At 34.3% G+C, this 144,179-nt stretch overlaps 1 long non-coding RNA gene and 3 pseudogenes across 1 annotated transcript; 1 reads left to right on the top strand and 3 right to left on the bottom strand.

Moving 5' to 3' along the window:
* Positions 1–9,595: 9,595 nt before the first annotated feature.
* Positions 9,596–10,994, bottom strand: LOC141499035 (putative ATP-dependent RNA helicase DDX47 pseudogene; annotated as a pseudogene).
* Positions 10,995–29,742: 18,748 nt separating this feature from the next.
* Positions 29,743–130,052, top strand: LOC141497894 (uncharacterized). Its single transcript, XR_012471485.1, has 4 exons — positions 29,743–29,880; positions 30,547–30,711; positions 128,963–129,027; positions 130,005–130,052. It is a non-coding gene; the product is annotated as an uncharacterized LOC141497894 (long non-coding RNA).
* On the bottom strand, positions 82,028–84,838 carry LOC141497862 (volume-regulated anion channel subunit LRRC8B pseudogene; annotated as a pseudogene).
* LOC141501367 (U6 snRNA-associated Sm-like protein LSm2 pseudogene) lies at positions 108,780–109,187 on the bottom strand (annotated as a pseudogene).
* Positions 130,053–144,179: the final 14,127 nt, after the last annotated feature.

Genomic DNA, 144,179 nt, shown 5'->3' with positions numbered 1-144,179 from the left:
AGGGAGAAGTTTGTGACCAAACGAAAGATAATGTTATAAATTGCAAAATGGATGATTTCAACTATTTCAAATGAAAAAGGTTATGTACAAATATAATCGATACAGCCAAGATTAGAAGGAATGCAGAATGCTGGGAAACAATTTTCACAGGCGTTGTTTCTGATAATGGAGTCATTTCTAAAACATATAGACAACTGAATCCAATTGATAAAATTTCAAGATATTCTTCAACTGATAAATGATTAAATGATATGAACCGGCAATTTTCAGATGAAGAAATAAAAGTTATTTATAGCTATATGAAAAATGCTCTAAATAATTATTGATAGGAGAAATGCAAATTAAAGCAACTCTAAGATACTACCTCAGACCTATCAGATTGGCTAAGATGATAAAATAAAAAATGACAAATGTTGGAGAGGTTGTGGGAAAACTGGGATACTAATATACTGCTGATGGACTTGTGAACTGATCCAACCATTCTGGAGAGTAATTTGGATCCATGCTTTTTGAGCAATTAAACTATGAATACCCTTTGATCCAGCAATCCCACTACTAAAAATTGGGAAAAGTCACACTTCAAAAATATTTATAACAACTCTTTTTATAGTGGTAAAAATTTGGAAATTGAGGGAATACCCAGTAATTGGGGAATGGCTGAACAAGTTATATGAATGTTACAGAAAATTATTGTTCTGTAAGAATTCATAAGCAACTTGACTTTAAGGAACCATGGAAAGATCTGCATGAGCTGATCCTGAGTGAAGTGAACAGAACCAAAAGAACATTGTAGATATTAACTAAACATTGTGAGATGGTTGACTATGGCAGATGCAGTTCCTCTCAGCAGTTCAGTGGTCAAAATCACACCAGAGGAAAAATAAATGATTTAGAATGTATAGCAAAACATGCTAAATTCATTTTTTCAAAACTTCTTTTATGTTTTCTTATGCTTTCCCCCTTGGTTCTAATTACTCTTTCACAACATAACTAATATATAATATGGAATTATATAGAACACATTGTACATGTATAAAATTTTTACCAGATTATTTGCATGGGAATAGGGAGGGAAGGCAGGGTGATAGAAAAATATGGAACTTATAAAACTTGCAAATGGATTAATTGTTGAAAACTAACTTTGCATGAATTGGAAAAATTAAATCAAATTTCAATTACATAAATCAATAAGGAAAGAAAAAACAAAACCAATATATCTGACCTCAAGGAACGAATGTTGTAATGTAGGGACATAATGAACAATAAGTATGTACATGGTATTAACAAAGTTATTTGAAGAGGGTGAGAATGCTGATAACTTGAAACATCAGGAAAGCCCTAATGTAGAAGGCAGTACCTAAGTAGGCACTGGGAATTCGGACGTGAGGAAGGGTTGCATCCCAGGCCAGTTAAGACCAGTTGTGCATAATCACAGAGACAAAAGACAGAATTACAGAGAACATCTTAGCAGGCCAGTTTATGAGAAAAGGAGAGTTAGGGTAGGCTAATAATATTTTTAAAATACTGGAAAGGCAGGGCCAATGCAAGAGTTTGTTTCATTTAACTTTAAATATGTGTTAAAAGGATTTTGTTTTTCTTTCTTTTTTAGTGGAATGTAGGTGGTTTGAAGAGAAGACAAATTTGTCATGTTGAAAAATTAAAACATATATATGTATATTTTACAGACTGGATATATATATATGTATATATATATATATATATATATATATATATATATATATATATATATATAGCAGTTGGAAGCCTTATTTTGGGAAACTTGAAAGTGTGATATGGTCAGATTCGTGTCTTAGGAGTATCTATTTTATGGAAGATATATTTTTAAAGGGAGAGAATGTGAGACATATAAGGCAACTGGGAGATTTCTGGTGATGATGAGGAAATTGAGACAGAGTGAAACAGGTTAAGTGGTTTAGCAATGATTATACAGATCATACATTATAGAGGAAAGAGGAAAGATTTAAAACCAGTTTTCTCCTGATGCTAAAATTCATGCTCTTTTAATTACAATATTCTGCCTTTCAAAGATGGGATTATATTTCTATTTTGAAACCAAATACAGTGAACAATGAATTGTCTTATACTTTATTTTCCTAAACTCTTTTGCCTAGAAACTGTCATTAATCTTTCTAGGAAAAAATTTTAACTTGAATGCATAGAAGATAGCAGCATTATAAACAAAATCCAGTGAGTTCCTTAAGGAATGGCAGAATTGAAATGATGAATTTATGAAAACAAAAATGGCAGAAAAATGAATAGCTAATGGCAGTGTGAATGACCAATTGTAAATGTCATGGGAATGAATAGTAAAAATGGATAAATTTTCACACAGTGAAAAAGTTTGGAGAAATTGTGGAACGAAAGATTATTCCCTTCCAATGTAATACTGGAAAGAAGAAAGGAACCCACATTGGTAGAGGAAATGAAGAATATCTAGTAAATAATGGAATATTCCCAGTAACATTTATACAAATCCTATCCATATTTCAGGGTATCTATTACAATCCCAATTTCTACATGAAATCCTTCTTTGCCTAGACCACCCCATAGGGATCTACCTCATTATCCTGTTAACTCTCACAATCCTTATAATTGAAGGATATCATTTCATATAGCATGCTATCATATATTAGAAGGTAAAATGACTTTAGAGATTGCTTAGCACAATCTTTATCATTTTGTTGAAAAGGAAACACCTGCAAAAATGTTAACTGATTGGCTCAAAGTCACAATTATAATAAAGTATCAGAGATGAGATCTGAACAGAAGTCCTCTAGATATGAGTAAATGACTTTTCTACTATTGTACACTCATTGTATTACATAAGTTGGTATATATGACCTTCTTCTAATTGTCACTTCTGTGCTTTACTTGTTTTTCTCATGTATTATAATTGCTTCCAAAACAGTAAAAAAAAGGTTAGGAAATCACCATTGTTTTCATTGCTCATCATTGTCTTTATCATCATGCCTTATAATTACACAGCAATTCATAAGGTTTTTTGAGGTTTTTAGTATCTCATTTGATTTTTCACAACAGGCTTGTGAAAAAAGCTCATACAAGAATTATCTACATTTTACTGGGAAAGTTAAAATGATTTATGATACCAAGATTCAGACTTTAGTCTTTTGAACTTATATCTAATATTCTTTCCACATGTCCTTATAGGACTAAGTCAGTGAGTACTATAGACTGCTCAAGAAAAAGTCATATCACAAGAAAAGTTTACTTAACTCTAAGCAATAAGCACAACTTCAGTGCTAAACATAATTAACTAAAGGCTAAAGAATGCTCATGAAAGCTTTTGAATATTCTACTGTACTGAGAAGCAACCAATTCAACTACTTTTCAGTCATGTTTGACTTTTAGTGATCCCATTTATGGAGTTTTCTTAGCAAAGAAACTGAAGTGATTTTCTATCTCTTTCTCCAGCTAATTTTATATATGAGGGTCCACAGCATGGCTATGAGACAAAATTTGAATTTAGGAAGATGAGAATTCCTGACTTTAGACCCAGCACTCTATCCATTGTACTACCTAACTACCCTATGAAATCAAAAGTTCTCTGTTATTCTTAGAAGAGTTTTTTTTTTTCATTTTTTGAGAGGAAATGTAGTATACTAGATAGAAAACTGACCTGAGACTCAGGAAGACTTGTATTCAAGTGTCACACATTATGCCTGTGAGATGATAAACAAGTTTCCTACTTTCTCTGTATCTTCAGGTATTTTTTTAAGACTGTAACATAGATTACTTTGCATTCAGTATCAGTAGAAGAATTTTCCCACACTAGGAGATTCTCAATTAATAAATCACAATTCTATTGTGAGGCAGCAAAAAAAGGCAAAAAAAAATCCAACCCGGTACAAAAGAAACAAACCAAAATATATTAATAACTAAGTATATATTTCTAAAAAAACACTCAAAGAAACATAACTAGGTTTCTTCAAACTTTCTGATCATAAAATCATTTTATGTACTCATCAATTCTTTTGAGTTACAGGTCTAGAAGAAAAAGACTTTGTGTTCAATATTACAAAAACTTATTTAGTTCGAAACTGATATTTTGTGAACCAATGCCTTTTATTTATAATCTTGAGCTTTAGAGCTTTAAAAAAATCAAACTTAAAAAAAACTTTTCAAGTGTCCAATTCTTAAAATTTCCCTTAACTTTCTTTTCCCAGGCATTCCAGATTCCAGGGTTCATCAAGTCTTTGCAATGATTACATATCTTGATATCCTTACCAATTACACTGTTTTTGTCTGAAAAAACTTTTAATATCCACCAATATATCAGCCCAGTGATTTTTTTTTAATTATATGCAAAGGTTACTGAAGGGTGAAGGGTGAAATTGAAATCTTCCCTATCGGCCATTATGCTCCAAGGAGAAGAAACGTCCTGAGCACACTGAACCGAGGTGTGGTTGCTTAAGACATTTTTCGGGGGCAGGGAATGCTGGGGAGTATTCCTAGTAAGCATGTTTTGGGGTCCACACCTGGGGACTTGGTCCATCCCTTGGTGTTTACCATAAGAAACTAGGAGAAAGTGATTGTACTCGGGATCTGAGGTTGTTTTGGCCTAAACTCATGGATCATTGAGTTCAATTGAGGGAGTGCCTTGATCACTGAGTTCAGTCCTGTAAAACCTTGGATCTATGTCACTTTTGTGAGAGCACTATAAAGGTCTTACTTGGGAAAGTGGGCTTTGTAAGTCCATCCTTTTGCAGAAGACACTGTGAAGAGGGGATTTTCCCAATCTTGGAGTCTATGTCATGATATTATCTAGGGACCTCCCCAACCAGATTTCCAGTTTGTTGTAGCCTCCTCTGTTGGGCCCTCTCTCATCTCTCTTTTCTCCTTTATCTATGTTGATGTTTTTTACACACACACACACACACACACACACACACACACACAGAGAGAGAGAGAGAGAGAGAGAGAGAGAGAGAGAGAAAGAGAGATCTGTGTATGATATATATTAATTATTAAAATCTCATTTAAAGACAAGAGAAAGAGCATGTCACTGTGGGACAGAATTGGCTGGACAAAATTCCAGTAGTTTTCAATATTCAACAGTCAGCATTTAAACATTCAGCTATTTTCAAGCCTATGAACCCTGTATTTTTCTACCACCCTCCTTTCCCTCCCCATTCCCCATGGCAGCAAGCAATTTGGTAAAAGTTGTACATGTACAATTGTGTTTCACACATTTCCATATTAGTCATGTTGTGAAAGAGCAATATGGGGGAAAAAGAGAAATATGGGGAAAACATGAGAAAGATAGGGAAAACATAAAAGAAATTTTTAAAAGTGAACATAGTATGCTTTCCTCTGCATTCAGAAACCACAGTTTTTGCTCTGGATATGTATGACAATTCTCTCAGGATTGTCCTTGATCATTTCTGAGAGAAACTTCATCTATCATAGTTGATTGTCATACAGTGTTATAGATAATGTGTATAATGGTCTCTTGGTTCTGCTCATTTCACTCACTCATTTCACTTTCCATGCTTCCTTAAAATCTGGCTGCTCATGATGTTTATACAGAAAAATAATGCTCCATATATACTCCATATATGACTTATATATTTAACTTGATCAATCATTCCCCAATTGGTAGATATCTCCTCAATTTGCAATTGCTGCCTTCCCAAGGACTTTCTGTGAATAGAGATATGAAAACATAATTTTAAAATGTCAGTAATTTGCTACATTATTTGCTTACTTGGAGATATTATAATCAAAAGGGAGGAATGTCTTTCTCAACCTAAATCACAGATAACATATCCAAAATTCCAATCAGTGATAGTTCATAAAACTTTTTTCTTTTTTTTCTTTTTTTATTATATAAATATGTTATTTGTTTTACAATAGTAGTTTCTACCCATCACTATTTGGTTAGGTTTTGAATTTACACATTCCCCCCACTATTTTTTCCCTCCCCCTTCCCTCCAACAAAAGGCAGTCTGATAATAATTGTTTTCATGCTATAAATTGATCAAAATTGAATGTATTGAGAGAAAAATCATATACATGAAGCAAAAAACATGTATATTAGAGATATAAAATATGTAGGGCATAAGACAATTTTTTAAATTAAAATTTGAAGGTACAATGTTGTTCTAGTTCTGCTCATCCCATTCAGCATCAATTCATGCATTTCCAGGCTTCTCTGAAATCCCATCCCTACTAGTTTCTAATAGAATAATAGTGTTGCACAACACACAAAAATTGCAATTTGTTTAACCATTTTCCAATTGATGAACATCTCCTCAATTCCAATTCTTTGCTACCACAAACAGAGCTTTTTAGGAATATTTTTTGAAAATAGTGATCTTTTACATTTTTTTCATGATCTCTTCACTGTATAGACCCAGAAGTGGTATTGCTGGATCAAAAGGTATGCACATTTTTATTGCCCTTTGGCATAATTCCAAATTGCTCTCCAGAAAAGTTGGCTCAGTTCAAAGCTCCACCAACAATGTATTAGTGTCCCAGATTTTCCACATCCATTCAAACATTGAACATTGTCCTTTTTTGGTCATATTGGCCAATCTGAGAGGTGTGAGGTAGTACCTCAGAGATACTTTATTTGTATTTCTCAAATTGTAATAATTTACAGGAAATTTCATATGACTATGGATAGTTTTGATTTTCTCATCTGTAAAGTTGTTTTTGCATATCCTTTGAACATTTGTCACTTGGGGAATGGCTGTTTTTTTACAAATAAATTTGACTCAGTTCTCTATGTATTTTAGAAATGAGATCTTTGTCAGCAATACTAGTTGTAAAATTGTTTCCCAATTTACATTTCTTTTGATCTTTGTTACAGTGTTTTTGTTTGTGTAGAAGCTTTTTAATTTAATGTAATCAAAATTATCCGGTTTGTTTTTAATGATGTTTTCCATCTCTTCCTTGGTCATAAACTGCTTACTGCTTCTGATCTCCTAGTTTGGTAAAATATTGTCTTTTAGGTCTAAATCTTGCACTCATTTTGATCTTATCTCAGAACAGGGTGTGAGATGTTGGTCTAATCCAAGTTTCTTTAATACTAACATCTAATTTGCCCCATAGTTTTTATTGAAGAGAGAGTTCTTATCCCAGAATTTGGATTCTTTGGGTTTATAAACAGCAGATTACTATAATCATTTCCTGCTGTCTCTTTTGCACCTAGTCTAATACATTGATCAACTACTGCTGTCTCTTTTGCACCTAGTTTTTGGTTTGTCTATCCATGGCCTATTATTGCATGCGATTTTTGCAGTATTATGATCTGAGAAAGAAGTTTTCACTACTTCTGCCTTTCTGCATTTATAATGAGAATTTTTTGCCCTAGTACATGATCGTTTTGTGTAAGTGCCATGTTCTGCCAAAAAAAGATATTCCTACCCCATTCAATTTTCTCCAATGTTCTATCATGTCTAGCTTTTCTAACATTGTATTTACCTCCTTAACTTCCTTCTTATTTATTTTATGGTTAGATTTATCTAAATCTCAAAGAGGGAGATTGAGGTCTCCCACCAGTAGAATTTTTCTGTCTGTGTCTTCCAGTAATTCATTCAGCTTCTCCTTAAAGAATTTGTATACTACACTCTTTGGTTTATACATATTTAGTATTAAAATTGCTTCATTCTCTATGGTACCTCTTAAGAGGATATAGTTCTCTTCCTTATTTCTTTTAATGAGATCTATTTTTGCAGCTACATAGTCTGAGAAAAGGATTGCTACCCTTGCCTTTTTTACTTCAGCTGAAGCAAAACATATTCTGCTCCAACCTTTTACTTTTACTCTGTATGTATCTCTCTGCTTCAAATGAGTTACTTGTAGGCAGCATATTGTAAGATTCTATTTTTTAATCCATTCTTTTTGCTTACATTTTATGAGAGTTCAACCCTTTAACGTTCGAAGTTACAATTACTAAGTCTTTATTGCCCTCCATGTTATCTTCTCTTTGTTTATATTTTCCCCCTTTTCTCATGTTATCTATATTCATCAGTATTTTGCTTCTGAATACCACTTCCTTTAAAGAGTTTACCCCATTATATCTAACCATCTTCCCTTTCTTTCCCCTTTTCCTTTACTTCTTCCTTCCCTTCTTTCTATTAGTTTCTCTATTTCTCCCCCTCACCCCCTTCCCCTTTTAATACTTGAAAAGTAAGATAAGTTTCTTAACTGAACTGAGTGTGTGTATGTTAAGCCTTCTTTGAGCCAAACCGGATGAGAGTAAGATTCAGGCATTTCTTACCTCCTTTCTTCTCTTCTATTGCAATAGGTCCTTTGAACCTTCTCATGTAATATGATTTGCTCCATTTAATCTCCTCCATCCTCCTGCCTCTTTACTGTCCTCCCCCCACTTTTTAAGGAGATATTGTTTTTAAATCATTTTATCAGAGTCACAGACAAGTCATGACTATCCATTATTTCTGGCTAAATATGTCCTCTCAAATAGAGGTACAATTCCAAGAGTTAAGTGAAATTTTCTCCCAAATGGGGTTATAGCTAATTTCATTTGATTGGATAACAGTTTTTTCCCCATTCTTTACCTTTTAATGTATCTCTTGAATGTCCTGTTTGAAGTCCAAAATTTCTTTTAGCTGTGGTCTGTTCATCAGGACAAGTTGGAAGTCTCCTGTTCTATTGAATGTCCATCTTTTTGCTGAGAAGAGAAGGCTCAGTTTTGCTAGATAGTGAATTCATGGTTGCTTTCCAAATTCCCTTGCTCTTTGGAAGATCATATTCCAGGATCTTCAGACCCTTAATGTTGATGCAGCCAGGTTCTATGTAATCCTTACTAAGGCCCTTTGGTATCTGCATTGTTTCTTTTTGACTGCTTGCAGGATTTTCTCTTTTATCTGATAGTTCTGGAATTTGGAAACTATTTTTTGGTGTTTTCATTTTGGTATCTCTTTCAGGAGGATCAATGCAATAACTATTTTGCCCACTGGTTCCATGATATCAGGTCAATTTTCCTTCATTGTATCCTTAAATATTGGCCAAACTTTTTTTATTCTCAATGTTTGCAGGAACTTCTTTCTTAAGTTATCTCTTCTGTATCTATTCTCTAGGTCAATTATTTTGCCAATGAGGTATTTTACATTTTCTTCTATTTTTTTCAATTTTGGGGGTTTTGTTGAACAGATTCTTGTTGTCTTATGAAGTCATTAGTTTCCACAGATTCCATTCTTTTTTTTAGAGAAGGTTTTCTTCATTTACTTTTTCTAACTTCTTTAGCAATTGGTCAATTCGATTTTTTTCAGTTCTCCATTTCCCCAATTGTGATTTTGAGAGAATTATTTTCTCTTTTCACTTATCCAATTGTATTTTCCAAGATTTTATTTTCTTGTTGCAAGGTGTTAATTTTCCTCTTCTTGTTCTTTTCCCAGTTTTTCTATTGATTTTTAATTCTTTCACTATCACTTTTTTTTTTTTTTTTTTTTTTTTTTTTTAGCAAACAGAGAATTAGAACATGAGCAGTTAACCAGAGTCTTGGTTCAGGCTTGAAAAGTTTCAGCCTTAAGAGAACTATTGGTAGAGTCCTCTTTTCTCAATTAAGACCTCTTTTATCAAAAATATATCAATAACAAGTTATTATGAATGTTGGCCCTTCCTTTTTCCATTTTTCTCCATCCACTTTATTCCTTACACCCATAGCATTTTCTGTATCATCATCGTCATCATCAGCTTTGTCCTCTTGCAAATGTTTTCTTGTCTCTCCTTGCTCCCTTATCTCCACACGAGCAAATTCTGGGCTTCTGCCACATGCTCTGTCAGCAGCATGAACTCTTCTTCTTCCTGAGTTGGGAAGGCAGGAAGTTTCTTCCCAATCAGGTGCTCTATACGTTGGTAGAGTTCTACATCATATTGAGTGACAAAGGTAATTGACTTGCCAGAATGCCCAACTGGAGCTGTCTGACCCACTCAATGGATGTAATCCTTGGAATGGGTGAGGATGTCAAAGTTGACTACAACATCTACATGGGGAATATCCAAACCTCAACTTGCAACATCAGTGGCAAGCAGAATGGATCTTGCTTTTGCCTTGAATTTATTAAGAGATCCAAGGCGTTTATTCTGACTCATCTGTCCATGGAGAAGGATGGCAGTGAACCCAAGATTTTGGAGTAGCAAGGCTGTTCTCTGAGTGTTATTACAAGTACTGCAGAATACCATGAAGGAATTTCCTGCTAATTCATTCAAAATATAAACCAGGTAGCTATCCTTAAATTTGGAGGGAATAAAGAGGTAATATTGTAGTTTATCAACAGTCTGCTTGGAAGACACAGCACATTTCACAGGATTCTTCAAAGCTGATTGCTGAAGTTTTTGTACATTCTTGGTCATGGTAGCAGAGAAAAGAAATGTTTTATGGTTTCGGGGAATTAGTTTCAGAATTTTGTCAACCTCTGTCTCAAAGTCCATATTCAATATTCGGTCTGCTTCATCCATGACCAAGTACTTAAGGACTCACAAGTTGATAGCTTTTGTATTTTCTAAGTGGTCAATTAGGCATCCTGGTGTTGCAATTATTACATGTTGCTTTTTGGTCAAAGCCAAAGACTGGGACATGCTATCAATTCCATCCACAATTACAGCACATTCAACTCCAATGGAAGAAAGGCCCAAGGGCTGCAAACTTCTTGAAGATTTGAAAGGCCAGTTCCCGAGTAGGGGTGAGAACCAGAGCATAAAAACATTGAGGTGTCTCTAGCAAAGTATTCTGAATGAGAAGAGCAAAGGCCCCTGTTTGTCCAGAGCCTGCTTCTGCCAGACCAATGATATCACGACCTTCCAGCACCATGGGAATAGCTTCAATCTGAATTTTGGTTGGCATCCTCCATCCCAATTGGTCACAGACATCACACAATACCTCTGTCACACCCAAGTCTTTGAAAGTTTTATTCTCCTGAGCCTCGGTCTCCTTGAGATCTGACAAGGCCAACGCAGAATCATGCTCCCTGGCTGCCGCCATGTTGAGCTTTCCCCTTTCACTTCTAAGAAAATTTTCTGGGATGGAGAAAAATTCATATTCTCCACAGAATTTCTAGAACTCTGAGTTAGGATCTTTGTTTTCAAGTTAGCTTTCAATGAAGCCCTCTTTCCACTGACCTTTTTCATTTTCCTAGGATCTTGGGCTAATTCACAGACCTTTGGTTTTGAAATCTCTAGAGGCCTTTGCTCACTGGGCTTAGTAACTCCAAGTAGACTGTCCAGTAGCAGGAGTTTAGTGGTCAACTCTCTAGGCCTGGGGTGGGAGAGGCATAGTGGTATCCTGGTTTTCCTTGAACAATGTGGTTTGGGACCTTGGGCAAGATAGTTAATCTCCATAATCCTCACTCAGTACTGAGAGACTTCTGCTGCCCATAACTGAACCTGGGCAGGGGAGTGGGGGGGGGTGAGGAGGTTGTTACTGTGTTTGTTCTGGGAAGAGTCCCTTTCTCCCACAAGGATTGGGGGAAGGGATTCAACTGGAAACACAGGGTTTCCACTGAAAATACTGGTCTTTCGGCCTAGATTGATTCTAGCCACATTCTGAAACTCTCCTGCCGCCCCCCCCCCCCCCCCCCCCCCCAGCTCATACAGTCAAAGATTCTGGTGCAGTTCTCAGGTTAGTCCTTGGCCTACTTCTGCACTGGCTTTCTGCTCTCTACTTCCAGCTCACCCACACTCCCCTGAAACAGTCCTTGTTGGTAGATGTTCTTCTCCTAGTTTCTTTTTTCTGTGGTTTGGGATCCAAATTCTGTTAGGAGGTTTGATTCATATTAGTTCTGAGAGAAAGCTAGAAGACCTGAGAACAGTGCCTGGCTTCTCTCTTTGCCATCTTGGCCTGGAAGTCCCTAACATTTTCTTTTCTAATAATTTTATTTCTATGAATATCTAATTTTTTAGAGTTTCTAAAAAATCCAAGGTACCACAATTCCCCATTTTTGACACACCCTTTTTGGAAAAATTTGGAGTCTAAAAACTGGGAGAATCTTATACAGTGGTTGTATACAAATATAAATTTTATATATATATATATATATATATATATATATACATATATATATTATATATCTATACATATATATATGACTTGAATTTTCTGCTTCTTTCCCTTATTTTCTTTGCTCTCATTGTTTCACATTTGTTACCAGTATATTAGGTTACATTTTGCCACATTCTGCCCAGAAATGGCTCGGAAAAGGTTTTTGTACAGTACTATCTTGAAATTCAAAGTGATACCATTTGCAAAAGTGAATTGAAACTTTGCTGCTGAATGTATGTTTGGTTCTCCTTCAATTGAGTAAACAATCTGAGACTGGCTAGAGGAAGAAGAAATCCTACTGAAAATGCCATGGCAGAAAATGGTCATGAGAGTCAAGTCAGCAAAATAGCCTGATTTAGAGATGGAATTGAAGAGATTGATTGAAAAGCAAAGGACAATTGGAATTCCACAGAGATGATTCAGCATGAGGCAAGAAGCATTGCTGATGAAAAAGAAATTACTGATTCAAAGGTCACAATTAGTGCTTCAGGTTCATGAAAAAGAATAGACTAAACATGCATCCATGCACCATAAGTGCCTGTGGTCCACTACAGACCAGAACACAGGTAGAAGAGCAGTCAGAATCTCTCCTAAGACAGTGATTTGTCATCAAACACAAATGAGGACATGCTAATGGATGAGAGTTTTGATAATGATAAGTTGTATGAATTTTATGATGAACAAAACTTGAGTTCAATAACGTTATGTAATTCATTTTAATGTGTTTCTTGTACATGGGGAAATATGCTATTTGCCTGGATAGCATTTTTACAAGCTCCATGGGTCTTTTACATGTCACAATGAAGGGAAAGACTTCCTTTTTTTTCTGTAGAGGGTGGATCTGGAAGACCTGGTCACCTTGGAAATTAAAATAATGTGTCCCTTGTTTGAGACTTCAATTAAACACAAAGAATTTTGATTCAATGTACCCTCTAGATCCTAGTTCAAGATCCTGAGGATAAAAGGCACAATTTTATATTGAGTCATTAAGAGGGATTTCATAAATTCAATGGAATCATTTAGGAATGATCAAGAGATACGAGATTTGACCAGAACCTAGAGACCCAAGAACAGATTTTAATATCTGTGATGGTGTGAATCATGACCTTTTGTAACCTCCATCTCCACCTCCATGAATAGCAGTTATGGAAAAGAAGTGGCAAAACCATTTGGTCCAAGAGAATACAGAGAGTGTGAGAAGAATCATGTGTCTAGAGGCATCACTGAAACTTTAGCTTTCTAGAACTGAGTTCTTATCCTAGGACCATGACTTTTTTTATTATATCAATATTTTATTTATTTTCCAATTACATACAATGGTAGTTTCAAAAATAATTTTCTCAAGGTTTTGAATATTAAAATTATTCTCCATACCTCCCTTCCCTCCACCCCCCCAACAAGAGGCAAGCTGATATAGGTATAACATTTCATCCTTGATAAGTAAAGATCAAAAGTGAAGTTGTTGCCAGAGAATAATTATATTCAAAAAGTAGAAAGAAATCATTAGAGACAACAAAATTATATATTACATAAATTTACTTTTGAAAATTGAAGATAATAAGCTTTGGTCTTCATTTAAACTCCACAATTCCTTCTCTGGATACATATAATTTTCTCTATAATGAATCCACTAAAATTATCCTTGTTTATTGCACTGAGGGAAAGAGCAAGTCCATTATGATTGACCATCACCCCATGTTGTTGTTACTGTATATAATGTTCTTCTGGTTCTGATTATCTCATCCTGCATCAATTCATGCAAATCTTTTCAGGCTTTTCTGAACTCCTATTCCTCTTGATTTCAGGAACAATAGAGTTCTATCATATATGTATACCACAATTTGTTCAGCCATTCTCCAATTGATGGGGATCCCCTCAATTTCCAATTCTTTGCCACTTCAAATGGAGATGCTCCAAATATTCGTTTACATATAGTATTTTTACTCTTTTTAATGATCTCTTCAGGATACAGACCCAATAGTGGTATTGGTGGATCAAAGTGTATGTATGTATATTTTTATTGCCCTTTGGACATAATTACAAATTGCTCTCCAGTTCATAGTTCACAATCTACCAACAATGCATTAGTGTCCCATATTTCCCATATTCCCTCCAACACTGATCATTATCCTTCTGGTCATATTGGCCAATCTGTGAGTTGTGAGTTGGCATCTCAGAGATCCTTTAATTTGCATTTCTCTAATCAATGATTTAGAGCAATTTTTTCATATGACTATAGACAGCTTTGATTTCTTTGTCTGAGAACTGCATTTGCTTATCCTTTGACCATTTGTCAAATGGGCAATGACTTATTTTTTTTATAAATTTGACTCAGTTCTCTATATACTTTAGAAATGAGTCCTTTATCAGTAACACTGGTTGTAAGCATTGTTTCCCAATTTACTACATTTCTTTTGATGCTAGATGGAGTAGTTTTATTTGCACAAACCCTTTTAATTTATTTAATGTAATCAAAATTATCCAGGTTGCTTTTTATAATATTCTCTCTCTTCTTTGGTCATAAACTTCTCCCCTTTCCATAGATCTGAAAGGTAAACTATTTGCTATTCTCCTAATTTACTTATAATATAGTCTTTTATGTCTAAATTCTACACCAATTTTTACTAAATCTTGGTATAGTGTGTGAGATGTACTAAATCCTAGTTTCTGTCACACTATCTCCCAGTTTTCCCCAGTAGTTTTTAACCCAGAAGCCAGACTCTTTGGATTTATCAAGTAGTAGAATACTATAGTCATTTCCTGCTGTCTATTTTGCCCCTAATCTATTCCATTGATCCATCACACTTTTTTGTAGCCAGTGCCAGACAGTTTTGATAACTGATACTTTATAATACAATTTTAGATCTGATATGACTAGGCTGCCTTATTTTGAATTTTTTTCATTAATTTTCTTGACATTGTTGACTTTTTGTACCTCCATATGAATTTAGTTACTATTTTTTTCTAGTTCACTAAAGTAATGTGGAAGCTTGACTAATATGGCACTAAGCAAGTAGTTTAATTTAGGTAGAATTGGAATCTTTATTATAATAGTTTGGCCTATCCATGAGCAATTGATATTTGCCCAGTTATTTAGATCTAATTTTAATTGTGTGAAGTGTTTTATGGTTGTAGTCATAAAGATTCTGAATCTGTCTTGATAGGTGGAGGCCCAAGTATTTTTTGTTGCCTGAAGGTATTTTAAATGGAATTTCTCTTTCTATCTCTTGCTGCTATATCTTTTTAGTAAAGTATAGACATGCTAAAGATTTATGTGGATCTACTTTATATCCTGCAATAATTTGCTAAAGCTGCTAATTGTTTCTAGGATTTTTTACATGGTTTTTTAGGATTATATATGTATACCATCATATCATCTGCAAAAAGTGAGAGTTTTATTTCTTCATTACTAATTCTAATGCTTTGATTTCCTTTTCTTTCTTTATTGCTAAAGCAAACATTTCTAATATGATATTGAATAATAGTCAAGATGATAGGAATTCTTGTTTCACCCTGATCTTATTGGGTATGCTTCTAGCTTAAACCCATTGCATATAATGCTTATTAATGGATTCAGATAGATATTGCTTATCATTTTAAGGAACAATTCATTATTCCTATACACTCTAGCATTTTGAATAGGAATGTGTGCTGTACTTTGTCAAAGGCTTTTTTCAGCATCTATTGAGACAATCATATGATTTCTGTTAGGTTTGTTATTGATAAGTCAATTATGCTGATAGTTTTCATATGAACCAACCCTGTGTTCCTGCTATAAATCCTGCTTGGTCATAGTGTATTATACTAGTGATAACTTCCTTTATGAATATTTTATTTAAAATTTTTGCATCCATATTGCTTATAGTAATTGGCCTATAATATTTTCTCTGTTTTGACTCTTTCTAGTTTAGGTATCAGCACCATATTGATGTCATAGAAGGAAATAGGCAAAATTCTGTCTTCACCTATTTTTTCAAATAGTTTATGTATATTTAGAATCAATTGTTCCTTGAATGTTTTATTGAATTCATTTGTGAATTTATCTGGCTCTGAAGATTTTTTTCTTGGGGAGTTGATTGATGGCTTGTTGAAATTCTTTTTCTGAGATGGGGTTATAAAACTTATTTAATTTCCTTTTAATGTGGACAATTTATATTTTTTAAAACATTCATTAATTTCACTTAGATCATAAAACTTATTGGCATACAATTGAGCAAAATAGTTCTGAATTATTACTTTAGTTTCCTCCTTATTGGTGGTGAATTCACCTCTTACATTTTTGATACTAATAGTATGGTTTTCTTTTTATTAATCAAATTAACTAAAGGTTTATCTATTTTATTGTTCTTGTTTCTCTAACCAACTCTTGGCTTTTTTTATTAATTCAATGGTTTTCTTTTGATTTTATTACTTTTACCTTTAATTTTCTAATTTAGTATTTAATTATGGATTTTTAATTTGTTCTTTCTCTAACTTGTTTTGTTGTATGCTCAGCTCATTGATTTCTCCTTCTCTAGTTTTATTTCTAAAAGCATTTAAAGATATAATAAATCACCGAATAACTCCTTTGGTTTTATCCCTTAAGTTTTGGTATATTGTCTTGTTATTGAAATTATCTTGGATGAAATCATTGATTCTTCCAATGATTTATTGTTTGATCCATTCATTGTTTAAAATTAGGTAATTTAATTTCCAATTTGTTTTATGTCTATCTCTTCATGGTCCTATTTTTGCATGTGATTTTTATTGCATATTGTCTGAGATGGATTCATTGTATATTTCTGACTTTCTATATATAATTATGAAGTTTTATGTCATAATACATGAACAATTTGTGTGTAGGGGCCATGTAATGCAGAATAAAAAGAATATTCCTTTCTATCCCCATTCAATTTTCTCCATAGGTCTATCATATTTCAGCTTTCTTACATTCTGTTCAGCTCATTAATTCCTTCTTGTTCATTATATGTTTACATTTATCTAATCCTTGGAGGTTGATGTCCACTACCAGTTGAGTTATCAATTTCTTCCTGTAATTTATTCAACTTCTCCTCTAAGAATTTGGATGCTACATCACTTGGTACATAAATATTTAGTACTGAACTTACTTTATTGTCTATGGTACCTTTTAGGAGGATATAGTTTCCTACCTTGTCTCTTTTGATGAGGTCTATTTTACATCTGCATTTACTGAGATTAGAATGACTACCCCTGTTTTTTTCATGTCAGCTGAAGCATAATATATTCTCCAGTATTTTATCTTTACTCTTTGTATAACTCACTGCTTCAAATATATTTCTTATAAGCAGTTTATTGTGGGATTCTGATTTTTAATTCACTCTGCTATCTACTTCTGTTTCATGGGAGAGTTCATCCAGTTCACATTCAAAGTAATAATTACCTTTATTAATGTCTATGCTCTCTTTGCTCCATTTATATTTTTACTCTTTTTCAGTTTATCCCTGCTCCCTAGTATTTTGCTTCTAAATACCATCTCCTTCAGTGTGTTCATGACCTTTCATCCAACTCCTTCCCTTTTCTTTCCCCTTTCCCTTTCCTTTTTTCTCTTCCTTCTATCAGTCCCTTCTTCCCTTTCCCCCATTTTTCCCCCCTCTTGTTATTTGAAAAGCAAGATGAGTTTCTAAATGCATCTGAGTGTATGTGTTAATCCCTCTTTGAGCCAAATCTGATAAGAGTAATATTCAGGTAGTTCTTAGGCTCCTTCCTTCTTCCCCTCTATTGCAATAGGTCCTTTGTACTTCTTCATGTGATGTAATTCACCCCATTTAATCTCCCCCCTTCCTCCTGTCTCATTACTGTCTCCCCCCTTTTAATGAGATATTTTAAAATCATTCCATCAAAGTCATAGACATATCATGCATGTCTGTTCCTTCTGCCTAAGTATATTCCTTCTAATAGAGTTACAATTCGCAAGAGTTATGAGAATCTTCTCCCCAGGGGTAGATGTAACATTTAATACCATTGGATAGCAGTTATTTTCTTTCCCCTTTTTAATCTTTTTTATGTATCTCTTCAGTATTCTGTTTGAAGACCAAATTTTCTATTTAACTCTAGTCTTTTCATCAGGAAGATTGAAAGCCTCCTATTTCTTTCTTTTTTTTACGTTTTTGCAAGGCAAATGGGGTAAAGTGGCTTGCCCAAGGCCACACAGCTATATAATTATTAAATGTTTGAGACTGTATTTGAACCCATGTACTCCTGACTCGAGGGCTGATGCTTTATGCATTGTGCCACCTATTTAAATAATATCATCTTTTCCCCTTAAAGAGAAGGGTCAATTTTACTGGATAGTGAATTCTTGGTTGTAATCCAAGAACTCTTTCTTTCTTGATTATTGTATTCCATGTCCTTCGATCCCTTAATTTTGATGCATCCAGGTCCTGTATAATTCTGACTGTGGCTACTTTGTATTTTAATTGTTTCTTTCGGATCATTTAAATGATTTTCATCTTGATTTGATACTTCTAGAGTTTCATTACAATATTCCTTGGTGTTTTCATTTTGGGATCCATTTCAGTAAGGGATCCATGTATTCTTGCAGTGAGTATATTGTTCTTTGGTTCCAGGATATCAGGGCAGTTCTCCTTCACTATATCCTGAATTATGGAGCTCAGGCTTTTTTCCCCTTCTTCACGATTTTCAAATAGTCCTGTGATTTTTAATTGTCTCTGCTGGTTCTAGTTTTCAAGTCAGTTGTTTTACCAATGAGGTAATTTTCATTTTCTTTCCATTTTTTCATGTTTTTCATTTTATTTAATAGATTCTTGGTGTCTCATGAAGTCATTAGTTTCCACAGATTCCCACTCTTTTACAGAGAACAATTTTCTTAATTTACTTTTGTATCTCCTTTTCCAATCCATCAATTCTACTTTTGAAAGAATTGTTATCCTTTTCCATTTGCCCAGTTGCAGTTTTGAGAGAATTATTTTCATTTTGCATTTGTCCAATTGTATTTTCCAAGGATTTTTTTTCTTGTAAGGTGCTAATTTTCTGTTGAGTTTCTTTTCCCAAATTTTCCAATTGATTTTTAAACTCCTTTATAATTTCTTCAAGGAAATCCTTCTGTGCTGGAGATCAAATCATATTCTCTCCAGGGGTTCTATGTCTCTGAATTAGGGTCTTTTCCTTCTATAGTCCTCCATTTCTTCTGGCTTTTCTTCATTTTCCTAAGATCTTGTGTTGGGATTGGGGCTGGTTCACAGAGGATTGGTATTGAGATCCCTAGAGGCTTTACTCACTGAGTGTAATATCTCCAGTTGGCCATTAGGGGATGCTAAGGGTTTTGCTCACTGAGTGGCTAGTAGTGGGTGTTGGGGGCTTTTCTCACTGAATATAATATCTCCTCCCAGCCAGTAGGGGGTAGTAGAAGCTGGAACCTACCCTCCAGCCCTTCCTGTAAATCACAGATTGTTTGTCTCCTAGTCATCCCTCCACTCTCTGGTTATTTCTCAGAGCAAAGTACTTCCCACAGAGAAGTGCTTCTCACAGCAAAAGCCCCTTGGGACTCAGTTTAGAATAGTCTGGTTCTGATCCCTCCCTCAATGGCTGTCAGTACTCTGCACTCACCACACCCCTGATCCCTGAAGACAGACCTTGAGGCCTGTGCTGTTTTTCTAGCTTCTCTTTCTGGGTTTTGACGATAGGAGTTCCATTAAGAGGTTTGTTTCATATTGTTTATGAGGGAAGATCAGGAGACCTTAGCACAGGACATGGCTTTTCTCTGCTATCATGGCCAGAATTCCCAATTGCAGTTTTGAAAGAATTGTTTTCTTTTTGCACTTGTCCAGTTGTATTTTTTTTTAGATTTTTACAAGGCAAATGGGATTAAGTGGCTTGCTTAAGGCCACACAGCTAGGTAATTATCTGGTCTGAGACCAGATTTGAACCCAGGTACTCTTGACTCCAGAGCCGGTGCTTTATCCACTGTGCCACTTAGCCGCCCCAATTTCCAATTGTATTTTCAAAGGATTTGTTTTCTTGTTGTAAGATGTTAATTTTCTTTTGCATTTCTTTACCCGACTTTTCCATTTGATTTTTAAACTTTCTGTTTTCTTATAAGAAGTCTTTCTGGGTTGGAAACCAATTCATATTCTCCTCCGAAATTCCACTCCTTGTTTTTTCTTTTCCTTTTTTTTACAATCCAACCAATTCATTTTTTTTTTATTATATAAGCATTTTGTTTTCCAATTATGTACAATAGTAGTTTCTACCTATCATTTTTTTGGTAAGGTTTTGAATTTTACACTCCCCCCCACCCCCCTTTTCCTTCTGCTCCCCCCATAGAAGGCAAGCTGATAATCTATACATTTGTTCCATTATTCAAAATTGAATGTGTTAAGTGAAAAAAAATCCTTGAGGAAAAAATAAAATATTAGAGAAAGCAAAATTATTTAGTACATAACACAACTTTTTTTTTAAAACAATGAAGATAATAATCTTTGGTCTTTGTTCAAATGCCACAGTTTTTTTTCTGGATGGAGATGGTATTCTCAGTCACAGATATCCTAAAATTATCCCTGAATATTGCAATGATGGAATGAGCAAGTCCATTAAGATTGATCATCACCCCTATGTTGCTGCTAGGATGTACAATATTCTTCTGGTTCTGCTCATCTTACTCAGCATCAATTCATGCAGATCTTACCAGGCTTCTCTGAAATCCCATCCCTCCTGGTTTCTAATAGAAGAATAGTGTTCCACAACATACATATAACATAAATTGTTCAGCTATTCTCAAATTGATGAACATCAATGCAATTTCCAATACTTTTCCACCACAAAGAGAGCTGCTATGAATATTTTTTACAAGTGCTTTTTTATACTTTTTCCATAATCTCTTCAGGGTATAGACCCCATAGTGGTATTACTGGATCAAAGTGTATGCACATTTTTATTGCCTTTTGGCATAATTCCATATTGCTCTCCAGAATGTTTGGATCAGTTTCATAGATCCACCAATAATGTATTAGTGTCCCAGATTTCCCACATCCCTTCCAACATTGATCATTGTCCTTTCTGGACATATTGGCCAATCTAAGATGTTTGAGGGGGTACCTCAGAGATGCTTTAATTTGCATTTCCTCTAATCAGTAATGATTTAGAGCAATTTTTCATATGACTATGAATAGCTTTAATCTCCTTATCTGCAAATTGCCTTTGCATATTATTTGACCATTTGTCATTTGGGGAATGACTTGTTTTTTGTTTTGTTTTTATAAATTTGACTCAGCTCTCTATATATTTTAGAAATAAGTCCTTTGTCAGAAACACCAGTTGTAAAAATTGTCTCCCAGCTTACTACATTTCTTTTGGTCTTTGTTACAATGGTTTTCTTTGGGTAAAAGATTTTTAATTTAGTGTAATCAAAATTATCCAGTTTGCTTTTCATTATTTTTCCATGTCTTCCTGGGTCATACACTGCTTCCCTTTTCATAGATCTGAGAGGAATAGTATTCCTTGTTCTCCTAGTTTATTTATAATATTGTCTTTTATGTCCAAATCCTGCACCCATTATGATCTTATCTTGGTATAGGGTATGAGATGTTGGCCTAATTCAAGTTTCTCCCATACTAACTTCAAATTCTTCCAACAGTTTTTATCAAAGAGAGAGTTCTTATCCCAGAAACTGGGCTCTTTGGGTTTATCAAACAGCAGATAAATATAATCCTTTCCTGATGTCTCCTTTGCACCTAGTCTAATACATTGATCCATCACTCTGCATCTTAGGCAGTACCAGACAGATTTGATGACTGATGATTTATAATATAATTTTAGATTTGATAAGGAGAAGCCATCTACTTTTGCACTTTTTTCATTAAATCCCTTGATATTCATGACTTTTTGTTTCTTCATATGAATTTACTTATAATTTTGTCTAGCTTATTAAAGTAATTTTTTGAAGTTTGATTGGAAAGGCACTATATAAGTACTTTAATTTAGGTAGAATTGTCATTTTTATTATTTTAGTTCAGCCTATCCATAAGCAGTTGATATTTGCCCAGGTATTTAAATCTGATTTTATTTGTGTGAAAAATATTTTATATTTATTTTCATAGTTTCTGAATCTGCCTTGGCAGGTAGACTCCCATGTATTTTATACTGCCTGAAATTACTTTTCAAACTTATTCATTTATTTATTTTCTTCCTTTTGTTCAAGCATATTTCCAAATTGCAAAATTTCCCTCCACCCTCACTCCCCACCACGTTCAGAAGTAAATAGTCAGATTAGCATTTTACATACATATTATGTTGAACATGCTTACAAAATAGTAATTTTTGTCATGAGGAATTAGGATTAAGGGTAAGAGATATAAGAGATAATTTATATAAAGTGTTCATCAGATTCAGAAGGGTTGTTGTTTTTTTTTCTGCAGGTTTTGTTTTGTTTTTTGTCCTCTAATGGGGAAAATATAGTTCACAACTAGTCAAATATAGTTGTCCTAGCTTTCTGGGCAGTCAAGAGGAGTTGCATCCATCAAGGTTGTTCATCCCATAATGTTGCTGATGTGTGCATTTTTCTCTTGGCTCTACTCCTTTCACTCAGCATCAGATCTCATAAATCATTCCATGCTTCTCCAGAGGTTTCTTATAGAAAAATAATATTCAATAGTATTCATGTACCATATTTTTCTTAGACATTCCCCAATTGATGGACATCCCCTCAATCTCCAATTCTTTGCCTCTACAAAAAGAGTTGCTATGAATATTTTAGAATGTGTATTACTTTTACCATTTTCACAATTTCTTCTGGATATAGTCCTAGAATTGGAATTGATAGGTCAAAGGGAATGAAGAGTTTTAATGCTTTTTGGGCATAGTTCCATATTGCTCTTCAGAAAGATTAGATCCATTCACAACTCCACCAGCAATGCATCAATATCCCAGTCCTCCCACAACCACTCCAACAATGATTACCTTGCCTGTTTCTCATCCGAGCTAATCTAATAGGTGTGAGATGATACCTCATTTTTCCTTAATTTGCATTTCTCTAATCAATGGTGATTTGGAGCATCTTATATATGATATATATATATATATATATATATATATATATATATAACTTTAATTACTTCATTTGAAAATTTTGTGTTCATATCCTTTGACCATTTATCAATTGGGGCATGGCTTTTGATCTTTATAAATTTGATGCAATTCTCTCTATATATTTTAGTAATGAGACCTTTAGCAAATCTCCTGGTTATGAAGATTGTTTTCCAGATTTCTGCTTTTCTTCTAATTTTGGCAGCATTTATTTTATTAGTACAAACCCTTTTTAATTTGATATAGTAAAAACCAGGGGCAATTAGGTGGCACAGTGGATAGAGCACTAGCCCTGGAATCAGGAGTAACTGATTTCAAATCGGGCCTCAGACACTTAATAATTGCTTAGCTGTGTGGCCTTGGGCAAGCCACTTAACCCCATTTGCCTTGCAAAAAACCCTAAAAAATAGTAAAAATCATACATTTTGCAGTGTATAATGTGTTCTAGTTCTTATTTGGTCATAACTTTGTCCTTTTTCCTTAGATCAGATACATGAGTATTTTTTGGTCTATTGATTTATCTATTGTATCACTCTTTATGTCTAAATCCTGTACCTATTTTGATCTTATTTTGGTATAGGGTGTGAGATGTGGATCTCTGCCTAGTTTTTGCCATACTATATTCAAATTTTCCCAACTATTTTTATCAAATAATGAGTTCTTATCCCAGAGACTGATGTCTTTGGATTTGTCAAATAGCAGATTGCTGTAGCCATTTACTGCAGTTTCTTTTGAACCTATTTGAATCCACTGATCCATTACTGTATTTCTTAGCCAGTACCAGGCAGTATTGATGTCTGATGATTTATAGTATAGTTTGAGATCTGGCAGAGCTAAGCCACCTTCCTTTACATTTTGTTTCATCAGTTCCCTTGCTATTCTTGCCCTCTTGTTGCTACAGATGAATTTTGTTACTATTTTTTCCATGTCAGTAAAGTAGTTATTTGGCATTTTGATTGGTATGGCACTGAATACATATTTTAATTTGAGTAGAATTGTCATTTTTATCATATTAGCTTGACCTATCCATGAGCATTTGACTTTTTCCAAGTATTTTTTCTGACTTTATTTGGGTGAGGAGAACTTTAGAATTCTCTTCATACAGTTTCTTGGTTTGGTTTGGAAGATAAATTCCCAAGTATTTAATGTTGTCTACAGTTATTTTAAATGGAATTTTTCTTTCTATCTCTAGTTCTTGGGCTTTGTTATTCATATATAGAAATGCTGATTATTTATCTGGGTTTATTTTATATCCTGTTACTTTTCTGAATTTATTCATTGTTTCCAGGAGATATTTAGATGATTTTCTCAGGTTCTCTAAGTATGTCATTATATCATCTGCAAATAATGAAAGTTTTGCTTCTTGCCAATTATGATTCCTTCCATTTCTTTGTCTTTTCTTATTGCTACTGCTACCCTTTCTAATCCTATATTGAATAGTAATGGTGATAATGGGTATCCTTATTTCAATACTGAATTTACTGGAAATGCTCTGAATTTATTCCCATTAAATATAATATTTGTTGATAGTTTTAGATAGGTGCTATTTATCATTTTAAGGATAACTCCATTCATTCCTAAATTTCTAGTGTTTTTCACAGGACTCGGATGTTGTATTTTATCAAAGGCATTTTCAACATCTATTGAGATAATCATATTATTTCTGTTGGCTTTATTACTGTTATGTTTAATTATGTTGAGTGTTTTCCTAATGTTGAACCATCTCTGCCTCCTGGTATAAATCCATCCTGATAGTGGTATATTATCCTGGTAATAACTTGCTGTAGTTTTATTGCTAAAATTTTATTTAAGATTTTTGCATCAATAATCATTAGGGAGCTGGATCTATAATTTTCTATGTCTGTTTTGGTTCTTCCTGGTTTAGGTATCAGCATCATGATATTGTCATAAAAGGAATTTGGCAGAACTTCCTTTCCTATTTTTTAAATACTTTATGTAGAATAGGAACTAATTGTTCCTTATATGTTTGGTAATCTTCACTTGTAAATCCATCTGGATCTGGAGATTTTCTTAGGGAACCTATTGATGGTTTTTTCACTTTATTTTTCAGAAATGGGGTTATTTAAGTAATTTATTTCCTCTTCTGTTAATATGGGCATTTTGTATTTTTGTAAATATTCATCCATTTCACTTAAGTTATCCAATTTATTGGCATACAACTCAGTGAATTATCTCTTTGATTTTGTCCGCATTGGCGGTTAGTTCATCTTTTTCCTTTTTGATACTGGTAATTTGGATATTTTCCTTCTTTTTTAAAAAAATCAGATTAACCAGAGGTTTGTCTATTTTATTGCCTTTTTCATAAAACTTTTACTTTTATTTATGAGATCAATGGTTTTATTGCTTTCCATGTTATAAATTTCACCCTAGATTTTCAGAATTTCAAATTTCATTTCATTGGCAGTTTAATTTATTCTTTTACTAGCTTTTTTAGTTGCATACCCAATGATATGATGTTTTTTTTTAGTTTTTGCAAGGCAGTGGGGTTAACTGGCTTTCCCAAAGCCACACATCTTGGTAATTATTAAGTGCCTGAGACTGGATTTGAACTCAGGTACTCCTGACTCCAGGGCAAGTGCTCTATCCACTGCACCACCTAGCTGCCCCCCCAATGATATGATTTTAAATGGGATTTTTCTTTTTAGCTCTTGCTGTTGTATCTTGCTAGTAATATACAGAAATATATAGTAATATATAGAAATCCTAAAAATTAATTATATTCTGAGATATTGCTAAAGTTACTATTTTTTTTAGTAGTTTTTTAGATGAGTTTTTAGAGGTCTCTTGGTATACTCTCATGTCATCTGCAAAGAGAGTTTTGTTTCTTCCTTGCCATTTCAAATTCCTTCAATTTCTTTTTTTTAAAACTCTTATTGGTGAAGTTAACATTTCTAATACAATATTGAATAGTAGTGGTGATAACAGTCATCCTTGTTTCACCACTGGGAAAACCTCTATCTTATCTGAATTGCATATAATGCTTGTTGATATTTTCTGATAGATTATCATTCTTAGAAACAATCCATTTGTTCCTATGCTATCTAGTGTTTTAAGTAGTAATGGGTACTGAATTTTGTCAGAGGATTTTTCAACATCTATTGAGATCATCATATGATTTCTTTTAGATTTATTTTTGATATAGTCAATTTAGTAATAGTTTCCTAAAATTGAACCAACCCTGCATTACTGAGACAAATCTTGCTTGGTTATAGTGTATTGTACTAGCGATAACTTATTGTAATCACTTTGCCAAGATTTTATTCAAGATTTTTGCATCCATATTCATTAGGGAAATGGGTCTATAATTTTGACTCTGTTTTTTTCCTCTTCCTGGTTTAGGTATCAGCACCATATTGGTGTCATAGAAGGAATTAGGCAGAGTTCCTTCTTCACCTATTTTTCTAAAGTGTTCATATAGAATTGAAACCAATTGTACCTTAAATGTTTCAGAGAATTTACTTGTGAATCCATCTGGCCCTGGAGATTTTTTTCATAGAGTTCAATGATGGCTTGTTGGATTTCTTTTCCTGAGATAGGTTTATATAGGCATTTAATTTCAACTTCTTTTAATCTGGGCAATTTATATTTTTGTAGGTATTCATTCATTTCACTTAGATTATCAAATTTATTGGCATACAGCTGGGCAAAATAGTTCTGAATTGTTACTTTAATTTCATATTCATTGGTGGTGAGTTCGCCTTTTTCATTTATGATACTAGTAATTTGGTTTTCATGTTCCTTTTTTAAATCAAATTAAACAAAGCTCATCAATTTTATTTTTTTCAAAGAGCCAACTCTTAGTTTTATTTATTAGTTCAATAGTTTTCTGACTTTCAATTTTATTAATTTCTCCTTTAATTTTTAGAATTTCTAATTTGGTGTTTAATTGATCATTTTTATTTATTCTTTTTTTCTACTTTTTAGCTACATTCTTAGTTCATTGATTTCTTCTTTCTCTATTTTGTTCATCTAAGCATTTGTAGATATAATATATCCCCTAAATGCTGCCTTGGTTATATTCCATAAGTTTTGTCATGTTGTGTCATTACTGTCATTGTCTAGGATGAATTCATTAATTCTATCTATAATTTGTTGTTTAATCTACTTATTCTTTAAAATGAGGTTATTTAGTTTCCAATTACTTTTAGGTCTATTTCTCCATGGACTATTATCATCATGATTTTTATTGCATTATGATCTGAGAAGGAAGTATTCACTATTTCTGACTTTCTGAATTGTATCATGAGGTTTTTATGCCCTAGTACAAGGTCAATTTTTGTTTAGATACCATGTTCTGCAGGAAAAAAAAGTATTTTCCTTTCTATCCCCATTCAATTTTCTCCAAAAGTCTATCATGTTTAGGTTTTCTACCAATCTATTTACTTGCTTAACTTCTGCCTTGTTTATTTTATGGTTAGATTTATCTAATTCTGAGAGAGGGAGGTTGAGGTCTACCACTAGTAGAGTTTTGCTCTCTATGTCTTACTTTTACTCATTCAAATTCTCCTCTAAGAATGTGGTGTGTAAACAACTTGGTGTGTAAATATTTAGTATTGAAATTCCATTATTGTCTGTGGTACCTTTTAGGAGGATATAGTTTCTTTCCTTATCTCTTTTAATGATATTTATACCTAATATCTTCTTTCTGTTTGTATTTTGCCCCTTTTATCACCTTATCCATCTTCCCCAGTATTTTGCTTCTGAATACCACCTCAATCATTGTGTTTCTCCCTTATATCCAACATCCTTCCCTTTCTTTGTACTTTCCCTTTGCCCCTTCTTTCTTCCCTTCCTTCTGTCAGTTTCTCTTTTCCTCCACCTCCCCCCTCCCCTCTTATTACTGGAAAGGTAAGATAAGTTTCTTAATTTAATTGAATGTGTGTGTATGTTATTCCTTCTTTGAACCAAATCTGATGACAGTCACATTCTGATAGTTCTCACTTGTCCTTTGTACCTTTACATTTAAGGTAATTTACCCCATTCAATCTCCTCCATCTTCCCATATCTTTATTGAGATATTATTTTTAAATCATTCTATCAGGGTCACAGACAAGTTATGTGTTTCCATTACTTTTGGCTAAATACATTATCTCCAATACAATTACAATTCTAAGAGTTATGAGAATCTCTCCCAGGTGGGAATATAGCCTATTTCATCTTATTAGATAACAGTTTTTTATCTTTTCCCTTCTTTACCTTTTCACATATTTCTTGAGTTTCCTGTTTGAAGTCCAAATTTTCTATTTAGCTCTGGTCTTTTCTACAGGAAAAGTTGGATGTCTCCTATTTCATTAAATATTCATCTTTTACCAAAGAGAAGGCTCTGTTTTCCTGGATAGTAAATTCTTGGCTGTATTCCAAGCTCCCTTGCTCTTCAGAATATCATATTCCAGGCCCTTCAAACCCTTAATGATGATTCAGCCAGGTCCTGTGTAATCATTACTGTGTCTCATTGGTATCTAAATTGTTTCTTTCTGGTTGCTTGCAGGAATTTCTCTTTTATCTTATAGCTCTGGAATTTGATCACAATACTTGCTGTTTCAGTTTGGGATCCATTTCAGGTAGGGACCAATGTATTCTTTCAATAACTATTTTCCCTCTGGTTTCATGGCATCAGGACAATTCTCCTTTACTATCCCGAAGTATCCAATCCTGGTGTTTTTATTTTATCGTCAATGTTTGCAGAAAGGCCAATGATCCTTAAATTGTCCTTCCTGAATATATTCTTTAGGTCAGTTGTTTTGCCAATGAGGTATTTTACATTTTCTTCTAATTTTTCGATTTTTTTATTTTGTTTAACAGATTCTTATTGTCTCATGATGTCATTAATTTCCAGATTCCAGTCTTTTTTAGAGATGAATTTTCTTCATTTACCTTTTGCAGCTCCTTTTTCAGTTGTTCAATTCTATTTTTGAAGGAGTTTTACATTTGTCCAAATTTTTTTTGAGAATACTATTTTTTTTTGCACTTGGTCCATTTGCATTTTTGTTTTCTTGTTGCAAGATGGTAATTTTCTCTTTTTGTTTCTTTTTTCCAATGATTTTTACACTTCTTTCTGATCTCTTCTAAGAAGTCTTTATGAGCAGGAGATCATTTCATAGTCTCTTCAGAAGTTCTAAGTCTCTCTGAGTTAAGATCTTTGGCTTTGAGGTAGCTTTCAATGGACTGCCTTTTCATTGGCTTTTCTATATTTTCCTAGGATCTTCTGTTTGGGGGAGGGGCTGCTTCATAGACTTTTGGTGTTGAAAGCCCCAGAGGCTTTGCTCATTGGGTTTAGTAACTCCTATTGGGCCTGCCAGTAGTGGATGCTGGACACTTTCTCTGAGTGTCTGTGACCTTGATTTATGGCCCATTCCCTTGGCCTCCTAGGGATGGGGGGTGGGGCCGCAGGATCTGGATTAATTTGGAACAATGTGGGGTGGATCCTCTAATTATATAATTAATCTCCTTAATCCTCATTCAGCACTAAGGGAGATATGGGGGTGGGGTGGGGTTTTTACTTTGTTTGTTCTGGGAAGAGTCCCTATCTCCACAGGGATGGGGGGTGGAGGGTACTAAACTGGAAACATTGGGATTGTACTGAAAATATGGATCTTTCAGACCTTGTATTCCAGACTAGCCAAACTGACTGGATAGATATCTAGCCACACTCTGGAACTCTTTTGCTCGCTGTGCTGGAACTCTCCCTTCAGCCTCACTGGAACTCTCCTGCCCACTGCACACAAAGCCAATACTTCTGAGGCTGTTCTCAGGTTAGTCCCAGGGCCTCACTCCACTGTCCCTGTGCTGGCTGTCTGCTCTCTGAAACCCAGCTCACCCACACTCCCCTGAGACAGACCTTGTTGTTAGATGTTCACCTAGGTTCTTTTCTGGGCTTTGTGGATCCAAATTCTGTTAAGAGACTCCTTTCATATTAGTTCTAATGGAAAACCAGGAGAGCTTAGTACAGTACCTGGCTTCTCTCCCCCATCTTTGCCAGAAGTACCCAATTCCACTCCTTTTTGAACTAGTATCCTTACCTTCAAAGTAACATTCAATGGACCCCACTTTGTGCTGGACTTTTTTCATTTTTGGCTCTTTCCCCTAGGGTCTTGTGCTGCAGGAGGGGCTGGTTTGCAGACCTTTGGTGTTGAGTTTCCTAGAGGGGTTAGAAACTTCAGGGGCTTACTCATTGAGCCAATCAGTAAGGAATGCCAGAAGGTTTCTCTGGATTGTTTATGTTGGTAATGTCAGTGGCCCAATCCATAGGCCTGGGACAGGATCTGGGTGGTCCTCACATAATCTGGGCCCTCATGACTAGAACAGTCAGAGAATCTCTCAGGGTAATCTGTGCAATCAGTGCTGGAGAAGATCTGTAGCTCACACTCAGGCTCCTGGAGTAAGGCACCAAAACCTGGGTCTATTTCTGTTTGTTCTAGACAAAGTCAAGCCCTTCAATGGAACAATGAGGGTATCATATGGAACCTTGGAGACTCCTCTGTTGGAAACACAGCCTGGCTAGATGTCTGGAAAGCCAGACCACTGGAATTCTGCCATCTACCTGACATACATACAACAAAGGCTTCCACCACCATAGTTCTCAGGTCAGTCCCTGTTCTCACCCTGCCTACCCTGTGCTGTGTCTCCACTCTCTGCCCTGGACATGCCCACACTCCTCCTTGACCATATCCTGCTGGATATGTCTTTTAAGAGACTTGATTCATGTAAGTTCTGAGGAAGAGGCAGGAGAGTTTAAAGCTGTTTGTGGTTTCTCTCTGCCATCTTGGCCAGAAAAACCATGAATTTAAGAAAATAATAATTTCATAGCTTTATTTCAATGTAAATGGTTTCCTTTTTCATGGTATATGTTTTATTTTATACATTAAAAATATTCTGAGAAGTCTGTAGGATTCATAAGAATTTCAGCTAAAGGGATCCATCACATAAAAAGGTTAAGAGTTCATGTTCTAATGGACTGTCAGGAATTCTTTAACCAAAGATCAAGTATCTGGTATAATATCAAGAGATTGAATCACAATGTGGAAGAACAAAATCTGAACTGGAAACTCTGCTACTGACATGAATTATTTGGATGGTTCATGTCTAATGGAAAGAAGGATGGCAGGTACACATCTCTTCCTGGAGGAGTTCAAATTAAAACTGTAAAAGTGTCTGGGGGCAGAAAATGAGACTCAAAGGAATTTGAAGGACTGCCTCTACTGGTAACAGACATACCTTAACAATCTAGGTGTCCAAACTCTTAGGATAATGCTATTAGTCTGGTGGCTTGAAGAAGTCTCTGAGATTCAAAGAGAAACTATCTCAAAGAAAGGAAAATTTCATGATTATACTGGACTCCTGAGAGTCATTTGTATTTTTCCAGTATCTTTTTTTGTGAAAATAAATAAAGATGGTCTAGTATCTGATTTGCTTTATTACTTTGAATGTTTTCATAGAACAAGAACCTTTCTACCCAAATGAGAGAAAACATAAAAATGAAGTAAATTCTGAAGTTCCCAGGGTAATCTGGTTGGAGACAGTGACTCTGAACTATGCTTTTTTTAAAATTGATATTTTATTTTTACAAATACATGTTATGAAAGTTTTTTCAACATCCATCTATATGTATATGTATATTTTTAAGTTACAAAATTTCTTTCCATCTTCCCTTCCTAACCTCCCAGGTTAACATGATACATACATATTTTTCATAACCATGTTTGCAGATTAGTCATTTTCATTAACTATGGTTACACCTCAATTAATTATTCCCTTTTTAACGACTAAACTTAGTTGGAAAAGTATTTCAAATGGCCTTATTCATATTCTATTTGTATTGACCAGCAGAAGCCAAGTCTACATTTGAAGAGTTAGCTTCTTGTGATCAGAGACTGTGTTCTTTTGGTCTTTGTATCCCCCATAAATTTTTTTTTAAATCAAATTGAATAGTTAATGAGTACCTCTTAATTCTGTAATTAGAATGAGTATAAGAACCACAATAATTGAAATACTAGAGTAATTTTGTAATGCAGAGCAGATCTGATTCATTTCTCCTTCCCATTTCAGTGCCTTAATTTGACATATAAAGTCTCTCCAAATCAATAGCTAAGCGGTAACTTCATACAGTCTAGCCAGCATAAAAGGAAATCCATGCATAAGACATATATTGAAAGATTTATCAAAAGCTATTCCTTACAATTGGTCAGAAGGGATGTGGTGTATCACAAAATCTATGCTCAGATAGGTATAGTTGTATAATTACTTTCCAGATAGTAGTGGTTTGCCATTTATGAAGATGACTTCTGAGCTTTTCCTTTTATATATTGGAAACCCTATATCTGATATGTTAAAGATGTTTCCTTTAGGGGGTAGGGGAGGGTAAACATAATTGATGGAGCAAGGCATTATCTCCCATTCTGCTTCCATATGTATGCTTGGAATCATTGAGTTAGTAAGTGGTTGAGGGAAATGAGAATATGGTAGTAGAATGTTTCCTAAAGATTTCTTGAAAAGTGATATGTGAGGATATTTTCTATGATAGGTACTTCAGAGCTATCTCCATCTAGCTGAATTATTTATCTATGAAGCAACTGAATGGAGAAGAGAAGACCTTCTCAATTGTGGATATCCCTGCTTTTTTAATTAAATGTAAAAATCAAAGAATAATGAACGCTTAATGGGATATAATTCAATTATCTAGCAAGTACCAGGAGAAAGACCTTAGGTTTTTTTCTCCTGAAGAGAGGAATAAAAGTAATGTTATGTGATGTTTGAGATATTGTTATGCTCCCTCCTACTCCAATTTGAATTTTCTATATGTGAAATGCTAAGATTTCATATCTTATATGTAAAGAGAGATACAGGACAGTAATAATATTTTAATAGACAAAGATTTTTAAAAGTGAAAAATACTTTATTAATGTAGTTATGTATGAAGATAATTTGTATGTATATCTTCTTTAACAAGCAATATTTGCTTTCTATAATATTTGCATTCTATAATATTTGCATTCTATAAAAGGAAGAAGCATAATATTTGCAGTTACAAAATTCTTAGCATTAGAATCTTATCTTTATATAGATATAATACTAAGATATAGAACTTTAATAGTTTTCAAGTTTTCTTTTGAGTACTCTCTTTACTTAACCTTTGATGATCCATCTGTTGGAGAACGGTTCTTAGAAATATATTTGTGTTAATTTCCTATTTATCTTTGGTTATTACTCTCTTATTAGAGATATTTGATGCAAAGATTTATTTTCTAGTGGAAAGTCTCCCTTCTAATACTAGCTGTATATCATCCTTTCTCCAAAGCATTGTCATCTTTCAAAGTTATCTACTAATATAAAGAATCACCTGCCAGTCACCTGAATTACAAACTAAGTGTTATCCTTGACCTCTCTCTCTCTCATACTTCATCTTCATTCAGTTTTCAAGTCCTATTTTTCTTCTTTCATAACATTTCCATCATATACTTCCCCATTCCTCTGACATTGCCTCTTTTCTGATCTTATCAGCTCATGCCTGAATTTTGTTAACAGCTTCCTTGTTGATTTTCTTGCTGTATGTCTGTCCTGATTCTAATCTATCCCCTACTCAAGAAGATCTTTCTAAAAAACAAATTTGACCATATCACCACCCTAATACCTCCAAAATCAAATCTAACATCCCAATTTGGAATCAAAACCCTCCATAACATAATCTTTTCCAACTTTTCCAGGTTTCTAACACCTTTCTCTTTTCCATGTACTTTGGAATTCAGTGATACTGGTCTCCTTGTTGTTTCTTATATATAGTCATTTCATTTCTGAACTAGAATTGTTTTCACTGAAAGTTAATCATTCTGGGAATATTCTCTTTCATCTTTGCCTGATAACTTGTTGTTCTTCCTTCAATTTTTAACTAAAATTCTACTTTTTAAGAGACTTTCCCAATCTGTATTAATATTTGTATGTTCCCATTGAAATTACCTCCAATTTATCATATGTATATTTCTTGTTTACACATAGCTATTTGCATGTTGTCTCTTTATTAAAGTGCTAACTTTGAAAAAAGAGATTTTACTCTTTTGTTGGAGTTTTATTTACCTTGCTTTGAATTACTTGCATTACTCAGTACAAGGCCTGGCATACAATAGATGCCTAATCAATGTTAGCTGACTCTCAATTATTCTTTTAAATTTAAAGATTTGATTTTATTCGTATCAAGGAGTATTTATCAAGCACCCACTATTGCATATGAAAAAGCATCATGCTATTGTACTGGAGATATAGATATGAAAAATGACAAAGTCCCTGTCCTTAAGGTACTAACATTCTACTGGGAAAGGAAGAATAAATGTTTCATTGATATAGGTAAATCAAACAAAATGCAAAAGGTAATAATACAGTAATAATAGCTAGCATTCTCTTTTTGTACTTAATATTTTATTTTTTCCAATTACATATAAAGATAATATTCAACAATCATTTTTGTAAAATTTTGAGTTCCAAAATTTTCTCCTTTCTTCTCTTCCTTCCCTGTGTCCCCAAGACAGCAAGCAATCTGATATAGGTTATAATATAGTTCCACATCAGTTATGTTGCAAAAAAGAAGAATAAGAAGAAAAGACTAAAACAACAAGAAAGAAAAAAGAAAAAATGAAAATAGTATGCTTTGATTTGTATTCAGAATCCATGGTTCTTTCTCTGGATGTGGATAGCATTTTCCATCATGAGTATTTTGCAACTGACTTTTTCATAGTGCTTACTATTTGTTATATACAGCTTTAAGCACTTTACAAATATTAAACTGTTGCTGTGTTAATTGTATGACACTGTCCCCTATTCTCAGACCTGCAACTGAGAAATTGGGACAGAGATCTCATGGGGAAAAAAAGAAAAGGTGGCCACATAAGCCTATTGGCCATTTGTGATTTTTTTTTGATCATGGTAACCATGAAACAAAACAATGATCAAGTGATCAGCTTACCAGGGAACTCATTTCTACTTAACTATATTTTTTCCTTAAAACATTATTTTATAGCTCTTTAAAAGTGATTTTGGGGGGGTGGCTAGGTGGCGCAGTATGAAAATGAATTATTGCAATTAAATGATGGAACCAAGATAGTGAAGTAAGGCAGAATTTTCCTGGAGTCTTCAAAATTCATTTTTTTTTAGTTTTTTAAAAAAATTTTTTGCAAGGCAAATGGAGTTAATGTGGTTTGCCCAAAGTCATGCAGCAAGGTAATTATTGTGTCTGAGGCTGAAATTGAACTCAGGTACTCCTGACTCCAGGGTTACTGTGCCATCTAGGTGCCCCAATGAAAGTCTGAACCCTTGGAACACTGGGTTGAAAGACAAGACTGGATTGGGAACAAACCACTGCATAGGCAGAACCTGGGCTTAAAGGAGGAACTAAACCTCTTCCAAGGTAAGGCCTAGACTGCATAGGAAATATCTTTGCCAAGAACAAGCCAGGAATCAGAACATAAAAAAGCCTGGATCTATACTACCTAGATCTCAGGAGCAGAGCTAAAACAACAAAAAAGAGCAAAAAAGCTGAAAGAGCACTCATTATAAAAAAACTACTTTGTAGATAAAAATTTTTACAATGCTATGTCAGATGAAGAAATCAAAGAAAAATCACTGGGAAGTCTCAAAAGAGTCTGTGAATTGTACTCAAATCCAAAAGCTCACATAAGAGCTCAAAAGTAATTTAATACCAAAGAAGAGAGGAAGAAGAAACTTGGGGAAAAAATGAAAGTCATGGAGAAAAAATTATGAAAAATTGACTAAAGAAATAAAATCCATTAAGAGTAAAAATAACAACTGGAAAAGAAAACATAAAAGCTAACCAAAGAAAATAAAACCTTAAAAATTAAAATTGAACAACGAGAAATCAATGAATTGAAGAGACTACAAGATTCCATCAAACAAAAAAAAATGGCTGAAAAAATTGAAGAAAATGTAAAATGTAAAACAAAGTACCTTTTAGGAAAAACAAATGACCTGGAAAATATATCCAGGAGAGATAATTCATGAATCATGGAACTACTAGAAAAACCTAGATCCTTAAAAAGAACCTGGAAAACATCATGCAGGAATGGTCCAAATCTGCTAGAATGAGAAGACAATATAGCCACTGAAAGAATGCACAGAATCCCTAAAGAAAGAGACCCCAGGATAAAAACTCCAAGGAAAGTTACAACCAAATTCTAGAACTCTCAAATAAAGGAGAAAATATTGCAAGCAGCACAAAGAAAACTATTTAAATACAATAGAAACTCAAGCAGACTCACACAGGACCTACCACTGAAAGACTGGAGGACCTGGAATACCATATATATAATTTACTAACTAAAAGTTCAGAAATGAATAGAGAATTCAATCATCAAATACATGACTCAAAAAGATGCATAAAAAGGTAAGTTAGAAGGGGAAAGAAAAAAACAAAACAAAATAAAAGAAATGTTAGTGAAGACCATCAAGTTGTATACAATTCTAAAAGGGAAGATACAACACTCATAACTCTCGAGAATTGTGCTTCTCTTAGGATGATTGTAATTAAAGATACTGGACTTCCAGGATATGGGTATGGTTGGATCTTTTCTCTGCACTGAAGAGATCCAAGATGACATCACTATGTTGAGACAAAAAGCCCTGTTGAAAATCAGGTTGTTGACTCTAAACTTAAGTGTCTCAGTTTCCTCTGACCTACTCTAATATTGTTTTGGTCACAAAGCTTAACACTTTCTCTGATAAGGGCATCATAAGCTGGGTGGTCCTAAGTCAATATCTCCCATAGTATAATCAATTGTAAACTTCTTAAGTGAGACATTAAGAGCCTCCCAGTACTTAGAGCCCTGTGAGAAGCTTATAGTTAATTAAATCAGGTTGGACTTAATCCATACTCTATTTAACAAGAGATTAATTACCCTGGGTGGAGGGAGGGAAGTAGTGCAAATTATTCATAAAATAATTTGGCCTTGGATGATACTTTGGTTCATGATGATTGAATGTCCTTGGAGGGTACTTGAAAAACAGATAGCATAAAAAAATGATTATAATTTGATGTAATTCAAGTCTCTTGAAAATTGTACTTCTAATGAGACAAAAGAGGGAAAGTTACTTATTGACCTTCAGGCAATGCTGCTTATCAAACAGTCAATCAATCAATCAAAATGTGATGGTACTTGAAAACACTTTGAGCATATCAAGCAATTAATCAAACTGTGACTGATGATCCCTTATTAATAGTACTTGAGAAATAAATAACACCAGGTGATGAAACACAAAGATTTATAATTTTAGAGGGAAAGGAGGGAGGGTATGAACACTGAGTAAATGCAAGTCAATAGTTTGGTTCAGAGAGGGAATAAGATACATTCCCACTGGGGTTTAAAAAGCTATCCTACTCTACAGGGAAGGGGGTGGGGTGAGGAAAGTGAAAGAGAATGGAAGAAGGGACTGAGAAAAGGGTAGGCAAAGTTATAAATGAAAATAAACTGAAAGTTACAATTTAAAAGAAAAGGATTTTTTCCCCCACAGTTAAAATAAGAATGAATATTTTTATCAATATGCAGAAAAAAAGCCAAAATATTTATTAAAATCTCTCCCTATATAAAATAGGGTTTTCTCATATTATCATATTTATCACATGTTTTATGTAAAAATATTTCATATAAGAGAAAAACAGATTATTTTAATAACTAGATAATAATGGTCCTCAGGTACAAAAAATATGTGCTTGAAAATGTAACTTTTTCACATGGTAGACTCTTGGTTTATTTATTTTATATTATTACAATAATTTTGGTATAAGAGTATACATAAATACTCCTCCCTCCCCCACCCAAGAAGATGAGAAATCTCAAGAATAGTGAGAGAGAAAAAAAATTACTTCAGTCTATGTTCAGATTCCAATGGCTTTGTCTGGGGTGAGTTGTCTTCTTTATCATAAGTCCACCAGAGAACTTGCTTCAATATTTTTTCTGCAGTTGTTCTTACTAGCTGTATTTCCCTCCATTCTATTTCTCCCCACTCTCATTTATTCTATTCTCTCTCTCCTTTCACCTTGTCCCTGTCCAAAAGTGTATTGTATTTGAGCACTCTCTCCCACAATTCTCCCTCTCTTCAATCACCTATTCCTTCCTTTCCCCCTCATTCCCCCTTATCCCATCCCTTTCTTCTCATTTTTTTCTCTAGGGTAAGATACATTTCTATACCCTATTAAGTGTACATTATTTCCTCTCTGAGCCATTTCTGAGGAGAATGAAGGCTCATTCATTCCCCCTCATCTTCCCCTGTTCCATTCCATTGAAAAAGCTCTTATGTGAAATATCTTAGCTCTTCTTCCTCTCCTTTTTCTTCCTCCCAGTACTTGCCTTTATCACCCATTGACTCCATCTTTTTACTATATTATACCTATATTATACTATATTACTATATTCTGCTCCTTCATGTGTCCTGTCTATATATGCTTCTTCTAACAGCTCTTATAAATGAGAAAGTTCATATGTGTTATCAGTATCTTTTTCCCATGCAGGAATAAAAACAATTAAATATCATTAAGTTCCTCATAGTTAGTCCTTGTCCACCCCTCTATGGTTCACCAGAGTCCTGTACTTGAAGATCAAACTTTCTGTTCAACTCTGGTTGTTTCAATAGGAAAGTTTGAAAGTCCCCTGTTTCATTGAAAGTCCATCTGTTCCCCTGAAAGGATGTTCAGTTGTGCTGGGTAGTTGATTCTCAGTTGTAAACCAAAATCTTTTGCCTTCTGGAATATCATATTCCAATCCCTACAAGCCCTTGATGTGGATGCTGTCAGATACTGTAAAATCCTGACTGTAGAGCCATAGTAGTTGAATTTTTTGTTTCTGGCAGCTTTTACTATTTTCTCTTTGACTTGGGAGTTGGAATTTGGATACAATATTCCTGGAAGTTTTTCTTTTGGAATCTCTTTCAGGAGGTGACTTGTAAATTCCCTCAATTTTTATTTTACCCTCTGCTTCTAAGATATCAGGGCACTTTTGATGTATTATTTCTTTGAAAAATAAAGTGTAGGCTCTTTTCCTGGTCATGAATTTCAGGTAGCCCAATAATTTTTAAATTATTTCTTCTGGATATGTTTTCAAGGTTGGTTGGATTTCCAATGACATATTTACATTTTCTTCTAACTTTTGGCTTTTTGGGAAGAATTTCATTTCTTCTTGATTTCTTGCAAAGTCATCAGCTTCATTTAGTTCCATTATGAATTTGAAGGAGTTATTTTCTTCAGAGACCTTTTATATCCCCTTTTCCAGCTGGCCAATTCTGCTTTTTAAGGCATCCTTTTCCTCATTTGCCTTTTGTTTTGCTTTTTCCCCCCAATTGGCATAAACTGGTTTTTAGCATATTATTGTCTTCACTATTTTAAATTTTTTCCACAAATCTGTTGATTTGGTTTTCATGATTTTTCTGCATCACTCTCATTTCTCCTCCCAATTTTTCCTCCACCTTCCTTAATTGCTTTTCAAAGTCTTTTCTGAGCTCATACATAGTCTGAGACCATTTTCTATTTCTCTTGGAGGTTTTAGATATGGAAGCTTCGATTTTGATGTCATCTGATTATGGATTTTGATCTTTTGTTTCCTCTTTTCCTCAGCCCAATACTAATTTGCAACACTTCCAAGACTGGGTTTTTTTGGGACACCCCACTGAGACTTTTATTCCTCCAAGGTCTTATGCTCTCTTGCCTGTGCTTTGATATGTAGAAGACCAAAGTCTCTCCCCTCTGCCCTGGAGCTGTAAGGATGATACCTGCTAACTTAGTATGGAAAGCCAAACTGCAACCTGGATCTGTGTATGGGTAATTAGCAGAGTCCTGCCCCAGGGAGAGAAGAGAGAGATTTATGCAGTCTTCCCAACCTCTTCACCATCTGTGGACTGTGCTCTGGAGGTGCTAGCTGGTTTCCCCAATTCCCACTGCAGGTTCTTGCCACAGAGTTTCTCTGAGACTCAGGCTGCTCTGAGGCTGACACTCCTCACTCCACACTCATTATTTTGCAGCTGTGTTCTCTCACAGCCCTTTCAAGCTGCTCCTGGTGATCCCTGGGCTGGACTGGGCTGTGCTGCACTGTGGTCAGGGGTTTTTTCCAACCCCTGGTCCCAGTGAAACACACCTTTCCTGTGGAACTTCTAAGTTATCTTGAACTGGGAAAATGTATCACTTGGTGTTTTTGTGGGTGCTGCCCCTCTAAATTTTGTCTAGAGTAAAAATTTGATGGCTTTTGGAGTTTTGGGGGGAAGGAGTTTCTAGGAAATGGTGTCTTCATGTTGCCATCTTGGCTCTGTTCCCAAAAGAAAAGTTAAAGCACAAAGGGAGTTGACATTTGGTGAGTAGGAATAAGAGGAAAGGAAAGAGAAAAATATAAATGGGGAAAGATAGCATGGGGGAAACACAGAATTAGAAATCTTAAGTGTAAATATGAAAGGGATGAACTGTCCCATAAAATGGAAGCAGATTGCAGAGTATACTAAAAAAACAGAATTCTGTAATATGTGTTTGCAAGAAATATATTTCCAGCAGAGACATACACACAGGGTAAAGGTAAAAGGATGGAGGAAAACATATTATGCTTCAGTTGAAGTAAAAAAATCAGGATTAGTGATCCTGATCTCAGATAAAGCAAAAGCAAAAAAAAGATATTATTAAAAGGGATAAGGAAGGAAATTACATCTTCTTAAAAGGCACCATAGGTAATGAAGTTATATCATTATTAAACATATATACATGTAGTGGCATAGCATCCAGATTTCTAGAGGAACAGCTGAATGACACAGCAAAATTTTAATAATGGGGGAACTCAACCTCCTTCTTCCAGGACTAGATAAATCTAATCACAAAATAAACAAAAAAGAAGTTAAGAAGGTGAATGAAATCTTATAAAACTTCAGATATGATAGACCTCCAGAGAAAACTTAAGGGGGATAGAATAGAATATACTTTTTTCTTGGCAGTATATGGCATCCATAATAAAATTGACCATGTACCAGGGCATAAAAGTTTATAATCAAATGCAGAAAGGCAGAAATAATATACATACTTCTCAGACCATGATGCAACAAAAATAACATATAATAAAAGCTCATAGGAAGATAAAACAAAAACTATTTGGAAGCTAAATACTTAATTTTAAATAATGAGTGAATCAAATAGAAAATCATAGAATTAATCAATAATTATATCCAAGAAAATGATAATAATGAGACATTATACCAAAATTTATGGGATGGAACCAAGGCAGTTTTGAGGGAAAATTTATATCTCTAACTGCTTATATCAATAAAAGGGAGAAAGAGGAGATAACAAATTAAATATCCCCATTTAAATACCAAATTAGAAATTCTGAAAGTCAAGGGAGAGATTAATGAAATTGAAAGGAAGAAAATTTTGGTCTAATAAATAAAACTGAGAATTGATTTCATGAAAAAGCCAATAAAATAGATAAAGCTTTGGCTAATCTGATTTTAAAAAAAGAAAGAAGATAGGCAGTATCAAAAATGAAAAGTGTGAAGTAGCCACTAATGAGAAGGAAATTAAAGTGATAATTTGGGCCTACTTTGCTGAACTGTATGCTAATAAATTTGATAACCTGATTGAAATGAATATTTACAAAAATATAAATGGCCTAGATTAACAGAAGAGGAAATAGCATACTTAAATAATACCATTCTGAAAAAAAGAAATTGAAGAAATGATCAATAAACTCCCTACGGAAAAGTACCCAGGTCCAGATGAATTTACAAGTGAATTCTACTAAAAATTAAGTTTATTTACTTAAATTGCTTTAAAAATTGGAGAAAAAGTTCTGCCAAATTCCTATTATGACCCCAACATGGTGCTGATACATAAACTAGGAAGAACCAAAACAGATAAAGAAAATTATAAACCAATATCCCTAATGAACATTGAGGCAAAAAATCTTAAATTAAATTTTACCAAAGATATTACAGCAATTTATTATTGGGATCATATGCCATGATCATGTAGGATTTATATCAGCTAGGCAGGGATGTTTCAATATTAGGAAAACACTCAACATAACTGAATAAATCAATAGCCAAACCAACAGAAATCCTATGGTTATCTTGATAGATGCTGAAATTGAAAGGAAGAAAACCACTGATCTCATAAGTAAAACTAAGAGCTCATTTTATGCAAAAGTCAGTAAAAGACAAATCTTTGGTTAATCTGATTTAAAAAAGAAAGAAGATAACCAAATTGCCATTATCAAAAATGAAAAGGGAGAAGTAACCACCAATAAAGAGTAAATTCAAAAGATAATTCAGAGCTACTTTGCCCAACTATATACCAATAAATTGGATAACTTGAGTGGAATATATGAATATTTACAAAAATGCAAACTCCCCAGATTAATAAAAGAGAAAATGAATTATTTAAATAGCCTTATTTCAGAAAAGGAAATTGAAGAATCTATCAATAAACTCCCTAAGAAAAAGTCTCCAGGTGCACATGGATTTACAAGTGAATTTTACCACACATTTAAGGAGCAATTAATTTCTATCAGATCTATGGAAAGGGGACAAATTTATGATCAAACAAAAATTAGAGTACCTTATAAGCTGCAAAATGATTTTGATTATAAGAAATTAAGAAGGTTTTACACTACTAAAATCAATGCTGCCAAAATTAAAAGGAAAGCAGAAAGTTGGGAAACAATCTTAACAACAAGGAGTTCTGGTAAAGGTCTTACTTTTAAGGTCTCATATATAGAGAACTGAATCATTTTTTAAGGTTGCAAATCATTTACCAGTTGAAAAATGATCAAAGGATATGGACAGTTTTCAAATGAAGAAATTAAAATTATACATAATTGCATGAAAATTTATCCAAATCATTACTGATTAGAGAAATGCAAATTAAAACAAATCTGAGATATCACCTCATACCTAGCAGAGAGGCTAAGATGAAAAAAAGGGAAAATGATCAATGTTGAGGAGGTTGGGGAGAATTGGGACATTAATGCATGACTGGTGAAGTTGTGAATTAATCCAACCATTCTGGAGAGCAATATGGGATGATGCTCAAAGAGCAATGAAGTTGTTCATACCCTATGACCTAGAAATTCCAATTCTAGGCCCATATCCAGAAGAAATCATAAAATTTGTAAAAGTCCCACATGTTCCATAGTGGCAAAGAATTGGAAATTGGGGCAATATCCATCAATTGGGAAATGATTGAACATGTTATAGTACATGACTATTCTTCAATAATATTGTTCTATAAGAAACCATAGATGGTCAGACTCTACAGAAGCATTTAATGAATCACAGGATCTGGTGCTGAGCAAAGTGAACAGAACCAAGAGAATAACGAACACATTAATAACAACATTGTGAGATGATCAATCCTGATGCATGCAGCTACTCTCAACAATTCTGAGAGCTAGGACAACCCTATTAGACTGACTATCAACAATGCTATCCCCTACAGATCAAGAAAAACAAAATCCTTCAGAATCTAATGAACACTATAATCACTTTTTTTAAAAAAAATCTCATGCATCTCTTTCCCTTAATCCTAATACTTCATACTGAAAATGATTGATCTGTTAATATGTTTAGCACCAATGTGTATTTATACTATCAACCTGACTGTTCATTGCTAAGGGGAGGGGGGTGGGGAATGGAGAGTGGAAGTAATTTTGTACCTTAAAAATATGCATAGGCATATGGATGAATGTTAAAAAAAACTTTCATGATATATTTGGAAAAATAAAATATTAGTTAAAAAAAGGAAAGCAGAAAGAGAGTGATAAAAATCACACAGCTATGGACAGTCATCAATATATATTTAGATTCCCTTATTTGTAAAAGATGTCCCTGTCCTTCAAATGACCAATATTCACAAACTCAGTGTCATCTTTGTCTTCTCTTTTATTCTACATATAGAAAACAATTGCAAAATATTTTAATTTATACATCTATAACATTACATATAGCATATTATGGATATATGTCTCTTCTTTCTGTCTTCCTTCCTTCCTTCCTTCCTTTCCTTCCTTCCTTCCTTCCTTCCTTCCTTCCTTCCTTCCTTCCTTCCTTCCTTCCTTCCTTCCTTCCTTCCTTCCTTCCTTCCTTCCTTTCCTCTTACATTCTCTCTCTCTCTCTCTCTCTCTCTCTCTCTCTCTCTCTCTCTCTCTGTTTCTTTCCTTCATTCCTTATTTTTCTTTCTTTCTTATTTACTCCTACCCTTGTTCATGAGCTTCATTTGTAGTGGAGGATCATCATCACCTCTCATTTAAAACAGGACAACAGACTCCTACTTTTTCTTCCTTAGTCTCACCTATGTCCAATCAAGCTCTATACAACTCCCAAAATAATTTTCCTGAGGTAGAAATCTGAACCTGTTATACAATTACCCAATATACCCTAGTGACACTCTCTTAATTCAATGATCAAAGATAATAAACTTTTATTTGGGACATTTAAGTTTGCTTCAACCTCCCTTTACAGTCTTATTATATGTTACTAACTTCAAAAATATTACATTATAGTCAATCTCACTTTACTTCTTTTCGCATGACATTTAATCTCCTATTCCTGGGTCTTTGAATTGACTATCTTGGATTCCTATATTCCATCTTCTACCTCTTATAACCCTTAATTTTCCTTTTAGGGTATGCTTAAACTCACATTATACACTGACATGGAAATTAACTATTATAAATTAAATGATTGGTTAAGCTAAAATTGTGAAATAAGGCAAGAACTTAGCTAAACTCTCCCAAATTAATTTTAAATATTTATAAACTAATGCTTCAAAATAAATTCTACAATAGCAGAACCAACAAAAAGACATGGTGAAAAAACATTCCAGTCCATGTCAAGTTAGAAGATTGGAAGAAAAAAAAAGTCTATCTCTTTAGTATAAAAGGGGACCACAGTCCAGCACAAGCAGTGTCCAGACAACCAGTTGTACCTCTAGCAAGTTGGCAGCAGAAATCATAAGCAATGAGATCTCATGGCCCCTACTTCTCAGGGTAGCCAAGTGATAAGTCTCCAGCCTAAATTTATGCCAGCACTGAAGCTCTAGAGGCTCAAGTCCCATGATCTGTAGTCCCTTATTCAGCCTCTAGGGTATCCCAATGACAAGACCTCTTTTCCCCTAGTGCAGTCCGGAAGTGAACCAGTGCTAAAGTCATATGCAAATAGTTAGATCAATACCCACTCCAACACAGTAGCAGAACCCAATCCTACCATGCAAGATATAAAATCGATTGGAAAATTAGCAAATAATAACAAAAAAGAACCTGATTCTAGAAAGCTACTAAAGTGACAGGGAAGCTCAAAAATGAAAACTCAGAAGAGGATAATGATGGCAAGATAGTTTTATACAAAGCCTGAGAGAAAAATATAAATTGATTTCAAACAACAACAACAACAAAATAGCTGAGCTCAAAAAAGATTTTAGAAATCAAATAAGAAAGAAAGAAGAAAATTTGGAAAAAAAGAGTTTTACTAAAGAATCATGAGTGAAGTACCAACAACTTACTAAGGAAAGCACAAAAAATGAGAAAATGGATGAAAATTCAATAAAGAAAACAACTAATAATAAGTAGAATTGGTCAATGGAAAAGCATAATTCCAACAACATTATATTAGGGCATAGCCAATATGGTGAATTAAAGGCAGCAACTCACCCAAGCTCTACCCTAAGCTCCTCCAAATACTTTTAACTATAACTCCAGACAAATTCTAGAAGAAAAACCACAAAAAGATGAAGTGAAGGAATTTTCTAAATCAAGAAAATTTAGAAGGTTGTCAGGAAAGGTCTGTTGTATTAAGGTGGGGAAGGATCTTAGTCCAATGCAGATTGCCTCAGGAAACTGGGGCAGGAGCAAGTGCATTAGCCAAAGCAGGAGTAACCACTTTTAGAGCTCTCAAAGGGATCAAATCAAAAGGAAATTACAGGAGTCCTTTTGCTAGTACTGAAATTGGACCCTGTCCATACTCAGATCCTTGTCACAGTCTTGGTTGGCAGTCTCAGCATGAGAAAGAACACTACCACACCAGAGCTTGTGACCACAGTGGAACATGGACTCTGTTCCCAGGTCAAAGACAGAAAAGAAAACTTGTGTTTGCTCACAGACCAGAGCACAAGGCAGGAAAGTAGTAAACAGCTCTCCTTAATTCAAGCTGCATTGGAAGAAATGTAAACTTGCAAGTTCTCAGAAGTATCTCTGAAAAGAGGTACACAAAATCCCAGCATCTTGGGATTTTGTTCTCTACACCCTAGAAGTAGAGCCCTATTTTTATCAAAGAGTTAAAATCAAGTTATAAGGTGGGAAAATGAGCAAACACAGAAAAACCTCTGACCATAGTAAGTTACTATGGAGAAAAGTTCAAAACACATACTCAGAAGATAATAACAAAGTCACATCTCCTACATATAAAATATCCCCCAAAATATGAATTGATGTCAGGTCATTGAAAAACAAAAAAGGATTATGAAAATCAAATTAGAAATGTAGAGGAAAATTGGGAAGAGGAGTTTTGCAAGAACATCATGACAAATGAGGAGTCAATAGCTTGGTAAAGACATACACACACAAACACACACACACACACACACACACACACACACACACACACAGAAATGCTGAAGAAAATAACATTAAAAAAACAGCCTCAGCCAAATGTTAAAGAGATTCAAAAAAATCAGTGGGGAGAAGATTGTCTTAAAAGGCAGAATTGATCAAAAGAAAAAAGAGGGACAAATATCCACTGAAGAAAAACAATACTACTTAAAATTAGAATTGGTCAAATGGAACAGTGGGTACAAAGGTTTGCTGAAGGGAATAATTCCTTAATAGTTATAACTGAACAAATGGAAAATATTGACTCTAAGAGAAATCAAAACACAACCAAAATACCCCAAAAGAATGAAAATAGAAAATGTGTAATGTCTCCTTAGAAAAGCAATTGACTTAGAAAATAGATCTTGGAAATTTATTTTAGGATGAATTATTCAAACATTATTGAACTATCTGAGAGTCCTGATGAAAAAAAGAGTTTAGGAAATATCTTTCAAGAAATTATTAAGTTGGGCAGCTAGGTGCCATAGTGGATAGATCACCAGCCCTGGAGTCAGGAGTATCTGGGTTCATATCCGACCTCAGACACTTAATAATTACCTAGCTTTGTGACCTTGAGCAAGCCACTTAACTCCATTTGCCTTGCAAAAAACCTAAAAAAATTACTAAGGAAAACTTCCCTGTTATTCTAGAACCAGAGGGTATATTAGAAATTGAAAGAATCCATCAATCACCTACTAAAGGAGATTCTATATTACAGTCAAATTCTAGAGCTCCCAGTTCAAGGAGAAAATATTTCAAGCTGTCAGAAAGAAGCAATTCATTATGGAATCACATTCAGTATAAGACAAGATTAGGCAGCTTCTTCTTTAAGGGATTAAAGAATTTGGAATATGATAGTGCAGAAGGCAAAAGAGTTTGGATTGCAAAGCAAGAATCAACTATACAGCAAAATGAAGCATGTTCTTTCAGGGGAAAAGATGAACATTCAATGAAATAGGAGGCTTTCAAACTTTCTTGATGAAGAGACCAGAGCTGAACAGAAAATTTAATCTTCAAATACAGGACTCAAGAATAGCATAGAAAGGTAAACAGGAAAGGAAAATCATGAGGGATTTATTGATGTACTGTTTATGCTCCTACATGGAAAGATGCTACTGGTAACTCATGAGAACTTTATTAGGGTAGTTAGAAGGAATATGTATATATATGTATGTATATATGAGTGTATATATGTTCACACATACATGCATATATACATAGATGATATATAGAGCACACAATTGTGAATAGAATATGAAGGGATAATATCCAAAAAATAAAATTAAAGGGTGAGAGAAGAATGCACAAGAGAAGGAAAAATGGAAAATTGGAATGGGGTAAATTATCTCCCATAAAAGAAGAAAGAAAAAAGATTTTATAATGCATGAGAAGGGGAGAGTTAAGAAAAATTGACTGAGCCTTACTCTCATCCAAATTGACTCAAAGAGGGCAAAACATATCCACTCAGCTGAGTATAGATATCTATGTTACCTTACAGGTAAATAGTAGGGAAAGGAACAAGAGAAGTAAGAGTGATGATAGAAGGGAGGGCAAAGTAGGTGTGGGAGTAGTGAGAATCAAAACATTTTGAGGAGGGACAGGATGGAATGGAGTGAGATAATAGAATAAATATGGTGATAAGATGGATGGAAATAAAATTTTTGAATCATTTTCTCTAAAACAACCTTATTTCTCAATCCATACCATGGAAACAATGCAAAAACTAACAGACTACCTTCTGTGGGGGGTGGGGAGAGGGAAGCAAGAATAGGGGTAAATTTGTAAAACTCAAAATAATAAAATCTTTCATTGGAAAAAAATAGGCTCTCTCCTGGGCCTTGTCTATAAAAGCTCCTTCTAAATGCTCTAATAAAAGAAAAGGTTCACATGAGTATTATCAATATAATCTTCCCATGCAGGAATACAAACAGCTCATCATCATTAAATTCCTCATAATTGACCCTTCTCATCCACTCTCTCTATGCTTCACCTTAGTCCTGCACTTGAAGATCAAAGTTTCTATTCAGCTCTGTTTCAACAGGAACATTTGAAATTTTCCTGTTTCTTTGGAAGTCTACTTTTTTCTCCTGGAAGCGGTTGTTCATTTGCATTCCAAGCTCTTTTGCCTTCTGGAATATCATATTCCAAGCCTTACAAAACCTTAATGTGGATACTGATAAGCCCTGTGTAATCTGACTGTAACTCCACAATATTTGAATTATTTCATTCTGACTGCTTGTAACATTTTCTCTATGACTAGGGAGTTCTGGAACTTTGCTATAATATTCCTGATATGTTTGACATTTTCTTCTAATTTTTCATTCTTTTGTTATTGTGCTATTGCTTCTTGATTCCTCACAAAATTGTCAGCTTCCTTTAGCTCCATTATACATTTGAAGGTGTTTTCTTCAGAGAACTTTCTTATCTTCTTTTCTATCTGGCCAATGCTGCTTTTTAAGTTATTCTTCTCATTACTTTTTTGGACTGCTTTTTTCCATTTGACCTAAACTGGTTTTTAGTTTATTATTTTCTTCAGCATTTTTTTGGATCTTCTTCACCAAACTGCTGGCTTGGTTTTCATGTTTTTCCTGCATCTCTCTCATTTCTTTCCCCAAATTTCCCTCTACCTCCCTTACCTAACAAAATCTTTTTTGAGCTCTGCCATAGCCTGAGCCCAACTCATATTTCTGGGAGACTTTGGATTCAGAAACTTGGATTTTGTCATCTTTTTTGTGTTTTAATGTGTTTTAATCCTCCATGGCACTAAAGTAATTGTCTATAGTCAGGATCCTTTTATCTGTGTACTCATTTCCCCAACCTGTGCATTAGTTTTGGGGTACTTCGCAAACTTTTTAGTATTATTGGGACACCCCTACAAGGACTACGGTTCCTTCAAGGTCTTATGAGATGTTCTGAGTGCTCTCTTAGCCTATGCTTTGCTTTGGTCTGTGGATGACCACAAGCACAACCCTCTGCCCTGGGGCTGTGAGGAGGGTCCCTGCTCTATGGCAATGGAGGCAGGGGGGGGGGGAGCAGAGTGCAACCAAAGTGTGAATGTGGACAAAGTACCAGATTCCTGTCCCAGGGACAGAATACAGTCTCCTTCCACCTGGTTACCTTCCATAGGCTGAATGTTCTGGAAGCACAAATCAGAGCTTTATGGGCCTGCTTCCATTTCCTGGGATCTGGGCTGTGCAGAGAGAGTGCTGCAGTTACACTGATGGCTGCAGCTGTGCTGAGGGTCACTCTGGTTCCCACTCACCCTGGCAGAGATTTCCCCACTGATCTTCCAAGTTGTATTTGGTGCTTCCTGGGTTGGCAGATCAGGAAACTGCTTCTCCTGCCAGAATCCAGTACTCCCAAGGACCCAGGCACCCTGTGGGCTGTTTCCAGAAGGCTGGAACCCTTTGGCTCCAGTGCAATGATCCTGGCTGCACTGCTGCCCCCCTCCAACCTTATGGAATTGAGCCTTCCCAGGATCTTCCAGGTTACCTTGGGCTGGAGAATTGCCTTACTGGATCTTTCCATCAGCTCTCTCTCAACAATTTAGTTAGAGTCATAATTTTAAGGTTTTTGAAACATTTTGGAGAGAGCTCCTTGGAAAGGATGTTCTAAGGCCACCATCTTGGCTCCACCTCAACTCAAATATTTTTGAAAAAAATAATGTTCATATAATTATTGAAAAATAAATATTTCCCCTAAAACTACTTTGGCTATATCCCATAACTTTTGATATAATGAGTCATCATTATCTTTGTCTTGGATGAAATTGTTTCTGTGATTTGTTGTTTGATCCACTCATTCTTTAAAAGTAGGTATTTTGTTTCTGATTAATTTTTAGTTGATCTTTCAAGGGTACTTTATTACATGCAATTTTAGTGCCTCATATGCTGATGGGTTGAATTCCTTTTCCAACTAGACATTTTTTACTTTTAAATGAGTTTATTTCTTCAGTCAATTTTTCATAATTCTCCTGCTTTGGTCTCATTTTTTTTTTTCTCCTTTTTTCTTCTTTTTCTCTTCTTTGGCATTAAAGCTTCTTTTAGAGCTCTTTCAAGAGGTCTTTTTGGATTGATGTCAATTCATGCACTTCTTTATGTAGGCATTTCTTCATTGCTTTCTTCTTGAATGGATTTTTATCATTCTTATCAATATAGTAGCTTTCTGTGTTTGTTTGGTTATTTTTTAGGTGGGGGTGAGGGTATTGTTCATTTTGAGAATTGAGCTCTTCTGGTGAACAGGGAAAATACTCCCAAATTTTTTGTGCTGGGGCTGAATTTTGATTCCTGGCTTAACATTTTATCTTTAAATGCTAATGTGAATAAAATAGAGAAAGAGGCGCTCAATGAATTCAACATACAACTAAAAAAGGTCAAAAAAGAACAAATTAAAAACCCTCAATTAAAGGCCCAACTAGAAATTCTGAAAACTAAATGAGAAATTAATAAAATTGAAAGTATGAAAACATTGAACTAATAAATAAAACAGAGTTGGTTTTATGAAAACAAAACCAATAAAATAGATCTTTAGTCAATTTGATTTTAAAAAAGAAACAAGAGAAACAAATTTCCAACATAATAAAGGAAAAGGGTGAACTCATCACCAATTAGAAGGAAATTGAAGTAATAATTCAATTATTTTTCCCAACTGGATGCCAACAAATTTGACAATCTAAGTGAAATTGATGAAAATTTACAAAAAAAAATAAGCTACTCAGATTAACCAAAAAAGAAATAAAATGATTAAATAACCTCATTTCAGGAAAAAAGAAATTGAGAAAATGATTAATAAACTAAGAAAAAATCTCCAGGGTCAGATGGATTTACATGTGAATTTCACCAAACATTTAAGGAACACTTGATTCCAATTCTATATAAAATATTTTAAAAACAGTAGAAGGAGTTCTGCCAAATTCCTTCCATGACACTGAAGTGGTGCTGTCAAAACAAAGAAATTTATAGACCAATCTCCATAATAAATATTGATACAAAATTATAAAATTAAATTTTAGCAAAGGAATTACCGAAATTTTCAATAGAATGATATAACACAACCAGGTAGAATTTATACCAGTTAGACAAGGATAGTTCAATATTAGACAAAGAATCATCACAATTGACCATCTCATTGACAAATGTAACAGAAATCATGATTATTTCAATAGATGCTGAAAAAAGTCTGACAAAATATGACATCTATTACTATTAAAAACTAGAGAATATAGGAATAAACTGAGTTTTTCCTAAAATGATAAGCAGTATTTATCTAATATTATCGGTTAATATTATATGAATTGGGAATACACTAGCAGTATTTTCAGTAAGATCAGGGATGAAATTAGGATGCCCATTATCAGCCATACTATTCCATATTATATTAGAAATACTAGGTTTAGGAATAAGAGAAGAAAAATAAATTGATGGAATCAGGAGGTAACAAAACTTTCACTCTTTGCAGATGATATGATGGTAGGCTTAGAGAACCCCATAGTAATCAATGAAAAAACTACTTGAAACAAAACTTCAGTGAACTAGTTGAATAAATGCACTTATGTCATTAGTATTATTACATTTGAATAAGAAGGCCAAAAAGTAGGAGATGAAAAGAGAAATTCCATTTAATGTAACTGTAGACAACATAAAATACTTGGAAATGTACCTTCCAAGACAAATCCAGAAACTATATGAACACACTTATGAAATGCTTTTCACAGAAATAAAGTCAGATCTAAACAACTGGAAAATGCCAATTGCTCATGATTAGGCTGAGCTAATATAATATAAATGACAATTCTGTCCAAATTAAATTACTTATTTGGTGCCAGATTCATCACACTACCAAAACAAGTTCATGGAACTAGAAAAAAAATGCTAGCAAAATTGATCTGGAGCCTCAAAAATCAAGAATATCAAGAGAATTGATGAAATGTAAAATGTAAAGGAAAGTCACCTAGCTATACAAGATCTAAAACTGTATTATAAAGCTACAGTCATCAAAATTATCTGGTACTGGCTAAGAAATAGAGAGTGGGATCAATGAATTAGATTAGGTACCAAAAAGCCAGTAGTAAAGGACAATAATTTACTTTTTGATAAATCTAAATACCATTGTCTTGGATTAGAACTCAAAATTTGAGAAAACTCCTGGGAAAACTAAAAAATGATATAGCAAAACCTCATCATAGACCCACTTCTCACACTCCATACCAAAATAAGATCAAAATGGGTACAAGATTTAGACATAAAGGATGATACCATACACCAATCAAGAGAACAAGAAATACTCTATCTGTTGGATCTATGGAGAGGGGAGAAGTTTATGACCAAACAAGAAATGCAAAATGTATGATTTTTAGTATATTAAATTTAAAAGATTTTGCACAAATAAATCCAATGCACTCAAGATTAGAATAAAGGTAGAAAACAAGTTTCATGGTTAGTGTTTCTGATGAAGGTCTTGTTTCTAAAATAAATAGAGAACTGAATCAAAATATAAGATTACAACTCATTTCCCAATGGATAAATGATTGAAGGATATGAACAGGTAGTTTTCAAATGAAGAAATTAAAACTCATTATCATCATATGAAAAAATTCTCTAAAACATTATTGATTACAGAAATGCAAATTAAAACAGCTCTGAGGTACCACCTCAAGTCTCTCAGATTGACTAAGATGTCCAAAATGGAATTTTTTTTTAGGTTTTTTTTTTTTTGCAAGGCAAATGGGGTTAAGTGGCTTGCCCAAGGCCGCACAGCTAGGTAATTATTAAGTGTCTGAGATCAGACCGGATTTGAACCCAGGTACTCCTGACTCCAAGGCTGGTGCTTTATCCACTACGCCACCTAGCTGTCCCTCACAATGGAATTTAATGTAGGAGAGTTTGTGGGAAAACTGGAGCACTTATGCATTGGCGGTGGAGTTATGAAGTTATTCAAGGTAGCCTACGTGTTCCAGATCTCAAAACTATAATCATCAAAACAATCTGGCACTGGCTAAGAAATATAATTATAAATTAGTGAATACTTTGGGAATGTATTACCAAGTGAAATAAGTAATCTGGTACTTGACTAAATTAAAGTTCAAAACTTTTTCAGGAAATCAATATTTGACAAAAAATTGGGAAAGCTATAAATCGATTTGACAAATATTAAGCTAATTACCATCTCATATCATATGAGCTATATGGAACTATGTTCTTTGTACAATAAAACTGTGCATACCCTTTGATCTAACAATTCCACTGCTAGGTCTATATCCCAAAGAAATCATAAAAATGGAAAAAAGTTCTACATGTTCAAAAATATGTATAGCATGTCTTTATGTACTAATAAAGAATTGGAAATTGAGGGGGGGGTGTCTGCCAACAGGAGAATGGTTGAACAAGTTAAAGTATATGAATGTCATGGAGTACTACTGCTTTATAACAAATAATGAGCTGCCAAACTTAAGAGAAGCATGGAAAAACTTTCATGAGCTGATGCAAAGTGAAGTGAGTAGGACCAAAAGAACTTGTACATGTTAAGAACAATATCGTCAGATGATCAACTATGATGAATACAACTCTGTTCAGCAGTTCAGAGATCAAAGAAAATTCTGAGAGATCTACTATGGACAATGCCATCCACATCCAGTGAAAATACTATGGAGTCTGAATAAAGAGCAAAGCATACTATATTCTTTAAAAACTAATTTTATGTTTTTCCTTGTTTCTCATTTTTTCTTCCCTTTAGTTCTAATTCCTTTTTCACAACATAATTAATATGAAAATATATAAAAATGATTAAAGCATGTACAGCTTTTACCAGATTATTCACTGTGTGGAGGATGGAGGTAGGAGGGAAGGATGCATAGTAGAAAAATATGGAACTCAAAAACTTGCAAATGGGTGAATGTTGAAAACTACTTTTGCATGTAATTGGAAAAATAAAATAAAAATTCAATAAAAATAAATAAAATTTAAAAATAAATGTCAAAGTTTGTCGTTATAAGTAATTTAAAAAGTAAATCTTTAACAAAAACATTTTTAAAGTGAAAAGTATCAATTGCTCATGGAAAGGCCAATATAACAAAAATGATAATTCTACTTAAATAAATTTGCACATTCAGTGCCATATCAATCAAACTAGCAAATAATTATGCTACAGAACTAGAAAAAGTAAAGACACAATTCATCTGGAAGAACAAAAGTTCAAGATTATCAATGGGTTCAATGAAAAATAAATGTGAAGGAAGGTGGCCTATGTGTTCCAGATCTCAAAACTTTAATCATCAAAACAATCTGGAACTGGCTAAGAAATAAAATTATAAATTAGTGAATACTTTGGGAATGTACTACCAAGTGAAATAAGTAATCTGGTACTTGATTAATTTAAAGACTGAAACTTTTTTAGAAAATCAATATTTGACAAAAAAAATTGGGAAAGCTAAAAATCAATTTGACAGATATTAGGCTTGTATTAACATTTCATACCATATACCACAATAAGGTCAAAATGGATAAATGATTTATATGTAAAGTATGTCTTAAGCAAATGAGGGGGCATGGAAAATGTACCTGAAAGATAAAGAGGCAAGCAAATAGTTTATGTACAAAGAAGAGATAAGAGAGACTACAGGAAGTAAAATAAGTAATTTTGATTACATGCCCCCCAAAATACTAATATGCCAAAGTTAGAATGAAACCAGGAAACTGGGGAAAATATTGTAATGAATTGCTTTGAGAAAGGACCCAAATTTAAATGTAAGGAAACTTAGCTGAATTTATATTAAAAAAACCCAAATGATTTCCTATTTGATAAATGGTCAAAAATGTGATTAACCAATTTTTAGAAGAAATCAAAGCAAACATTATTCACATAAAGATGTTCTAAATCACTACTCATCAGAGAAATACAAATAATGACAACTGTGAAAAACTACTTCATAATCATCAGACTAAGCAACATGACAGAAAATGAAAGTTTCATGTTCTGGAGGGTATGTGGAAACTTTGGGGCACATAGTTATTGGAGTTGTGAACTAGTCATCATTCTGATGAACAATTTGGAACTGTGCCTAAAGGGCTAAAAAAACTGTGCATTCCCTTTTACCCAGCAATGCTTCTACAAGGTGTTTATTACAAAGAGGTCTAAGAAAAGGGAAAAGTACCTGTTTGTATGAAAAAAATATTAATAGCAATTATTTTTTGTGGTGGCAAAGAATTAATGGCCCATCAGCTGGAAAACAGCTGAACAAATTGTGGCACATGACTGTAATGAAATGCTATTGTGCTATACAAAATGAAGCATGGTTTCAGAAAAATCTGGGAAGACCTGTACGAACCAGAAAAAATTATACATACAAATCACAATATTGTATGATGATTAACTGTGAAGTATTTAGCTACTTGATATAGACAGTGAGCCAAGACAATTTCTAAGGACCATGAAGAAAAATGCTAACCATCTCCAGAGAAAGAGCTAATATACTCTGAATACAGATTGAAACATTGTTTTCTTGGTGATTTTTTATGCAATGTGGCTAATACTGAAATATGTTTTACATGAACTCATATGTATACTCAAAATTAAATTGATTGCCTTCTCAAGGAGGCAAAAGTGGAAAAGTAGGAAGCAGAGAATTTGGAACTCAAATTTTTAAAAATGATTGATAGCTTTTTACATGGAATTGGGAGATATTTATTGACGTAAAGAAAAATAATCTTACAAAACAAGTCAAACAAGACATGACTCACAGAGCTATATACATTTTTTTTACTATTATAGAGGAGACCCAGACTTAATATTAAAGAAATATTCTCTATAGATAAGAATTTCTTTCAGATAGTTGGAATGGAGAAATCATTTAATGAATATATTTTATGAGAGAGGTACTGTCCTAAGGGCTTTAGAAGTATCAACTATCTTAATCCCCATGACAATCCTGTAAAGCTGGAGTTGAATAATTTAAAACAAAAAGAGTTTAAGACACTTGCCCAGGCTCATGTATCTGGGCAATGTCTGAAGTGAGATTTGAACTCAGGTTTTCCTGTTTTCAGGTCCAGTACTTTATCCTTGTATCACTGAGCTTTCCATATGATGGAAGCAAAGGGCAACCAGATATAGTACTTTCACTAAATTGCAACTAGAAGAGGACATTTTTTGACTGAGGTAATCTAGGAAGTCTTCATACAAGAGTTGGTAACTTAGCTGAATCTTGAAAATGCTTCAACTCTTTTGTTGTTTAGACAAGGGGTTATAGTGCTGTTAAAGACACTGGTACCTGGGAGAGTAATCACAACAAAAACCCACTACTCTCTCATTCATTTCCTAACATGGCTGAAGGACAATATATTCTTTATGTCTAGATTGAAAGAAATCTAGTATTATATAGAATATTCTCAGAAATCACTAAAATTTCAGTAACTCTGCATCTGTCCCTGTCTTCTCTCTCTCTCTCTCTCTCTCTCTCTCTCTCTCTCTCTCTCTCTCTCTCTCTCTCTCTCTCTCCTGTCCCCCCCAACTGACTAAGGCCTTGCATTAAATAATAATAATATTGGGGAAATTATTTTGCCCTTCAGATAGTTTTTTTCCTTTCATAATATCAAACCATGGACCTAAATTTTTAGAAAAAAAATCATGGTTAATAATTTAACAACATTAACTTCAATGGCCTTTCCAACAGATATTATTGATATAGTTATTTATATCTTTAATTTGGAGTAGAATATTAGAGTTTAATTTTCAATTCAGTTACAGTGAGAAAAAAAAACTCTGGAAAGTACAGAAAGTAGTAAGAAAATTTATTTCATGTGAGACTGAGTGAGTTGATTAATAATGAGCAATGGCAAAGAATATTTGGAGAGAATTTTTCTTAATTTCATCTTTATAAATTAACTTGCATTAAGAAAAGAATTCCTGATAAATTGAATTATAACCCTAAAAGAACTGTTATTTCTAGGGTTGAAAAGTTAGTGACAATGTTGAGAAATATGCCAGGTCTCTTTCCTGTTATCGAACTATGTAGAGGTAAATCTGTCTGTGGATTTTATTTACTGCACTAAAATTTATTTTTTATTGTACTAAAATATCTCTATTTTTGTTTAATTATTAATGCTATAACAGATTATATAAGTAGTTATATTATTGTAGTTCATCCTTTAGAGACCAAGAATTTTAAGTGATGAGGAGAAAGAGAGAAGCAAAAGTTTATATATAGAATATTTCTTCTTTCTGTATTAACAAAAGTGAGGACAGGACAAATTGATTGATATTGATATATATTATGCATTTCTATTAATTTATGAGAAAATTAGAACATATTTTTTAATTTCCTATAACTCAAATTATTTATAAGAAAATAGCCATTAGCAGTTAGGGTGATTAAGGTTAGTGTGTTCACTCCCTTCCTCTGATAAGTCACCTATAGAATGTAGACTACAAGAAGTATGTGCAATAAAAAAGGCCATTTTATCATTAGTAGTATTAACTAAAACAGAAACACAGATAAACACTAAAATGGACTACAGAGGCTTAGAGCTAGCTCCACATTTTCTCCTTTACTGTACTTTCCTTTTAGTTTATGTAAGAGGAGATTGCTGAGGAAAGAAACTAAAATTGAACTCTAATGAAAATTTTCCTAGATCTGTGTTCTGGGATAAAAAAAAGAAAGGGTGGAAATAAAACGTTCACAGGTTTTTAACTCCTAGGAGAGTAACTCATCTGTGTTGGAACTGAGTATAGGCTAAGAGAAAACTGAGGACTTAATAGTTTCCTTACCTCATCTACTCATGCACAGAGGGATAATTTCTTAACTTCCTTATAAATTTTCTCAAGTGATTTTCTATCCCATTCCTTCTGTTTGGGGACATAGAAGAGATTGTTTCCACTTATATGAGAGGCAACCATGCCTGTATTTCTATCTTATTTACCTCCATTTCCTTCATATCATAATTAAATCTTTTTTTATTATTTGTGTAACATCAAAAGATTTATAAAGTGTGACTCACATAACTACTGTTAGTAGAATAAGTTCTTGGGAATTTGGGATTATGGATAATGGGGTATGGGTTCCTGTTTTTGTTCATTTAAATGGCATCTCTCACAGTCTTAAAGAGAGGAATTACATGCAGATAGAGCAATAACTGATTGCTTCCCTGCTTGTATTTCTTCCATTGGGCAATTCCCCCCTTTCTCTTCTTTACATATTCTTCCCCTAGAGTTTTGCTTTAATCCTTTTGGGGAAACCTCCTCCAACTTCTTTGAGGACTGATCTTGCATCAGTTAACTATCTTCCCCCAATTGAAAGAGCTACCAACAAAGAACTATTAAAAATACCAAAGTATTTTTTTTTTGGTCAGCTAAATTGTTGCCAAAGGTTGCCACATATAGATATAGAGACAGAAATAGAAATAGATATGGATATAGATATCATTTATGCTTTGACAATAGAAAGTTGTTCTTAATCCGGAAAAGACTGTAATTTGAATACTTTATTTCTTTAAAGTAGCTACATTGAACTTTGAAAAGTAACAAGGGCCTCAAGAGCCAGTTTTCAAAATCATGTAGGACTTCTGCTACAAATATTTGAGGATAATGAACTGGACCTTGAAGACTGGATTCAGATAGCTAAAGACTAAAAAGGACAGGTGAGACAGTATGAGCAAAGAAATAAAAAGAGTAATTCACATTAGATGTCCAAAGTGATCATTTTGCCTGAAGGAATGAGCTCCTTTATTAACAGGATGGAATATGTGTTGGAACCATAGACCAGGATAGGTTTGGAATGCACTTGAGGAAGGGTATTAAAGAATTTAAAATTTAATTATTTATACCATGAAATTATTAGTCAATTAGATTAATGGATAGAGAACTGCCTTTAGTGTCAAGTCTTTGCCTTTGTCACATTTAGGCAGCTGGATGTCACAAAAGATACGAACTTTGAACCTACCACTCAGAAAGACTAGGTTTCAAATATGGTCCCAGATATACTTAGCTATGTAACCCCTGAGAAGTCAGTGAGCCTCTGTTACCAGTTTTCTCAACTGAAAAATCAGGATAATAATGACAATTTCCCAAGATTGTTGTGAGAATAAAATTAGGTAATATTTGTAAAGCATATTGCAAACATTATAGCACTATATGAGTAATTATTATTTCAAATATTATTAATGCTGTATACTGCAAACAAGACCCTATTTTTATTTTTTCCTGACCCCAAGAAATGTTTTTTAAGACAGACAGTGCTGGATATGCATAATGGAACTTTCATTACATGTAATTTTTTACTCTAATGAAATCATAGATCTGGATCAAAAGTATATTAGTTGCCTAAATATTGATAACCTTTTAAAAATATATCTCATGCATTGCTTTTTGTCATGGCCACTGTCCACTAACTAATGCATATTTATGCAAAAAAATGTTATGAAATTATAGTGTCAGCACCCATTAGATGATGTTTCTCCATTTCTTTATTCCTTGGGCATGCCATCTGTTCACAGTTTTATTGATTGAACTTTCTTCTGTGCCTAAATATTTTGTAGAATTTTCACCAGTTTATCTTGGTGTACTGTTCAATTCATTACAGCCTTTGAACTAAGGCATTTAATTTTCTTCCTTGTCCTGCAACAGAGAGACAGAGAGACAGAGACAGAGATAGAAAGCAGGTGCTTCTTAGGCTGGCATCTTATCATCCTGAGAAGGAATTCAATACTTTTACAAAGTGTGCAGTGAGCATGAGAAAGGACAGAAAGATGTTAAACAGGGGACAGGATAAAAGAACTAAATAACCTCCTGGCAAGTTACTATGTCTAAAAACAGCAATGAAGAGTAAGTCAAAGAGTGATAATTTTGTAAGTAACATTTAAAAACAAAAGAATATGTTCTTATTGCCCAATCTAAGCTATGCATATGGCCTCGCAAGTAAACAACTGCTACCCTCAGAGTAACTTCTTATGTCACAAACCTCTTCTTGCCAAGGTAATTTGTTTGCTCTCATTTTAAGCACCCCTTACTTGCTTCTGTCTCCTTAAATCCTAACTGCTTCTTTGTGTTCTCTTTACCATTTCATATCCCTCACTTTTTACAAAATCAGACCCCAAATTGATACCACAGTTCCCACTTTCAGATCTTTATTTCTCTAGCTTCTCTGGGAAATTTTGGAAAATTCCTTGAGAAAACCAAGGGCCAGGTAAGTAGCAAAAAGATCCAGAAATGCCTCAATGAACAAATTCTCTGGGGGGAGGGGGAAATGGAGTCTGCCATGCTCATGAATAAACAAAATAAAATTTAAAACCAAACCCATTCCCCAGATCATGAAAGCAGTCTTGTCTGCACTGGAGTGGAAGAGACAATTACTTGATCTCTTTTGTCTCCACTCATAAATAGAACTGACCACAGATGAATTTGTAGTTTGTCTTCTGATTCCTCTCAGCCTTCTCCACACTTTCTTCCAGAGTACTTTAGGAAATCAAAGTCTCCTGCTTCTTTTTATTGTCAAAGCAGAGAAGGGTCTTATATCAATCAGTAACATTGATTTGTTGACAATTCATGTTTTAATGTGAAAGAATTTTAGTTAATGTAATGTCAACCAGAATTTATAATTTAATTCTTTTATCTCAGTGAATTTGAAAATCTTTGTATTATTAAAAGAATTTTAGATAGCAAAAACTACAGATTTTTGAAATTGGAAGATAACTAAAGATCATCAAAAACTAGCCCACTTGGAAATGAGTCACTAGCCCAAAATCATTCAAACATAATGACAACTATTTAACAGAACATTTTAAAACTAGAATTTAGTGTTTTTTCCCCTTCTTTCAGCATACTACTCTCTCCACTAAAATTGGACTAAATATTAGGTTTGGGGTCAGGAGATACTTTTCAACATTTAATAACTAGGCAAATATTTTAACCTTTCTGGTTCTGTTTTCTCATGTATTAAATGGGAATATGATACCTATAATACATGAACCTATAGCTAGTATGTGTCAAAAGCAAAACTGGAACTCATCATCTTGAAAAGGTAGGTATGTATATATGAATCTATTGTTCCATATACTTCAAGATATATTAGGATATATACACTAAATATGTAAACATTTATATTTGCATACTCATTAAATACAAATGTTTATGTGATATAAATACATACATGTGAGTATACAGATGGGTAAGGTGTCATATTAGGCTAACTTGATTTAGTATTTTTGAGGTATCTTAGGAGAAGTTAGAAAAAAATTCTCTATGTAATTATTGCTCCTAATGGAGCGGGTCCCATTTTGAACTTGGGTTATTGAACTTTTCCTTTGAGGAGAGCTCACATAGGGATTGTCCAGTTGAATCTGCTAAAGGCATAATCCTTGAAATTAAAGAAGTTTAAGACTCTATCTTCTTTAAATAAAACTTCCATTCCCCCTATATTGTGCTCTTTTCCAATGCTTAGCATAGAATCTGAAGTACAGTAGGTGTCTAATAAATGATTGTTGGTTAACTGATTGATTGATTGATTGACCCCATTTTATCCTTCTCCCTTTTCTGATCCAATTCTATACATCTTGGAATCCCTTTCTTCCATACCTAGTTTAATTTAAAGTCATTTCCTAAATGCGTAGCTCCAAGTTTTTTTCTACCTAAGACTCTCAGATGTATACTTTAACTTTTCCAGGAATTTCCTATAATTTAATTTTGGAATTTAAAAAAATGGTCACAATCCTCCTAGATTCTTCATCTCAGGAACAGAACCCAGAGAAGCTTCCCACCAGATTGCATTCCTCTTGAGTTTCTGAGTTTCATCCTGTTCTTATCCTGATTATACTTCCTTCTTCTTTCCTTTCCTCCTTCACTTCCACCTCCATTCCTTAACTTCTTTTTATGTGTTGTGTCCTCTATTGTCCCTTAGAAGGTGAGTTCCTTGATGATAGAAATTATCCTTTTTCTTTATCTGTATCCACATGGATTGGCAGATGTGGGTATGCCATATACTAGGTGGTAATTATTTATTGATTGTCACTGAATAATCTCCATTCTCTGATATCTTGGACTTGGTCCTTATATCTTCAGTATTATTTGTACTTGACTACTAAAGTTTCTAACAAAAGGTGTGCTGTTAAAATGTATCATCGATAAACATAAATGAGATAGCATTAAATCTTAAAACACTATGTAAATGCCATTTTAATGTAATTTTTATTATTGTATCTATGATTATACATGGCACCAGGATCCATCAGTTTAAATGTACATCAACATCTTTAGTTACATAGTGAGATTACTTTATAGTTTACTATAATGACAAAAAAATTAAACTTTTATTAAACATCTAAATTCAAGGCATCATATATGCATGATCCACATGTGATGGATGCATAGGATAGATGGACACAGAAGTTTAACAGCTTACCTCTCAGTTGCACCACCAAACTCTGACATTCCTTAGTAATAGAAGGGACATAAATTCCTTGATATCAAAGACTGTTCTGTTTTTTTTTGTAACCCCAATATCTAGCAGTGACTGGTATATACCTAATGATGGTAATTGCTTATTGAATTGAATAGAACTGCTAGTTGTTGAGGATATAAAGACAGAAACATACTATTCCCTGTACTCAAGGAGTTTCTAGTGGATACTATATTGACAGTAGAAAGTACAATACAGAAGAGGAAAAGTGAGGATAAAAGGATGTGAAGATGAAGGAAGGCTTCAAAAAGAGATAGAACCTGAAATGAGATTCAACCCATTGCTCCATATCCTTTCAAGTAAATTAGTACCTAGACTCTTCTTTGTTCTTTGATCACTTGTTTAGAATATTCATTATTAGGAAATTTTGGTATCCATGGTGGTGCTCCATTCTCTCTCTGTCTCTGTCTCTCAATCTTTCTCTCTCTCTCTCTCTCTCTCTCTCTCTCTCTCTCTCTCTCTCTCTCACACACACACACACACACACACAGACAGACACACATAGCTTTTTTCATATTTTAAAAATGAGGTTCAGATAGAAAGTCAGAAACAAATCACAGTCCTGCTTTTATAGTTAATGTTCCATGGACTATTGCACAGATGGATAAAACTTTAATAGTTGAGAAAAAACATTAGAATGTAAAATCATCCTATTTAAAGTCTCTGAAAGAATCCTTCATGTATAGGCAGGACCACAGGGATGTAGATCTCATCTCTGTTAAGTCTCTATTTTGAAAGATTTTTGTTCCATATAGCCTGGAATTTTTGAAAATAGCTAGTGACATCTATCAAATAAATTGTTCTTAAGTTTTTATGGATAAATGTTATATGTAATACATAAAACTGAGTAATAGTTCTGTCCATGATAATGATCTGGGTGCAATACAATGCATTGATTGAATTCTCTAAGATAATTTGAAGACTTTTTTTTCATAGTAGGGAGATTTTTAAGTCCAGGCAAGTTAGCTTCTGATGGATTTATTATTCTAGTGACTAGATCATACTAGGCATTTTATATGTACTAAACTGGTACAGCCTGCTGAGATCTGTTGTAAGTTGCTTGTTGAAATTGCTAGAAACTCAAAGGTCTTTTTCTTCAGGAAGTCTTGCATGCTTATCACCCCTTTACAGTTTGCCCACTTGGCCTTGATTGTAGTTCATTGATTTGACTTAGTTATGCTGTTCCAAAAAAAAGTGTTCTTCCTCTGTGTTGTTGTGGAGGTGGTATTAATGTCAAATTGTAGGTGTATGGGTGAATGTGTATGTATTCTGTCTTGCTTACATGATAGATGTATGGACCATATTTTGGACCACTTTATGCACAGGAGATTCTCAATAACAGCTGATTGACTATAGAAACCATTGAAGTACTTGTCATTGTCTATCCAATTATCAAGAAAATCACCAGCAAAGATTGTTTCTAAAGAGAGTTATCTTTCTGCTGTTAATAAGGATTGGGTTGGGGAAAAATTACAATTGTTGGCTAGTATTGAGCAAGAAGAAAATGTTCTGCTAAAAATAGGAGGTAGGAGAAATAAGTTCACTATCTTTTTATTTTTTTAAAAAAGATAATACAAATATATTCCATGTTAGCTGTAAAAATTATTTTAGTTTATACATATGAAAGAGTTGATCTACCAGTCTGGCAAACTTGTTTAAAATAGTTAACATTGATCTTACTGTGCAGTTCTTGATCAAGCCATGGTTACTCTTTGAGATTAGTGCTTCATTTTCCATCTACTCAATAATCAAGTCTCTCATACTAAAATGCAGGATTTTACCCAGAATCAAAATCCAGTTCAATTTTTGGAATTTTCATTCTCTTAAATTAAAAACTGGGATGACTTTTCATATTTTTTTTTAGTTTTTATTAAAGATATTATTTGAGTTTTACAGTTTTTCCCCAATCTTGCTTCCCTCCCCCACCCCCACCCCCACCCCACAGATAGCACTCTGTCAGTCTTTACTTTGTTTCCATGTTGTACCTCGATACAAATTGGGTGTGATGAGAGAGAAATCATATCCTTAAAGAGAACAGAATTCTCAGAGGTAACCAGATCAAACCATAAGACATCTGTGTTTTTTTTTTTATCCGAATTAAAGGGAATAGTCCTTGTACTTTGTTCAAACTCCACAGCTCCTTATCTGGATACAGATGGTACTCTCCTTTGCAGACAGCCAAAAATTGTTCCTAATTGTTGCGCTGATGGAATGAGCAAGTCCTTCAAGGTTGAACATCACTCCCATGTTGCTGTTAGGGTGTACAGTGTTTTTCTGGTTCTGCTCATCTCACTCAGCATCAGTTCATGCAAATCCCTCCAGGTTTCCCTGAAATCCCGTCCCTCCTGGTTTCTAATAGAACAATAGTGTTCCATGACATACATATACCACAGTTTGCTAAACCATTCCCCAATTGAAGGACATTTACTGGATTTCCAATTCTTTGCCACCACAAACAGGGCTGCTATAAATATTTTTGTACAAGTAATGTTTTTACCCTTTTCCCTCATCTCTTCAGAGTATAGACCCAGTAGTGGTATTGCTGGGTCAAAGGGTATGCACATTTTTGTTGCCCTTTGGGCATAGTTCCAAATAGCTCTCCAGAAGGGTTGGATGAGTTCACAGCTCCACCAACAGTGTAATAGTGTCCCAGATTTCCCACATCCCTTCCAACAATGATCATTATCCTTCCTGGTCATACTGGCCAATCTGAGAGGTGTGAGGTGGTACCTCAGCGAAGCTTTAATTTGCATTTCTCTAATAATTAATGATTTAGAGCATTTTTTTCATATGGCTATGGATTGCTTTGATCTCCTCATATGACTTTTCATCTTACCCAAAATTAGAAACTCATTTGCTTTTCTTCATCTTTTTTTTAGTTTGTTTTTTTTTTTTGCAAGGCAAATGGGGTGAAGTGGCTTTTCTAAGGCCACACAGCTAGGTAATTATTAAGTGTTTGAGGCTGATTTGAACTCAGACACTTCTGACTCCAGGTCCAGTGCTCTATCCACTGTGCCACCTGACTGTCCCTCTCTTTTGTCTAAGGTACTTACCAGTGGCTCAAAAATCTTAAGAAAATATTTAATTTTGCTGAGGTGTTACAAGAAGACATATATTTTGAAGAAAGTTATAATATTTCAATGACAGGGATGGGGAAAAATGAGGGGTGTCATAAACAATGTAGGTATGAAAGTTCATATGGGAGAACCATGTTCCTATTAGTTGCTAGATATCCTTCTCTTTTCTTCTCAGCTCTTTTTTCTTAGAGAACCAGGAATGCATTGCTAGGGAATATTCTTATGGAACAATGAATATGAGAAGAATAATGGGGTAATGTGATACAATGGAAGAAAGAACATAAAATTGACTATCAGAGAACCTGAATTTGAATTTTAGTTGATCCTCTTCAGATTTGTTCCATGTTGGGCATAGATGGCTCTGGAGGACAAAGGGAGGTTGGTGACTTAGTAGCGAGCGTCCTCTTTCACTTGTGTCCAATTCACTTGCCTGTCATGCACCTCCCTGATATCATGGTCCTCTTACAGTAGGAAGGACAAACCACATCTAAAAGAACAACAGCACCAACAGTCATGTTTAGCAAATTACTTTGTCTCTCCAGTTCTTGGTTTCTTCATAAGTTATATCTTGTCTCAGGACTTGGTATTGTGTGATAGGAAGCTATTATTTTGGAATGAAACATTTTCCCAATTATATGTTATGAAAGGTTTTTCAACATTCATCCGTATCAAAATTTACTTCCACCCTCCCTTCTAACCTCTTCCCCTCAATAGCAAACAGGTTAACATGTACAAAAATAGGTACATACATATTTTGATTGACATGCTTACAGATTAGTCATTTGCATATGAAGAATTAGGATTAAGGGAAAGAGATACATAAGAGATAATTTTTATAAAGTGTTCATCGTATTCTGAAGGATTTTTTTTTTGTTTCTTCCCCTAGATGGGGATAACATTATCTATAGCCAGTCTAACATTGTTTTGGCACTGATAAAATACCTACACTAAGTTGTCCTAGCTCTCTGAACTGCTGAGAGGAGCTGCTTCCATCAGGGTTGATCATCTCACAATGTTGTTGTTAATGTGTATATTGTTCTCTTGGTTCTGCTCCCTTCACTCAGCATCAGATCATGTAACTCATTCCATGTTTCTCTAGAGTCTGATCATTTATGTTTTCTTATATAACAATAATATTCCCTAGTATTCATGTGTTATAACGTGTTTAACCATTCCCCAATTAATGGGCTTCCCCTTAATTTCCAGTTCATTGCCACTACAAAAAGAGCTGCAATGAATATTTTGGAATATGTGGGACTTTAACCATTTTTTAATGATTTCTTCTGGATATAGGCCTAGAGTTGGAATTGCTAGGTCAAAGGGAATGAACAGCTTTATTGCTCTTTGGGCATTAGTTCCATATTGTCCAGATTGTTTGGATGGTGTTCACAACTCTACTTGCAATGCATTGATGTCCCAATCCTCCCATAACCTCTGCAACATTGATCATTTTCCATTTCTGTCATCTTAGCCAATCTGATAGGTTTGAGGTGATACTTATAGTTGTTTTCATTTCCATTTCTCTAATCAATAATGATTTGGAGCATTTTTCTTATGATAATATATAGTTTTATTTTCTTCACTTGAAAATTGTCTATTTATATCCTTTGACCATTTATCCATTGGGGAATGACTTGTGACCTTATAAATTTGTTGCAATTCTCTATATATTTTAGAAATGAGACGTTTATCAGAACTCCTAGTTGTGAAGATTGTTTCCCAACTTTCTGCTTTCCTTTTAATTTAGGCAGCATTGATTTTATTATAAAAAAATTTAAATTTAATGTAGTCAAAACCATTCATTCTACAGTATATAATGCAGTCTAATTCTTGTTTGAACATAAATTTGTCCCCTTTCCATAGAGCTGATAGATAATTCTTAGTCTATTAATATATTTAGGGTGTTGTCTTTTATATCTAATTCCTGTACCCATTTTGACCTTATTTTGGTAAAGGATGTGAGATGTGGATCTAGGCTTAATTTTTGCAATATTATTTTCTAGTTTTCCAAGCAAGGTTTGTCAAATAGTGAGTTCTTATTCCAGTAGCTGACATTTTTGGGTTTGTCAAACAGTAGATTGCTATATTTAATTTACTGCAGTTTATTTTGAACCTATGCTGATACACTGTTCTATTACTCTATTTCTTAACCAATACCAGGCAGTTTTGATGACAGCCACTTTAAAGTATAGTTTTAGACATGGTAGAGCTAGGCCACCTTCCTTTATATTTTGTTTTCATCAGTTCCCTTACTATTCTTGATCTTTTATTGCTCCAGGTGAATTTTGTTACTATTTTTTCTAGCTTGGAAAAAATTATGTGGTAGTTTGATTGATATGGAACTGAAAATGGAATTTAATTTGTGTAGAATTGTCATTTATTATATTAGCTCAACCTAACCATGAGCAATTGACATTTTTCCAATTATTTAGATCTGACTTTGTATGGGTGAGGAGAGCTTTATAATTGTGTTCATACAGTTCCTGGGTTTGTCTTGGGAGATAGATTCCCAAGTATTTAATGTTGTCCATAGTTACTTTAAATGGAATTTCTCTTTCTATCTCTTGCTCTTGAGTTTTATTGTTCACATATAAAAATACTGATGATTTATGTGGATTTATTTTATAACCTGCTACTTTGCTGAATTATTTTGTTTCAAAGGAGTTTCTTAGATGATTTTTTTTTCAGGTTCTCTAAATATATCATTATATCATTTGCAAAGAGTGCAAATCATTAGCTTCCACATTGCCAATTATGATTTCTTCAATTTCTTTTTAAGCTAAAGCTAGCATTTTAAGAACTTTATTGAATAGTAATGGTGATAATGGGAATCCTTATTTCAACCCTGATTTTATTGTAAACATTCCCACATTTATTCCCATGACATATAATACTTGTTGATGGTGTTAAATATATACTTTTTATAATTTAATTAATACTCCATTTATTCCTAAACATTCTAGAGTTTTTAATAGGATTAGATGTTGTATTTTATCAAAAGCTTTTTCAGCATCTATTGAGATAATCATAGTATTTCTGTTGTCTTTGCTATTGGTATGTATAATTATGTTGAGTATTTTTCTAATATTGAATTATTCTTGCCTTTCTGGTATAAAATCCTATCTGATCGTGATGCATTATCCTAATAACATACTCTAGTCAGATTGCTAAAATTTTATAAGATTTTTGAATCTGTAAATGAAGATGGCCTAGCTGTACCAGATCTAAAACTATACTATAAAGGAACATGTGCCAAAACATCTGGTGCTGATTCTATTTCCACTGAGATTTACAAGATGAAAGGGGAGAGGGTCTATTGCTCAAAGAAAAGTTGACTATAATTTTCCATGTTATATGGTATGAATAAGTTATCCCCCAGGGATTCAAGGACAACTTCATTGTCCATCTCCATAAAGACAAAGAGAAAAGATTGTCCTCTGACAAATCCCCTGTGACAATCGGGAAAGGGGAAGAGGAGGGTTCTCTCTTAGTCACTATGGCAAAATTCTTGCCTGAGTCCTCCTCAATGGACTGATGTTTCACGTGGTAAATAGTCATCTACCTGAAAGTCAATGTGAATTAAGAGTCAATATGGCTCCTAGAATAGAATTGAAGTAACTCAAAGGAAATGTGAGATGCACAAGTTTAGAAAATTCACCCCAGGTGTTCTTTTGAACCATTTGTGTCCAGCCTATGGTAGAGCATACTGAGTTTATATTTATCTGTTTAGCCACAGTTAGACACACTGAAAGGGCAAGGGAACAGTTGATATGGAGTTTCCTGCCTGACAATTCCAGGAGAAATGCCAGGAGCAGAACAGATATCTGTATACCACATTTGTAGAATTAACAAAGGCTTTTGATACTGTCAGTTGTGAGAGCTTATGGGAAATTATGTCAAGGTTGGTTTCTCAGAAAAAGTTCATCTGTATTGTATATCAATTTCATGATTGGTTCTAGATGATGGATAATGCTCTTATACCTTTCATCAGTGAGACAAGGTTGCTATTTATTTATTTATGTTAATTAGTTTTCTATTTTTAAATTTTATTTTATTTTTTAATTACATGCAAAGATAGATTTCAACATTCATCTTTTTGTAAGATTTTGAATTTCACATTTTAATACCTCCCTAATTTCTCCCCTCCCACAAAGTGAGTAATGTGATATAGGATATAATATATATATATATACATATATATATATATATATGTATATATATATATATACAATCTTGTTTAACATACCACAATATTAATTATCCCGTGCTTTTGCTTTTTTAGCATGTTGTTTTCATTCATGTTGTCAAATGTCTTTAATGAGGACCAACAGCATATCGAAGTCAACTAATGGTAAATTCTTCCACTTGAAAAGTCTATAAGCCAAAATTAGAGTAAATTGTGTTGCATGATTTTCTGTTTGCAGATAATTTTGCACTCAATGCAACCTTTGAAGCTGATCTGAAACAAAGTATGGATTGATTCTCTGCTACTTGCACTAACTTTGACCTAACAATTAACACATGGATAACACAGGCTCCATCAGCCAGCACCACACAGTGAAACAGTAATATGGATAAGTGCACTTACCTTGGCAGTATACTTTCCAGGGAGATATACATTGATGAGATTGACACACACATTGCCAGACCTAGTTAGAAGGCTCCAAAAGAAAGTATGAAAAAGACGTATTAGAATGACTACCAAAATGAAGGTCTACAAAGCCGTTGTGTTGAATTCTTTGTTGTACACCTATAAACCTACCAGTCAGGAAGCTGAATCATTTCCATTTACCTTAGGAAGAATCTGAAGATCATCTGCAAGCGAAAACACCAGAAACCGAGGTCCTTTCTTCAGCTAAATTTCCAAACATCCAAATTCTGCCACAGAGAGGCACAACTCTAATGGGCTGGTCACATTGTTTGAATGCCAAAGTATGCTAGACAAAAAGACTGTTTTATGGAGAAGTCACACAGGGCAGCTAATGAAGGTGGGGGAGATCAGGAAAAGCAATACAAGGACACCCTGAAGATCTCTCTTAAGAACTTTGGAACTGATAATTCAACATGGGAGATACAGACACAGGATGATCCAACATGGCATGCCCTCATCAGAGAGGATGTTGTGCTCTTAGAGCAGAATTTAAGTACCTCAAAGGAAATGGTGTAAGTTTAGAAAATCCACCTGGGTGAATATATGGATTATTTGTACCAACCTAAGGTAGAGCATTCTGAAGTTATATGGGTCTTTTTAACCATAGTTAGACACACTGCAAGATTTTCACCTATTGTTTTGTTCAAGAGCAAAGGACAACAACTGAATGAGCATTAAAATCATAATCACATATTACATTTCAGGCATTGTTCAGTCCAAATTGAAAGGGATTTCCTTCTTTGTCACTAAAAATAGCTTCTATGATTATTTTTTGTACATAGAATTCATTTTACTTTTTTTGTTTTGCTTTGTTATCTTTTTTGGGATACAGACCTAATAGTGACATAGTCAAATCAAAGAGTATGCCATTTAGGCACAGTTGCAAATTGTTTACAGAATGATTGAATCAGTTGACAGCTTCACTCATAGTGCATTAATATCCCACCACCCCCATCCCTTTCACAATTTGTCATTTTCCTTTACTATCCTATTAATTAATCATGAGGTAGTTATAAGGTAATACCTTAGAATTATTTTAGTTTGCATTTCTCCAATTAATAGTGAGTTAGGAATATTGTCAGATGATTATAGATAGCTTTAATCACTTAATCTGAAAACAGTAGATATATTTTGATCATTTAACATTTGGGGAATGTTTCTTATTTTTATAAATTTGACTCTGCTCTACATATGTTTGAGAAATGAAACTTTTATTACAGAAACCTGATTCAAAATTTTTTTCACAATTACTATTGCTAACTGTATCTCTTTTAAACCTATTCCCCCATTTATTGTATTCTCTCTCTCTCCTTTTACCCTTTTCCTTCTCAAAAGTTTTTTGCTTCTGAGTATTCCCTCCCCTAAACTTCCCTCCCTTCTATCACTATCTTCCCTTCTCTTTGTCCCTTCCCCTCCTACTTTCCTGTAAGGTAAGATAGATTTCTATTCCCAACTGAGTCTGTATGTTATTCCTCCTTTGAGTTAACATTCCCTCTTTTTTATTTTTTTTGCAAGGCAATGGGGTTAAGTGGCTTGCCCAAGGCCACACAGCTAGGCAATTATTAAGTGTCTGAGGCCAAATTTGAACTCCTGACTCCAGGGCCTGTGCTCTATCTACTGTGCCACCTAGCCTCCCCAAAATTCCCTCTTAACACCTCTCCTTTTCCCCTCCACTGTAAAATCTTTTTCATGCATCTCTATGTGAGATAATTTACCTCATTCTCCTTTTTCCTTTCCCCTTCTCTTGTACATTTCTCTCAATACTTAATTTTATTTTTTTAGATATCATTGCTTTATATTCAACTCACATCTGTGTCCTCTATCTTTATATACATACTCCTTTTTATGAGTTCTTATGCATAACCAGTAACATGTCATTTAGTAATGTAAACAGTTTAACTTTCCTATTTTCCTTTTTATGCTTCTCATGGGTCTTGTTTTTGAAAATCCAATTTTCAATTCAGCTTTTTTTCTTTTCATCAAGAATTTCTGTAAGTACTTTATTTCATTAATGTCCAAGTTTTTTTTTCACTGAAGAATTATACACAGTTTTTCTGAGTACCTGACACTTGGTTGTAATCTAGTTCCTTTACCCTCCTTTCCTTTGCCTTAAATATCATGTTCATCTTTAATGTAGTCATTGATAAATCTTATCTCATTCTAATTGTGGCTCCTTGATATTTGAATTGTTTCTTTCTGGCTGCTTACAATATTTCTTCCTTGACCTCAAAGTTCTAAAATTTGGTTATAATATTCCTGGGAGCTTTCATTTGGGCAATTTCTTTCAGGAGCTTATCAGTAGATTCTTTCAGTTTCTATTTTAATTTTTGGGTCTCAAATTCTAGGGCAGGTTTCCTTGATAATTTCTTGAAAGATGATGTCTAGGCTCTTTTAAGGATCATGGAATTCAGTTTAGTTCAATAATTTTCAAATTATCTTTTCTATATCTATTTTCAAGGTCAGTTGTTTTTGAAGGATATATTTTATATTTTTTCTACTTTTTTATTCTTTTGTTTTTGCTTTATTATTTCTTGATTATCATAAAGTCATTGGCTTCCATTTACTCAATTTTAATTTTTAAGTAATCATTTTCTTCAGTGATCTATTGTACCTCTTTTTCCATTTGGTAAATTCTACTTTTTAAGAAGCTTTTTTTTTCAGTGAATTTTTGTTCCTTTTATCTATTTGGGCAATTTTGCTTTTAAAGACATTCTTTTCCTCGTTGACTTTTTGTACCTGTTTTACTATGTGATCTGTTTTATTTTTAGTGTTATTTTCTTCAATATTTTTGTATCTTCTTTACCAAACTCTTGTCTCATTTTCATGAAGTTCTTATGTCACTGTAATATCTCTACCCAATTTTTTCTCCACCTATTTAACTTGATTTTAAAAATCCTTTTTGAAATATTTCAACAACTGAAATCAATTCATATTATTCTTAGAGATTTTGGATGTAGGAGTTTTGAGTTTGTTATCTTCTTTTAAGTATGTTTTGATCTTTCTTTTCACCATAATATTTTTCTATGGTAAGAATATTTTTCTGTTTTTTCTCATTTTCCCAACATTAATTTTATTTTAACTTATTGTTAAAGGAGGTTTGTTTTTCCAGAGTGAGGGCAAACTGTCTCAAAGTTCAGGGATTTTGTACAATTATTTTCAGAGATACTTCTGAGGAGCTGTAAATCTTCAATTTTTCTAAGGTGGTATGCTATAAGAAGAGGTGTTTTTCCCTATACTCATGACCTGTGCTCTGGTCTGTGAATGAGCACAAGCAGGTCCCCACTCTGCTGTGACCTCAAGTTCTGGTGTGCTAGAATTCCTCTTTGCCCAACAATTATTACCTAAGACTGAGACTTGGAAGTGAGTATGGACAAAATATGAGTCCTGCCTCCAGAGCTAATTAAAAGTCCCTACTTATCTCCTTCTTACCAGTTGTTTGACTTTTTTTACTATCTCTGGACTAAGTTTGCTGTGATTAAGTCTGTAATGGTGTGATGTGTTGGATTGCACTTTTCTCTTACCCTGGTACAACAAATCCTTCCTGCTGACCTCTACGTTTTCCTGGGCTACAAAATTATTTCACTACACTTCACAGAGTTCTACTCTGGAATTTGCTTAGAGTCATTGTTTAAAAGTATTTGAAGGAGTATGTGGGAAATATCAGGGAAAGTTTCTGCCTCATCCATGTAATTTCGGTTACTGTACATATATAGACTAATAGAAAAAAGAGCATACCTAGATTATCAAATGCTTACAGAAAATATCCCTGCATATAATTACTTTATTTATTTTTTGATATCCTTTTCATTTAATATTCTCATTTTTGTACAAATATTGTTTTTTACATTAATAAAATATTCTTAAGAGTAAATGAAATACCCCCTCCCCCCATAAATATAGATTTGCTTGAGTGATAAAGGGGAGAGAAAAAAATTAAAATTAAAAAAATAATAGTAATAATTATAGGTATGTCGAGGAGGTGCAATGGACGGAGCACCAGCCCTGGGGCCACAAGCACATGAGCCCACATCTGGCCCAGGTACACCAAACAATCACCCAGCCATGTGACATGCAAGCCACCCGAACCCCACTGCCCTGCAAAAACCAAAAAAAAAAAGAAAAAAAGACCCAAAATAAAATAAAATAGTAATAATAGTAGGGGTGGCTGGGTGGCGGACAGAGCATTGGCACTTGAGCCAGGAGCACCTAGGTCGAAATCTAGCCTCAGATACCCAACGATCACCCAGCTATGTGGCCCCAGGCAGGCCACCCAGCCCCACTTGCCCTGCACCTCCCCCAAAATAATAATAATAAAAAATATTGTGCTTGAGTCTTTGTTCTAACACCAACAACTCTGTCGTGGGTGGATCACATTCTTTATGATAAGTCCATCACAAAAGTTACTTCCATATTTTTCCACTGTTGCCATTGCTGTTCGCAACTCCCTCCTTTCTTATTTCTCCACTACCATGTACTATATTTTCTCTCTTCTTTCACTCTGACTCTGCTGTAGGGTAGCTGAGTGGTGTAGCACATGATGCCCAGCTCTGGGGCCAAGAGGCCCTGAGCCCCCATACCACCCCTTAAGCCCAGAATCCTCCTAGCCCTATGGTCCCGGACAGGCCATCCAATCCCAGCCCCTTGCAAGAAGTAAAAAAGAAAACGTGTTATATCTGACCACCCTCCCCCTGTTGTACATCTTCTCCTCCATCACTCATATTCCCCCCTTCTCCCTGGCCCCCCTTTCATATTCCAGATGTCTATATCCCATTGAGTATACATGCTTTTTCCTCTTCTAACCACCTCTGATGAGCGCGAAGTTTCCCTCATTCCCCTTTGCCTTCCTCCCCTCCATATCATTGCAATAGCTCATTGTAATAAAGAAAAATGTTATTATATGAAATATCTTGGCCTATTCCCCCTCTCCTTTTTCTTTCTCCCATCACATTTCCCTTTTTTCTATTGACTCCATTTTTACACCGTATTTTATCTTCAAATTCAGCTTTCTCCTGTGCTCCAACTATAAAAGCTCCTTCTACCTGCTCTATTAACTGAGAAGGTTCATATGAGTATTATCAATGTCATTTTTCTATACAGGAATACATGCAGTTCATCAAGTCCCTCATATTTTCCCCTTCTCCTCCATTCTCTATGCTTCACCCGAGTCCTGTGTATAAATATCAAACCTTCTGTTCAGCTCTGGCCATTCCAACAGGAACATTTGAAATTCCCCTGGTTCACTAAAAGTCCATCTTTTTCCATGGAAGAGGACATTCAGCCTTGCTGGGTAGTTGATTCTTGGCTGCATTCTAAGTTCTTTTGCCTTCTGGTATATTATATTTCGAGCCCTACAAGCTTTTAATGTAGTTGCTGCTCAGTCCTGTGTGATCCTGACTGCAGCTCCACGATATTTGAACTGTGTCCTTCTGGCTGCTTGTAATATTTTTCTCTTTGACTTGGGAGTTCTGGAATTTGGCTATAATATTCCTAGGGGTAGGGTTTTTGGGATCTCTTTCTCTGGGGGATCGGTGGATTCTCTCCATTTCTATTTTGCCTTCTGCTTCTAGAATATCAGGGCAAGTTTCCTGTACGAATTCTTTAAAAATGATGTCAAGGCTCTTTTCCTGATCATGACTTTCAGGTATTCCAATAATTTTTAAATTATCTTTCCTAAGTCTGTTTTCCATATCGGTTGTTTTTTTCAATGAGATATTTCACATTTTCTTCTAATTTTTCATTTTTTTTGGTTTTGAAATATTGATTCCTGATTTCTGGTAAATTCATCAGTCTCCCTGAATTCTATTCTTTGTCTGAAGGATTTGTTCTCCTCAGAGAATTTTCTTATCTCTTTTTCCATCTGGTCAATTTTGATTTTTAAGGCATTCTTCTCCTCAATAACTTTTTGAACTGTTTCATCCATTTGACCTAAGCTGGTTTTTAGCATGCTGTTTTCTTCAGCATTTTTTTGGATTTCCTTGACTAGGCTGCTGGCTTAATTTTCATGTTTTTCCTTCATCTCTCTCATTTCTATTCCCAGTTTTCCTTCTAACTCCCTCATTTGATTTTCAAAGTGTTTTTTGAGCTCTGTCCTAGCCTGAGCCCAATTTCTGTTTTTTCTTGGAGTCTTTAGATGCAGGAGATTGTGCTTCCTCATCTTCAGACTGAGTATTTTGATCCTTCTTGGGCTCATTTGCAAAACATTTCTCAGTGGTGTTCCTCTTTTTTCTCTGCTTGCTCATTTTCCCTGTTGTAGCCTGTTTCAGGGGTGCTTCCTGAGCTTTTGGGACAGTCCCACAAGGGTCTCAGTATGTGAGGCTCTGTCTACCCTCCTGTGGTTAGGTCTGTGAATGACCATATGTGCTCCCCTCTGCCACAGGGCTGGGGTAGAGGGGGCCCCTGCTGTTCTATTGGGGGAGGCCTAGACTGCAATCAGGATCTGAATGTGGTCAGAGCCCCAGAGTCTGGTTCCAGGGGAAGAGCTCTGCAGTCTCTCTCTCCACTCCCCTCCCTAGGTTCAATGGGCTCATGCCCTGGGGACTCCTGCTTACAGCCTCCACCTGCTTCTGTTCCTGCATCTGCACTGCCAAAAGACCAAGTTGCTCACTGTGTGCCCTGAGGGCTGGGCTTCTCATTATCACTCTGGCAGAGGTCCCCCACTGTTTCCCCACTTTGTGCCTGGTGCTCCTCGAGGCATAGCTCAGGAGACTCCCCTGCTGTTATGAGTCATGGCTCCCAGTGCCCTGGGGCTGCCTCCAGGAGGCTGAAGTTCTTTTGCTCTGGCAGGCCACCCTTGTGGCGGGCCTCCCCTCCCACCCCAGGGAGCAGAGCCTTTCTGCTCTTTTCCAGGTTACCTTGAGTAGGAGAACTGCCTCACTGAGTCCCTCTGTGGGTTCTGTGTCTCAAAAATTTAGAGTGCTTAGCTTATGAGTTTTATGAGAGAGCGCCTAAGACATGATCCTTTTTTGTCAGCATCTTGGCTCTGCCCCCCAATTATTGATTATAATTGCTTTAAACATTAATTTTCAAACCAAGTTTATCCACTTTCTCCAAAACTTTGTCTTCCTTTTGATTTTATGTTCCATTAAATGAACTACTAACTTCCCATATTCAAAATATTAGTGTTATCTTTGACTTTTTCTCCTCTCTTATTTTAGTCAGTGAATAAATTAGTTTGATTTCAGCAATATTTCACTCATTGATCTCTTCTCTATCTTTATTGTGACAACTGTAGTTCAAATTCACATAATCTGATTTTTTGTGGTTACATTTACATTTCTTATTTCATTTTTATTATTTATTATCTTGCCCTGAAGTAGAAACAGTAACATATGCCAGAGAAGTCAAAACTCCTTCATCTTGAGCATCATCTTACTGGAAACTCTAAAGGAACAAAGTAATCTAAGTTCAAGAGCATTGGGAAAAGAAATACCCACCCTATTACCCCAAAAAGCAAACCTGCCTCTAGTAAAGACCACTGGAAATTAGTGATCACTTAAGTGAGAAATCATTTGGTGAGGGGGTTCAATTTCCTCATCATCACTAATCAGTCACTAATCAGTACATCTGGCAGGACTAAGTTTATTTTTTCCATGCAAAATAAATGTTTGGGAGTTTCATTTCACGTTGCTTACAGTAACCTTTTTATCAGAGAATTTCAGAAACACATCTTGATTTATGATGATAACCTCTGATTGATTTGCACTGAGAAATAATTTCCAGTTAGCACCATCTATTTTTAATCTTAATTAACACTAGATGGCTATAAAAATTATTGACTTAGGGGTAGGTAGGTGGTGCATTGGATAGAGCACCAGCCCTGGAGTCAGATGGCCCTGAATTCAAATTTGACCTAGCTTTATGACTTTGTGAGGGTCACTTAACCCCATTGCCTTGCAAAAAAATTGACAACAAATGTCACAAATGACAACTTCCATATTTAAAGATGTTCCTTTATTAAAAGAAAAGTTTGTGAAATAATAAATCCCTTTTACAACTTGCTTTGTAAAGATTACTTGTAATGCTTCCCTATGCATTTTTGTTTTTGTATATGCATTTTAAAAATATTTTAATCGCTCTCACACATACACATACACACACACACACACACCAATATCAGAAATAACTTCCCCATTTCTTTTTTGTATACTAGTATTTTTTTGTCCTTTCATTTTTTCTCTCCAAAAATGAACAAAATATGACTAATTCTGTCCCAAATTCTTTATTTGTTTAATTCAACTTCTTCAAGATTCATTGAACATATTAAGACTTTGAAGAGGCAATCTTTTCTTTCCCCATCTCTCAAAACATTAGTAATTTGTGATCACACACTTCCTTCCATTTGATCAAATGAATTTACCTTTCTAGATTTTTCTTGCTCCTATTTTTAGTTTTCAGAATTTCTACCACTTTGTGGGTAATGGGTTTATTTTTTTGTTAATTTTTCTTTGATCTATAATTTATAGATTTTGCTTATGGCTTTCTCAGATAGTAACAGATTCATTCCAGTTTCTCTTTATACTCTTGATTTAGGATGCTTTAATTTGTGATTTCTTGAAATATAGATTCCATCTTATCTAACCATCGCTCACTCAACAGATGATTTTGATATGGAATTACATGAACTGATGCCAAACAACATAAGCAAAACTAGAACAATTTGGATGACAATATAAATATTGTAAAAAGGAACAAACCTGAAGAAAAGAATCAGAAAGAACAACGAGAATAATTTATATTCTGAGACTGTAAAACATCTCTATAAATGATGATGACTAATTCTAGACCATTCATGATTCCAGGGAATGGATAACAAAATACACTACTGATTATAGAGAGTTGATGGATCAGGGTACCAAATGAATATACACACAGAAATGCAGGCATGCATAGTATATATAGCCTTCACTGAAGGGATTTGTTTTACCTGCTTATGCATAGTTGTTACAAGAAATTTTTTTTTAAATTTTTTTTTATTGAAGTGGGAGTAGGAGGGAAAGAAATTAAATGTATGCTACTTTTTAAAAAAAGAGATGAGAACATATTTATGTGAAATATTTCTTTTATTTTAGATGAGGTATTAATATGAATTGAGGAAAAACCTATAAAATTATAATATAAAAATTATATTATAATATAAATTATAATATAATATAATTATAATATAAATTATAATATAAAAAGAAACTGAAAATTGTGTCTAGACATTTTTAATCAGGGCCTTGATGATTAAATGACTTCCAAATGATATCTCTGACCATTTTTCCAAGTCAGTATTTTTTGATAGCAGATAATTCAAATTCTCTTCAATATTTCAATTTTCCTTTTTTCCTTATATCTCTTTTCTTGCAGTCATTAATTTAGTGTCTTTTCTTTCAGTTAATGTAGAGTTACTTTATTCTTCAATGTTGAATTTTCAATATTTCTAGCTCTATAGGAATTACCTTTATTGGAAGAATATGAAATAATCTTCTTCAGTGCAGATTAATTTAAGATTAGAAGTAGGTAGATAAGGTAGATGAATCATATAACATGATCACATGCTAGATGAAATTCCTTATAGTTACAATATTATTAGGCATTCTCCAAAGAACAATAAAATATAGCATATTGCTTTTGAATTGACTCCTGCACTTTTTTGGCAAAATCTTCAGTTTCTTGTAATCATTTTTTTCCCTGAAAGCATGCCTATCAGTTTTATTATTTATTTTTGCAATGATGCATACAACAAAAGGCAAAACACAAAGTTCTTTATAGGAAGAAGCAGATATAGTTTCTTAAAGAACCTGATAAAGAGGTAAGATAAATTTCAGAGTTTAAGTGACATATTTGCAAGTTTGAGAACTCATCATGAGCAAACATCAGGGGCAGAGAATTTTTGCACTGTCATTGTTATGAGAGATCATGCATATGGAAAAAATGGAATGTTTTGAGTTAATAGTTACTAATTTTCTGTCAAGTAAATAAGATTAAAAAATTCATTTCTATAACCTCCCTTCTCCCCTTTTCCCCCAAGTTTTTTTTGCTTTTGATTTGGTTTTTTTTGCATGTAAATAAGAATTTGTATCTATACAATAGTTCAGCAACTGAGGAAGAAAGAGGTAGACTTTGAGGATCTCTCTTCGAAAATGCAGGAGCCACTAAATAAATATAGCAGGGGTCCTTGTTCACTCCCCTGATGAAAGACTAGCTATACTGTCCATGACAGTAAATTAAAGCAATTGATTATAGACAAGTAAAGCATAGGTGAATTAAACACAAGACAAACCTGAGAATCCTACTAAAGAAGCAAAAACAGGAAAACATTACTAGAAGTTGCGTAAAGAAATATCGATTATTTCCCGAGATCCTCTGTACCTTAGAAAGATGAATCTTATGGATTCGTAGTCTCCAGTTATGCGATATAAAACAATTGTATATTGTAGATTCCATGAATATAAAACTGTGGGATAATTTTTTAAAATGGGCTTTTGGGGGTAAAATGGGAAGGGAAAAATATTTTTAAAGAGCATGCAAGTTTTTTCACCTTTGCCAAATACCCCGTTCTCGAATTGTGCAATGGCCTAAGGCAGGAGATTTGTTGGGGTTCCTCACTTTGACTCTCCCACAGAGAAAAGAGTAAGGAAGACTCAACCAATGAAAAGAAGTTAGTGTTAAGAGGGGAAAAATCCACCTCTTCAACAATGTATCCAGGCTAATATGTTTGAAGAATATTAATCAAAGTCAGTAATGATGATATTTCCAGACACTTAACTTGATCATCTAGGTCTTAGATGTTAAAAGAGAGAGAGAAAGCCATTTAAAACCAGAAATCTTAGAGAGTTAACTGGGAAGGGGAAGGGAATAACCCCATTTGACTCTTCCAGTTCCAAAGACAATTGTGCCTCTCCACACATTACCAGACTCATCCTGCATAGAGCAGCTCAGTAAACTGAAGGCTGATTAGTCTCAGAAAGCACATACTCTTCAGTGTTACTCTTTTTACCCATGAGGTTTAGGGCTAGATGAGGTCTTGTGTATGTATGTCTGATGCACAGATTCTCCCTATCAGTTTTTCCTTCTTTCAACTCAAACACAAAACAAAAAACAGGAAAAAAAAAACTCCCCCCCAACCCAACTTTTCATTCAAAGTCCCAAGGAATATTTATTTTCATTATATTTTGAGACACAATGAGTCTCCATACTTAGTTCAACATTTATCCAAGCATGTCTGCAACCGTTCTGTAGGGGGAGGAGACAGGGTATCCAGTAGGTTTTCTTCCACAAGCACACAACTCCGCTTCAGGGATGGGCATGCTTCCAACTCTGGCGGAAGGACATCCAGGTGGTTTCCAGTGAGCTCTAATTGTACCAGGTTCGTCAACTCCCCAATGAGTGGGGGCAGAGTTATTAAGCTATTCCTCCCCAAGAGTAAGGTCTGCAGCTTTTTGCACTGAAACAATCCATTTGGCAGCATTTCAATAAAGTTGTGTGAAACTGCAAAATACAGCAGGTTCGTTAGAAACTGGATCTCCTCGGGAATAAACATCAGGTTATTGTAGCTGAGATCCAAGTGGGTTAGTTTGGTGCAGAGGAAGAGTTGTAGTGGCATGTTCTCAATCTTGTTGTGGTCCAGGTAGAGTTGCTCTAGTTTGGAAAGGGTGCCGATCTGGGCGGGAATGTAGGCAATGCGGTTGTGCCAGAGTTTTAAGCACGAAAGGTGCTGAAGATGCTGGAAGCTGATAATTTCTTCAATGGTTTTGAGATTGTTTTCTTTTAAGTTTAATTCATGCAGATTGATGAGGCTGAAAATGGAGTGAGGAATGCGCTCTAAATCACAGTTGAGGAGCTCCAGGCTTTTCAGATTTACCATCTTTTTCAAATTATTTAACACCACCAGTTTGCTTCCTTCATTATCAAGGGACAACTTGTGCAACCCAGGCAGCGTGTCAATGATCACTTGGGGGATTCGAGACAACGTTGTCTTCAAGGAAAGTGTCCTTAGGTTCTTGAGATCCTGAAAGCCCGGTATTGGACCCTGGGCTGTGCTCAAAGTATCAAACATGATGAAACCGGACACATAAAATTCCTTGAGGTTTTTGAGGTGAAATATCCAACGAGGAATCTTCCCCCTTTCTGTAAATTTCAAGCGGAGTGTTTTCAAATTCTCTTCCAAGAAGCTCAGTGCACTGTGCTCAACCAGGAGGGAGGAATGATAAATATTCAGTTCTTTGAGATTGACTAGTGTAGAGATGGCGGGGGGCAGCTTGACTTCAGGAATCAGCTCTAGGGTGAGCACCTCTATTTCAGTCAGCTCAAAGATATTATCGGGGAGTCCACTCAACATGAAAAGATGGAGTTCCACCTTGTCCTGGGAGTTTTTCACCAGCTTGTTTTTTAGCTTTTCCATTGTCCATTCATTATTGAGGTTGATCTGTTTCAGTTTGTTTTCACTTACCTCAGAGAGAAATATGGAAAAGCGTTTGGAGTAGAGTGGGTCGTACTGGTCTGCGAGGTGAAGGATGAATGCAAAGTCATTCTTGACATCAGGGATGTCGCTGTAATTACTTTTCTCTCTTAAAGCCTCGAAGGAATATTCCTTGAGGGAAGTCCTCAGCATCCACCACAAGCTATATGAAGAAGTGAGACCATAGAATAAAACCATAATCACGTAAAATGAAGCGAGTACCTGAAATATCTGTGCTAAGGCATAGACACAGTGGTAGCGTTTATATCCTGTAAAGGCCTGCATGTCAATGGGGCAATCAATTTCTAGGGTGATATAGGTCAAAAAATATGGGACATAAGCTATGATAATGATAAATAAAATGACTTTGATTATGATCTGTCTCATATGTACTCTATAGATGATGTCTTTTTGCTCCACGTGCAATCTGAATCTTTTGACTTTTTCAAAGATGGCTTTTGCTTGTTCCCCTTCTTTTTTGTCTAGGACACTGGTGTTTGGGCTTTCAACACTTGATTCCATGTTTGCCTGCCCAACAAATGACGGCTGATGACTAGCATTGACATTTGTAGTTAATCCATAGTTTGAAAACAGAGCTTTGCCTTTTCTGAAGGGGATTCTTACAGACTGTTCAGCTACGGTTTCCGAAAGGGCACGTGTGGTCCAGGGAGAATCAAAGCACTTATGAAGAATGGAGACAAAATGCTCAATCCTGGAACTGGTGCTGGGGTAGTGAAGCCAGAAGTTACTGCATGCAGCAAAAATGAAGGTATGCAAGAGCACCAGGTAAGGAAAAAATTTGGCGAACCAATGGAGTTGCTTCTCGTAGCACACCGCGTTGATGTAGGCATATTGCTGCTTGTGAAGGTCATTCTGGATCCGGATGGGTGGCATAATTTGGAACAGGGAATTCGAGGAGGTGCTGTTGAGTTTTAGCATTTCCAAAGGCACTACACAATGATTGTTGAATTCTACTTTACAGGGAAGACAGCACAAGATTTTGCTATCAGCAAGTTGAAGAGCTCCCGACAATACCGCCACCAGCAACATAATCAAGGTGAGATAGTACCAGAAGACGTCCCACCATGGTCTTAAGATGTGATATGAACACTGGCTATCTGCTATGGATTTGAGCTCTGATAACGAGAGCATGGAGTTCACTTGGAAGGAGACAAAACAATACACTGGTGAAAGGGAGAAAAACAGGTATACTACTCTCTTCAGTCAGGAGGTCTACACCTTTTGAAGTTTCTTAGGCACAACATCTCTGGCTTTGTCTTCATTCATTTGAAGGCTGATCAGCTAGAGCTGCAACAGTTACAGTTTCTGATGTAGGAATTCCTAATAAGTCAGTGGTGGAGGAGATTAAAAACAAAAAAAGAAAAGTATTAACACGCACGTGGATCTGAGTCTCAGTCCAGATCTGCGCGACCCCAGGGCCTAGCCGCACCGCCTGCAGCCTCGGGATGGCACCGGGCAGCCACACTCAGGGAGCCCCGCCACGGCCCGGCTCGCTGCCTCCCGCCGGCTCCATTGTGACGCGGCGCCTCTCGGTGGCCAATGGGCCTCTTGTAATCATTTAAAAAAAATTTATATATAGCATTGGGATTAAGTGATTTGACCAAGGTCGCACAGCTAGGCAATTATTAAGTGTCTGACATCATATTTGAACTCAGGTCCTCCTGACTCCAGGACTGGTGCTCTATCTACTATAACGCCCAGTTGAACCTTCTGTAATCATTTTTTACTTTGGTCAACTCTAAAACCATAGTTAATTATCACAAGATTGGCATTATTGATGATGACAATGCTAGGTGTTTCTAATGATAATTTTTTAATATTACACTTATATATCTATATATTATATTGACAGTCTGCATATATGTTAATATATGTAGATCGTCATAAACTTAACCATTTAAAAGAGTTCATCCTAAGCATCTACATGGGAAAAATCTAAATGGATAAAAAATTTTGATTTCCCAATTTATGATATGTATTTAGGTGGACAAAACAAAGAACTTGTTCATCATTATGTATGACTTGGACAGAAAGTACAAATTGACAATGAGTTGGGTCAGAATTAAACAGGTAGAAAAGTGCTGTACTACATTTAAGAAATTACAAAGCTCCTTTAATGACGCCCCCAAGTTTCTCAGATAAAAGTATGTTTCTAACAACAATATTTTCCTATAAGCTTTTATCATTTCAAAGCATAATATACCACAATCTCTAAAAAGATAAAATTGTAGGTCATTCAAAAGGCAAGGAAGAAAGCAAAATGAATGAGAATAAGATTCAGCAAATTATGAGTCAAGAGCTATGAAATGCAGAGTTATAAAACCTATTAAAAAGGACAAGGAAGTGAGTCAGTCATGTAGAGGCAATGAGGCATAACTGATGAATAGCCTTTGTTATCCACTAATATACCTTCTATCTAAAGAGATATGAATGCAATCTTTCAGAAAGCAAAATAAAAACTAGAAAATAATATTTTAAAATTATCATGGATTGGGCGGCTAGGTGGCACAGTGGATAAAGCACCGGCCCTGGAGTCAGGAGTACCTGGGTTCAAATCCGGTCTCAGACACTTAATAATTACCTAGCTGTGTGGCCTTGGGCAAGCCACTTAACCCTGTTTGCCTTGCAAAAAAAAATATCATGGATTATATTACTTTCCCATGTAATTCGAGAGTCCAAACTAGTAGTAGGCAGATTTTGGCTCAATATCAAAAAGAGTTTCTTAATAATTAGGACTGTGTGAAAACTAAAAAAAAAATCACTTAAAATGCCTAGTTTGACATGATTAAGCAAAGATTAAATTTTTTATTCTTTACAAGGCATTGAAAATGCAAAGATGAAAAATTATATAATTCCTCTCCTCTGAGAGCTTCCAATTTGATATTATGTACATAAATAACTATAACCACACTGAAATATGATTACATGGCAAAGGTCAAAAATAGCCTCAGAAATGATGAAAGGAGGTATCATTCCTTTTTTTTCAAGGCAAACAGGGTTAAGTGGCTTGCCCAAGGCCACACAGCTAGGTAATTATTAAGTGTCTGAGACCGGATTTGAACCCAGGTACTCCTGACTCCAGGGCCGGTGCTTTATCCACTGAGCCACCTAGCTGGCCCAGGAGGTATCATTTCTAATAAACACATTAAGGAAGGCAGCATGGAGAAGGTGGATCCTCCAAAATACAGAGGGTAATTCTGATATGATTGATTTGGGTAAAAATAGTTATAAATCTATATAATTCTTGTGCAGTCATTGACTAGCAACTTGTCAGGGATAGTGAAGAATTCATACTGTAAGTATATTTTCACCTAGTTGATAGCAAAAGTCTTTTCCAACTCTGAGATGACAGATATACCGATAATAATTTCATTATTCATTATTTCATTATTTTGGAACTCCTGACATTGATTGTTTGCAGTGAGTTTAGTACAATGCTTAAATACAGAGCAATTGTGAAATAAATTCTAGTTGCAGATTAGGTGACTGACTGATATAGTTTATCCAAGAAAATCAGCCTCACCATTCTATTCCTTTCTGACTCTGTCTTTCTGTCTGTCTGTGTGTCTGTCTGTCTGACTCTCCCTCTCTTTCTCTCTTTCTGTGTGTGTGTGTGTGTGTGTATGTGTGCATGTAAACACACATGCACATGTGCACACAAGCAAAAGGTCAGAAGACTGAAAGAGGGAAAAATACAAAGGAAACCTTTATATCCTGTTGTTCTTGGAAGCAATGAAAACAAGTAAATCACTTAGGGTTTTTTTTTTATTAAACTCATCCAATGAGAGATCATCAACATTTCAATTACAAACATAATTCAGGACAGAAGAATAACCTGTTTTACATTTGTCAAAGCAGCAAATATTATGTCATTGCTGAAACTGTTTTCTTTTTTTTAACTGAACGGTTAAAGGGTTTAGGTTACATAAGCAATTAAATACAAATCATAAAAATCAAGCACTTATTAAAATCAGTTGAAAAATCTGAAGCCAGTTATGGAGCCATTTCAAGGGCAAGGATACAAGGATAACTAAAATGTAGAAGGCAGGAATAAAACCCATGCAGCTTTACAAGTATCTCAATTTTACCATGAAGTTCAGCCAACCAAAAGGGAAACTCGAAAACCTGTAGGTCTTTAAGCCACCAATTAAATGACTTTGGGTTTAAAGTGTATCAAAATGAAGAATCAGGGTGTTCTGTAAACACAAGAGTCTGAAATCTGGGTACCATATTATGGTAACATTTATAAATACTTTGCTAATGATTAGTACAACAACTAGTAGATACTTCTATTTCTTAATTGTTTTAAGATGTATTTCTCCAAAAAAAGCAAACTTGGAATGAATAAATTATAATTATTTTTAAAGGAATTATATTTCTTCCAAATGTGATAAACAACATATCCTTATTTCTATCCCAATAACTTGTTTCTTTACTTAATTTTCTATTCAACAGTTTCCTAAAAAGAATTGAAATAGTTATTTCCTAGATAAATAAGCTAGATGTACCTGTCATTACTAAAGAATAGAAACCATTCTTCAGATGAAAATTGTACTCATCATTTCTGGAAAAAGATAAAAAGACCTTTTGTTACTGTAAATTAATGTTTTTTTGCCTATTCCTTTTATTTTATTATCTTTCCTGTAACTCATTGGTATTATCTTATAGCTTGGTCTTAGTCTTAAAGAATTTCTGTGGGCATCATGAAGGTAAAGAAGTTGTTAATTAAGTATGCTGATAATATATATCCATATATCCATATAAACTAGAATTCATGCTGTTTGTTTCCAAGGCTAACTCTTTATTTACCATACTTCTTATCCACAAAGTAAAATGGAGAATTACAGAACATTTTTAAAGAAAATAGGAGCTTTGTTGAAACATAAATCGACTGTTCATTGTCTTTTTTATTTAAATTTCATAAATTAACTCTGATTTTTGGCTTTGCATTATTTTAAAAAAGTTTTAATGAGAAACCTTCAGGGTTCCAGAGCCTTTTTATGAAGAAAGAAAAAAAAAGAAAGAAAAAGGGAAGCTCAAAAGGCATCAGAAAGCCCTCACAGAGAGAGCTATACTGAAAACAAATTTCATAATAAAAGAAGAATTGAATCACCAAAACCTTTGGGGTTCTCTTTGTATGAAGAGAAGGTGTAGGGTTCTCTTGGTATGAAGAGAAGTTGTAGGTGTCAATTGGAACTCACTAAAATCTCATGGGTTTGGCATTTTATACCGGACTCAAACCTTTTGGTGTTTGTTATTTACTCTTGGCAAAACATGACATTCTGTTTCTAAGAAAAGAGGTTTACGAAGGCTCCAAAAACCTTGGACATCAAATAGCTCTTACAAAACATTTTGATGATTTAAGTGTAAATGAATCAGAAACATATGGATGAAATTTCACTTAAAATACACATGGGTTTAAGAATTAAGGGGGGGGGAAGTGCTTGGCAAAATGAGTTTTTTGTTTGACTGAATCCAAAAGGTTTGAAAAAAAAAAAAACAATTTGAGTTGTTTGACAAACCCAAAGTCCAGCTGGTGTCTTCTGTCTTTTACTAAGTACTACATTCAACTCTTTGCTTAGAAAAATTTGGGTCCAAGTCCCATTCATTGACTTGATGCAGATGCATCCTTGACCCTGTTCTATAATAAATAGCATGTAGCTATTGAAAGAATGGCCACTAGGGGTAGCTAGATGGTGCAGTGGATAGAGCACTGTACCTGGGGTCAGGAGTACTTGAGTTCAAATGCAACCTCAGACACTTAATTATTACCTAGCTGTGTGGCCTTGGGCAAGCCACTTAACCCCATTGCCTTGTAAAAAAACAAAAAGTAAAAAAAGAAAAGAAAGAGTAACTACCAACAGCAATTAGAGGTGCTGTGCATAGGGTTAGACATTTAGTTGGGGCTGTTCTATTTATCATTAAGAATACCTGCTGTTCAGGCACCAGGCTGCATGTCCAAAGATGGAGACCAAAGCTCCTTTTTATTATTTGGAAGTACAAGAAGTATAGGTTTCCTTTCATGGCCAAGGAAACCTCTCATAGAAATCAACCCTTGGTATGAAAGTAGCCTAGTGAGTAATTCTTTTTTAGATACTAAGATACTGCTAATGATATCATACTTGCTCCATTTGTTGGCATAGCATCTGCAGCATAGCATATAATTAGATAAAATTCTTGGATAAAATAATAGCAGTACAGAGTATAGCTCACATTGTTGCAGGGCATAAATGAATTTTTTGGCAAACATATTTGAGCCTTAATAGATACAAATTAAACTGTATTTTCATCATTATTTATATAAATGATAAAGGACCCTTTGATAGTTCCATTATTTCTAATTATTCAGGCATAATTTAGTAAATTTCTGTTTTAGAGCAGCTAATATATACTCTAATGAAAAGAGAGTTAAGGCATACAAAATAAGAGACTGAGAGTCAGAAGGACTGAGTGAGCATTCCACCTGTGCTCCTTACTCACTCTGGGATCATGGACAAATCATTTAGTCTCCTGAGACTTATTTTTTAGTCCTAAAAATTCGAATAATAAGAGGCTAAATCATACGTGGCTGATATAGTAAAACAATGATTTTAATTTGATTCCTTAGACTTTAAAGAGGAGTTATGTAACATATCTATGGCAGCCTTCATCTAAATAACATCAATCTGCTTGAACTGATACTCCCCCCTGAAACTCATGAATAATTCTTCTCAGGAAATAAATGTTAAATCCAGGATACTGTATCTTTTCACTGTTACCTGGTTAATGACTATGCATCTGTCTCTGGTATCCTGGGAACAGGCAGAAAGTTTATCCACGTAAGAAGATACTATAAAAGAAAAACAACTCATGAATCACAACCAGTTAAAATATTTATGTCAAATGATCCAAAGTAATGTAATGATGGAAGAGGAAGTACTTTGGAACTTGTTATTTTCTTTTAAAAAGTTACATATTGACAGCAATAGTTTAAAAGCATTTAAAAATTTAGAGACTTTAAAGATGATAAATTGTACATGTGATTTTCCTGTCAGATTTCCTGTAAATAAATCTTACAAATGACTTTTATTGAATTTGGAACATGAGGAATAATTTTATGGAAAGAGAAAAGTATTACTGTTCCTTTTGAAAATATTGACACCTGCAACAAAGTTTCAGAATATCCCTTAGACACATTCTGGGGGCATCTAGGAGGTGCAGTGGATAGAGCACTGGCCCTGGAATCAGGAGTTCAAATTTGGCCTCAGACACTTAATAATTGCCTAACTGTGGGACCTTGGGCAAGTCACTTAACCCCATTGACTAAATTAATAAATTAAAAAAATACTTCCTGATTGTGTGTTTTACTTTGTAAAGTGGATAAACATTCACTAGACTTGATCTCAAAGTGATGGGAAGTATTGTATGAAATTCTAGAACCATCCCATTTTTGGGGTTTTTTTTTGGTTTTTGCACAGATTTGAGGTTAAATGACTTGCCCAAGGTCAAATAGCCAGTAAGTTTCAATTTTTTGAGGCTGTATTTGAATTCAGGTCCTCCTGAACACCAGGGCCAGTGCTCTATCTATTATACCACCTAGCTTCCCCAATTTCATTCCTTTTTAATGCAGTTCTAATCTGGAAATAGGCCATGCTTTAAAATCATTAGTTGACAGAACTATTGGGAGGGGGTGGGAATGTAGATTGTGATAATATTTCAATACAACTAATGAAACTAGTTTTGAGGAGAAAAGTCACTTTTCCCAGGTTCCTCAGAGGGCTTATAACATGGTCAGGACTGCTATATTTAAAAACTTAACTGAAACATCTTATTTTACCTTGGAAAATCTATTCTTATCTGCAATGGTTTATTCATTTCCCTTTTGGACTGCAAAAATAATAATCTTTTTCTTCAGTAATAGAAATACACTTTCCTCAGGTCAAACAAGTCCAAGCCTGTGGCAAAGCTGTTGCTACCCATATCCTTCACAAGGACACCAAAAGAGTGGGGAAATTTGTCCCTGTTAGTATAAGCCCAATTGAAACCAAATTGTCATGACCAACACCACCAATTATCATATAAGTTATAGCTCTTATATCTGAAGAAATCAGTGATATTGCCAACTTCTACATGAATAAAAAAATGGAATCTGTCCCTGTGGTGAAAGGATTTGGAGAACAATTGATATGGCATTTTGCTTCATTGATCACCAGTTGGATGATGTCACAAATATCTTTCTCACTTGCACCACTGAACAACTAAGTGGTGTTGATTTTAGACACCCACTGGAAATTTTCATTATTGTTGATGACAACCAAGAAGCCACCACAGCATGTAAACACAATGATGATGATGTTTCTCTTTAGGTAGATATTTTTCCTGAGTCAGATGAGGGTTATTCCTTTATATTGTAGGGATTCAAAGTAATCTTAGAGTAAAAAGATTTATGAATTTATATAGCTCTCAGAGCTTTGATGTTCCTTTCTTCTTCAGATGCATCTTAGATCAATGTCTATATCAGGTCTTGAAAAAAAGGATCTCATATATATTTGGCTATACAGTGATTTTTTCCTTTTGACCTATAAAAATATTATGCTTATTCTAAACAAAATAAGAGAAATACATTTAAGAATTGACACATATTAAAAAAAAGAAAATCAAAAGGCATTAAAAAAACTCAGTTTTGGGATTCAGGTTGATTTATTGCTGTATTTCATCCCTTTTTCCTTGTGAACTCAAATTGCTGCACACACACACACAAACACACACACACACACACACACACACACACACACACACACACACACACACACAAAGACCCATTTTAGTTTCTTCATCTGTGAAAGTGGAAATAATAGTAGCACCGCTCTTCCAGAGCCATTATGAGAATAAAATGAGACAATATTTATAAAGTACTCTGCAGCAGTATATAAATGTTGTTCTTATTATAAATTAGGTTTTTGAGTTTTAGTTAAAAAATCCAACATTAGCTGTGAACTATGCTTTTTTATTTTATACTTTACTGCTGGCAAACTGGCTTACTTGTCAAGACAAAATATACTTTCTTTGCCTCCTGTTGGCTTCTCCTGTTGTCATGGTCCAAATTTGCCAAGGCACTGATTCTTTAAGATACTGAAGACTGTGTGGCTACTCCACCATCATAATAGGTCAAAAGTTCTTTACTCACACAGAAGCTCTGGGAGAGAGAAATTTGACACAGCTATTGTTGTTGCTCTTATTTGTCTACCTTTCCCCTTTTTTCATGTTTACATGGAACTTTTGGCTTCTGGACCTCATCCTGTTCATGATGTTTGCCTTAGCTCTTGTCTCTTCTCTGGTATCATGACTTCTGAAGATATTCTGGTCTGCCTTTCTGGAATGGAGAAACTCATTTGCACCACACATTAATTTCCACCAATCTCTTTAGTAAAAAAAACATCTCTGTAGACGTCTGTTCCTTCTCTCTTAACCAATATTCCCAGCTACAGGCAGTCTTCTTCCATCAGCATCTAAGACAGTTTAGTGTTTCTGTGGCTTGACTGGGGCATTGCTGCACTCTGCTGGCCATTAAAATTGGTGCGAGGGTTCAAAGAATCCCCTCAACTGCACTTTAACCTACTTATGTTTCCAGCATTTTGGTCCAAAATTCAATGTCTATTAATTGTGACAGGATTTTCTTAAACATGGATTTTCATGATTCATGGAAGTATCAATGAGTATAAAATTTAGTTTTAAAAAAAAAACGTTATACAGAGTACCTGGACTTTAAAAGGTTGACGGTGTTATTTTAATGAAAGACTCATAGCAGTTGACTTGTACTAGTAAACTGTGTTAATAATAAAATTACTGTTTATTTCATTTCTTTCATTTGGCTATGATCATTCCATCGCAGCCATAACTAAATATATCAATGCCACAAGAAAAAATTTTAAATCTTTTCAATGTTGCCAAATCACCTTGATTGTTGCCCATCAACATGATTCTCCACTGGCTCATCTTTTGTAATTATGTCCTTCAATTCATATGGGTCTAGTTCTATGAATCCTAACAAAGGCTAATTTTTGAGACTAGAGAAGATATAGTTAATAGAACATGGAGATTGTACATATATATATATATATATATATATATATATATATAATCTTTATCAGATAACTTGCTGAGGAGGCAAGAAAGGAGAGAGGGAGAAAAATATGGAATGCAAAATTTAACAAAAATTAATGTTGAAAACTATCTTTACATGTAATTAGAAAAAATGAAACTTAAATGAAAAAACATGGACAATTTATTCTTTTGATGATATAAATCTACAGCAAAACTAGATGCATGAGATTAAGTTGTTTTGAAGTTCTATTCCTTTGGTTAATAAGTACTATAAAATAATAGTGACTAATCCACTTTCACAGTTGAAGAAACTAAAATGTGTATTGGGGTGGAGGTGCAGTAATTTGAGTTCATGGCGGGGGAAAAATGCTGAAATCCAACAAATCAACCAGAATCCCAATCTGAGGTTTCTTTATGCCTTAGAATTTTCTTCTTTTAATATGTGCCAATACTTAAATGTATTTCTCTTATTTTGTTTAGAATAAAAATTATCTTTACAGGCCAAAGGGGAAAAAATCACTCCATAATCAAATATATATATATATATATATATATATATATATATGATTCTTTTTTTTCTAGATTTGATACAGGCATTGACCTAAGAAGCATCTGAAGAAGGAAGGAACATCATATAGAATAAGTTCTCGACAAGTCCCATATTGAATTTTAAACCAGTAATAACATTATCTATATGCTATTTTATTTTCACTTATTTTTTAACTATTTCTCAATTACATTTTAATGTGGTTCTTGTTGAGACTGCATTACAGTACATAGACTGTGTGTTAGACACTTTTGTTGTAGAAAATTGATTGAAGGGAAGTAGGTGAGTAGCAAAATCATTATTTAAAAGTACAACAGTCCAAACGAAATGTATGCTTTAATGGTAATAGTGAGATGGGAGGGAATAGATGCATGAGAGATAGTGTTGACTTAAAAATCTACAAAATTAGGTAACTTGTATATATAGGATTTGGTAAGGAAAGAATTAAAGATGATTCATAAATTTTGAGCATCAAAATTGAAAAGTATGGTTGGGTCAATGGAAAAGAGAAGTTGGAAGGGAAAGCAAATTTTGAGGTAAAATGATGGCTTCAATTATTCACAGGACATGCTGAGTTTCAGATAACTAATAGTGAATCACGATGAAGATGTTTATCAGTCAGGAAATGTGAAAATGAGGTTCACATAGCATACTGTAGCTGCACAGAGACACACATATACATAAATATTTATACCTCTGTACCTCTGTATATGTATGTATGCATATTTATACATCTAAGTATATATATATATATATGTATGTATTTAAGTATGTAATATCTCATCTGAACTTTAGTTGTGAATTTCCAAGATTATATTTTGTATATATTTACACATACATGTTTATTTCATGTGCATGCTTATATGTACATATAGACAAATATGCATGTCTGTTCATAAGTATAAACACACATGTACATGAATTATGCATATATTTTTTCAGAGTTATCTGCATGGTAGTGATAAATGAAGCCAATGGAATTTGATATGATCTCCAAGGGAGAAATTAGAAACTGAAGAGAAATAAAATTAGAATCTTAGCTAATAATCACATTTAGTGGGAAGTAGAAGGAAGGTGAAAAAAGGCTTGGCAAGATCCACTAGACATATAGGAGGAGAAAAAGGAGAAAACAGTGACATAGAATCCAAGAGAAGAGAGAATTTCTAAGAGGATAGAATAGTCAATAGCATTAAATTATGAAAATTGATCAAGAGAGGTAATGACCAAAAAGCTAAAGAAAAGTGTTAGATATTGTGAAGAGAGATGTTTCAGGAGAATTGTAGTGAAATAATCTAGCTTGCAAAGAAAAATTGAGGAGGGAGTCAATGCTATATATACTAGTTTTTCTAGAGCTTCAGCTATGAAACTTCAGAGGGTATATAGCAGAGTCAAGAGAAGATATTTCAATCATTTCATTTTTCCTCCCATCAAGTTTGGTCTTTTTTGGCAAATTCTTCACTTATTCATTTGACAATTATTAGATGATTGACACATACTCAGTATTAATATTACTTGATTGCAAATTGTATAGATTGTAGGACTTGAGGGGAAATAATTTGATCAAAGAACATTTTTTTTGCCTTTGTAGTTTTTAACCTGTATGTACTTTGGACATAGACAGTAGTATATAATTGTGGTCATAAATGTTGAGTTGAATCATAACAATATATAATTAGTCATTTCTACTGAAAAAGAAAAATAATTGTCCTGATTTTGCCCCATTTGAATACCTGAAGAGGATATGAAGAGGTGTTTTAACTCTTTCAAAGAAGAAAATAGGGGAAAGATTTTTTTGTTTTGGTAAATAGCATCAGATTTCAGGCTCATCAATATACTTCATCATCATTCTATGGGAAAATTAACATAAATGAGTAAGATTCTTCATGAATAGATTTCATGCTCTTTAATATACATTATCTTCATTCTGTAGTAAATTTAACATAAATGAATTGGGATCTTTATGCTATTTCTGAATCAACTGTCTATGTAGTCAACTTTGGTTTATTAAAACAAATATCAAAGTTATGATCAAATTAAAAGAAAAATAATATTCCTCAATTTAGGTACATGTAATTTCATTTGTTTAAAAAATTAGTTAATGTCAACAAAGGAAATAAATAAGGGAACACATATTGTCATACGTATCATTATTTCTAAAGCAAATTTAATTGATGTAAAGCAATTTTCATGATTATGGCATTGAATGAGTCTGAAAGCATCCTTACTGAGCAATCACTTGATTGGCCTAGCCAATTGAAGAGATAATTTTGATTTTTGATTATAAACTGATTTGACAATTTTTACTGAGACAATATGAGTAATACAGAAGTATTTTATACAGCAGAATAATAGAGGAAAAACAGATTTATAAAATTTAGAGAATGACAATTTACAAAATCTTTCTTACGGAACAAAGAAGAAAATAAGGAGATATTCTTGCTAAAAAGTATCTTTCATTTTTTAATATAGAAAGTCCATTATAAAGTCTTGTTGCAATTAAAACCTTCCATACTGCTATAGTGGAGAAGGGACCCTCCTTACTTTTCCAGGGCAGAGGGGAGTACTTGTGGTCACCTGCAGACCAGAGCATAGGCCCGGAGAGCAGTCAGAGTCTCACGTAAGACCTTGGTAGGGGCAGTCCCAAAACTCCTCAAAAGCTTGGAAAATGTGCTAAAATCAGGTAATAGGTGGAGAATGGACAAACAGAAGAATTTGAGCATGAAAAAATACTTGGGTGCCATGGAAGACCAAAATACACACTCAGAAGATGACAAAATCCAAACTACTTATCCAAAACCTCTGGGAAGACTATGAATTGATCTCAGGCTATGGAAGAGTTCAAAAAAGATTTTGAAAATCAAGTAAGGGAGGAAGAGGAATAATTGAGAAGAGAAATGAGAGCAATGGAGGAAAATCATGAAAATCAAGTCAGAATTTTGATGGATGAGTTCCAAAAAAACATTAAGGAAAATAACATTTTACAAACCAGTTTAGGTAAAATGGAAAAATCAGTTCAAAAGATCAATAAGAAAAGAATGCCTTAAAAAGCAGAATTGACCATATAGAAAAGGAAATTAAAAAAAACTCTCTGAAGAAAATGATTCCTTCAAATGTAGAATGGAACTAAGGAAAACTGATGACTTTGTGAGAAATCAATAAACAATAAAACCAAACCAAAAGAATGAAAAATTAGAAGAAAATGTAAAATATCTCATTGGAAAAAACAACTGATCTGGAAAATAGTTCCAGGAGAAATTATTTAAAAATTATTGGGTTAACTGAAAGTCATGACCAGGAAAAGAACCCAGACTTCATTTTTAGAGAAATTTTCCAGGAAAATTGTCCAATATTCTAGAAGCAGAGAGAAAATTGAAACTGAGAGAATCCAGTGATCGTCTCCTGAAAGAGATCCCAAAATAAAAATTCCCAGGAATATTATAGCCAAACTCCAGAACTCTCAATTCAGGGAAAAATATTACAAGCAGTCAGAAAGAAAAATTCAAATATCATAGAACTATAGTCAGAATTATACAAAATTTAGCAGCATCTACGTTAAGTGATCATAGGCCTTGGAATATGATATTCCAGAGGGCAAAATTGCATTATAACTGAGAATCAACTACCCAGAAAACCTGAATACACTCTTTCAGACAAAAAAAGATGAACATTCATTGAAAAAGAGCACTGGCCTTGGAATCAGGAGGACCTGAGTTTGAATCTGAACTTAGATAATTAATTCTTACTTAGCTGTGTGACTTTGGGTAAGTCACTTAATCCCATTACCTTGCAAAACCAAAAAAATATAGATTTTTGCTCTAAGAGAATAATTTTCAAACAACTTGTTATATGTCTCCCCTTAGTCTGTTTTACAGATGGAACAAATTAAAGGGAAAGGCATTTGGTCACTTTAGATGGATTCTAGTTCAAAGCCTGCCAATGGAAGCCTTTGTTCATGCATCTAACCTCATCCAAGCTTTGAGGATGGTATAGGGTATGAAACATAGGAGTGAAACTGAGAGTGAAATAGATTGAGGAAAGTCTCATATCAGGAAAATGAGGTCCATGATCAGAATCAACACAAAATGTGAAAAATCTTTTGCTGTTGTTACTGAAACAATCAAGGTTATGTGATTTGTCCAGGGTCACATAAGCTAGCAAGTTTCTAAGGCAAGATTTGGACTCAGGTCCTCCTGCTTCAAGGGTCAGATGCTATATCCACTGTGCTAACTCACCTGCCCCTGAACAATCACTTTTAGATGTATTTTAGACTGACCAAGGAAGGAAGCTGGAAATTCATGGATTTGGGTAAAAGTTTCAGTTTAGTCACTCACTGGAAGATTCTTAGTTGGTCATAGGGTTATGGTGTGGTCTTCGAGTATCCAGTGTCTGCTTCAAGGTCTCATTCTGAAGGGAGGCTTAACAAACAGTCCTTTTCCAGTGACTTCAAGAGATAGTCCCCTATGAGGAACTTTTGACATTCAAGTATGTGGCTATGGACATTTCCCATGACAAATGGGAAAACATGTACCATTCTTAGAAGTTGGAGAATTCTCAGTGATGCTGGAGAACTATAGGAACCTTGTCCTCCTGGGACATATAGTTTGGAAACAAGATGTGATCTCTCTCTTGGAAGAAGGGGAATTCTCTCAGATCCAGGACAGAAAAAGTACTAAGAACCATGTCTCTAGATGGGAAAGCTAGTTTTGGAACTGAGTTGTCTCAGGAAAGATTCAGAAGGTATAGTTTCTATATCTCTATATGGGAAAAAGCCTGGGAATATTATGTCAGATTGGAGGGACTACAGAGGAATCAAGAGGAAAAACTTTCAGCTTTACTCAACCTCGGAACCAACATACTGGAGAGGATCCTTATGATTATAGAAAGGTCTTCTACTTGTGCTCACAGTTTAACTGTGACATCAGAGACTATGTGCTGGAGAGAAACCTGAAGAATGTCATGTGTGTGAAACAAAATTTCAATAAAACAAATACTTTAAAGACTGTCAGAAAATTCACACTCAAGAGAAACCATATCAACATAAGGATTATGTGAAAGTATTTGACAGGAGATTACAATTATCTTCACATCAGAAACTGGTTACTGGAGAGAAACAGTATGAAACTAAAGATTGTGGGAAGGCCTTCTGTTGGAGTTCACAGTTAACTGTCTATCAGAGAATTCATACTGAAGAGGAGTTTTAAAAATAAAACTGTTATATGAAAGCTTTCTGCATTAAAATATACCTTACTAAACATCAGAGATTTCATACTGGAGAGAAGCCTTAAGAATGTAATTATTTTGCTAAGGTATTCAGTTGGAGTTCACAGTTAACTGGATGCCAGAGAATTCATACTGGAGAGAGAGCCTAATAAATGTAACTATTGTGGAAAAGTCTTTCCTTGGAGTTTACAATTAAGTGGACAACAAAGAATTCAAACAAGCAAAAACTTTATAAATATAAAGATTGTGGAAAAGTCTTCCACTAGAGTTCACAGTTAGACATCAGAGAAACCTTGCAAGTGTAATGATTATAAGAAAACCTTTCACCAAAATTTACAATTAAGTCTACATCAGTGGAGTCATACTAGAGAGAAATCTTAAAAATGTAACAATTGGGAAAAGACCTTCCACCAAAGTTCTGATTTAACTTTACATGGAAGAATTCTTACTGGAGAGAACATTTTCAAATGTAAAAATTGTGGGAAATCTCATAACAGGAGTTTAGAGCTAACCCAACATTACAGAATTCATATTGGAGAAAAACCTTACAAGTGTAATGAATGTGAAAAGGCCTTCCATATCAAAAAACATTTTACTGGACATCAGAGACTTCAAACTGAGGAAAAAACATATAAATGTCACAACTATGGAAAGTTCTTTCACTGGAGCTCACAGTATATCAGAAAATTTGTACTGGCAGAGATTTCTCCACTGATCTTCCAAGTTGTGCTTGATGTTCCCTTGGTTGGCAGATCAAGAAACTGCTTCTGCTGTCAGGAACGGGCACTCCCAGGGACTTCCAGGACCCTGGAGAGCTGCTCTGGTGTGATGATCCTGCCTCCAACTTCATGAAATAGAATTTTCCCATGATCTTATCTAAATGTCTACCTTGGGCTTTAGAATAGCCTCTCTATATCTTTCTGTGGGTTCTGTCTCTCAAAAATTTAGTTAGAGTTATAATTTTAAGTTTTTTGAGACATTTTGGAGAGAGCACCTAGGAAAGGCTGTTCTCATGCTGCCATTTTGGCTCTGCCCGCCCCCCCCCCCCAAGTTTTATTGATTTTAGTGATTTTTTTCATAGAAATAGTTTTTAGTTTTATTTCAATAGTTCAATATTTATCACATTTTTAATTTTATTAATCTCTCCATTGAGTCTCAGAATTTCTAAATTGATATTTAACTAGAGATTTTTAGTTTTTTCTTTTTTTAACATGCCAAATTCATTTATCTCTACTTTCTCTATTTTATTAATATCAGCATTGACAGGTATAAAAATTTCCCTAAGTACTACTTTTTTGTATATCCCTTGAATTTTATTATTTTGTCTCATTATTGTCCTGCTTTTTGATGAAATTATTGATTGTTTCTATGATTTATTGTTTGACCCAAGTGTTCCTTAAAATTAAGTTAGTTTCCAATTAATTTTTTAGTCTACCTTTCCATGGCCCTGTATTATATGTAATTGTTATTGCATCATGATCTAAAAAGGATCTTTTTAATATTTCTACCTTCTGCATTTGATTGTGAGGTTTTGTGCTCTAAACATAGTCAATTTTGTTGCAGGCATTATGTATCACAGAGATTAAGGTATATTCCTTTCTATCCCTTCTCATTTTTCTCTAGACTTCTATCATATAGAACTTCTCTAAAATTGTATTAAGCTCCTTAATTTTGTTTATATTTTTTGGAGGTAGATTTATCAAAATCAAGGGGGATTGAAGACCCCTACATATAGTTTTGCTATTTATATCTTCATATAACTCATTTAACTATTCCACTAATAATTTAGTTCCTATATCACTTGATGCATATAACAGTAGTCTTATTTCTTGTCTTTGGTATCATTTTAATTGATATTTTATTTTTCAAATGACATGTTTGGAAGTTTTTCAACATTCATCCATTTACATATATTAGACAATTTTCTTCTACTCTCCTTTTCCACCTACCTCCCCTATGTGGCTAAGAGTCTAATGAACTTTATGCATTCACCTTTGTGTTTAACATGCTAACATATTAGATATTTTCTGAATGAGGAATTCGAACTAAGGGGAAAAAGAAAACCATGAGATAGGAAAGAAAACATAAGAAAAATCTTTAAAAAGTGAACATAGTAGTCATTCAGATTCTGTAGTTTGTTTTGTTTAATTCCTTCAACTAGATGTGAGTGATAATATTCATAATCATTCTCCCAGGGTTGTCCTGGCTCTCTGAACAGCCAAGAGGTGCATCCGTCACAGTTGATAAACTTACAATGTTGTTAATGTGTACAATGTTCTCTTATTTCTGCTCCCTTTGTTGATCATTAAATCATGTAATTCTTTCTCTGCTTCTTGCCAACCTCTCCAACACTGATCATTTTCCCTTTTGGTCAGCTTAGTCAATTTGAGATGTGTGAGGTGCTACCTCGTAGTTGTATTAATTTGTATTTCTCTGAAAAGTCATGATTTGGAAGATTTTTTCATATGATTATATATAGCTTTAATTTCTTCATTTGAAAACTTCCAGTTCATATCCTTTGACCATTTATGAACTGGGGAATGAATTGTGACCTCACAAATTTGATTCATTTGTTTATATATTTTAGAAATGAGAGCTCTATAAGAATCTCTAGCTGCAAAATTGTCTTTTTCCTTCTAATCTTGGCAGCGTTGGTTTACTGCTGCAAAAGATTTTAATGTAGTCAAATCTTGTAAATTATAATGTACTCTAATTCTTGTTTGGTCATAAATTTCTCTCCTTTCCATAGAAGTGAAAGGCTGAGCATTTTTTATCTTTTAATCAGGGTATGGTATCTCCCTTTATGTCTAAACCCTGTACCCATTTTGATCTTATTTTAGTATAAGGTGTGAGATGTGGGTCTATGCCTAGTTTTTGCCACACTTCTTTCCAGTTTTCCCAATAAATTTTAATGAAAAGTGAGTTTTTCCCCCAGAAGCTAAAGTCTTTGGGATTTTCAAGCAATAGATTACTATAGTCAGTTACTACTGTTTTGTTGTACCTATCCTAATCCACTGGTCTTCCCCTCTATTTATTAACCAGTACCAGGCAGTTTTGGTGACTGCCACTTTATAGTATAGATTTAGATCAGGTAGAGCCAGATCACCTTCCTTCACATTTTTTTTCATAAGTTCCCTTGATATTCTTGACCTTTTGGTGTTCCAGATAAAATATATTACTAAATTTTTAAGTTAAGTAAAATTGTTATTGGGTAGTTTGACTGTCAAGGAACTAAATAAGTAATTTAATTTGAATAGAATTGTCATTTTTATTTTATTAGTTCAATCTAACCATAAGCAAGTGATATTTTTTCCAATTCTTTAGATCTGACTTTATTTGTGTGAAAACTGTTGTGTAATTGGGTTCATACAGTTTCTGGGTTTGTCTTGGGAGGTAGAATCTCAAGCATTTTATGCTGTCTGGATTTACTTTAAATGGAATTTCTCTTTCTTTCTCTTGCCTTTGGTCTTTTCTGTTCATACATAGAAATAAATGAATATTTCTGGGAGTCTATTTTATATCATGCTACTTTGCTGAATTTGTTCATTATTTCTAGTAGATTTTAGATGATTTTCTAGGGTTCTCTGAGTGTACCATTATATTGTCTTCAAAGAGAAAGTTTTGCTTCCTCATTGCCAATTCTAATTCCTTCAATTTCTTTTACTTCTCTTATTGCTAAAGGTAACATTTCTAATACCATACTAAACAGTAATGGTGATAATAGACATCCTTGTTTCACACCTGATCTTACTGGAAATACTCCTAGTTTGTCCCTATTGCATATAATATTTGTTCCTGGTTTTAGATAGATACTGCTTAATATTTTCAGAAAAACTCTATTCCTATCTTTCTTGTGTTTTTAATAGCAGTGGAAGTAGTTTATGAAAGACTTGTCAGCATCTATTGAAATAATTCTATGATTTCTATTGATTTTATTACTGATATGCTCAATTATGTTGAGGAATTTCCTAATATTTAACTATCTGGGACCACCTCATAATGGTGTATTATCCTAACAAAAACTTACTGTAAATTCTTTGCCAAAATTTTATTAAGATTTTGAATTCAATGTTCATTAGAGAGATTGGACTATAATTTTAATTGTCTGTTTTGACTCTTCATGGTTTATGTATCAGCACCATATTGCTGTCATAAAAGGAATTTGGCAGAACTCTTTTTTAAAAAAAGTTTATATAGAATTTGAATTAATTGTTCATTAAATGTTTGACAGAATTCACTTGTAAATTCATCTGGACATGGAGACTGTTTCTTAGGGAGTTTATTGATGGTTTCTTCAATTTCTTTTTCTGAAATGGGGTTACTTAAGTAATATATTTCCTCTTCATTTAATCTGGGTAGTTTGTATTTCTGGAAATATCCACTCATTTCAAATATTCTGCAAATATTCATCAAATTTATTGGTATATAGTGTGCAATATAGTTACAAATTATCTCTTTAATTTCCTTCTAATTGGTGGTTTTTTGATTATCAGAATTTCTAATTTGGTATTTAGTTGGATATCTTTAATTTGTTCTCTTCCTAACTTTTTTAGCTCCTTATTCATTTCCTTGAACTCCTCTCTTTATTTTATTCATATAAGAATTTTAAATTAAATTTTGCATTATCTTTTCATAACCCTTTATTACATATAATTTTAATTGCATCATGATCTGAACACTATGCACTGATTACTTCTGACTTTCTGCATTTGGTTTCTGCATAAGGTTTCTGTGTTCTTAGTATATGGTCAATTTTGGTATAGGTGTCATGTACTGCAGAGAAAAAGCTATATTCTTTTCTCTCCCCATTCAATTTTCTCCAAATGTTTATCACATCTAAGGTTTCTAAGATTTTATTTACCTTATTAACCTCCTTCTCATTTATTTTGTGGTTAGATTTATCTAGTTCTGAGAGAAGGAAGTTGAGGTGCCTCACTATTATAGTTTTTCATTCAACCTCCCTAATAATTTGGATGCTATATACTGTGTATATATGATTAATAATCATATAATATCATTGCCTAATGTAGTTTCCTTCATTTTCCTTTTTAATGAGATCTATTTTGGCTTTTGGTTTGTCTGAAATTAGGATTGTTACCCCTGATTTTTTTTTACTTCCACTGAAGCATAATATATTTTGCTTCAGTCTTTTACTCTTACCCTGTATATCTCTCTGTTTCAAATGTGTTTCATGTAAACAACTTATAGTAGGATTTTGGTTTTTTCATCTGCTACCTGCTTTTATTTTATGGGAGAGTTTAACCCATTCACATTTACAGTTAATATTAGTTATTCCATACTTCCCTCCCACTACCTTTGCCATTTATACTTTTCTTTTTCTGTTCCTCATTTTCCTTCTCACCAATTTTTTCCACCCTTTCCCCTTTAACTTTTCTTTTAAATTTTAACTTTAATGTTCACTTTTATCTTTGACTTCCCTTTTATTAGTCCCTTCTTCCTTTTTCCTTCACTTCTCTTCCTCAAGGTGATAATTCTGTGCAATTCTGATTGTTCTTCCTTTGTATTTGAATAACTTCTTTTTGGCTCTTTGTTGCATTTTCTCCTTTATTTGAAGATTCTGAAATTTACTATGATAGTCCTTGGAGTTTTTATCCTGAGGTCTCTTTCTGGAGGTGCTCTGTGTATTCTTTCATGGACTGTTTTGCCTTATTGTTCTAGCATACTGGGACAGTTTTCCCTGATAATTTCCTGAAAAATATTTTCCAGGCTTTTTTTTTTATCTGAGACAGGGTGTTCCAAAATGAGGCTTCTATACAGCTCACAGTGTGATTTTTTTGCAACCTCCTGTGAATTTATTAAATGCTTTACTAAATGAAGCTGAGCTACTGCAGAGCTCTCATTAAAATGGCAAATCAAAATTTGTTGTCTATTGCTTCAATAAAAATTTTTAATACTAATGTTGGACAGCCCTGATGTAGGCTTTCTAGTAGACCAATAATTTGAAAATTATCTATTTGTTTTCCAGGTTGTTTGTTTTTCCTAAAAGGTATTTTATATTTTCTTCATTTTTTTCAACCTTTTGATTTTATTTTATATAATCTTGGTATCTCAGGGTTTCAATAGTTTCTACTTGTCTAATCCTAATTTTTAAAGTTTTATTTTCTTCAATTAGCTTTTGTGTTTCTTTTTCCAATTGTTTGATTTTATTTTTGGTATTTTCTCCATTGATTATTTTTATTTTTAAAGGAGTTGATTTCTTCATTCAATTTTTTTTATAATTTTCCTGCTTGGCTCGCATTTCTTATTTTTATTTTTATTTTTCCTCTCTTCTTTGTTTTTAAATTCTCTTTAAAGTGCTTCTATGAGGTTTTGATTTGATGCCAATCCATAGATTCCTTTGAGATTTCCCATGTAGATAATGTCATTGCTTTCTTCTTCTAGGATGGCATTTTTATATGCATAGTAGCTTTCTATGGTTAAACTCTTTTAGTATTTTTGCTCAATTTTGATTGTTGAGTTCTGATCCTTGGGTATAGACCTGAGCTTTTTGTATAAGGACTGGGACTTGAAACCTGGCTTTTTGTTCCACAAGATGCTGTCTATGCAGCCCAGGCATTGCCTATGTAGAAGTTTGCTTCCTCCTTTGTGTCCAGGCTCTGCCTATGCAGTAGTTTGTTCCCACTTAGTCCTGTCTTTTGCCAAAGTGGCAGTCTTTCTTGGATCTAGAACCCTCACTGTTGGGTTGTAATCCAGCTGCTGGTACCTGTGCTGTTGTCTAGAAGCTGGATATGGGCTGCAGTTACTAAAAGACTCTCTCTGGCTTTCCTGTTCTCCTGCCTAGTTGAGCTTTACTTAGCCTTTCCCCCTGAAGACACTGACTTTCAATGAAGTTTCTCCATGATGTCTACAGTTGAAAACTTGTTTTGATCTTTTCTTTTGGTGGTATCTGTAATTTTAATGTGTGAGTAGAATCTTTGTTTAACATTAAGCTCCTGGAGAATGCTAGCTTCATATCTTACCTCTGCCCTGGAAGTTTTTTCTATTGTATCTTTTATCATGATGTAGTTTCCTTGCTTATATTTTTAAATTAGATATATTTTTACTTTCACTTTATCTGAGAACAGGATTGTCACCCTGCTTTTTTTCATTTAATGTGAAGCATAATATATTTATATGGTTTCATTTAATCTGAAGCATAATATATTCTGATTCAGCCTGTAATCCAAAAGTATTTCTTATAAACAATCTATTATATAATTCTGGTTTTTACTCCAGTATTCTATCTCCTTCAGTTTTACAGGAAAGTTCATCCCATTCACATTTACTGTTATGATTATTAATTCTGTATTTCACTCCATCCTATCTTCCTTCTTTTCATACATTTTGCTCTCCTTTACCTTCTTCTTCCTCACCAGTGTTTTGCTTCTAACCACCACCACCACCTCCCTCAACCTGCCTTCCCTTTCATCTTTTCCCCTTCCTTATAATTCCCCTCTCCCCTCCTATTCATACCATCCCTTCTAACCTTCCTGTTCAAGCTGATCTTTTCCTTTTCTTTCCCCTTTTCCCTCATAATTCCCTATAGGGTGAGATAAATTTCTAAATGCATCTGTGTGTGTATTACCTCCTTGAGCCATATCCATACGATTAAGATTCAAGTAATCCTCACTTTCTCCTTTCTTTTCCTTTATTGAAATAGGTTCTGTGTGCCTCTTCATGTGATGTAATTTACATTATTCTGCTTCTCATTTTTCTCTTTTCATAGTACAATCCCTTTCAATGCCTTACAGTTCTATAAAATCACATAAAAACATCAACTTGTGCCCACACCCTTTAAGTATACTCTTTTAAATGGCAATGCAATTCTCAAGAGTTACAAGCTCCATCTTCCAGTGTAGGAATGTAAACACTTTAATCTTCTTGAATAACACTTTTTCCCTTTCCTGTTTGCCTTTTTTACATCTCTTGAGTCTTGTGTTTGAAGATCTAATTTTCTTTTTAGCTCTGATATTTTCATCTTGAAAGCTTAAAAGTCTCCTATTTCATTGAAAGTCTACCTTTTCTCTTTAAAGAATATGCTTGGTTTTGTGGGGTAATTGATTTTTTGTTGCAATCCAAGTTCTTTTGCTCTCCAGAATATCATATTCCAGGACTTCTGATCTTTTAAAACTGAAGTTGTTAAGTCCTGTGTAATACTTATTATGACTCTTTAGTATTTGAATTGTTTCTTTCTGGTTATCTATAGTATTTTCTCTTTAAACTGATAATTCTAGAATTTGACTATAATCTTTGGAGTTTTCATTTTGAGATCTCTTTTAGATGGTGATCAATGGACTTTTTCAATGACTATTTTGCCACCGGTCCAAGGATATTAGGGTAATTTTCCTGGATAATTTTTTGAAAGATATTATTCAGGTCCTTTTTTTGATCATAGCTTTCAGATAGTCCAATAATTATTAAATTGCTTCTCTTGGAACTATTTTCCAGGATAGTTGTTTTTCTAATAAAGTATTTTAAATTTTATTTTATTTTATTTTTTCATTTTTATAATTTCGTTTGACTGATTCTTGATGTGTCATGTAGTCATTTGCTTCCACTTGTCCAATTCTAACATTTAAGAAATTTTTTTTCAGTTAGCTTTTTTAATCTCCTTTCCAATTTGAACAATTCGATTTAAAAAAAAACGTTGTTTTCTACAGTAGAATTTTCTGCCATTTGGTCAATCCTGTTTTTAAATAATATTTTTCTTTTTCATTTAGTCAATTGTATTTTATAAGAAGTTGTTTTCTTCAGTCAATTTTTGTGCTTCCTTTTTTAAAGATGTTGACACTCTCTTCTATAATTCTCATTTTTTCCCCTAATTTTTCTTCAACATCTTTTACTTGATTTTTAAAATCCTTTTTGGACTCCTCTAAAAGGAATTTTTGGGTTTGAGATCAGTCCATATTGCCCTCTGGGGCTTCACTTGTAGTCCTTTTTCCAATGTCCTCTTCTCACTATTTTCTATAATTATGAATTTTTTTCTGTTGTGGTTTTTAAAGTTGAGCTCTGCTCTTGGAGCACAGAGGGCACTGTCTCCATGTTCTTGTTCTGGGTCCAGGGGCTTGCTCATGGACTTTCTGTGCTAGGCCCTTAGATGCTAGTAGCTTGCCCATTGTGTTATAGTTACCCAGCTTGTCATGACTGACTTGCATGGTTTCTGGGGTTTACAATTTGCCTTCTGTGCTGGGACTGGAACCCTCTCAGCTGACATGCTGTACTACTAGTCTGCTAGACTATGACTGAGGAACCTCAGTTGCTGATTTTTTTTTTTCCTGAGGATCAAACTTTATTCCCATTGTGGGAGGGGTTCTTTTTATTCCCCAATTTGGGATACATCTCTATCCTGGGGAGACAAGTCCCATTATCTTCCATCTACTTTTCATCTTTCCAGCAAGGAGAAAGAAACAAGGAGTTTGAGAACAGGACAAGATGAATGCTCTATGCAATACCTCTCCCTCCCCTATCCATCCTTCCTCTCATTACAGGGGACACCTTTCCCCCTGCCTTATGACTTTTAGCAACCATTCTGTTATTTCCCTTGCCCCTCCAAAAAAAATCCCCCCAAAACCCTCACTCCTGAGCTAGGGGAGTAGGGGGGAGTCCAGGGCAATGTGAGTGTCATATATGTACTAGCAGCAGTCACTACTGTTTCTGCTGCATAGCCTCCTTCCGAGCTGCTTCCTGTAGTAGCTGGGTGTCAACTTCATCTGCTGGCAGCTGCATGTATCTGACCGCAGAGCCTCGGATAAAACAATTCTTCACTGAGAGCATGTGAGGATATTTCTCTGGATCTGTCACACTGATATCTGTTAGTTTGATGTTGCGATACTGGTCCACAGAGTGCAGAGTCCCACAGATGCTCAAGTCATTCTTGAGTTCCACCACCACATCCTTTCCCACAAGTGACTTGAAGAAGGAGTAGAAGAACATGATCCTCGCGCGTGGCTCGGGTCCGGGAGAAGGCAGAGGAGCGGCTTAGTTCGGGCGGCGGAGAGGCGCGGGCCGCGAGAGCTGCTGGCCACCACGGAGTACCAGTTGCTGATTTTTGCTATGACTAAGAACTTCTCTTTAACTTGCCTACACCATTCTTGCTCTGGGCTGTGCTCCCCTTCAACTTAAGTGAGATAGAAGTCTTTCCTGAAGTCTTTCTAAGATATTTTAAGATATAAAATTACTCCACTATTTCAGAGTAAAATTCTTTCTGAAGTCTTTTAAAGGCTTGATTTAATGTTCTTTTTGAGGGAAGCTGTAAAGAGCTTAGGGAATTTCCTGGCTTTTCTCTGCCATCTTGACTCTGTCTCCCCTAATAAAGCATTTTTAAAAGAAAAGAAGATGGGTTGGAAATTTAATTACTGATGTATAACTAAGGAAAAGATTTTTTACTTCATGATTATTCATATAATTAGAAAATAAATATCTAGCCAAAAAAAGTCCCTAAAATGTTAGGTCTAGCGCTCATAGAATGTTACCCAATTGATCAGAATTCAGTTTCACTGTTTCTGTTCATTGACCATTAGTGATGACATGTTTTAGAGAGTTTTCTCACTCTTAATAATTCTTTTATCTCCATTTTTCATGGCCTTTAAAAGCCATAAATTTAGCCACTTCTTTGTTATTTTTACAGATTTTTTGCTCATTTAATTTTCTCATTTATATGTTCAATTTTTTTACATTAATTTTTAAAAATTTGAGTTTCAAATTCTCTCACTTTTTTTCACTTCATCCCCTAAGGCAAACATATTTATATTGATTACATATTTGAAGTCATGCAAAATATAGTCCTGCATTTGCCATAATTCAAAAATATCACAACCAAGAAAATTTTAAAAGTTAAAAAAGTATAGTTCAATCATCACTCATAGTTCATCAGTTATCTCACTGGATATGTATAAAAACATTTTTCAATCTGGGTCTTTTGGAATTGTCTGGAATCCGTAATGATCAAGGTAGCTGGCTTTCACTTGATCATTCTTACATCATTGCTATTGTTGTATATAATATTCTCCTGGTTTTGCTCACTTGCTCACTTCACTCCACATCATTTTTTTTTGCAAGACAATGGGGTTAAGTGGCTTGCCCAAAGCCACGCAGCTAGGTAATTATTAAGTGTCTGAGGCCAGATTTGAACTCAGGTACTCTTGACTCCAAGGCCAGTGCTCTATCCACTACGCAACCTAGCCACCCTGCACTCCACATCATTTTACAGAATTCTTCCTACAGTTGTCTGAAACCATAACTGCTCATCAATTCTTAAAGCACAATAGAATTCCATTACAATGATATACTGCAGCTTGTTCAGCCATTCACACATTTATGTATTCCATTCAGTTTCTTAAACAATTCCTTTCTTCGATGGCTTTTTTTTTTAGGTTTTTGCAAGACAAATGGGGTTAAGTGGCTTGCCCAAGGCCACACAGCTAGGTAGTATTAAGTGTCTGTGACCGGATTTGAACCCAGGTACTCCTGACTCCAAGCCCGATGCTTTATCCACTACACCACCTAGCCTCCCCTCTTCAGTGGCTTTTTGCACCTCTTATTATTTGGCCAATTTCGTTTTTAACATTTTATTTTCTTCAAGATTGTGTGTGTGTGTGTGTGTGTGTGTGTGTGTGTGTGTGTGTGCACGTATGTGTGTATGTGTTTGTGTGATTCTTTTTTCATAATTTTTTGCATCACTTTCAATTTTATTAAATTTTTCTTCTCACTCACTTATTTGATTATATCTTATCCTAGTTATTTCAGGAATTTTTATTAGATTTTTTTTTTCCAATTCACATTTTCTTTTTTCTTTTTAGTTTTCTTGTACCTGTTTTAACACTGTTGTCTTCTTTTGATTTTTTTCCTCTTGATCTTTCCTGTCACCATAATAGCATTTTATGGGGAAGGATTTTTGTTTTTGGTTCATTTCCACAACTTATTTCTTGACCTTATGTTAAATTTGTGCTCTGCTCCTGGGGTGAACACAGCACCCTAAGCTTCTGTGTCTGCATATATGTGTGTGTGTGTGTGTGTGTGTGTGTGTGTGTGCGCATGGGTACAAACTGCTGTGTTCAGAGCAAGTTCTAGAAGTTAGAACATTTTTGTGCTTCCAAAGTGGTAAGATGTGTGATAACTTCTTTCACAGTCTATGCTCTGGTCTTATCCCAAGAATCTGCAATGTTAATCTGCAATCACACATTCTGGTGCTTCTCATGATCAGGGCCTTTCTTTCCCAGTGATACACTTTTCTTCACCCTTGAACTATAACCTGGAAATAGGTTTAAGAAATTCAGTTCTAAATCTTGTGCCAGCAAAGTGTCTCCTATAATCACTTTCTGACCAATTACCTGACCTCCTTACTGTCTGTAGTATGAAAGATCCTGGAGCTACTGCTGCCACTGTTGCAGTCATCTCCCAGGTTCCCTATGGGCACCTTGGCAATACCTGCACTATGCTTCACTTCTGGTGACTGACTTATTCCTGCCAACTCCTAAGTTGTCTTGTATTGGAAAATTCTTTCACTCTACCATTTTAGAATTTGATTTTTTTTTGCAAGGCAAATGGAGTTAAGTGGCTTGCCCAAGGTCACACAGCTAGGTAATTATTAAGTGTCTGAGGTCAGATTTGAACCCAGGTACTCCTGACTCCAGGGCTGGTGCTTTATCCACTGTGCCACCTAGCCGCCCCTAGAATTTGATTTTAAGTGTTATTTTAGGAGTTTAGACCAGGAGAGCAGTGACCATGTCTTTTCTTAGATTAGAGTTTAGACCAAGAGAGTAGTGACCACCTCTTTTCTTAGATTATACCACTTCAGAAGCAGCAAAAACTTTCCTCTAGAACTAGTGCACAAAACAATAGTGAGAAAAAACCTGAAATTTAGGACTTCCATGCCAGGAACAGAGCTCAACATTAATATGAATTCAAAGTGGAAAAATGTGCAAACAATAACAACAACAAGTACCTGAGAATAAAAAAGTACTAGGTTGACAGGGAAGATCAAGATTCATGCTCAGGTGAAACCATGAAATCAAAATAGCCACAATCTAAGTCTCAAAGCAAAACACAAAGTAAAAAGAAAGTATTCACAAACAAAAGTAATGTAGCCCTAATTAAAAGAAAATCAGGAAACTGGGAGGGAGGGGAGAATTCTACAAGTTTCTCTGATAAAAATTTTATTTCTCAAATATATATAGGAAATCAAATCAAATTTATGAAAACACAAGCTATTTCTTAATTGTCAAATTATCAAAGGATATGGACAGGCAGGAAAAATCAAAATGACCAAGTCATATAAAAATACTTTATATCACCACTGAGGAATGCAAATTAAAACAACTTTGATATAACATCTCACATCTATCAGATTCCCTCATGTGACATAAAAAGGAAAATGACAAATGCTAGAATGTATTTGGCAGAATTGGCGACATAAATGCATTACTGATGGAGTTGTGATCTGGTCCAACAACTCTGGAGAATAATTTGGAGATACACTTATCATTTCCACTTCATGGGGGTCAGGAAAGTAGCACCTCCTCAAACTGGAAAATTTGTGGGAAATTTTTGGCCCTCCCTTTTTTATCAGAGAAGAAGCCTAAATTATTATGATATTAAAAATAAAATATTTTGACATTGTATAATACTATTCATATAAAACATTTTCTCTGTTGTCTATTGACTTGTGTTGTGTTATCTGTGACTACAACGAAATTCCCCCAAAATTCTCATTTAATTACTTATTCTAACCTGTTATATATCAAAACCATAATAAGAAAGTCATGACATGGAAAGGATAAATGCACTCCTAAATGACTATAAAACCATGCATATCCTTTGATCCAGTAATAACCACTGTGTGCATCCCAAAGTGATCATGATTGGTTAGTTGTTGTCCTTTGTGATTGAAGAAAATGAAAGTGATATCACTATGTCAGGGTCAAGGTCTAGTGTGGATGTATGGCTGTGGCAGATGGGTCAATATAAACTTTGAAGGTTCTATTCCAGATCAGGCACAATAGTTCATATGAACATTTGGCAGATAGAGGTCTCTAAATTTGGTCATTTCATGTTTCTTTTGAACTACTCTAATTTTGCTTTGCTCATAGAGTATTAAGCCTTCTTTGATGTGGACACACCACTAGGTGGTCTTGTCCCAGTTTCTCCCATGTTTCATAATAGATTCCAAAGTTCTTGGGAGAGTCCTTAAGAGTGTTCTTGTATTGCTTCTTCTGATCTCCTTGAGAGTGTCATCTTATCACTTCTTTTTAACTCTATTTGAATGTTTTCCTTGTGTGAATGCTCTGTAAAATAGTCTTTTTTCCTCTTTTTTAAAATTTTCGTCCATTTGTACATGCATATTTCCAAGTTACAAAATTTCACTCCACCCTTCCTTCCCATGCCCTTCCTCTCAATAGGGAGCAGTCAGGTTGGCATTTTACATACATACATATTTTGTTAAACATATTTACAAATTATTAATTTTTGGTATGAGGAATTAGGATTAAGGGAAAGAGATACATAAGAGATACTTTTTATAAAGTGTTCATCAGATTTGGTAGAGGTGAGTATTTTCTGTGTGTTTTGTTTTGTTTTGTTTTTCTTTCTTTGGCTGGAAATAATATAGTCTATTACCAGTTTGATACAGTTTTCCAAGCTCTTTGGACTGTCAAGAGGATTTGGGTCCATCAAGGCTGTTCATCTCATAATGTTGTTCTCTTGACTCTACTCCATTCACTCAGCATCAGGTCCCATAAGTCATTCCAAGCTTCTCTGGAGTCCAACCATTTATGGTTTCTTATAGAACAATAATATTCTATAGTATTCATGCACCATAACTTGTTTAGCTATTCCCCAATTGATGGGTATCCACTCAATTTCCAATTCTTTCCACTATAAAAAGAGCTGCGATGAATATTTTGGAAGATGTAGGACTTTGCCCTTTTTTATAATTTCTTCTGGATATAGTCCTATAATTGGAATTGCTGGGTCAAAGGGTATAAACAGTTTTATTGCTCTTTGGGCATAGTTTGGGCATATTGTTCTCCAGAAAGTTTGGATCCTTTCAAAAATCCACCAGCAATGCATCAATGTCCCAATCTTCCCACAATCTCTCAACATTGACCATCTTCCCTTTTTCTCATTTGGGCTAATCTAATAGTTGTGAGATGATACCTCATTGTTGTTTTAAATTGCATTTCTCTAATCAATAATGATTTGGAGCATTTTTTCATATGATTATATACAGCTTTAATTTCTTCATTTGAAAACTATCTGTTCATATTCTTTGACCATAAAATAGTCTTTTAAGGCAAACATGTGTTTGACATTTGAATAATAGCTAGAACCATATTCAGGACTCATGTGAGTAAGTTATCGTGAATTTGGTATACAATAAATACAATGAACTTCTTTGGGCAACCCAATTTTGCCATGATCTTGTAGAAGTCCTCACTACTGAAAGTACCAAAGACCTTGGTCAGATTGACAAACATTGTACACAGATCATTTATGCACTCAGCATTTAAAAAGAACCAAGATAAATGATCTATTTGTACCAAAAATTTATAGCAGCTCTTTCTGTAGTCACAAAGAATGGCAAATTTTATGGGATACATCAATGGGGATTGGACAGACAAGTTTTGGTATATGATTGTGATGGACTACTATCAGTCTCTAAGAAAAAATGAGCACAATGATTTTAGGAAATCCTATGAAGACTTCTATCGAAATATTATGTGAGCAAACCAGGAGAACTTTGTACATAGCAACAACAATATTTTAAAGATAATTAACTATGAAAGATTAACTACTCTGTTCAAGACAAGAACCCATGCATTCTGAAAGATTCATGATGAAAAATATTATTATCTACCTCAAGAGAGATAAATGTTTAATTGATGATTGAAGTATACTTTCAAACTTTATATTTTGTTGTTCCTTTCTTTTGCACTATTGCTAATGTAGAAATATCTTTTTTGCATGACTTCACATGCATAATCAGTATCAATATCATGCCTTCTCATGGGGTGGAGATGGATAAGGAGGAAGAGACAGAATTTGAGATTAAAAAAACTTAAATGAAAGCTAAATTTTTTACATGTAATTGGAAAATATTTAATGAAATAAATAAAATACATTATTTTCAAAAGTTTATGTGTTTTATTAACAGATTAGTTAAGGTCTCATAAAATTTGACATTCTTTCTTGGCTCTAAATAATGGTTACTTAATTTGTTGCTAATCAGGAGCATGTAGTTACCCACAGTTGAATTTACAGTAAATTGGATTAATACCCTAATTCTACAAATAAAGAAACTGAGGCCAGAGAGGTGATATAACTTGCCTGAGTGGTCAATCTAGCACTTGAACTTAGGTATTTGATTCTAAACCTAGAATTTTTTCTACTTATAATAAGCTGCCTGTAGTCTAACCTCCTCAGTTTTTCACTTAAGTCAACTGAGATTCAGGAAAGTTAAGTTAGAAGTTCAAGACATAAAAATGGTTGGTGAGAAATTAAAAATATAGCCATATTCCTATTAGGACTAAACTATTGTTCTTTGATTTTCATATATTTTTTTTTCTTCTTTATATCTTGATTAAGTTCTATTGGCAGCTAGGGCAACTAGGTAGTGCAGTGGACAGAACATTGGGCTTAGAATCAAAAATACTTATCTACATGAGTTCAAATCTGGCTTTATATGCTTACTGACTACCTACTTGCTAGATATTCTACAGACTACCAGGTTAAGTCATTTAATCCTGTTTGCTTCAGTGTCCTCATCTATGAAGTAAACTGCAGAGGGAAATAGTAAACCTTTACAAGTCTCTTTAGCAAGAAAACCCAAGGGGCAGCTAGGTGGAGCCATGGATAAGGCACCAGCCCTGGAGTCAGGAGTATCTGAGTTCAAATCTGGCCTCAGACATTTAATAATTACCTGTGTGACCTTGGGCAAACCACTTGAGCCTACTGTCTTGCAAAAATCTAAAAAAAAACCCAAATGTGGTCATGAAATGTTAGGCACAACTGAAATGATTCAACAACAAAAAGAAATAAGTCCTCTTATCTCCATGAAGTCTTCTCATATTAACCTCTTTTTTTCTAACTTTCACCATGTTATCCTCTGCAATGCATCACTTTTAAAATGTCAATATATATGTAAATATCCTTCAATTGGGGAATGGCTAAGCAAACTGTGGTATATGTATGTCATGGAACACTTATTCTATTAGAAACCAGGAGGGATGGGAATTCAAGGAAGCCTGGCGGGATTTGCATTAACTGATGCTGAGTGAGATGAACAGAACCAGGAAAACACTGTACACACTAACAGTAACATGGGGGTGATGATCAACCTTGATGAACTTGCTCATTCCATCAGTGCAACAATCAGGGTTAATGTGGGGCTGTCTGCCATCTGTATCCAGAGAAAGAACTGTGGAATTTTAACAAAGACCAAGGACTATTACCTTAAATTTAGAAAAAAAACTTGTATCTTATGGTCTGATCTTGCTATTTCTTATATTTTATGTTTCTTCCTTAAGGATATGATTTCTCTTTCATCACACTCAATATGGGTCAATGTATACCATGGAAACATTGTAAAGACCGACAAATTGCCTTCTGTGGGGGGGTGGGGGGAGGGAATTAAGATTAGGGGAAAAATTATAAAACAAAATAAATAAAATCTTTAAACAATAAAATCAAATGTCAATATACATCTTCATATCTATATCTATTTATCTATATATGTGTATATATGTGTATGCATATGTATAAGCATAAATACATACATAGACATAGACATATATATATATATAAACATGTACAATAAGTCTTTATGAACTCAGTTCACTTCAGTATTTCAAATTGTATTAACTTTTCTTCTTTTCCAAATTTGATTCATATCATGCCAAAAATCTCCCAAAGGTATTTAGCCAACATTCTGGGGTCTTCATTGCTTGATATTAATTGTTATTAATCCAGATATTGCTCTGTGCTCTCTCGCATTCACTTTATGACCAGCACACTTTCTTTCCTGGTATAATCAGTATTCAGACATTGCATATATATATATATATGAATATACGTACAACTAAAAGAGAGCCATAAACTGTTACTTCAAATCTAGATCAAAGTTCTTGACATTTATTCTGGTTACTAAAACAGCAAATTATTAAACTTATACTAAGCACTTAGAATACTCTTTGACACATGTGGTCTTATGCACTGGGACAAAAAGGAAATGGAATTTTTTTTAATGACTTTACATTCTATTTGGGGTAAATAACAGAGGATATATAAATAAATAGAAAAATATAGCAACCAAATACAAGTAATTTAAGCTAATGGGTACTGGAACCTAAGTATACTATTTAGAATTCTACAGAACTAAAAGGGTTAGTTTCCTCCCACTTTGAGAAAGATTTTTTTTTCTGTGAATTGCATTTCTTAGTTTATTTTCTATTTTGATATTTATAAAAAAGTCCCTTTATCTTGATTTTTTTTGGCTAGTCATAGGTTGCAGCACTTTTCTTCCAATGAGAGGTTAGGAGAGCCAATTTTTCTTCTGCCTAAGGCACTTTGAGAGAACAGACTACAGGGGGTTGCTTTAGGAGTTGGTGCTAAGGATGGATAAGTCTCTGAGGGTTTAGAGACACAGTTCAAATAAATATGCAATAGTCCAAAAGCTTATCCAAAACCTTTGATCTGGAAATTGTCCATGAGAAGAATTTCCATATCTTCTAATACTATTTCATTAGAAATACTGAAAGATTTGTTTTTCAAGACTGTATTTTGATACTTGTGGTTTGGGCAGATACCATGAAGTGAGAAGGCAAGTAGATATTTTTGGAAAGAAGTTAACAAAAGTATTTGGAGACTAAAAAACACGGTTTGGGCTGATGCCATGGATAAAAAATTTGTCTTGGATCTTGTATACTCCATGTCATTGTATTTTTTCCTTCATCTTAAATGAACAAAATTACTGCTTCGCAAGTTAGAATGTCAAGTATTTTTTATGATAATTATCTTTTAAAACCGCATAACTAAGGAGTTGTAGAAATAACCCAAATCTAAGCTGAGCATATCTTATTCTATACCTGTATTTCTATTAATTTCACCACTTTCATTGGGTCAAGCTAACAATCAATTTGCACAAAGTATTATGGTTATGTAGAGATACAAATTATGAGGGAAAAATTGTTCAAAGTCTGTTCATTTGCACTAGATGGATTCAACCATCAGACTTTAAAAATTAATACATAATCTCTAACAATGTTACTACTTTAATTTTTTATTGTAAATATGAACTAATACAATTTTCTGATTCTATATGATTTTTCTTCCAGTGCAAAGGAGAATTGATCAATTTATTTACCCATTTTCTTTCTTTTACTTAATGGCAAATATCTCTGACTAATTTTTGTGTTAAATCAGTATCCATACTAGGAAAGGAAAGAATTTATGCATAAAACTTGTTACTAAATGAGATTAATCAAACAACATATGTACCACTAGAAAAATATTTGTGTCTTTTGTGCCTACATATATTTCCTAGAATGTAAAAACATAGAAATTCTATGAAGGACTTAACATTATACTACATGCTAAAACAACCTATATCTTGATTCTTGGTGATTTAATTGAGATAAATAGAGTGAATAAAAAAAGTCATTAAGAAAATAATTGAAAGTAATTTTAGACATTATTGCCTCACTATTCATTTATTTCATATGCCCTTGTCGTCTAGTCTTTAATCTTACTACTCTACTGAATTTGGTCTCTGGGGTTACTGATGAGCTTTCAGATGTAGAATTAGATGGTCTTTTCCCAAGTCTCAAAGAGTAGGTCATCCTCTTTCATGCTTGTGCAACATTTGATAGTGTTTATTAAAATATTCTATTTATTTATTTATTTATATTTATTTATTAAAATATTTCCAATCATGGTTACCATGACCTAATTCTTTTTTGACTGCTTTTGTACTTGTGTGATCATCACTTCTCCATTCTTTTATTGGTTCATCTTTCATCTTTCATCCACTAAATACGAATATCTCTCAAGCCGATGTTCTGGTTGCTATTCTCATTTATCTCTAACTTCAATGTCTCAGTAATGTTTGTTTCCATGAATTCAGTTCATTTTTCCAAGGATATCTACAAAATTTATGTCTGTTGCTGTTGTCATCTCTTTCTTGAACTCCAATTCCATTCTGTCAACTGCCTGCTGGACATCTGTACCAAGGACATCCAAATGTCCTTCTAACATCTCAAACTGACTACTGAAGGAGGACAAGAAATAGGATATAAGGCTATGGAGATAAGGAGAAAGCTCATTTTAGGTACATGTAACAATCTTTATGAATGCAGGAGGTTCAGTTTTAATAGCATCGCTTCTACTTAGCATTCCCTGATTCCCTCAAATCATTCTTTTCTCTCCCTCCTTAAACATCATTAATGTACTTTTTATGTTTCACTTTTTTATATATATCATTTCCTTCTTTGTGTTATTTTTATATGTTTATAATGTTTTATCTTCTGCTTCCCAGTAGAATGTTAGACCTTTAGGAGAAAAGATTGTTTTATTTTCCATGTAGCTTCAGTAGTTAACACAATGCCTTGTATATGGAAGGTGCTTAACAAATGTTTGTTCAAATGAATCAGAAAATCAGTCAATAAGCATTTATTAAGCACCAATTATGTACTAGCTTTTGGGTTACAAATACAAAAATAACAGCAATCCTTGACCTTAAAGACTTGTACGATACTAAACAATATTCCCTCTTGTTTTGATGATATTCTCCTTTGCTTCTCCTTCTAACCTATCTGGACACTGAAATCTCCTTTATTCATATTATATCCTTTAACTATGGTTATAGCCTAAGTCTTTGTCCTTGGCCCTTTTCTCCTATTCATATTCTCCCATTTTGTGACTCCAATGGTTTCAATTTTCATGTCCATGCTGTTGACACCCAAATTTTGCTTAAAGGACATTTTCAACAGTACTTTCAACATGTCCAAAAAACCAGCTTACTTAACCTCCACATCACCTGTAGAATTTTCCCACCATAGAAAGTGTCATCCAGGATAACTTCTGTTGTATCATCCTTAGTTCTTCACTTTCACTCACCACCAATGGCTTCCTTTTGTGACAAAGCATGATAGGATATTATGAATGGATTCTTAAATTTAGGGGCACCAGAGTACAAAACCCATCTCAGTCACTTACTAGATGTGTGAATCTGGGTAACCTTTCTGTGACTTGCCTTGTTTATTAGTAACACAAGGAGAGGTTGGATTTGATGATTTCTCAGGTCCTGTTTTGCCTTAATTATGGAATTGCAGGCCATGTAGTTATCTAATATTATTCTATAGTGTCTCAAGTGGGTCTCCTTCTTAGAGTCACTACCATCTTCATCTCTCATTTCTTCCCTAATAATCTCTTGCCTTGGGCTTTTAATTAGTCCTCTTGCCTCTAGTCTCTCCCCCCACATGAATCCTTCCTCTACACAGTACCTCTACACAGAGCAGTGTAAATTTTATCGTATCATTCTCCTCCCATAATAATCTCCAGAGGCTCTCTATTTCCTTTAGGATCAAATATATTTTCCTTGGTTTGTCATTTAAAACTCTTCAAATTAGTTCCATCTTACTTTTCTAACTTTCTTAGATATCACTCCTTTTCATGTTCTTCATAGTCGAGCCTTATTGACATTCTCTCATTCCTTACACATGACACTCTATCTTCTATTTCCTTTGCAGTGATTGCCTCACGCCTTGAACTTTTTTTTTTCCTTTTTATCTTTTGGAATCTCTGGTTTCCTTTAAGATACAGTTTAAGTTCTATTTTCTTAAGGATGTCTTTGGTAATCTCCTAGCTTCTTTTGTCCTACCCTTCAAAGGTAACCAAATGCCTCATCATCTAATTAGTGAATGAATAATTACTAAATACTAATTAATTAACCATGTGACCCTCTAGACAGCATCCAGGGAACCAAAGTCTTTGGGTTCTGAGGCAGCACATTTGAGAGAAAAGACTGTACTGATAATTAGTCCATCAGGAAATAGGTTTAAATATGCCTTCTGATGCTTGCTGGGCATTAATAGTACACCAAGATGCCTTGTTGATGTGGAAGGAAGAGAATCCAATTCAAAGGACAAGAGACTCCTGCAATTTCCAGACCATAACCAATAGTCCTATTTCCTATCAGAGCAGGCTATGGGGTAAAATGGTTCTGGAAAAAAATGTCCTTGAACAACATAACTCTCACTAATAAACATAATGTACAAATCATTCCACCATTAATTTTGTTGGTGTGATTCTCTTTGAAATTGAAAAACCTATTATTATTATTATTATTATTATTATTATTATTATTATTATCATCATCATATCTATTTTGAATGTAATTTTACAGGTTTATGTTGTCTCCCCCCATTGGAAAGTAGGTTCCATGATGGCAGGAACTGCTTCCCATTTGTCTTTCTGTACTTAACACCTGACACAGGGTCCAACAATTAAAAAATGCTTCCAGAATCACTACTTGGATGGAACAATGGATGGAGAATTAAATTTCAAAAGGGCTAGGGGTGCCCATTGTTTAAAGGAAGCAACCTCTGAGTCATTTTCTAAAGAAATGCTTTGTAACAGTAGCAAATACTCCTTAATCTCTGGTAATTTATTTTTCAAACATTCCATTTTATTTGATAGTATCATGTTTCAGTTAGACCACAATATGAAGAAGTCTTTACCTGGAGGGGATTTTTTTATGGTCAAAAATGCTTTTTTGTAAGGTTTAGCTCAAACCGTTTTTTTTGTTGTTGTTGACCACAAGATTCCCTGATTTTCTCTTGTCCAGTCTTTAGTAACATGTGACCAGCACATACAACATTATTGACATATTGCACCTGAATAGGGTTCATTGAATGGTGAAAAAGAAATCAACATGATATTGTGAAAAGGATGCTGTTTTTGGAGTCAGAGGACTCAGGTTTAAATCTTGACTCTACCATTTATTACTCGTGTGACTTTGGGTTATTCACTTAAGGTCAAGTAGTTATAAATCTATGATACTAGATTGTTATAACAAAACTGTTATAACAAAACATTCTAAGAGAAAAAAACATGGAAATTTGTCAGAATTTGGGATTGAATCTCTAACTGCTACTTATTAGCAATGTGATCTTATTCAAGTCACTTTTCTTTGGCTTTAGTTTTCTCATCTGACAAAAAATAATATTTCTACAAAGGATTGCCAGGGCTGCATGCAAATAGAGGCCTGGTCTTGAAGCCAAAAAGATCTGGGTTCATGAAAAGTCCTACCTGTGACTCATGTTAGCTCTATCATTTATTCTTCCTATACCCTAGGTGACTCTTTAGAAATCAATTAGAAATAAGTTGCTGCATTTACATCAGTGAAAAGAGTTTCACCCTTAGAATTCCCCACAGCAGATGGAATTACAGGTCTGAACCAAAACATTAAACTATCTACTTCCTATGTTTGTATGTACAAGGATTATAGAAGTAGTACACACTTTGCTTCTTTTTGAGGTATAAAAATAAATACTACTTAACTAGAAAGTAAGTAATATATGACAAGTTCCATAGGCTTACATTGTGCTGCTACAGTTAGCCTCTTGAAGGGAAAAGTAAGAAAAGCCCACAAGATTGACACATTTGATTACAAATCATAAGTTGTACTTATTTTTTTATTTTTTCTTTCCATGAGAAACTCATCTCATTGGTATTACATTTTGCTTCAAATTTGGTTTCCAATTGTATCTCCGTCTCTTACCAGCACCTATTACTATCCTAAACTCTTTTTTTGATTTCTTTTTTTAAATTTTATCTGAATGGGAATTTAAGAGATTATCAAGTCCAACATCCTCATTTTACAGATGAGGCAACTGAGTTTGAAGCAAGTCAGAGGATCTTTAAGATCTTTTTTTGGCCAATTTGGACCATTTTGAAAATCCCAGAAGAGATTATTTTTCTTTTTATCTAATATATAATGTAAATTTAGATAAAATACTGACCTTTGAAGAATATCATCTTTTTTAGCATACAAAATTCCTACCACTTTGCTAGAGATCTCTGAAAAATACTTCTAGTCATTTCTAGGACCCTGCTGTTCAAGGAATATGTAATTTGTGCATCCAGTTTGCTTTCCTCCCTTTGTTTTTGATTCCAATTCTGAGGATATGGCCAGCTTCCTCTCAAGAGGAGTGGCTTTCTCCTTTCAGGCAAAGCAGATTAGGAGGCCTGGCAAGAGCAATTTGATTTTGTTTTCAGCATTTTCTGCTACCTTCTCAGTTGTGAAATCCTTGGAACAGCAGGTCACTTGGCATATATTTTTCACCTGTTTTCTCTCTCCTCATCTCTCAAATGACTTCCTTTAAAAATAGCATGTCTTTACTATTTGATATTCCCATTGGACATGCAGAAAGTGTTTTATATGAGAAGTTTTAATGCACTGGTTATTCTGCTCTCTGTTGACATCAAAGTTCCCATAAGATCTTGTAGTATGGGTGTGGGCTGATACCAATTTGTGAACCTAGCTAAATCCCTGAGGCCATCCTTGTTTGTAAGTTCCTTCCTGGCAAGCAAGGCCACCTGCTAACCAACCTGAAACTTGCAGTGAGTTTGCAACTACTCGTTGAAAAGAAAATAAAAGTGTTGATGCCAGAAGCACACAATCTCAGGAAAGGGAGAATTAAGAGGGTAAAAGCTAGACCACTGCAGAAACACCTGAATCTAATAACAAACTGGATAGCTTTCAACTGGCAGTACATTTGGCCATAGAAAAGAAACTGTTCTGTTTGTTTTTGGTCAATGAACAAATGCTACTCTAGAATGCTGCTAATGGGAGAATGATTTTGACCCCATTTAGGACCAGGGGATTTTAGCTGGCTCATGTCTCTCAGGGTTAGCTAAAGTCATCTCTCCTGAAAAAAAAGCAAACAAACAAAACAAAAAGCTTGCACAGAAAACTACTGTTCTTACTTTTTTATTCTTTTAAAAATATTAGTTATTGTAGCTGCATGTGTTGCCCTGTGTTGGAAGACTGGTCTGTATTAGGGTCAGATTCAACAGGTCCATTTTAAACTTCAGTAGTTGGGGATGTAGTATAGCCTAACTTTGGCTTAATCAGGAAAGCTTTAACTACTTCTATAAGTTTTTATCCTATTGGGATAGAAGTTGCAAATACTATTGGAGCCTAAGAGTTAGCATGGGGGAAAAAATCTTCAACATTGTCTGACTCTCATATCTTCTCCAAAATAGATGCTCCTTTCCAATTTCCTTTCTTTCTATTAGCTATACAATAAGGGGTGATCCTAGACAACTTTATGAGCTGAGCCAAGTTTGACTTTATACTTCCCCATATTTTCTTATAGGTTTCTGTTAAGCTCTAATTTCTTCTTCACTTAGAAGTACTGTCATGTTATCCTCGAACTTTCTGGGTCTTCCACTTTGAGGCTATTACCAAGCTTTCTCATACATCCATAGTTTTTATTTGACTCCTTTTATCATTATTGCCTTTCATGACAGATTTGTACCTAGATTCAAAGTCCAAACAATTACCGACTAATCTATTTTAATGAATAATAATACCTTTTACCTATGTTGGGTATTTTACCTATGTTGGGTATATTAATTTAAGAATTTTCAGAGGCTCACATTACTCGATTATCTTTTTCACCTCTTATCTATCCTTCCCTATGGAAACCACAGGGCTTTCCACAATTAGAGGAATACAATGAGAATCCCATACCTAAAAATTATTTTAATGCTAAATTAGTATAATTCTTATTTTAGCTTTTCCACTAATTAGCTATTTTAACTTTGAGAGGACTCTAAGATTGATTTATTTAATGTCTAGCTATGCTGGCTTCCTAATCCCAGGCACTTAATTTTTTTCAGTCTCAGTTCCCTCATCTATAATATGGGCATAATAATAGCACCTACATCATACATTTGTTGGGAGAACCAAACAAGATAATGAATGTAAAGTGATTTGCCATCACTCTTAAATGGGAACCATATAATGCAAATAAGTTGTTGGACCCCAATGGAAAAAATTTCCTCCTTAACCTCCTTAACCTTTACCAACAAAGGAGAGTCAACTAAAGCCACACCTGGGTAGGAGTGGATCACAGTCCAGCACAGCCCTAGCCTCAGAAAACTAGGAACAGGCACTGGGAGGCACTGAATCAACCCTGAAGCCATCAGCACACAGATGGTAAGGAGATCAAACTACTGATCAAAAGGACCTTACAAGGATCACTTTGCTAGCAGAATTCCATTGCTTTGCATATACTCAGATCTGGGCCACAGTTTTGGGCAAAAAGTTGCAGGGTAAGGAGAAGGACTAACAACAGATTTGTGGCCACAGTAAAGAGGGGGCACTTCTCATAGTTCTTGTGCAGAAAAGACTGCTTGTGGGCACACACAGACCAAAACATAGGCTAAGCGAGTAGTAAAAACAACTCTTCTTATACCATACCACCTTGAAAGAAATGAAGACTTACAGTTCTCAAGAAGTATCTCTGAAAACATCTGCACAAAACTGCTAAAGCTTAAAAAAGTTTGCCCTCCACGCTGCAAGCAGAGCCTAACTTTGCCAAAGACTTAAAGGTCTAGTAATAGGCTAGGAAAATAACCAAACAACAGAAAAAAATTCTGTCATGAAAATTACTATGATGAAAAAGAAGATCAAAACATAAACTTACAAGAATATAAAAATTCAAAACTCCTATATCCAAAGTCTTCAAGAAAAAATATAAATTGGCCTCAGGACACGGAAGAGCTCAAAAATATCTTTGAAAAATCAAGTTAGAGATGTAGATGGGAAAATTGGGATTAGAAATGAAAGGGATGGAAGAAAATCATGAAAAATGAGCTAGTTGCTTGTGAAGAAGGCACAAAAATTATTGAAGAAAATAAAACCTTAAAAACAGACCAATCCAGGGGTAACTAGGTGGTGCAGTTGATGGGGCACCGGCCCTGGAGTCAGGAGTACCTGAGTTCAAATCCAGACTAAGATACTTAATAATTACCTATAATAATTAATATAATTAATATAATATAATATAATATAATATAATATAATATAATATAATATAATATAATATAATATAATATAATATAATATAATATAATATAATATAATATTACCTGTGTGGCCTTGGGCAAGCCACTTAACCCCATTTGCTTTGCAAAAACCTAAAAAAAACCCCAACAGACAAATAGACCAATCCAAATGGAAAAAGAGGTCTCAAAAAGTCAATGAAGAAAAGATTGTCTTAAAAATCAAAATTGACCAAATTAAAAGGACAAAAATTCACTGAAGGAAAAAAACTCCCTAAAAAATAGAAATGGTCAAATGGAAAAGTACAAAAACTCACTGAAGAATATATTTCTATAAATATTAGAATTGATCAAAGAAAGTTAAGCTGTTAATGAGAAAATAAGAAACAGTAAAACAAAACAAAAATGCAGACAAATACCATTTTAATAGTATTTTGCAAGTGTCTAAATGTTCAGAACACAAATACACATATTACAGATTATAAATATATGTGTGTGTGTGTGTGTGTATACATATTTAGTTCTAGAACTGAAATTACATGGGTGTAGGGAATTCCTAATAAGGAAACTCCTAAAAATGATAAGGAATGTTTTTGCGTCATACGATCTTTGAGAGTTCCTTGGGACACTGAAATACTAAGAGAATTGCTGAGGTCATAGTTGTTCTAAAGTAGAATTTGGCTCTCTTAATGCTGTACCATGGTGTTTCTCTATCTAGAGGATTATTGAGTCAAAATATTCTGTGATGAGTCAATATATCCAATATGAACATTTCATTGCAGAGGAGAATCAAAAGACTTTGGGCATGCCATGAACAAAATAACATGACAAAACACTTTTTATATTTTATTTTTATATTATATTTTAGTAACTAAAGTTTGCTACTAATGTGGAAGTATTTCCTAAATCTACTCTTTATAAAGTCATTTTTGGAGGTATGTTTAAACAATTATAAAGAACAAAAAAGTAAGAATAAAAACAAGAAAATAATATAATATACAATAAAAAATCCAATTCATCTACAAGAACAAATTATTGATGCCTAAAAATAAAAAAATAGGAGAAAAGTTGTTTGCCTGGATGATGGAACTGATATAAATGAATTATTTATCTGTTGTTTTAATCATTAGTTTATTAGATCCCAAGTTCAGAGAATCTGTTGTATCTTGCTTATATGCCTAGCACACAGTAGGTAATTAATATATGTTTATTCATATATTGATTTGCTAATAAGTAGGCCTGAAAAAGTATAGTAGTAATTTTAGTCAACAAACACTTGACTTATTTACCAAGCAGAAAGATATTACCTTGGACTAAACAGGTCTAAATGTAAATGCACTTTTAAATCTTTAGGATGATGGTGGAATATTAAGATCAGTGGTTTGTGGTGCCCACCTGTAATTTCTGCTAATGATTCACATTGATCACTTGAGCTAAGGAGTTCTGAAATTTCATATGACTAAAATAGTTTGGCCTTCACAACAACAGTTCACAAAATACTTTGTAATATTATCTGTAATGACCCTCATATTACAGATAAAAAATCTAAGGTAGAGAGGGATAAAGTGACTTGCCCAGGTATATATAGACAATAACTGTCTGATACAATACTAGATTTGAACTCAGGCCTTCCTGACTTCAAGTTCAGTGTTCTATGTTCCATTTACAATGCTTGGCACCAATATGGCGAGTCCCTGAGAGAAGGACTTCTAGTATCTTAATTTTTTTTAAAGGAAAGAATGCTATGCATCTTTAAACTGCAATTAGCAGTAAAGGGGAAAGAATTAGTTTAAAGAAACTTTGGCAAAAGCCATCATTAAGCCATACCATACTAAGGGTATTTAAGAATACAACTGGAAAAGAAAAAAGTGAATAAGGTCTACAAATATTTTTTGTAATGAATGATTTGTAGAATCAAGAAGTATGTAACTATCACATTTGACCTCTACTGTCACAGCTTGAGATGTGCTTATAAAGGAAATGAAGATGACACTGACTTAGAGAACACCAGTTGAGAGAACACCTAAGTAGGAAAGTATTTGAACTAAGCCAAATATACAAAGTGGAGATCTTCACTGCTTCACTGTGAAGTGACACATCTTGATGATATTGGAGGATAAAGAATAATAAGGGAAAAAAACCTCAAATCTTATGACGAGAGAGAGAGAGAGAGAGAGAGAGAGAGTATATAACTAACTAACTCATATACCTCTCTCTCTCTCTTTCTCTCTCTCTCTTAAGGGAAGGCCATGCTGGGTGGTTCTGTACCAGTGTCTCGCATTGTGTACAATCAATTCTAAAGTTCTTAAGAGAGACATTCAGGGTGTCCCTATATGGTTCCTTCTGACACCCTTGTGAACTCTTGCCCTTTGTGAGTTCCTCATAAAATAGGTTTTTTTTTAGCAAGTGTATGTCTTGACTAGCCTACTGCAGGTATGCTCTCTGTAGTAACATTTGAATGCTTGAGAGTTTTGCTCAAGAAACATTTTCAGTGCCTGGTATCATCTGTCAGATTATCTTCAGGATCTTTCTAGGATAATTTAAATTGAAGTGATTTAGTTTCCTAACATAGCACTGATAGACTGTCCAGATACCACAAGCATACAACAATGATATCAGCACAACAACTCTGTATATCTTTAGTTTGGTAGTCAGTTTAATATCTTTTCTCTCCCACACTTTCTTTCAGAGTTTTCCAAATAACTGAGCTAGCTCTGGTAATGCATGTGTCAACATGGAAAGGACACTGCTAAGGTAAGTGAACTTGTCCATAGTATTCAATAGTTCTCCAATTGCTGTAATTGATATTTCACATATGGATGCTGTGGTACTAGCTGACAGTGAAGACAGTTGCAATAGAATCAACAAAAGGTTTTTTACTCACATGAAAGAAGCCTAATAGAGTTCAAAATCCCTTCTTCATTTGGAACTACAACTTGGAGTAAATCGATGCTTCTGCATCCACTGATGATGCTCTGTTAGTAACACAATGGGAGTGTTCATCCCATCTCTCTGGATCATGTCCCTATCTCTAATCAATGTGGCTCTATTAGTAGTTAAGAAGCAACATATGTTTTTAGCCAATAAATAGCCTTCAATGTACCATAAAAGCACTTTGTATTGTTACTATCTGCATAAAACTGAATTTCATCTGCTTTCTTACTGAGCTAAGAGTCCTGCTCCTCTCTTAGATTTGCTTGTACTTTACTTCTGATGGAATTAAATGCTGCTTTCTTAGAAATGGATGAACTATCCTGCTGATAAACCCTATGGAGTTTTTGTTTTTCATTTAGTAGCTTCTGCATTTTCCAATCATTTTATCAAACAAGTCTTGAATTTTGTGAGTGTTTTGACCAAGGTGAGCAAATGCTGTGCCATAAACCAAATCTCTGAAAGCTGCTAATTCTTTTTCCGTTCCATTTTTGCCATGTGTGTTTTGGCTCAACTGTTCCTCCAAGTTAGCAATATACTGTTCCTGTTCAGAGAAGCACACTAAATTTCATCAGTGTTTGTCATTGTGGGAACATGGTGGCATAGTGTTTTGCTACAAGTGGCAATTTCACCACCACAATTCTGTCATTCACTTCTTTTGATAGGCATACAAACTTCTTGACCTGATTAGCTTTTATTGCAAAATCTACCCCAGCTTCACAGTGCTCCCTTTCACTGAGGCTACTTCAGAAAAATGTGTATACAACACTGACTTTAGTAACCTGATTTTCATTTTCCAGCCTTCTTTCATTAAGGCTTCTGTTTGGATCTTCTACCTGCTGAGTTGTCTTGCAACAAGAGTTGTTCTCTCAGGTTTTTTGAATCTTGTATTGTCTGTGAGTATGCACACATTCCATGTACTGATGGTAAGTGTAATATTCTTTGAAGAAGTTTTTAATGCATTTTTGGTGTGGTTTGACCACAGGGTGAGATCTATGTAATCAGGCCAGTTTTTGTGAAGCAGACAATTTCCGGGGCCCCTTTTCTAGCCCCTTCATCACAACAGGTGACTAAGAGACTGCAGAATTCCCCTGCTAGTTCCAATGAGGAGATGATCCTATGATCTGGGTCACCTATATGTAGGGTTTTGACTATAGTTTGTAGGATATCCACACCTGCTGCTTTGTCACTTGCCTGTCACTACAGGATTTTGAGATATGAATGGCAAAAAGGTATATGTGCTATCTTTTGATTTGTGCATAAATTTGATTTAAGTGAGGCAAAATTTCACATAGTCATGGATCTCATGCTCTATTTCACAGTAATCATGGTCTAGTGGCAAGACAGAGTCAAGATAACTGGTGATGGCTCTTAGATGCAATGGATAATCTTGGCATCTTTAGTGTCTAATCAAGTTTTAAGCAATATAAAGTGCCTGCTTCAGCTGCCTTCATAGCCATTGAAGGAAGTGTTCTCATTCACCTTTACTTCAGTGGAACACTTCACATACTTGCAATAGTCACCCCCCAAATCACTGATTAGTTTGAGACTCTCTCAGTTCCTCTCAATCTGTTTTAACCTATCTGCTAAAATGATTTATATATTGTTAGTGCTACAGCTTCTTGGAGCCACAGATGAGACTTAGAGGTCTCAGGTAAACATCAAGTGTGGAAAGAAGCCTTGAAAAGGGCTCAGCAACCCTCATACCAGAGATACTAGTTTTTCTTGAACACACCTTACCTACATATCAATATATTTATATAGTATTTATATGTACTTGAATAATATTTATAGATATATTTACATATATCTATATAGCAATTATATATATGCAATATACAATAGATCTATGTTACAACAAAAAGTAGGGCTCAATATTAAACAAGAATAAAAATAGGTTGAATTGTCTTTGGGGGAATTGAAAACATTCTTTTAAATAACATTTTCTATCAATCAAAGGTCCATATTTTTAATACCAACATTCTTTTAGGAGTGGTTATATCTGTAAGTTATCTGTAACATTATAGTGTCTGAAGATCTGGAATTGAGGGAGCTCTCAAAGAGCAATATAGTGGTGGTCATACACAGTCATCAGTATATTATAAACAAGGAAATATGAAGAAGCTGTTTTAAGATAGACATAAAAGAAGTATGGGGGAAAAGGAAGAAAGGTGGGTTGTGTGAAGACAAGAAAAGAAAATCACTTGATGGTTCCTATACTCCAGTTGTCTCCTTCATGGTATCAAGAAAAAGTGAGGAATGGACCAAATGGAAAATGAGATACAATAGCACACTGAAGAAAATAATACCTTAAAAATTAGAATTGGTAAAATGAAAACTTTTAACTCCATGAAATATCAAGAAACAAACCAAAGTAAAAATATGAAAAGAATGGAATAAAATTTGAAATGTCTCATTGGAAAAACATCTGACCTAGAAGATAGCTTAAGGAAAGAAAATTTAAGAATCATTGGAATGGTTGAAAACCATGATCAAAGAAAGAACTTAGACATATCTGACCAAATTTTAAAAGAAAACTTCCCTGCTTTCTCAGATAAAGAGGGAAAAATACATACTGAAAGAATCTATCTATCTTGTCCTGAATGAGATCCCAAAATAAAAACACCCAGGAATATTAAAGCCAAATTATATAGCTCCTAGGTCAAGAAGAAAAATATTGCAAACAATCTGTAAGAAACAAATCAGGCATCCTGGTCACTATAGTGCAAGATTTAGAAGTTTCCATGTTAAAGGAACAGAATGCTTGGAATCATATCCTAGATGGCAAAGGAGCTAGAATAATCAGCTACCCAACAAAATTCAGTATAATACTTCAGGTAAAAAAATGGATATTTAATGAAGCAAAGAACTTTCAAGCAACTTATGAGAAGAACCAAGGTGAATAGCACATTTGGCATTCAAACACAAGAGTCAAGAGAAGCAAAAAAAGATAAAACTGAAAGAGAAATCAAAAGGGACTTAGTTTCAACTATTACATTCCTATATATAGTAAGATGATATATGTAACTTTTTAGAACTTCATCATTATTAGTGCAGTTGGGACTCTAAAAAGACAGAGAGAGAATTGGCATAAGTTGATTTTACTGGGTTAATCTGAAAAAAAAAATGAAGGGGTGAGAAAGAGCAGTGAACTGAGATAAAGAGAAATAAAGATGAGGGGGAAAGTGGGGGAAATTGTGACATAATAGAAATGTGCAAGGAGGAGTTTTTATAGTGGAGGAGAAAATTGAGGGGGTGGTGAGCAATGATTGTATCTCATTCTCACTGTAATTGATTCAAAGAGGAAAAAAACCTAGATATAACCAGTAAATTTTGGAGGGAAAACTATATTATTTAATGGGGAAGTAGAATTGGAGGAGAATAAGAGAAATAATGGGAATGATAAAATGTATGGCAGACTATGGAAAGCAGTATTCAGAAAGAAAACAAACCTATGAGGAAGAATGCGGTAAAAAGATAGAGAAGGAAAAATGGAATAAAATAGGATGGAGGGAAATTCACATTTTTAGTAATCATGACTTTGAAGATGAATGGGATGAACTCACACATGAAATAGAAGCAGAAAACAGAATGGATTATATATCAGAACCTTACAATATATTCTTTATAAGAGAAACACTTGAAACATAAAGACACACACAAAGAGTTAAAGTGAATTACTGGAGTAATATATATTTTGTTTCAGCTGAATTAATAAAGATGGGTTTGAATCTTTACTTTAGAAAAAAGCAAAATTTTAAAAATTGAAAAGCATAGTCATGAAAAATATATTTTACTAAATGTACCACAGACAATAAAATAAAATTTTAAAAAATTACCAGCAAGTTTTTCTGATAAAGGAATCATTCTCAAATATTCAAGGAACTGAATCAAATTTATTAAAGTAAGAGCCAATTTAGCATTGAAAAATGATTAAATGACATGAATAGACAGTTTTCAGAAGAAGAAATCAGCTATTTATTGCTATATAAAAATGCTTTAAATTACTATTGATTACAGGAATTCAAATTAAAACAACTCTGAGTACCTCTTCAACACCTCTCAGAAATGAAAAATGGTGGAAGGGATGAGGGATCAGTGAATTGTGAACTGGTCCAACCATTTTGGAGAATCATTTGGAACAATTCTCAAATGACTATAAAACTCTGCATACCATTTAACTCAGCAATATCACTATGAGGTTTTTATACCAAAATGATCAAAGAAAAAGGAAAAGGGCCTGTATGTACAAATATCTATAACAGTTCTTTTGGGCTGGCAAAGAAAGGGATGCCCATCGATCAGTAATTGGCTGAAAAAGTTATGTTATATGATTGTGATAGAATAAATCTCATAAATTTATACCTCCAATGAGCACCTTTAAAGCATTCCGTTACCCAACTATTTCTGTTGCTGACCTATGTCAGATGTCCTTTTTTCCCATTGGTGATTTTATTCTAGAACTTCCCTTTTGGCTTTAGACTAGACTTTATGTTTATGTCTTTATATCTTTATGGTTTTTTTATGTTTCTTTATGCTATAAGGAATAACAAAGGGGATGGTTTTGGAAAATCTGGGAAGGCTGATGTAAAGACTTAAACTGATATAAAGTGAAATGAGCATTAGACAAAGCAACAGCAACATTGCTGAAGTCAAATCAAATATTCAAGATATCAAATCAACATGCATTTATTAACTGCTCATTATATTCCTGGCATTGTACTAAGGAGATGGTATACAGGTACAAACAAAAAGAAAAAACAGTTTCTTCCCTCAAGAAGCTTATATTCTAATAGAAATCTCATACAAATGGGGATATGAGAAAGAGATATGGTGGTGAAGAAGTATCACATGGGTACCTGGTAGAAGAATAAGGGATGGCTGGTCTAAACCCAAAAAATGGAAGTTCTAGAATAAACTCACCAATGGGAAAAAAGGACATCTGACATAGGTCAGCAACAGAAATAGTTGCATAAGGGAATGGTTTAAAGGTGCTCATTGGAGGTATGAATTTATGAGATTTAGGGAGGGGTTTCATAATATTTAAGAAGTCATTTCAATCCATATTGAGGCAATGTGGGATAGGGGAAAGATTTGGAACCAGGGACTTCTAGGTTCAGATCCAAGCTCAGTCATTTATTTTAATTATGACAAGTTTTCTCACTTTTCTAAATAAGTTTTCCCCTATATAAAATGTGAAGGTTGCACTATTAACCTTTACATCCCTTCAGCTTTAAATCTATGATTTCATGAATTGGGTACCTCTTAGAGGTAGAACTAAGGGATTGGAGGAGTAAAATGTCTTAAAAAATGAAAATGGTTATTCTTCCAAAACAGTGATTTGAGTCAGAAGACATTGAGTCTCCACCAAATTTTATAATGTACTGCCTATGTGACCTTGAATAAATCACTTAAATTCTCTGAGCTTCATTTGAGTTTTGAGGGTCAAATGCTATCTTCCCTATATATTTTATTTTGACCTACATGCTTCATTGATTTCTGTTGTCATTTATACATTTTTTCCTGAAATTGGAATTCCATTTATTTGAAAAGTTCTTTAATGAGAAAACTTTCTCTAGCAATATAGCATGGAAAATATACAATTTATGATCTAATAGTCTATATCTCTGAGTTGCCTGGAGATCTGAGAAGCTAAATGATTTTCCTTGAGTCACATAGACAGGATACCTCAGAAGTAACTCTTAAAACCAAATCTTCTGTGCTCCAAGGCTGGTTCTCTTTACACTCCTCCATATTACCCCACTTACATCAGAGTCTAACAAAACAAGTTCTTAATATTTTAGAAACTAAAAAGTACTTACCTTACATCAATCCTTTGTAGTCATTACTTTAAGTATAATTATCTCCATTCTGCAAATTCAGAAACTGAACACAGAAAAAACTATGACTTGTCCAGGTCCCTAGTTTTAGATTCAAGATTTGGAGGCTGGAATTTCTAAGTCCTTAAGTCCTTCTATATTACATTGTCTTTCTTAATATATATATATATATATATATATATATATATATATATATATATATATATATATATATATATATTCTGTATCTGTACCAGAACTTGTCTTAAGCATAGGCAATATAACTGATTGGAGATTTCAATCAAATAACATTCAACTAAAAATATCTTCCCTATCATTCCTCATTAGGGATTGGAATTCTCATCATTGGGGATAATTTTTAAGGTCTTAAATTGAGGTGTTTTTAAGGATTCACTTTAGTGAAAGAACTTTATCATAAAGAATAGTGATTCACTTGATAAAGTAGAATGTATTATTCTTGAGAGCTTAAGGTCTTTCTTCATTTTTTCTCTTTGTATCTTCAGGATCTAATATGATTTCTGACAGATAATCAATGTGTACTTACAGGTTTATTTAACTTAATTAGGCATATTCCTCTCTAAAAATATCATGTCAACTTGAGAACCTAGACTAAGATAATAACTAGAAAAGAATACATATATGAAAGATGTTATAGACATAAATGTAAAAAGATTTGGCAAATGAGCTGATTTCATGTTTGGATGCATGAGATTGAGTTGATAAAGATGACAACGGCTTTTGAGCATAAGTGTCTTGAAAGATAGTGGTGTCCTTAATGCCAATAGAGAATATTAGAAATGGATCATATTTGGAGGAAGAAAACACTTATTATTTTTGGATAAGTTGAATTTGAATTATCTCCTACATCATGTATTATCTTCACTAGACTTGGAATCAGGAAAATCCGAGTTTAATCAGGTTTCAGAAATTTTCTATAGACAAGAGCATGGACAAGTCACTTCTGTTTCTTTCTGTTTTATATATACATACATGTATATATATAGCTGCTAACTCCTCCTCATCCTCCTCTTTTCCATAGTAGTTTCACAATAAATATTTATTGATTCTGATTTTTGAGAGGTCTATATGAATTCTGAGATGACTTTGATTGCTCATATTCAGGAGGTCTCCCACCTAGGGCCAATTTCAGGTAGCACTTCAATGAACATATTTTTTCAATTCAAATGTAAAATGGAAGGAGTCAAACATGGAGGTGGTGGTGCAGATGGTAGTATAGATTTCTCCCACTAAATCTGTGGTTTGTCTTCACTTCCATACACCTGCTTGAATGGATTGTGGGAAAACCACAGACAAGTGATTAAACTTGAGATGTTTCAGGCAATACATGCTATCCTTTCTTACTGTAAAAATAAGGAACATTTCTGACTCATTGCAGTCTTGGAATGTAATACCAAACAAATGAGAACCAGACCACAAACAATAAGGCCAAGTACATCATTACTGAGTGAGTAATGTGAACAACTTACATAAACTGTGGCTGAAACTTCATTTTTAGCAGAAGACCATAACCTTTTGATTGCATCCAGAACAGTTAAAAGCTCTTTAATCTGCATGTTGTCCTTCAGGAAAGAAAAACTCATCAATCTCAGAGATCTGCAATTTCTCATTATGACTTAACCCTATCTTCTCTGATTTTTTTTCTTTTATTTTGCAGCTAGAAATAAAGATGCCCATATCCAGTTCTGATGCTTACATAAATCTTGACTCACCCATTGTATTCTTACTAATGAAAACTCTTCTCTTTATGGGCTTGGGGGATGTTCTGTTTATAAAATATAGTTCTACAACTCTCAGTAAGTATAATTAGATATTTATTTCCTTTTATTCTTTTATTGTCTATAGTCTTTTTTTAAAATGGTATATTTGTTTCAATATCCTTTCTCCTTAATTTTAATGGGGACCAGTTACCCATAATATTGTTTTCATATGGTCCTCCATTTTCTTATAAAAAAGAACAAATACACAAACAATAACCAGAAAAACAAATTTTCAAGATTATTTGGGGCTTCCAACAACCTCCAAATTTGGCTAGAATACCTTCTTCAGTGAAAATTTAAACTTTTTTTTTTCTTTAAAGAAAAGTCTCCAGTGAAAAGTCCAATGGAAATTCACAATTCACATATTCTTTCCGCATTCTAATAGCATCTGTGATAGCATCTCCATTTTTCTGGGTAGACTATTTTCTGAGTTAATGTTTAGGTGTTTTATTTTTTACCAGTGACCAATCTGAGTGCTATAAACATTCTATTTTCACTTTCTTCAAAAAAGTATACCTGAGGGGGTGGCTAGGTGGCTCAGTGGATAAAGCACCTGCCCTGGAGTCAGGAGTACCTGGGTTCAAATCCGGTCTCAGACACTTAATAATTACCTAGCTATGTGGCCCTGGGCAAGCCACTTAACCCCATTTGCCTTGCAAAAACCTAAAAAAACAAAAGTATACCTGAAGGCATCCCTGGAGTCAGGAACACCTAAGTTCAAATCTGACCTCAGACATTGATATTTATTAGCTATGTGACCTTGGGTAAATCACTTTTTTCCATTGCTTTACAAAAGTAGCAACAAAAAGTATAACTGTTTGCCACTTTTGCAAAGTAATCACATATTTATATTATGTTTATTTCTTTACAATAGGTATTTTCTTCCACTACACAGAGGCAGCATAGTGCAGTGGTAAGAGCAAAGAATTCAGAATCAAATACTCGGGGTTCAAATTCCAATTCTGAGACTATTAAGGGTGTGACCCTAGGCAAATAACTTATCCTATTTGACTTCCTCAGGGTAGAGTTTTCTCATCCATAAACTGAACATGTTGTAATAGAAGAAATTCAAAGTCCCTTCTTTCTTTAAATCTACGGTCTAAATAAATTCCTTCATTATATAGCTTTATAATTTTCACATAATTTCCTTATCTGCTTTTTTTATGTTTTTGAAACTGATTTTTATACTTAAGTGGAACAAAGAAAAAATGAGTTAGAATTTGCTGAAATGCAAAATGTGATCAAAAATCTCAAGTGAACCCTCTCATGTATTAGCCTGAAATTCTTGGAACATAGTTAGTATCATGTTTTATTGAGCCAATTTTTCAAATAATTTAATTACTGAACGCTTAACATAGTACCTTACATATAGAAGTAATCAATATTATGTGAGTTATTGGTGATATTTACTGCTAAGAAAACATTTGAATTTAATATGGAACGCATTTATTCAAGTTATAATAAATAGCAGTTAAAAACAATCGTAGATAAAATTCACTTCTATTAATATAAACTGAGTATATGTTATGACAATATCTTTTTCCTTTTGGGTAGCATTCTTTGGAAATGTTGGTGAATGTGGGTTTTGCTGCAGTCAAGAGGTTTGTTTTACTCTTTCTCAAAGTATCTAAAACATACATTTGTATTAAACCTAAAAAATTAATTTCATCTATCAACCTTTCTATTGAAACTAAAATATCATACTTATAGTGTCATAAAATAGTCCTGATTGAACCTTTTCTATCAATTCAAATAGTCTAATTTTTCTGATAAGAAAACTGTTTCATTAAAGAGTTTATATATGTCACTTATGTCCTCTACTCATCTATTCCTGGATGATCTCTCTTCCTCTCTGTTCTTCCTTTCCACTCCCTCTCTCTCTTCTTTTCTATTTCCCTTTCTTCATTCCCTCCTTCCCTTCATTATTTCCTGATTTCCTTTTTTCTTCTTCTCTACTTCCCTCCCTTCCTCCTCTCCTTCCCCTCCCTTTCTTCATTCTCTCCTTCCTTTCATTATTTACATATCTCCTTTTTTCTTCCCTCCTTTCCTCCTCTTCTTCCCTCCCTTCTCTCCCTCCCTTCCTTTCTTCCCTACTTTCCTCCCTTTCTCCTCTCCTTTACTTCTGTCCCCCCTTTCCTTTTCCCCCACCTTCACCTCTGTCCCTTCTTTTCTCTCTTCCTCCCTTCCCCTCTTCCTTCCCTCCCTCCCTCCCTCCCTCCCTTCCTTCCTTCCTTCCTTCCTTCCTTCCTTCCTTCCTTCCTTCCTTCCTTCCTTCCTTCCTTCCTTCCTTCCTTCCTCTTCTCTTTCTTTTTGTCTCTTTTGATCTATGTCTCTGTGTCTGTTTCTGTCAGTCTATCTGTCTGTCTGACTTTCTATCTTTGTCTCTCCCATCAGTTCCCATGGGTTCTGTTTCTATATCAGCTTTATGAATATATTCTAACCCTAATCTTTCTCTTAAGCTGAAAATCTTCATAATCAATGGCTTATTGAGTATATAAGACCCAGTAGGATGTTATAGCCATTTCAAATATATGTCTAAAACTTAACCCAGCAATTTCTGTCCATTCTTCTTCTTAACTTCTTCATTTCTGCCCAGGACACTACCATCTTCCTGATCATCCAGATTTGAAAGTTTGCCACCATCTTTCCCTCACCACTCATTTCCAAGTTGTTAAGTCCTTCTGATTCTGCCATCACAATATCTCTCACATTTGTCCCATTCTCTCTACTAACCCCATGATAGTACAGGACCTTCATAAGATTCTCACCTGGAGTATTGCAATATCCTCCCAATTGAGATTTCTACTTCAAGAATCGCATCTTGGGGGCAGCTAGGTGCTGCAGTCAATACAGCACTGGTCCTGGAGTCAGGAGGATCTGAATTCAAATCCAGACTTGGACACTTAAAATTTACCTAGCTATGTGACCTAGGGCAAGTCACTTAGACCCATTGCCTTGCAAAAATCTAAAAAAGGCCTTCATCTTTCCAGTCCATACACAAAGTGATGAAATTTTATCCCTTTAAAAGTATATTTATGAAACCCTAAGGGTTTTACCCTCCCAGATTTATTTTTTTGACTCTGCAAGAGACTTCTTCTTTTTTTCCTTTATCAACTGTCTTAATCATTGAGAAACCCTAAGTGTCTTAAGCTCCCAGTTTAATTTTTTTTGGAAGTGGTCATTCTTGACTTATTTTCCTCATCTTTTGCTCACCTTAATCACTGTATAGACATTATCTCAGTCAAACTGTGACCTGGTAAAGACCTAGCTTTAAAGTCCGAAGTCTCCCACTGCATCCAAGGCCATTTCCAAATGTCCTAATTCATATCTGGACACTGGACCCAGATATCACTGCAGGAGAAAGTAAGGCCAGTGACTTTGCACAGCATCTCCTTACATAAATCCAATTCACTTGTGTGTCATGGCATCAACTCCCTGATATAAAAAAGTGAAGGCTAAACATTATTCAACATTTCTGACTATGCCCCTCCCTTAACCAAAATGTTTCAATATTTTCCTATTGTCTCTAAGATGATAGTCAGTCAGCAATTATTTATAAGGCTCTTTTATGTACCAGGTATTCCACTAAATATTCTCCATAAGAAATAGAGATACAAAGAAAGTAAAAAACTTTCCTCTACCTTAATGAGATAACATTGTAATAAGGAAAATATGTAAATTTCTAGGTGCATGAAGAACAAATATAGAAGATGGAGGTTAAATTGAGAGAAGACACTAGCCATTGAAAAATTAATAAAGGCCTCTTGCAGAAGGAGTGATGACTTAAATCTTGAAAGAATCTAGGAAAGCAAGTGGTGGAAGTGAGGAAGCAGAGGAGTACTTGAGGCTTGGAAACAGCAAATGCAAAGGCATGGAAAAAGGAGCTGGACTGTCACGTTCATAGAATCTCAAGTTGACTGGTATAGCTGAATGTGACTTTAAGTATGAGAAAATTGGAAGGGAGGAAGGTGGTAAAGTTATAAAGAGACCTGAAAGCTAAACAGACCTACTTATGGGCCTATAGGATATGGAAGCTCCAGTCACTATTCCTATATCCCAACTCCAAGTTCAGACCTCTTTCTCTAATACCTATGCCATGTTGCTGCAGCCTTAGAGGGATGACACTTAATTTTAATTAGCTGCATAAATATATTCACCATTTTGTTTAGTACCATGATACAATACTTCTAAATTCTTTATATTCCATAATTTCTTTCACATTTGTAGCTTAAATTGTTCTTGTCAATTTTTTTGGTCTTTTTTATTCTTCATCTATTCTTGGTAGAAAATGAAACCATCTGCCTTCTACCCCTCATGCAACCTATATCACACACACACACACACACACACACACACACACACACACACACACACACACACTTACTTATTTTCTAGTTCTTTAATCATCTTGTCCCTCTGTCTTTGGAATCTTTCCAAATACATCAGATCTTTTAGGACTAGAATAAATTTGATATTAAATGGGGATTCTTTAATTCAAGAGTCATCCATAATACTATGTAGGAAGAGCTTTTAACTCAAAACACACAGATATACATAAAATTAAGTCAAATGAGACTTTCCTGAATAAAGAAACCACTATTTCTGATATCCCCAGGCAGAAAATCTTGCAATTCAACAATCAACCACTGTGTCAACATACTTTGAATACATCTCAATAAAAAATGCAAAAATAAAATAATCTCTCATGACTCTGGCTAAATTATAAAACAAGTAGTGAGGGAAATTATGTACCAAAAATTTTCATACAAACTAAATAAGATTCAGAAAGCTATTACAAATATTTCTTTAATTTCATTAGACATATTATATCCAGGAATAAAATTTAGAAATATAAGAAACTAGAAATTTTATAAGTAACTTCATTTATGTAGCTTTTTAATGGTTAGCCATGTGGCTCTGGTCTAAGTCAGAAAGACTTACGTTTTTGAGTTCAAATTTGACCTCAAACATTTATTAGCTATATGTTTGAGGTCAAAAATACAGAATCTCATTGATTAATATACCTTGCCTTTGGTTCTCTAGGAAGGACTTCACAAAATGTACAATTCCATTAGTTGACAGGCTATTTTGCTGTTGTTTGTCCTTCCTTCTCAGAGAAGATCATAACATCAGGGAAGTGATATCATGACACACATGTGAATTGGTTTTTGATTATGCAGTCACCAGACTCACTTTTTCCTCCAAAGCCATCTGGGTCCAGTGGACAGATATGGATCAGGATGACTGGAATGGCCCCAGAGGCAGAGTTAAGTGATTTGCCCATGGTCACACAGCTAGTAAGTGTTAAATATTTGAGTCCAGATTTGAACTCAACTCCTCCTGACTCCAGGGTTGGTACTTTATGTTCTTCATCACCTAGTTACCCCTAGTGAACAAGCATTAACAGACCTACCTTGACCTTTCAGGAGGCTCTACCAAGCTGATGAACATGCTTTTGGTGTTGGACTGGTAAGTGAATAGGCAAAAGGGTAGACCAATCAGTCACAATATGACAACCAGGGTCACTCCTTGACTAAATGGTCATGATTATCCCCCATGTTGAGCAATAGAGGGATTGCAGGAGACAGAGAGACCACAGAAATAAATGAGAAAACTTCCATATAGATCACCTCTGTTACATTGGGCTTGGTAATCATAACAAGGAAAAGCAGATGTCCTCTAGTTGACATGATTAACAACATGAATTTACAAACCTGTAATTTATACCACTGATGCCTATTATCAGAATTTCAATAATTCTATGGAATCAAAGCAGATGATTTTTATTGATTGAAATAAACTATTGGTCCAGCAAACCATGAAATAAAGAAACTGGGGCTCTGAGAGGCTCTGACTTGTTTGTGATTTTTAAAAAAATGTTTTTAAATATGTAAACATATACACATTTTTGCTCAGAATTGGAATGGTGTAATGACCAATTTGATCTTTTGTCTTTGCAGTTCTCCAGTTTGCACAGCTGTTGCCACTTAATTCCCACCTACAAGCCCAGCCCCACCCTTATTCTGGGATTTACTCAGTCCTTAAACAGAGCAAAAGACTCATGAATTCCTAACTCAGGTACCTTGAAACCAAGTACCTATTTTTTTGTATGTTGGTTCTAGTAAATAGTTTTGATTCTTCTGACTAACCACTGTTACTACACCCCTCCACCCCTGCCCCAGTCTTCTACCATTTTTGTAGTAATTGGGTACCTGTTTTATTTTACTTTTTTTTATACTTTAGTTCTTCTGGAATTAGGATTCAGTCTTCCAAAGTACTGGAACTGTGTCCTTGAACCCAGTACCCATGAGGCTAACCTTGAGTAATTGCTGCATTGCTTTGATCTCTGATTCTTGACTGCTCTAGATTCTTCTACCATCTTGTGCTAACTGGACCTCACTGACTAGACTTTCTTGTGTTTCTTGCTGTAGATGCAGTCTTATTTAATCACTGACTGTGGTGGTTCTCTTTATACTCCTGGTCCCATTCCTTTCTAATTTATTCAATGTTATAAAAGCTTGTGGTCCTGGTGAATGTACTGGAGTGTTCATTACACCAGGAATTCTGAACTTGACTTTTCCCTGATCAGAATGGGACATCAAAAGATAAACAGCTAGAAAGTTTGCTTTAAGGAAAAGAGGACAGAATGGAAAGGAATCGTCTCCAAGAGCATGGATTGAACTGAAAAAATTGTTGAAGTATTAGGACATGTGATTAATTACTTGCTTATTTCAAATGAAAAATTTTAAAATCTTGTATAAGATTGTGTTAAATAAGCTCATGCCTCAGATTTTTCTTTCTCTTCCTGTGCAAAATAAAATTGGTATTTTCTTTCAAAATTTTCTCGCAGTTAAACATTTTTCAAAGAACCAGAAAGTCTTTTTTATTAATAGTTCTATTATTTTTTTTACATTGTATTGTGCACCTTGTGAAAGCTCAATGAATCTTTGATGAGTATCTTAAAAAAATGGGATCCTTAGGAAACTATTGACTAAAAAATCTAATCTAATGAGGATGCAATCCTAGTTTCCTTGGTTTATAAATTTAATTGCTTTGAAAATGCAAGAGACATCTAAAATATGATAATAATAATAAAAGGTCAGTTGCAGGGGGTTTCTTTTCCTGGCATCTGTCAGAGATCTTTAAAGACCTCTCTCCTTTCCCTTTATTTCTGTGATCACAGAAGTGATTCTAGAGCTGTTTCCAGAACACATGCTTGTTTCCTACTTTAAGTAGTTACAGCAATTACTCTTTTCCCTCAATAGTAAACTATGTAGGAAGATTGGGGATTGCTCACATTCTCTTTGATTTCAATTAATTTATACTCCCCAGCTGTAGGTTTAATTAATGTTGGTTT

The sequence above is a fragment of the Macrotis lagotis genome, chromosome X (assembly GCF_037893015.1).
Source record: "Macrotis lagotis isolate mMagLag1 chromosome X, bilby.v1.9.chrom.fasta, whole genome shotgun sequence".
NCBI lineage: Eukaryota > Metazoa > Chordata > Mammalia > Peramelemorphia > Peramelidae > Macrotis > Macrotis lagotis.
This window is presented reverse-complemented; position numbering and strand designations above follow the sequence as displayed.